This window comes from Heterodontus francisci, chromosome 46 (assembly GCF_036365525.1).
Source record: "Heterodontus francisci isolate sHetFra1 chromosome 46, sHetFra1.hap1, whole genome shotgun sequence".
In the NCBI taxonomy this organism is placed as follows: Eukaryota; Metazoa; Chordata; class Chondrichthyes; order Heterodontiformes; family Heterodontidae; genus Heterodontus; species Heterodontus francisci.
In genome coordinates this window covers 14,421,173-14,562,238 of record NC_090416.1, presented here as the reverse complement: position 1 = coordinate 14,562,238, position 141,066 = coordinate 14,421,173, and the positions used below count along the sequence as shown (strand labels likewise).

General features: G+C 49.1%; 8 protein-coding genes and 1 non-coding gene across 13 annotated transcripts in view; 3 read left to right on the top strand and 6 right to left on the bottom strand.

Annotated features, from left to right (window-relative positions):
• smg5 (SMG5 nonsense mediated mRNA decay factor) overlaps window positions 1–8,358 on the bottom strand; it is a 40,401-nt gene extending 32,043 nt beyond the window's left edge. The window contains 1 exon segment of the mRNA XM_068022658.1: window positions 8,175–8,358. Coding sequence (XP_067878759.1) covers window positions 8,175–8,254 — 80 coding nt within the window. The 5' untranslated portion in view covers window positions 8,255–8,358.
• Window positions 3,211–27,538, top strand: LOC137356835 (transmembrane protein 79-like). Of its 2 annotated transcripts, none has more exons than XM_068022661.1 (4): window positions 3,211–3,282; window positions 17,716–18,550; window positions 19,821–20,034; window positions 27,113–27,538. In XM_068022661.1, exons 2-4 carry the CDS (start codon window positions 17,728–17,730, stop codon window positions 27,315–27,317), a joined length of 1,242 nt encoding a protein of 413 aa, XP_067878762.1. In that variant the 5' UTR covers window positions 3,211–3,282; window positions 17,716–17,727; the 3' UTR covers window positions 27,318–27,538. The 2 variants fall into 2 exon arrangements, with proteins under 2 accessions (XP_067878762.1, XP_067878761.1); XM_068022660.1 differs by lacking the exon at window positions 3,211–3,282 and adding an exon at window positions 11,344–11,550.
• An 8,091-nt stretch (window positions 27,539–35,629) lies between these two features.
• On the bottom strand, window positions 35,630–43,258 carry glmp (glycosylated lysosomal membrane protein). Its single transcript, XM_068022865.1, has 6 exons — window positions 43,143–43,258; window positions 40,932–41,210; window positions 39,168–39,365; window positions 38,202–38,420; window positions 37,224–37,504; window positions 35,630–36,465 (listed from the first exon to the last, which is right to left on the bottom strand). The coding sequence occupies exons 1-6, from the start codon at window positions 43,233–43,235 to the stop codon at window positions 36,294–36,296; spliced, it is 1,242 nt and encodes a 413-aa protein (XP_067878966.1). The 5' UTR covers window positions 43,236–43,258; the 3' UTR covers window positions 35,630–36,293.
• Window positions 43,259–46,597: 3,339 nt separating this feature from the next.
• cct3 (chaperonin containing TCP1, subunit 3 (gamma)) lies at window positions 46,598–68,326 on the bottom strand. Its single transcript, XM_068022752.1, has 14 exons — window positions 68,221–68,326; window positions 68,054–68,115; window positions 62,780–62,830; window positions 62,394–62,456; window positions 61,431–61,527; window positions 60,318–60,435; window positions 59,626–59,812; window positions 54,041–54,190; window positions 53,091–53,223; window positions 52,074–52,155; window positions 51,430–51,610; window positions 50,534–50,779; window positions 49,475–49,606; window positions 46,598–46,971 (listed from the first exon to the last, which is right to left on the bottom strand). Exons 1-14 carry the CDS (start codon window positions 68,246–68,248, stop codon window positions 46,873–46,875), a joined length of 1,629 nt encoding a protein of 542 aa, XP_067878853.1. The 5' UTR covers window positions 68,249–68,326; the 3' UTR covers window positions 46,598–46,872.
• A 6,110-nt stretch (window positions 68,327–74,436) lies between these two features.
• LOC137356870 (uncharacterized) lies at window positions 74,437–86,257 on the bottom strand. The gene is made up of 4 exons (XM_068022709.1): window positions 86,196–86,257; window positions 85,970–86,047; window positions 84,777–84,918; window positions 74,437–74,757 (listed from the first exon to the last, which is right to left on the bottom strand). The coding sequence occupies exons 1-4, from the start codon at window positions 86,255–86,257 to the stop codon at window positions 74,437–74,439; spliced, it is 603 nt and encodes a 200-aa protein (XP_067878810.1).
• Window positions 74,816–84,171, top strand: ssr2 (signal sequence receptor, beta). Its single transcript, XM_068022796.1, has 6 exons — window positions 74,816–74,900; window positions 77,527–77,684; window positions 78,293–78,391; window positions 79,030–79,138; window positions 80,697–80,774; window positions 82,818–84,171. The coding sequence occupies exons 1-6, from the start codon at window positions 74,874–74,876 to the stop codon at window positions 82,926–82,928; spliced, it is 582 nt and encodes a 193-aa protein (XP_067878897.1). The 5' UTR covers window positions 74,816–74,873; the 3' UTR covers window positions 82,929–84,171.
• Window positions 85,753–85,824, bottom strand: trnag-ucc (transfer RNA glycine (anticodon UCC)). Its single transcript has one exon. It is a non-coding gene; the product is annotated as a tRNA-Gly (tRNA).
• Window positions 86,258–91,341: 5,084 nt separating the features above from the next.
• LOC137356932 (cortexin-3) lies at window positions 91,342–96,215 on the top strand. The gene is made up of 2 exons (XM_068022797.1): window positions 91,342–91,563; window positions 93,702–96,215. Exon 2 carries the CDS (start codon window positions 93,773–93,775, stop codon window positions 94,004–94,006), a length of 234 nt encoding a protein of 77 aa, XP_067878898.1. The 5' UTR covers window positions 91,342–91,563; window positions 93,702–93,772; the 3' UTR covers window positions 94,007–96,215.
• Window positions 96,216–97,307: 1,092 nt separating this feature from the next.
• On the bottom strand, window positions 97,308–140,422 carry gabpb2b (GA binding protein transcription factor subunit beta 2b). Of its 4 annotated transcripts, none has more exons than XM_068022513.1 (9): window positions 136,122–140,422; window positions 125,761–125,868; window positions 123,072–123,239; window positions 120,584–120,778; window positions 117,321–117,462; window positions 114,607–114,720; window positions 109,132–109,308; window positions 107,838–107,950; window positions 97,308–105,120 (listed from the first exon to the last, which is right to left on the bottom strand). In XM_068022513.1, the coding sequence occupies exons 2-9, from the start codon at window positions 125,866–125,868 to the stop codon at window positions 104,818–104,820; spliced, it is 1,320 nt and encodes a 439-aa protein (XP_067878614.1). In that variant the 5' UTR covers window positions 136,122–140,422; the 3' UTR covers window positions 97,308–104,817. The 4 variants fall into 4 exon arrangements, with proteins under 4 accessions (XP_067878614.1, XP_067878613.1, XP_067878615.1 ...); XM_068022512.1 differs by lacking the exon at window positions 136,122–140,422 and adding an exon at window positions 135,077–136,082; XM_068022514.1 differs by lacking the exon at window positions 136,122–140,422 and adding an exon at window positions 131,144–131,167.
• Window positions 140,423–141,066: the final 644 nt, after the last annotated feature.

The following is a 141,066-nucleotide window of genomic DNA, read 5'->3' as shown; positions in this document are numbered from 1 at the left end:
TGCCTGGGTTAACCTCAAACAGCTGCTGGCATTGCAGCCACACCAGCACTAGGCCTGGAGCCCGAACAGTCGGCCCTGCACTCGGGCAAGTACGGTCAAAAGTCCGATATGGTCCTGGACCACACAACGAAACACACCCGTGCCCAGAAAAAAAAAGCCAAGGGGGGAGGGGCAGGCCTAAGCTCTGGCCCGTGCCGGCACGATGGGGGGGGATACAAGTGGCCTCCCCCAAGCCCCGAGGGAGGAAGAAGAAAATCACCAGGGTTCCCGCGTCTCCTGATCGCCATCAGGAACGGCCGAAAAGCAGGTCGGCAAAAGCATCAACTGGCTGCTCTGCGATGCTCCCTGCAGCCGAATAGCCAGCCGACTCTCACACGCTGAAAGGTGCCGGGGGCCGCAAAACTGCATCCTGTCGCAAATCGGTGGTTCTGACAATAAAGAAATGATTGTACAGGGAGCAAAAATCTAGGGACATTCCACTGTTTATAAAGCAGCTCCTGGGGACATTTCCCCTCTTGTAAGGAGATCCCCGCTGACATGAAACCCCCGTCGAAAACTCCCAAGACCTTTCCTGCAAAACTGACCGATTAAAAACCCAGCTTGCCTGACACATCACAGAGGCACAAGGAATTTAGCTATTCTGCAAACCCCTCCCCCCTGACAAGAGGCCCCCTTGGGAGACGAGAAGTGGCCAATTCCCAGGCCATGTCATCTCTTTCAAGACTGACTAGGGGAAGCTAGTTATGCAGTGGATTCAGGAAGAGGAACCTGCCGGGAGCCCGAAACAAGAACAGAAAGGGATATACAGCGTGCCTGCCAGAATCCGCAACAGCGAAAAAGAGTGTACACTTCAGCCAGACCCCGCTGTCACCCTCCCCCCCCCCACCCCCAACCCACCAATCATGCACCGGAAACATTCAATCCGCCTTTGCACAGTTGCCGACAGGACTGGGCATGGCCGTGAAGCCCCCTCCAGGCGAATAGCTGGTCTAGTCTATCCTCGCGTCACCTTATCTTTGGGAATGAGCTCCTCTGTGGGAGACTGCTATGTCACGGATAAATACAGAAGAACATAAACAGGAACAGGAGGCGGCCATTCTGCCCTCTCGAGCATGCTGCACCATTCAGCACGATCACGGCTGATCTTCGACCTCACCTCAACTTTCCCGCCCGATCCCCACATCCCTCGATTTCCTTAGCATCCAAAAGTCTATCCATCTCACTCTTGAATATATTCAACGACTGAGCATCCACAGCTCTATGGGGAAGACACCTCCAAAGATTCACAACCCTCCAAGTGAAGAAACTTCTCCTCATCTCAGTCGGAAATGGCCGAGCCCTGATCCTGAGACTGTGACCCTCGAGTTTGAGACTCTCCCAGTCGCGGGGGGGGGGGGGGGGGGGGGGGTGCGGAGATACAGCCTCTCAGCATCTACCCTGTCAAACCCTCTCAGAATTTTATACGTTTCAACGAGATCACCTCTCATTCATCTACACTCCATTCTACTCAATCTCTCCTCATTGGAATCAATGTAAGATAAAGGACAGGTCAAGCCAGTTTTTGCAGAGATACAGGGTCAGAATTTTCGGTTGCTCTGAATCAGAGCCTAAGGGGGAATCCTAACAGGAGAGCTAAAAATCGACACACACCCTCCACCTCCGGGGAAGTGCTGCTTGATTAAATCAAGATGTTAATCTTCTTCAACCCTCCCAGAAAAGACAGAGAGCTTTGAATTGATACAGGAAGACAGAGTGCATCAGGAGCAGTGCTCCCAAATGCCATAGTTACATGTTCTGAACAACCTAAGACTGACATGCAGTTTACTGCCAAAATGGCACAGAAAAGTCAGATTGTTTTTCCTTTGTACAAAGCAGGGGCAACAGGTGATTGAGAACGAATGGCTTCGTCCTCCCAGCCACAACCGAGACGCATATTTTACATCCATATCAAATTCACGTCAAACAAAAGCACAGCTGCCCACCGACGGTAAGCACCGCGGCTCAGTGGGTAGCTCACTCACCTCCGAGGTCGGAGGTCGTGGGATCGAGGCTGCCTCCAGAGATCGGAGCTCAGAAATCCAGTGTAATCCGCACTGTCGGAGGGTCAGTACTGAGGGGGCGCCGCACTGTCGGAGGGTCAGTACCGAGGGGGCGCCGCACTGTCGGACGGTCAGTACCGAGGGGGCGCCGCACTGTCAGAGGGTCAGTACCGAGGGGGCGTCGCACTGTCAGAGGGTCAGTACCGAGGGAGCGCCGCACTGTCAGAGGGGAGGACCGAGGGAGCGCCGCACTGTCAGAGGGGAGGACCGAGGGAGCGCCGCACTGTCAGAGGGGAGGACCGAGGGAGCGCCGCACTGTCAGAGGGGAGGACCGAGGGAGCGCCGCACTGTCAGAGGGGAGGACCGAGGGAGCGCCGCACTGTCAGAGGGGAGGACCGAGGGAGCGCCGCACTGTCAGAGGGGAGGACCGAGGGAGCGCCGCACTGTCAGAGGGGAGGACCGAGGGAGCGCCGCACTGTCAGAGGGGAGGACCGAGGGAGCGCCGCACTGTCAGAGGGGAGGACCGAGGGAGCGCCGCACTGTCAGTGGGGAGGACCGAGGGAGCGCCGCACTGTCAGAGGGGAGGACCGAGGGAGCGCCGCACTGTCAGAGGGGAGGACCGAGGGAGCGCCGCACTGTCAGAGGGGAGGACCGAGGGAGCGCCGCACTGTCAGAGGGGAGGACCGAGGGAGCGCCGCACTGTCAGAGGGGAGGACCGAGGGAGCGCCGCACTGTCAGAGGGGAGGACCGAGGGAGCGCCGCACTGTCAGAGGGGAGGACCGAGGGAGCGCCGCACTGTCAGAGGGGAGGACCGAGGGAGCGCCGCACTGTCAGAGGGGAGGACCGAGGGAGCGCCGCACTGTCAGAGGGGAGGACCGAGGGAGCGCCGCACTGTCAGAGGGGAGGACCGAGGGAGCGCCGCACTGTCAGAGGGGAGGACCGAGGGAGCGCCGCACTGTCAGAGGGGAGGACCGAGGGAGCGCCGCACTGTCAGAGGGGAGGACCGAGGGAGCGCCGCACTGTCAGAGGGGAGGACCGAGGGAGCGCCGCACTGTCAGAGGGGAGGACCGAGGGAGCGCCGCACTGTCAGAGGGGAGGACCGAGGGAGCGCCGCACTGTCAGAGGGGAGGACCGAGGGAGCGCCGCACTGTCAGAGGGGAGGACCGAGGGAGCGCCGCACTGTCGGGGGGGTCAGTACTGAGGGAGAGCCAACAGTAGCAACATTTAAGAGGCATCTGGACAGGTACTTGAATGAGCAAGGCATAGAGGGATATGGAATTAATGCAGGCAGGTGGGATTAGTATAGACAGACATTATGGTCGGCATGGACTTGGCGGGCCGAAGGGCCTGTTTCTATACTATACGACTCTATGACTATGAAATGCTTGCTGACCCCTGGTAAGGTGCATCCCCTGTCTGCCCTCAGTACCGTTCACAACAACTTATACTTATATAGCACCTCTGAAGTAATAAGACATGCCAAGGTAAATCAAACAATATTTGACCCGAGCCACATCAGGAGATATTAGGGACAGCTGACCTAAAGTTCAGTCAAAGAGGTCAGTTTTAAGGTGCGTCTTAAAGGAGGACAGAGAGAGAGGCGGAGAAGTTTAGAGAGGGAATTCCAGAGCTTAGGGCCCCCAGGCAGCTGAAGGTACGGCCACCGATGGTGGAGCGATGGAATGTGCGAGAGGCCGGAATTGGAGGAGCGCAGAGATCTTGGAGGGTTGTAGGGAGGTTACAGAGATAGGGAGGGGCGAGGCCACGGAGGATTTGAAAACAAGGATGAGAATTTTCAAATTGAGACGTTACTTGACCGGGAGCCAATGTAGGTCAGTGAGCATGGAGGGGTGATAGGGGAACGGCACTCAGTGCAAGTTAAGACACGGGCAGCAGAGTTTTAGATGACCTCAAGTTTACGGAGGGTAGAATGTGGGAGACCAGCCAGGAGTGTGTTGGAATAGTCAGGTCTAGAGGTAACAAAGGTGTGAATGAGGGTTTCAGCAGCAGATGCGCTGAGACAAGCGAAGTCGGACGATGTTAGAGAGGTGGAAATAGGCAGTCTTTGTGAAGGCGCGGATATGGTGTCCGGGAGTTCATCGCAGGGTCAAACGTGACACTAGGGTTACGAACAGTCTGGTTTAATCTCAGACAGTCGCGAGGGAGAGGGATGGAGTCGGTAGCTAGGGAACAGAGTTTGGAGCAGGGACCAAAAACAACGGCTTCAGTCTTCCCAATATTTAATTGGAGGAAATGTCTGCTCATCCAGCGCTGGATGTCGGATAAGCAGTCTGATCATTTAGCAACAGAGGAGGAGTCGGGAGAGGTGGTGGTGAGGTCGGGCTGGGTGTTGTCAGCTGTACTTTCGGATGATGTCGCCGAGGGGCAGCAGGTAGATGAGAAATGGGAGGGGGGGGGTGCCAAAGACAGATCCTTGGGGGACACCAGAGGTAACGGTGCAGGGGCAGGAAGAGAATCCATTGCAAGTGATTCTCTGGCTATGATTAGGCTGCTAAGAATGGAACCAGGAGAGAGCGGTCCCACCCAGCTGGACGACAGTGGAGAGGCATTGGAGGAGGAGGATGTGGTCAATGGTGTCAAAGGCTGGAGACAGGGTCGAGGAGGGAAAGGTTATCACAGTCACACAGGATGGCATTTGTGACTTTGATGAGAGCTGTTCGGTACGGTGGCAGGGACGGAAACCGGACTGAAGGAATTCAAACATGGAGTTCCAAGAAAGATGGGCATGAATTCTGGGAGGCGACATGCATACCATCTCACAGGCCTCAGTGCCCCCTCCATTGGCCTAGAGCCCACCCCACCCCTCCCCACTGGCCCCAGGGCACCCTCACTGACTTCGAGGGTTCCTCCCCTCACTGGCCTCAGGACCCCCCCCCTGGCTTCAGGACCTACCCCCCCCCCTCCCCTCACTGGCCTCGGGACCTTCCCCCCCTCCCCTCACTGGCCTCAGGACACCTACCCCCCCCTCCCCTCACTGGCCTCAGGACCTACTCCCCCCCCCTCCTCACTGGCCTCAGGACCTACCCCCCCCCTCCCCTCACTGGCCTCAGGACCTACCCCCCCTCCCCTCACTGGCCCTCAGGACCTACTCCCCCTCCCCTCACTGGCCCTCAGGACCTACCTCCCCCTCCCCTCACTGGCCCTCAGGACCTACCCCCCCCTCCCCTCACTGGCCTCAGGACCTCCCTCCCCTCACTGGCCCTCAGGACCTACTCCCCCTCCCCTCACTGGCCTCAGGACCTACTCCCCCTCCCCTCACTGGCCCTCAGGACCTACTCCCCCTCCCCTCACTGGCCTCAGGACCTCCCTCCCCTCACTGGCCCTCAGGACCTACTCCCCCTCCCCTCACTGGCCTCAGGACCTACTCCCCCCCCTCCCCTCACTGGCCTCAGGACCTCCCCCCCCCCTCCCCTCACTGGCCTCAGGACCTCCCTCCCCTCACTGGCCTCAGGACCTCCCTCCCCTCACTGGCCTCAGGACCTACCCCCCCCCTCCCCTCACTGGCCTCAGGACCTACCCCCCCCTCCCCTCACTGGCCTCAGGACCTCCCTCCCCTCACTGGCCCTCAGGACCTACTCCCCCTCCCCTCACTGGCCTCAGGACCTCCCTGCCCTCACTGGCCCTCAGGACCTACTCCCCTCCCCTCACTGGCCTCAGGACCTACTCCCCCCCCCCCTCCCCTCACTGGCCTCAGGACCTCCCTCCCCTCACTGGCCTCAGGACCTACCCCCCCCTCCCCTCACTGGCCTCAGGACCTCCCTCCCCTCACTGGCCTCAGGACCTCCCTCCCCTCACTGGCCTCAGGACCTACCCCCCCCCTCCCCTCACTGGCCTCAGGACCTCCCTCCCCTCACTGGCCTCAGGACCTACCCCCCCTCCCCTCACTGGCCTCAGGACCTACCCCCCCTCCCCTCACTGTCCTCAGGACCTACCTCCCCCTCCCCTCACTGTCCTCAGGACCTACCTCCCCCTCCCCTCACTGGCCTCAGGACCTACCCCCCCCTCCCCTCACTGGCCTCAGGACCTCCCTCCCCTCACTGGCCTCAGGACCTACCCCCCCTCCCCTCACTGGCCTCAGGACCTACCCCCCCTCCCCTCACTGGCCTCAGGACCTACCTCCCCCTCCCCTCACTGGCCTCAGGACCTACCCCCCCCTCCCCTCACTGGCCTCAGGACCTCCCTCCCCTCACTGGCCTCAGGACCTACCACCCCCTCCCCTCACTGGCCTCAGGACCTACCCCCCCTCCCCTCACTGGCCTCAGGACCTACCCCCCCCCTCCCCTCACTGGCCTCAGGACCTACCCCCCCTCCCCTCACTGGCCTCAGGACCTACCCCCCCCCCTCCCCTCACTGGCCTCAGGACCTCCCTCCCCTCACTGGCCTCAGGACCTACCCCCCCCTCCCCTCACTGGCCTCAGGACCTACCCCCCCTCCCCTCACTGGCCTCAGGACCTACCCCCCTTCCCCTCACTGGCCTCAGGACCTACCCCCCCTCCCCTCACTGGCCTCAGGACCTACCCCCCCTCCCCTCACTGGCCTCAGGACCTCCCTCCCCTCACTGGCCTCAGGACCTACCCCCCCCTCCCCTCACTGGCCTCAGGACCTACCCCCCCTCCCCTCACTGGCCTCAGGACCTACCCCCCTTCCCCTCACTGGCCTCAGGACCTACCCCCCCTCCCCTCACTGGCCTCAGGACCTACCCCCCCCCCTCCCCTCACTGGCCTCAGGACCTACCCCCCCTCCCCTCACTGGCCTCAGGACCTACCCCCCCCTCCCCTCACTGGCCTCAGGACCTACCACCCCCTCCCCTCACTGGCCTCAGGACCTACCCCCCCTCCCCTCACTGGCCTCAGGACCTACCCCCCCCCTCCCCTCACTGGCCTCAGGACCTACCCCCCCTCCCCTCACTGGCCTCAGGACCTACCCCCCCCCCTCCCCTCACTGGCCTCAGGACCTACCCCCCCCTCCCCTCACTGGCCTCAGGACCTACCTCCCCCTCCCCTCACTGGCCTCAGGACCTACCCCCCCCTCCCCTCACTGGCCTCAGGACCTACCCCCCCCCTCCCCTCACTGGCCTGAGGACCTACCCCCCCCCCTCCCCTCACTGGCCTCAGGACCTACCCCCCCCTCCCTTCACTGGCCTCAGGACCTACCTCCCCCTCCCCTCACTGGCCTCAGGACCTACCCCCCCTCCCCTCACTGGCCTCAGGACCTACCCCCCCCCTCCCCTCACTGGCCTCAGGACCTCCCTCCCCTCACTGGCCTCAGGACCTACCCCCCCCTCCCCTCACTGGCCTCAGGACCTATCCCCCCCTCCCCTCACTGGCCTCAGGACCTCCCTCCCCTCACTGGCCTCAGGACCTCCCTCCCCTCACTGGCCTCAGGACCTACCCCCCCCTCCCCTCACTGGCCTCAGGACCTACCCCCCCCCCTCCCCTCACTGGCCTCAGGACCTACCCCCCCCTCCCCTCACTGGCCTCAGGACCTACCCCCCCCCCTCCCCTCACTGGCCTCAGGACCTACCTCCCCCTCCCCTCACTGGCCTCAGGACCTACCCCCCCTCCCCTCACTGGCCTCAGGACCTCCCTCCCCTCACTGGCCTCAGGACCTACCCCCCCTCACTGGCCTCAGGACCTACTCCCCCCCCCCTCCCCTCACTGGCCTCAGGACCTACCTCCCCCTCCCCTCACTGGCCTCAGGACCTACCCCCCCTCCCCTCACTGGCCTCAGGACCTCCCTCCCCTCACTGGCCTCAGGACCTCCCTCCCCTCACTGGCCTCAGGACCTACCCCCCCTCCCCTCACTGGCCTCAGGACCTACCCCCCCTCCCCTCACTGGCCTCAGGACCTACCCCCCCTCCCCTCACTGGCCTCAGGACCTACCCCCCCTCCCCTCACTGGCCTCAGGACCTACCCCCCCTCCCCTCACTGGCCTCAGGACCTACCCCCCCTCCCCTCACTGGCCTCAGGACCTACCCCCCCTCCCCTCACTGGCCTCAGGACCTACCCCCCCTCCCCTCACTGGCCTCAGGACCTACCCCCCCCTCCCCTCACTGGCCTCAGGACCTACCCCCCCCTCCCCTCACTGGACTCCGGGCCCGGGGTCTGTCCTTACCGGTACAACCGCTTGGTGTGGAGGAGTTTAGCGTCCGGCTCAGTCTCGGGTTCCGCCTCGGCCGGCTCCGGGTGGCTCATGGTTTCCCCCCCAGGCCCCGGGGCCGTTTCTGCCGCTTCCCTTAGTCCCGCCAGCCCGGCCCGGGCCCCGCCGCCATCAGCACCACCCGCCCAACTCTCGCGAGATTCCCCAGGAAGAAGTCTCGCGAGATCACAGAGCGAGATTTCCAACCACAAGGGCCACCTGATTGACCCCAAACTCCAACCAACCAATCCACATTGAGTTAGTGGGAGTGCTACCTTTGACCCCAAACCTATAACCAATCCCCATTGAGTCATTGGGAGTGCTACCTTTGACCCCAAACCTATAACCAATCCCCATTGAGTCATTGGGAGTGCTACCTTTGACCCCAAACCTATAACCAATGCCCATTGAGTCATTGGGAGTGCTACCTTTGACCCCAAACCTATAACCAATCCCCATTGAGACATTGGGGTGCTACCTTTGAACCGTCAACCTAATAACCAATCCCCATTGAGGTATTTGGTGCACTATCTTTGACCTCCAACCCTAACCAATCCCCATTGCGACATTGGGGGTTCTACCTTTGACCCCCCCCCCAAACCCTACAACCAATCCCCATTGAGTCATTGGGTGCACTACCTTTGACCTCCAACCCTAAACAATCCCTATTGCGACATGGGGAGTTCTACCTTTGCCCCCCTCCCCCCCCCCCCCAAACCCGACAACCAATCCCCATTGACGCATTGGGAGTGCTACCTTTGTTATCCCCAGACACTATTCCAGCGCAGACCCACCGCCCAAACCTTTCACCTTCGTAAACCACAGCTCATCCAAAGCTCTTCTGCCCCGTATCCTAACTCACCCCATCACCCCACTGTGCTCGCTCGTTGGCCTACGTTGGCTCCTTCCATTCCAGCCTCTTGCCTATCCCCCTGATTTCCCATCGCTTCACCATTGGCGGCCGTGCCTTCAGCTGCCTGGGGCCCTAACTCTCGTATTCCCTCCCTAAACCTCTCCGCCTCTCTCTCTCCTCCTTTAAGACGCTCCTTAAAATCTACCTCTTTGACTCAGCTTTTGGTCACCTGTCCCGAATATCTCCTTATGTGGCTCAGTGTCAAACTTTGTTTGACAACGTTCCTGTGAAACGAGATGTTGAATGATACCTTCAGATGTCGGGGCCGGGGGGTTCGAAACCATGAAGAGTTTTGATGGAGCAAATAAGGCAAAACTGTTTCCAGTGACAGGAGGGTCAGTAACCAGAGGGACAGAGAATCAAAATAATTGCAAAAATAGAGCCAGAGACAACATGAGGAAATATTTATACAGCGAGTTGTTTTGATCTGGTCTGCGCTGCCTGAAAGGGCGGTGGAAGCAGATTCAATAGTAACTTACAAAAGGGGAATTGGAGAAATGCTTGGAGGGGGGAAATTAAAGGGAAAGTTGGGTGAAAGAGCCAGGAGGGAGTGGGCCTGATTGGATAGACGGTCAAAAGAGCAGGAACAAGCAGATGGACTGAATGTCCTCCTTCCCTACCCGTGGGGGTATACTATGGATCCCAACCTGCCCACAGCCACCTGGGGGCGCTGGGTTTGATACTGTTGCACCACAGTCTATGCTCGGAAAATGCCATGTCTGGTGGTGTTTTAAGTGGTCCCCTTGCATCTCAATGTACAGCCCTGAAAATGCCAACTATCAGGAATAATTGGCAGTGACACTGTTCGAGTTCCGCCCTTTCTTTGGAATGCCACCCCACTGGGTGAGATTGCCAAGAAAGAGTACGATCTGCACTCCCAACGCTTAAATTAGGAGGCGTGATCATACACACTAGGATTATATTCCCTGGAATTCAGAAGGCAATGGGTTGTTTTGCAACGTGGAGGATGGTAGACAGTGGTGTTCCCCAAGGATCAGCCCTGCTATATATAAATTGGAATTAGAATACCAAGTAAAATTTCTAAATTTGCCCATGATACCAAACTTGGAGGTGTGGCCAACGGTGAGGATGATACTGCAACAGGACATAGCTAGGCTGGTAGAATGGGCAGATAAGTGGCAGAGGGAATTTAATAAAGAGAAGCAATATCGACTTCATGGCCCAGCTCTAAAGACTGTGTGGGGACAGGGGAACCTGGGGGTTCATGTGCATCGATCTTTGAAAACAGCAGGACATATTGAGAGCGTGGTTAGCAAAGCATGTGGAATTTAGCGAGAAGGTTAGGTTGGAAAAGCTGGGACTGTTCTCCTCGGGGCAAAGGAGATCGATTATGACAGTTTGGATAAGGTAGACAAAGAAAGGCTTTTCCCATTTGATGATGGTACAAGGACTAGGGGACATGGAGTTAAGGTCTTGGGCAAAAAAAGCAGGGAGGGGAACATTTTTTATACAGTGAGTGGTAATGACCTGGAACTCGCTGCCTACGAGTGTGGTGGAAACAGAGACAATGAATGATTGGATTGCCCTACGGAGAGCTGGCATGTACTCAGTGGGTCAAATGGCCTCCTCCTGTGCTATATAATGACTCTATTGTTTAATTGAAGGTTTCACGTTGTTGAGGAAACAGACAGGGTAAGAGAGAGAGAAAATATTTCCACTGGTTGGGGAGTCTAGGTCTAGGGGGCAGAGTCTAACAATTAGAGCCAGGAGTGAAATTAGGAAACACTTCGACACACAAAGGGTGGGAGAAGTTTGGAACTCTCTCCTCCAAATGGCAACTGATGCTCGACCAATTGTTAATTTTAATTTCTCTCTATCCACTCTTGTCCAGACCCCTCATGATTTTGAATACCTCTGACAAATCTCCTCTCAATCTTCTCGAAGGAGACAGGCCCCAGCTTCTCCACATAACTGAAGTCCCTCATCCCTGGCATGTTTCGTGCTGTGATTGATGAAGGAGTGTGACTATTAGTTGTATCATATATCAAAAATGAGACATCGATAAAACTATTGTCCCTGGGAATCAAAATAGTACGCGGGATAATTGCTGATGAAATTTACATTCACAGCTTTAAAAGCATCCATTGAGTTGTTACTCCCCCATCGGCAAGCGAGGGCACACCTCGACCCTCAACGTCTCCCTGACCCCTTTAATTGCATGCCACTTCCCTTTAATTGCATGCCACTCCCCTTTAAGAAGTCGATCACTTTTCCAGTCTAACAGGTTTCTGCATTGCAGGAAGTAGGAGTGGAAACTAAACGGGAGAGGAGTTTAAGACTGCATCTGGGCTGCCTTTTGGATGAAGGAAAAATATCTTTTTAATCTGCCAGGTTTTTTTTTTGCATTAAATATTATAAACGAGACTGGTTAGGTCTATCTTCAGTGAATTTAAAGTGAGCAGCTACAGGTGGATTAAGGTAGGTTTTTGTTTTGAAAGAATCATCTTATCCTTGATTGGATGCAACTGGTGCACACATGAATTTGAATTGAGAGAGTTTTTTGTATTTGCTTGATGAATTCCCCTTTAATACCCTGTCCATGAGACTCTCACCTGCACACTTGTTGAGGCTTACATCATTGTCCTGCCCCCGCTCCCCCTCCCCCCACCCCCCCCCCTTCCCCCCGTCACGATTGGCAGCTCAGCCAGCCAATTAGAGAGGGGCTTTCTGTCAATGGAGGGCCTCCCGTGGTCAAATGGTCTCTTGGTCCTAAGCCATCAAAGTTCATACAGGAGAGGGTTACAAAAGGAGATCTGGCAAATGTTCTAGCAGAGACCTTGAGTGAGCAGAGGAGAGATTAGCACACAAAGTGGGAAGTGATAGAGGCCTTTACAATTAGGACATTCCCACTTGAGGGTTGGGAGGCCTGAACTAGGGGCCATCAATATAAGATAATCACTAATAAATCCAGAAAATGCTGGAAATACTCAGCAGGCCAGGCAGCCTCTGTGGAGAGAGAAACAGAGTTAACGTTTCAGGGCTGTGACCTTCCAACAGAACTGGGAAATGTTAGAGTTGTAACAGGGTTTGAGCAAGTAAAAGGGGTGGGGGGAGGCGGGAAAGAAGAGCAAGAGATAGGGTGGAGGGGGCAGGAGAGATTAAATGACAAAAGGTTTCATAGTACAAATCCAAAGGGAGTGGTAACGGGACAATTAAAGAAATAATAGATGTGTCTGGAGGAGGTGTGAATGCAAAGTAAAGGGATCAAGAGAGAAATTAGGGAAAAGGACAAATCAGCAAAGGAACACGAAACAAAATGGGGGAAGAGATATGATCTAAAATGATTGAACTCAATGTTGAGTCCGGAAGGCTGTAGAGTGGCCAGTCGGAAGGTGACCTGCTGTTCCTCCAGCTTGTGTTGAGCTTCACTGGAACACTGAGCAGGCCAAGGACACAAAGGTCAGAGTGGGAGCAAGGAGGAGAATTAAAATGGCAAGCGACAGGAAGCTCATATTACACTCACGGACTGTACGGAAGTGTACCAGAAAGCGGTCATCCAGTCTGCGCTTAGTCTCCCCCAATGTAGGAGACCACATTAAGGGCATTGAATACAGCGCACTAAATTAAATGAAGTAGAAGTAAATCGCTGTTTCACTTGGGAGGAGGGTTGGGGGCCTCTGACAGTGCGGAGAGGGGAGGTAAAAGGACAGGTGTTGTATCTCCTGCACTTGCATGGAAAGGTGCCGGAGGAAAGGAAGGGGTCGTTGGGGGTAACTGAGGAGTGGACCAGGGTGTCGGGGAGGGAACGGTCCCTTCGGAATGCTGAAAGGGGAAGGGAAGATGTGTTCGGTAGTGGCATTGCGCTGGGAGGTGGCGGGAATTGTGGAGGATGATCCGCTGTATATGGAGGCTGGTGGGGTGGAAGGCGAGGACAAGGGGAACCCTATCATGGTTCTGGGAGGGAGGGGAAGGGGGCGAGAGCAGAAGTGCACGAAATAGATCGGACATGGTTGAGGGCCCTGTCAACCACAATGGTGTGGGGGTGGGGGAAGCAGAATCATCGGTTGAAGAAAATGGAAGACATATCTGAAGTGCTAGTGTGGAACGTTGCATCGCCTGAACAGGTGAGATGGAGAAACTGGGAAAATGAAAGAGTCCTTACAGGAAGTGGGGTGTGAGGAAGTGTAGTCCAGGTAGCTTGTAATGAATATTGGTTGTAAAGGATGGATTTTGATTTATGTAGTGCATTTCATATGTCACGGCGCAATTTGCACCAATGAATTTGAACACGACTGTAGAGAGACCAATTGAATCCTGTCCTTGCTAACCTTTTGATGGCATTTGAAATGTGGCCATCCTAATCTGTAGCCTTTGCCATCTCTTTATAGACATCACCATTGTGGCACCTCAACAGGTAGCTGTACCCAAGCCAGTGCAGCTGTTGGCTTCACATTGTAAGTCCCTCCATGGCCTCCTCGCCCCCTCCCTATCTCTGTAACCTCTTCCAGCCCCCACAACCTTCCGAGAGCTCTGCTCTCCTCCAATTCTGTCCTTTTGCCCATCCCCCAATTCCCATCGCTCCACCATTGGCGGCCGTGCCTTCAGCTGCCTGGGGGGCCCTAAGCTCTGAATTCTCTCCCTAAACCCCTCCATCTCTCTCTCTCTCCTCCTTTAAGACGCTCCTTAAAACCGACCTCTTTGACCGAGCTTTTGGTCGCCTGTCCCTAATATCACCTAAAATAAAAGCAAAATACTGCAGCTGCTGGAAATCTGAATTAAAAACAAGAAATGCTGGAAATACTCAGCAGTTCTGGCAGCATCTGTGGAGAGAGAAGCAGAGTTAACGTTTCAGGTCAGTGACCCTTCTTCAGAACTGTCAAATAATAGAAATGTAAAAGGTTATAAGCAAGTAAAGTGGGGGTGGGGCAAGAGATTACAAAGGAGAAGGTGTTGATAGGACAGAGGGTCACAGAGAATAATTGACCAGAAGGTCATGGAGCAAAGGCGAACGGTATGTTAATGGTGATCAAAGACAAAGTGTTAATACAGAGAGGGTGTTAATGACTGTAAAGCACAGAGCACTCCAAACACGAACATAAAAAAACACATTAAAAAAACAAAACAGTGGGCAAGCACAGTGGAAACAAACTGAAAAAGCTAAAATAAAATAAACACATAAAAAAGGAAAAAGAAAAAAAGAAAAATAACAACTAAGCATAAAATGGGGGGCCCGTCATGCCCTGAAATTATTGAACTCAATGTTCAGTCCGGCAGGCTGTAGTGTGCCTAATCGGTAGATGAGATGCTGTTCCTCGAGCTTGCGTTGATGTTCACTGGAACACTGCAGCAATCCCAGGACAGAGATGTGAGCACGAGAGCAGGGGGGAATGTTGAAATGGCCAGCAACCGGAAGCTCGGGGTCCTGCTTGCGGACTGAGCGGAGGTGTTCCGCAAAGCAGTTAGAATCACCTTATGTGGCGCGGGGTCAAATTCTGTCTAATAACAATCCAGTGAAAAGCCCTGGGGTGTTTTATTACATTAAAGGGGCTATATAAATGCAAAGTTGTCATTGTCCAAAATTGCTGTGCTTCCTACATTACAACCGTGACTACACTACAGCTGTGCATGATTGGCTGTAAGGCGCCTTGATTATTCCTGAGGACGTGAAAGGCGCTACCGAAATGCAAGAGCCTTCACTTCACAAGGCAGCTTGTTGAGGCTTGCTGCTGAGCTGATGTGAGGCACTGGGTTGAGCGTGGGCTGCGAGATCTTCCAGCTTTGCCGGTTCAATGGGCTGCTCCTCAGGACTGGGAGGGCAGTCTCTGTGAGGCCACATTCATCAGGCCCTCTGGAATCACTTGCCCTACCTACTGCTGGAATGTAATGGAGGAGTCACTACAAAGTACCTGCTGCCACAATATCCAAAGTCCTCATTTAATCAGGTGAAACGCCAGGTTTTTTTGTGCGATTTCCCCTCCCTGCAAGGCCAGGGAAAGGGCAGCTCTCCCATATCTCAATAGCGAAAGACTTACATTTCTATAACGCCTAAACAACCTCAGAATGTTCCAAAACACTGCACATTCAATGACGAGCCTCCTTTTTGAACTGTGCTCACTGTTGTAATGTGGGAAACCCAGCAGCCAATTTGCGCACAGCAGGATCCCACAGACAGCGATGTGATAAACACCACATCACCTGTTTTTTAGTGGTGTTGGTCGAAGGATAAATACTGGCACCAGGACACCGGGGAGAACTCCCCGCAACCCCCGCCCCACTCTTCTTAAAATAGAGGCCTTGGGATCTTTTACAGCCACCCAAGAGGGCAGGCGGGAGCCTCAGTTTAACGTCTCATCCGAGTGATGACGCCTCTGACAGTGCGGCACTCCCTCAGTACTGAGCCTCCGACAATACAGCACTCCCTCAGTACTCACCCTCCGACAATGCGGCGCTCCTTCAGTACTGACCCTCCGACAGTGTGGCACTCCCTCAGTACTCACCCTCCGACAATGCGGCACTCCCTCAGTACTGACCCTCCGACAGTGCGGCACTCCCTCAGTACTGACCCTCCGACAGTGCAGCACTCCCTCAGTACTCACCCTCCGACAATGCGGCACTCCCTCAGTACTGACCCTCCGACAGTGCGGCACTCCCTCAGTACTCACCCTCCGACAATGCGGCACTCCCTCAGTACTGACCCTCCGACAGTGCGGCGCATCCTCAGTACTGACCCTCCGACGGTGCGGCACTCCCTCAGTACTGACCCTCCAACAGTGTAGCACTCCCTCAGTACTGAACCTCCGACAATACAGGGCTCCCTCAGTACTGACCCTCCGACAGTGCGGCACTCCCTCAGTACTGACCCTCCGACAGTGCGGAGCTCCCTCAGTACTGACCCTCCGACAGTGCGGCACTCCCTCAGTACTGACCCTCTGACAGTGCAACACTCCTTCAGTACTGACCCTCCAACAGTGCGGCGCATCCTCAGTACTGACCCTCTGACAGTGCTGCACTCCCTCAGTACTGACCCTCCAACAGTGCGGCGCACCCTCAGTACTGACCCTCCGACAGTGCGGCGCATCCTCAGTACTGACCCTCTGACAGTGCGGCACTCCCTCAGTACTGACCCTCCAACAGTGCGGCGCATCCTCAGTACTGACCCTCTGACAGTGCTGCACTCCCTCAGTACTGACCCTCCAACAGTGCGGCGCACCCTCAGTACTGACCCTCTGACAGTGCGGCGCACCCTCAGTACTGACCCTCCAACAGTGCTGCACTCCCTCAGTACTGACCCTCCGACAGTGCGGCGCACCCTCAGTACTGACCCTCCAACAGTGCTGCACTCCCTCAGTACTGACCCTCTGACAGTGCTGCACTCCCTCAGTACTGACCCTCCAACAGTGCGGCGCACCCTCAGTACTGACCCTCCAACAGTGCTGCACTCCCTCAGTACTGACCCTCCGACAGTGCGGCGCTCCCTCAGTACTGACCCTTACTTTCCCAGAGAGTGGTGAGAATGTGGAACTTGCTCCCACAAGGAGTGGTTGAGGGGGATAGCAGAGATGCATTTAAGGGGAAGCTGGATAAACACATGAGGGAGAAAGGAATAGAAGGGCAGACTGAAAAAGGAGTTACAGACTGTGGAATAATTTTTTTCATTTATTTGGGGCGGCACAGTGGCGCAGTGGTTAGCACCGCAGCCTCACAGCTCCAGCGACCCGGGTTCAGTTCTGGGTACTGCCTGTGCGGAGTTTGCAAGTTCTCCCTGTGACCGGGTGCTCCGGTTTCCTCCCACAGCCAAAGACCTGCGGGTTGATAGGTAAATTGGCCATTGTAAATTGCCCCTAGTGTAGGTAGGTGGTAGGGAATATGGGATTATTGCAGGGTTAGTATAAATGGGTGGTAGTTGGTCGGCACAGACTCGGTGGGCCAAAGGGCCTGTTTCAGTGCTGTATCTCTAAATAAATAAATTTATGGGATGTGGGCATCGCTGGCCAGGCCAGCATTTATTGCCATCCCTAATTGCCCCTTGAGAAGGTGGTGGTGAGCTGCCTTCTTGAACTGCTGCAGTCCGTGTGTGGTAGGTACACCCACAGTGCTGTTAGGAAGGGAGTTCCAGGATTTTGACCCAGCGACAGTGAAGGAACGGCCGATATAGTTCCAAGTCAGGATGGTGTGTGACTTGGAGGGGAACTTGCAGGTGGTGGTGTTCCCATGTATCTGCTGCTCTTGTCCGTCTAGTTGGTAGAGGTCACGGGTTTGGAAGATGCTGTCGAAGGGGCCTTGGTGAGTTGCTGCAGTGCATCTTGTGGATGGTACACACTGCTGCCACTGTGCGTCGGTGGTGGAGGGAGTGAATGTTAGTGAATGGGGTGATGATCAAGTGGGCTGCTTTGTCCTGGATGGTGTTGAGCTTCTTGAGTGTTGTTGGAGCTGCACCCATCCAGGCAAGTGGAGAGTATTCCATCACACTCCTGACTTGTGCCTTGTAGATGGTGGACAGGCTTTGGGGAGTCAGGAGGTGAGTTACTCACTGCAGAATTTCCACCCTCTGACCCACTTGTGTGGAGCATGAACACTGGCATGGACTGGTTGGGCCGAATGGCCTGTTTCTGTACTGTAAATCTGATGTGCTTGTCATTACAGGAGCTGCTCGAAATGTCTGGGTTCCTGCCCATGGTTCAGGACAAGCTGATTCCTCACGAGGAAGAGGTTTCGGAGACTGCGCCCGAGCAGCAGGAAGACCTAGACAGTCCGCGGAGCTCAGGATCCTCAGAGTCAGGCGATACCCCTTTGCTTCACACCTCCGCCACGCTGAAATACCCCGATAGCAACCAGCCCTCGGTTGCCGGAGAAAACGGCATGGAGATGGCGACCTTTGCGGACTCCTCCGCGCAGACGAGCCAGACAGAGGGCACGGAGGCCTCCGGCGCCCAGGCCCACGCGGCGGGCGAACCGGAAACCTGCAGCCCCGGCGGGGACCGCGCAGCCGACAACCCGGGGCCTGAGGAGGAGGGCGGGCCAGCGGGCACGGTGCCCACCGTCTTCAATCCCACGGTGCGCGTGGTGGGTCCCCGCTGTGCCACGCCGTCAGAGGATGGCACGAGGGAGGAGGGGCTGTGGCTGGACGCCGAGAAGCCAGTGGGGAACGGCAGCGACCTCGATCGCCAACCCTTTCTGGCGGCCCACTGCCGTAGCCAAGGCGACTGGCTGGCCCCCAGGAGCTACGCCCTGCCGGATGCCGAGTGGCCAGAGTCGAATGGGGAGGCACGCGGGCAGAAGCGCCCGTGTTGTGCCAGCTGCACCCGGCCCAATCTGAAGGCCACGGCAGCAATGGCAGCTGCACTAATCATCTATCCCTGCTTCCTGTATGGGGCCTATGTCTTCCTGCCCTTCGACGTGCCCCTGATGCCCGACCTCACCGTCCGGATGATTTACACCCTCCGATGCAGTGTCTTTGCAACCGTCCCCATCATAATGGGTAAGACAACCCCTTCTGGTGTGAGATAAGTTTGCGGGGGGGGGATGCGGGAGATTGGTGCTGGAAGTGGGACTATGAATGAACCAAGGCTCAATCTGTAGGACAAACGCCCAATAGAGAGGTGGAGAGTTTTCGGGAGAGAATTCCAGAGTTTAGGGCCCCCCAGGCAGCTGAAGGCACGGCCGCCAATGGTGGAGCGATGGGAATCGGGGGGGGGATGTGCAAGAGGCTGGAATTGGAGGAGTGCAGAGATCTCGGAGGGTTGTAGGGGGCTGGAGGAGGTGACAGAGATAGGGAGGGGGTGGGCGAGGGCCATGAAAACGAGGTTGAAAATTCGAGAATCGAGGGGTTGCCGGACCGGGAGCCAGTGTCGGTCAGCAAGTGTGAGGGGGTGACAGCGGAACGGGACGCAGTGCGAGCAAGGAGGCGAGGGTAACATCAAGAGGGGGCGCGGCGTTCTCCCTCGGTGCCCCATTTTGTCCTAGCCGGCGGATCTCTGGCGCATTGATAGGGTGACACTGAGCAGATCTAAACGGGAGTACTTGGTGAGGGGCGGGCAGCGTGCGGTCGGGAGTAAGAGGAAGGGGAGACGATGGGAGGTGAGGCACTGCACAGTGATGGGGCAAAGAATGAGCTCGGGTGGGAGACACTGGTTACAGGAACCCTGGGTTGTTGGGGGTGGGGGGTTGGGATGGGGGGTGCGGGGAGGGGCAGGCGGAATTGGGAGATCACGCGTTGCGATCCTGTCGCTGGAGAGTCGGAAATGGCTAGAGTGCCGGGAAAAATACGACCACCTCCGACATGCGACTTGCAGTCCCACACAACCTAACTGACTCTTGAGGGTTTCAGCGAAAGCTGTTCCTGAATGCCCCTTTAGGGAAGGAAACCGGCTTGTCCTTACCCGGGTCTGGGCCTATACGTGACTCCAGACCCAGACCAACATCCAGTTCTTTTAGTTAACAAACCGGCGAGGCTGGAACTCCCTCCCTACCAGCGCTGCGGGTGCACCGACACCACTTGGCCTGCAGTGACTCAAGGGGGGTGGGGGGGGGGGGGGGGGCAGCTCACCGCCACCTTCGCAAGGGGCAATTAGGGAAGGGCGACAAATGCCAGCCTCGCCAGCATCCGGAGACTGAGTGAATGGAAAGCCGACCCGTGCCAGCACGTTTTGCGACTTCGGATTGAGCTTCCCCGGTTCGTGCCCGAGCTCAGTTAACATGGCGCCTTTGGTAATTTCACCCGCGTCACTTGTCTTTCCCCACTTTGGCAGGTATCATCGTCTACGGTTTGGCCAGGTGCTGCTCTGCCTCCCTCGAGCCCTTCGCGCCCCGCAAGGAGGAGGTGGAGATCCACCTGCGTTTTGTAACCGACTCCGTCCACCTCTTTGTCCTCTTCCTCATCAACCTCATCGTGCTCTCCACATACATCCCTCAGGAGGTACTGAAGCTTCTTCCGCTCCTCACTGCCTTCTTCGCCCTTGCGAGGTGAGTCATCCTTGGTGATGTCCCTTTAATGCCTTCTGTCCTCCTCTCTGCAGTCCGTCCTGGGAGTGTTTGATGGGGACAGTGTAGAGGGAGCTTTACTCTGTATCTAACCCCCGTTTTTTTTATCTTGAGGGGGCCTTTATTCCTCAGGCCCCCTTTATGTACATAGTTACAGTTTTAAAATAACTTTATTAAAACCAGATAAATAAACAAAAAACTCAAATTAAAATGCCATTCTCGGCGTCGACAATGCACTCCAGTCCCGGCGGTGCCCACCGGTCGCGGAAGGCCTCAAGCGTACCGGCTGACACCGCATGCTCCTTTTCCAGGGACACCCGGGCGCGAACGTAACCGCGGAAGAGGGGCAGGCAATCGGGGAGGACGGACCCCCCGACGGCCCGCAACCTGGACCTGTGAATTGCCACCTTGGCCAGGCCCAGGAGCAGACCGACGAGGAGATCCTCCTCCCGGCCCGAGCCCCTCCGCACCGGGTGCCCAAAGATCAGGAGCGTGGGACTGAAGTGCAGCCAGAATTTGAGGAGCAGCCCCTTCAGATACTCAAAGAGGGGCTGCAACCTCGCACACTCCATATAAATGTGGAACACGGACTCGTCCAGGCCGCAGAAAGTACAGCTGGTCTGGGAGTCCGTGAACCTACTTAAAAGCCTATTGCACGGGACTGCTCTGTGCAGCACCCTCCACCCCAGGTCCCCGATGTAAAGGGGGAAGACCCCCGCGTAGAGAGACCTCCATCGGGGTTTCCCCTCGCCGCCAGATGGCAACGCGGACCGCCAGGGTGTGTCCGGCCGGCTGACGAGGGCGAGGAAGTGGAGAGTGTGCAGGAGCAGCCCGTACAGTAAACCCCTCCGCGCCGATTGGAATGGCACGGAGGGCATTTCCGAGAGGCGGCTCGGGTTGTGCGGGACCGGCTCCCGAGGAGGGTTTCGGGGCCTGGGTCCGATGAGCAGTTCCGGCCGAGCGGGAGTCAGCTTGGCCGGGATCGCTCCGCACTCCCGAGCCCCCTCGCCACCCGCAGTGAGGGGCGTCCCGGGGGTTTCGGCTACTCCTCCGCCCGCCGGACCGTCCCCGGAGTCGGCCGCCTTGACAGCCGAGGCGCTCACCTCCGCCGGCGGGGGAGCGCCCTGACTGGAGGCGACCATGTTCCAGACTCGGAAAAGATCCCGGTAAAAGACAGGCAACTCCCTCAGAGAGGCGCGGCTAACGGACTCCACCGGGAGCTGCGTGTCGTCTTGAAGGCAGTGACACTGGCGGAAAAAATACGTCGCCAGCGCACACCATCTGGGAGGACGCTCGACGTACAGGTATCTCTGCAGGGTCCGAAGGCGGAGAGTCGCAGCCTGGGTGCGGACGCACACCAGCGACTGACCGCCCTCCTCGATCGGGAGACTCAGGACCGCGGCAGAGACCCAGTGTTTCCTCTTGCCCCAGAAGAAATCGACGAGTTTCTTCTGGATCTTGGTGGCAAATACAGGGGGCGGGGCCAAAGTGACCAACCGGGACCACAACATGGAGGCCACCAGTTGGTTTATGACCAGCGCTCGGCCCCTGTAGGAAAGCACTCGGAGCAGTCCTGTCCAGTGCCCCAGCCGAGCGGTGACTTTCGCCTCCAACTCCTGCCAGTTTGCCGGCCAGGCTTCCTCAGCGGGGCTAAGGTGGACTCCCAGATAGAGGAGGTGCGTGGTGCTCCACGCAAAAGGTGTCATCTCCTCCGGCAGGGAGTCCACCCGCCACGGACCAACCAGGAGTCCGGAACATTTCTCCCAATTGATCCTCGCGGAGGACGCGGCAGAAAAGGTCTGCTGGCAGACGCGCATCCTCCGCAAGTCAACGGGATCTGTGATTGCGAGGAGCACGTCGTCGGCGTAAGCCGTGAGGACGACCCGCATGGCCGGCTCGCGCAGAGCCAATCCCGTCAACCTCCTGCGAAGCAGGCACAGGAAGGGCTCCACGCAGATGGTATACAATTGGCCGGACATGGGGCATCCCTGACGCACTCCTCTCCCAAATCGAAGGGGCGCCGTCAAGGACCCGTTAACTTTGACTAGACACTCTGCGGCGGCGTATAAAAGTCGGACCTGGGCCACAAAATGCGGCCCGAGTCCGAAAGCGCGCAGAGTCCCGAAAAGGTAATCGTGATCCACCCTGTCGAACGCCTTCTCCTGATCGAGGGAGAGAAAGGCGACCGACTGACCAGTCCTCTGGGAAAGATGGATCAGGTCCCGGACCAGGTGGATGTTGTCCTGGATGGACCGGCCCGGGACCGTGTAGGACTGGTCGGGGTGGATCATGTGGGCCAGCACGGAGCCCAGGCGAGTAGACATAGCCCGGGCAAAGATCTTATAATCCGTGCTGAGGAGGGAGACCGGACGCCAGTTTTTAAGCAGGCGGAGATCGCCCCTCTTCGGCAGCAGGACGATGACCGCCCTGCGCCACGAGAGGGGCATCTCCCCGGTCGCCAGGCTTTCCCCCAGGACCCGCGCGTAATCGTCCCCCAGGACGTCCCAGAACGCCCTGAGGAACTCCACGGTCAACCCATCCAGCCCTGGGGATTTGCCCCTCGAGAGCTGGTGGAGGGCGCCAGTCAGCTCCGCCAACGTGAGCGGAGCCTACAATCCTTCGGCGCCCACCGGGCTGACCTGCGGCAGGTCCTCCCACAAAACTCTGCGCGCATCCTCGCTGGACGGATCCGGAGAGAACAACGCACTGTAATAATTACGGACCAGGAGGCCCATTCCCTCCGGATCCGTGGTGGAGGATCCATCGTCGGCCAGCAGCTCGACGAGCTGCTTACGGACCCCCCGCCATTTTTCCAGCGAGTAGAAGAAGGGTGAGGCGCAGTCCAAATCTTCCAGGATCTGGATACGCGACCTCACGTACGCGCTGAGGAACCCTATGAGCTGCAGGTCCCTCAGCGCGCCCTTCTTCTCTTTGTACGCCTGCCACAGGGCCGGGTCCACGACGGCATGACCGAGGCGGGACTCCAAGTCGAGCACCTCCCTCTCAAGGCGCCCGATCTCGGTTTCCCGCCTCTTGGTCGACCCCTTCGCGTACTCCTGACAGAAGACGCGGATGTGAGTCTTGCCCACATCCCACCATAGCCTCAAGGAGGGGAAGCCCCCCTGCTTCCTTCTCCAGTCGGCCCAGAATCGACAGAACGAGTCCCGAAATCGCTCGTCCTCCAGCAGCCGGTTGTTAAAGTGCCAGTACGCGGACCCCGCTCGCGTGCGGAGCGGAGTAAACTCCGCCCACACCAGGCGGTGGTCCGAGCACGGCACCAGCCGCATGGAGGCTGCCGAGACGCGGGAGGCGTACGCCTGCGAAATGTAGAGGCGGTCGATTCGCGACCCTCCTCCTCCAGACCTCCACGTGAAGGCGCTGGAGTCGGGATGGAGATTCCGCCAGACGTCCACCAAGTTAAGGGAGCTGATCAGTCCCCTCAACTTCTCCACCGACGCTTGGCCGCGCTGGGGACCGGAGCGATCCCCCACCTCGAGGATGCAGTTAAAATCCCCCCCGAGGATGATGCACTCGCCGCTATCGATGGAGCTCAAGAGAGCGGACACTTCTTCAAAGAAGCGCGCTTGCAACGCGCCGGGCCTGGGCGCGTACACGTTCACAAAGTGGAGCGGCACGCTACCCAGGCGAACGGCGAGGTGGAGCAAGCGGCCCGGCACTAGCTCCTTGACCCCCAAGATCTCCGGCTGAAAAGTCGGGGCCAACAAGATTGCCACCCCACTAGAAATAGGGGTGAGGTGACTCATGTAGACCCCACCCTGCCACTCCAGGAGCCAGGTAGCTTCGTCTCCCGGAACGGTGTGGGTTTCCTGCAGAAAGCTCACCGCGTATCTCCCTTCCCTAAGGACTGAGAGATTGTGAAATCTGCGGTGAGCCCCTCTGCTGCCGTTGATGTTGAGGCTGGCTATGGTTATCTTCATGTCAAAGGTACTTAAAACCCGTCACCAACACCTCACTGTGAGGAGGGAGTGGAAGTGCACCTGGCCCTCCACTCCCCCAGCAACCCATTGAGGAACACATTAAAACGGTGCCTCTCAACCAGTTTCACGCCCGCGCGCTTGCCCGCTATCTTAAGGGCGGCACGGACGGACTGGATGATCAGCGCCAGATTTGACCAGCGGTCGAGGGCCAGCTGAACTTTATTGCGGCAGCCCCTGCAAACCGCGAGGAAATCCCGGAGTTGAGAGGAGATTCAGTGGGAGGCACGAGGGACTCCACCACCTCACTGGCGATGGAATCAAGATCACCCTCCGTGCCCCGCACTGAATCCCCATCCTCCTCCGGGTCGTCACCGCCAGCGGCCGACACGCCCACTACACACTGTGGGGCGGACGTCCCGGCCGCGCCAGCTGGTCCCGCCTCCGTCACGATCCCACCCCCAGGATCGATGGCGGAGGAGTCCTCTCTGGGTTCTATTGTGAAACTGGAGCCTGTAGGCACCAGCGGTTCAGGACCCCGCTCCACCTCCGTCCCCAGGCCAATGAGTGGTCCAGGGGAGACAGAAGTTCCCGACTCCGGAAAACCAGCCGGAGCCGAGACTGGAGGCGGAGAGAGGAGGCCATCTCCCGCTCCGTCAGCATCCACAGGCCCAGCAGATGGGGCAGCATTCTCAGTTATAACTGGGTCGGGTGTCTCCTGGTTGGCGGTGGACTCCGGCTGGGAGGGCCGACCCTCTGGGGCCTCACCCTCCCCTTCACTCAGGGCACCCGACCCAGTAGCAGTGGCAGAATGGGCGGAGTCCCCAGGCTCCCCCACCACAAGCAGGGCCCCACTTACTCCTTCAGGAGGGGCCTCATGTACCGGGGCCTTCCCCTCCCCTCCATCCTGAGGAATAGGGAGCTCCTGCCCGGACTTTGTAGCCTTGGTGGTAGCGGTAGGGGAAACCTGGGGACCCGAGACAGGAGACAGCTCCCCTCCAACAGATGGGCCCTGCGCCTCAGGGCCCCTCATTACCTCTGTGGAGGGGTGCCTTCACCTCTTTTTCCCACCAGGGCGCAGAGGCTCAGAGACCTCCATGTCATCAGAGGCCTCCACCTCCACACTCTCCTTTTTTTTATTCACCCTGGGCCTGAGCCCAGCCCTGGGGCAAGTTGACTTCCCGAGATCGGGCTTTGTGCTGAGCTCAGACTCGGGTAGTGTCACGGTGTCCAGGGGACGCGCCTCTCGATGTTTATTTCTCCTCCGCGCCTTCCTTCCACTTGGATGGTCACCCCCCTCCCTGCCGGAGGCCGTGAAAACCGGTACCGACTGAATGGTATCTGGTGGTGGTGTAGGGGGGGTGGGAGGAGGTGCAGCGTCGCCACCCTGGGACGCCGAGTTGGAGTTGGCAGCCGGGAGGTTGGGGCAGTTCTTACGAACATGCCCCACCCCCTTACAGACATGGCACCGCACCCCGTCCAAGGTCCAGAAGACGCGGTAGGCCGTCCCCTGGAATTCTACATTAAAGTGGCCCTCTGTCACCTCCTCCCGCGCCAGCTGCATGAATAACTGGCGGCGGAAGGAGTACACGTGTCGGAGGCTGTTCTCCCGAAGACCGAGCGGGACTGGGGTGAGTCCCGTCTTTACCTCCCCCAAATGGTGCAGGTGGGGAAGGAGGAGCTCACCAGGAATGAAGGGCGGGACATTGGATAGAATGAGCCTTTGCGCAGTGGCCTCCAGGGGGTCCACTGGCAGAAAGGTCCCGCCCACGGTGAGCCCCTTGCTCAGAGCCAGGGACACCGCCCGCTCGGTCCTCAGAAATAACACTGCCTTCCCGTACATTTTAGAGGCTGCAACAATGGCCGAAGGGCTGACAACCTCGGCCATTGCTTTCACACATGCCTCGATAGTCATGTTCGGGTGGACGTAGCTCTTGACTCCATGCTTTGATGTTAATAAAGCAAACGGTGACGGGGCAACAGGTGCAGCTGCAGCAGCCGCAGCAGCATATAAACGGGAAGGCCCCGCCACCGGCGAAGAGGGGCTTGCCATGGGGTCGCAGAGCTACGCCCACCCCCAAGAAACAAAGCACACGACAGTTTTCTTTAACACAAACAATATGATGGGGGAGGTGGGGATGGGAGTAGAGGAGGATAGGGTTGAAAAGGACAAGGAGAGGAGAGGATAGGTGGCCAAGTGATGGAAGAGAGAGAACAGCTGCGAGGATGTTGCAGTTCACTTGGTGGTTGGAGCACCTTCCTGCAGAGTCTACAATTCAATCTTCCAGTTAGGGGAGGGCTCTTCGCCCGGGTCGGCTAGAGCCGCCCGGTTCTCTCCCTTTTCTGTTGTTGTATAAAGCTAGTCTTCAGCCGGGCAGCTCCAGCTGTCCCGAGCCACACAGTTGGGGGTGGGGAGGGAGCCCCTTTTGTGCAGGATGGCAGATAAACACAAGACCAAATACAAGGGCTCCCTATAGAATTTGGCAGCCCCACCCCTGGATCTTCCGGTGCCTCCTCCCTCCCCCAACAGTCCAAACAACCAACAGTTCTCTGGTGCTCCAACATCCACCTCTCCAAAATGACTTGCAGGTCTTCTTAATCCTTGAAAAAGTGCAACAGTTCCTCAGTAAATGCAGCTGTCTCCATGTAACAGTCACCTCTTTGCAGTTATTCCACTCTCCACTCTGCAGTTGCTGCAGCACAGGTGCAGCTCTCCCCCTGATTGCAGGCAGGAAGTGCTCCAAATTGACCGGCCAATCCCAGTGCTGTACCTGTCCTGGGAGTGTTTGATGGGGACAGTGTGGAGGGAGATTTACTCTGTATCTAACCGATGCTGGGAGTGTTTCACAGGATAATGGGAATCTTCCTTTCCCAGCACTGACATTCCTGGTATCCAGTGGGATTAGGCCGGGTGGCTCCTTTTTTTTTTCCCCGGCCGGCACAGACGCGATGGGCCAAGTGGCCTCTTTCTGTGCCATAAACTTTCTATGAGTCTATCGCTACAAAATTCCCAGAGAAGTGGAATGGAACAGGGCTGAATGAGTCAACGTCAGTGAAGGGGAACATGTGGTCACTGTTGTGGAGTGTGGATTAATGGAACCCTCTTTACTCTCCGTCATCCCCAGGTTGATTTACTGGCTGACCTTCGCCATCAGCAGCACTTTCCGAGGTTTCGGTTACGGCCTAACCTTCTTCCCCGTCCTCGGCCTACTTGTCTGCAACCTCTGCTACATGTTCATCCTGGCTCCCGATAAGATGTTTGCCACCTCAGCCAGCGAGACAGAAGGACAGGAGAAGGCCTCAGGCCCACGCCAGAGGTTCTGGGGCTGATGGAGAATCCTCAGAGAACGGACGCTTGTTACCACGGTGACTGACAACCAGCCCACTTTAGGACTATTGTACAGTGAAATTACTGATATATTTTTAAAGGCTTTTTCTGCCCCCTACGTTCTGTTTCCACTGGGTGCTCGATTCATTTTTATATATTCTCTTGGTAGCTCCCTGGCAACACGCTTCAGGCCAAAGGAGGTGAAGGTGTCAATAAAACAAACTGCAATGTGAGATCTTGTGTTCATTCAGCGTCCCTCAAGAGGAGGTTGCCAGATAATAACTAACTTGCATTTCTATAGCGCCTTTCGCCACCTGAGGTCGCCCCGAGTGGAGTCACTGCTTCAATGTAGGAAGCGTGGCAGCCAATTGGTGCACAGCAAGATCCCACAAACAGCGTTGTGATTACGACACAGATCGTCTGTACAGTGATGTTGGTTGAGGGACAAATATTGGACCCAGGGTGAACTCACCACCCCCCTCCCACCCCCGCTGTTCTTCCAATCGCGGCCATGGGATCTTTTACATCCACCTGAGAGGGGCAGATGAGGCGTCTCATCCGAAAGAAAGCACCTCCGACGGTGCGGCACTCACTCAGTACTGACCCTCCGACAGTGCAGCGCTCCCTCATTACTGACCCTCCAACAGTGCAGCACTCCCTCAGTGCTGACCCTCCGACACTGTGGCGCTCCCTCATTACTGACCCTCCAACAGTGCGGCACTCCCTCAGTACTGACCCTCCGACAGTGCGGCACTCCCTCAGTACTGACACTCAGACAGTGCAGTGCTCGCTGAATACTGACCCTCCGACAGTGCAGCACACTCACAGTACTGACCCTCCAACAGTGCAGCACTCCCTCAGTACTGACCCTCTGACAGTGCGGCACTCCCTCAGTACTGACCCTCTGACAGTGCGGCGCTCCCTCTGCAGTGACCCTCCAACAGTGCGGCACTCCCTCAGTACTGACCCTCCGACAGTGCGGCGCGCCCTCAGTACTGACCCTCCGACAGTGCGGCACTCCCTCAGTACTGACCCTCTGACAGTGCGGCGCTCCCTCTGTACTGACCCTCCGACAGTGCGGCACTCCCTCAGTACTGACCCTCTGACAGTGCGGCGCTCCCTCTGCACTGACCCTCCGACAGTGCGGCGCTCCCTCATTAATGACCCTCCAACAGTGCAGCACTCCCTCAGGACTGACCCTCCGACAGTGTGGCGCTCCCTCATTACTGACCCTCCAACAGTGCAGCACTCCCTCAGTACTGACCCTCCGACAGTGCAGCACTCCCTCAGTACTGACACTCAGACAGTGCAGAGCTCGCTGAATACTGACCCTCCGACAGTGCAGCACTCCCTCAGTACTGACACTACGATAGTGCAGCACTCCCTCAGTACTGACACTCCGACAGTGCAGCACTCCCTCAGTACTGACACTCTGACAGTGCAGCACTCCCTCAGTACTGACCCACCGACAGTGCGGCACTCCCTCTGTACTGACCCTCTGACAGTGCGGCACTCCCTCTGTACTGACCCTCTGACAGTACGGCGCTCCCTCAGTACTGACCCTCCGACAGTGCGGCACTCCCTCAGTACTGACCCTCCGACAGTGCGGCACTCCCTCAGTACTGACCCTCTGACAGTGCGGCACTCCCTCAGTACTGACCCACCGACAGTGCGGCACTCCCTCTGTACTGACCCTCTGACAGTGCGGCACTCCCTCTGTACTGACCCTCTGACAGTACGGCGCTCCCTCAGTACTGACCCTCCGACAGTGCGGCACTCCCTCAGTACTGACCCTCTGACAGTGCGGTGCTCCCTCAATATTGACCCTCCGACAGTGCGGCATTCCCTCAGTACTGACCCTCTGACAGTGCGGTGCTCCCTCAATATTGACCCTCCGACAGTGCGGCACTCCCTCAGTACTGACCCTCCGACAGTGCAGCGCTCCCTCAGTACTGACCCTCCGACAGTGCAGCACTCCCTCAGTACTGACCCTCCGACAGTGCGGCACTCCCTCAGTACTGACCCTCTGACAGTGCGACACTCCCTCAGTACTGACCCACCGACAGTGCGGCGCTCCCTCAGTACTGACCCCCTGACAGTGCGGCACTCCCTCAGTACTGACCCTCTGACAGTGCAGCACTCCCTCAGTACTGACCCTCCGACAGTGCGACACTCCCTCAGTACTGGCACTGGGAGTGTTGGCCTGGTTTGTGGGCTCGAATTTCCAGAGTAAGACTTCTGCCTTATAATTTTGAATGTGAACCTATTCACCGTGTTCGAGTGAGAATTGAAGAACGGAGTTGGAAATTTCGCTACTTTAGCATCTCTTGAAATCATTCTCTCTAAACTGAATATTTCAGAAAACAAAAAGGCTGTTTCACTTCACTCACAGCTCATCAGGAAATGAGGACCTTCTGAGAAATGAGAAACTGGGACGTTAATAAAAACCAGGATGGCATTTCACCAGGTCCATTTTTGACATTGTTTCGGACGGAGAGAAAGTATTTATTTTCCACGGACCCTCTCATGACCTCAGGGCATGTGGGAGACGCGGCAGGCAATTTTCACACAGCAAGATCCCACAAACAGCGATGTGATAATGACCAGGATCAACTTTTCTTTACTGATGTAGGGTTGAGGGATAAATATTGGTCTCAGGACACCAGGGAGAACTTCTGCCCCCCCCCCCCCACCACTCCTCTTCCAATAGTGGCCGTGGGATCTTTTACACACACCTGCGAGGGGGCAGACGTAACAATCAGAAGACGGCACCTCTGACAGTGCAACATTTATATAGCAGGGTGCTTCACTGCAGCATAAATCAGACAACATTGGATCCCGAGCCACATGAGGAGATATTAGGGGACGGGCGACCCAAACCACGGCAAAGAGGTCGGTTTTAAGGAGCTTTTTAAAGGAGGAGAGAGAGAGGCGGAGAGGTTTAGGGAGGGAATTCCAGAGCTCCCAGGCAACTGGAGGCCCGGCCGCCAATGGATGGGAATCGGGGGGGATGGGCAAGAGGCCGGAATTGGAGGAGGGCAGAGGGTCGTAGGGTCTGGAGGGAGGGTGACAGAGATAGGGAGGTGGAGAGGCGAGGACCTCAATATTAGTTGGGGTAAGGAGTGATTAAAAGGGATTGAGGTGGCTCGATGGGGGTGAACCGACAAGAGAAAAGACAGGGGTAGACCATTTGTGAAATACGTCACTGGATTGAAAGCAAATAGAAATGGGCAGGATGAAAAGCAGAAAGGGGGAAAAAAAAGTGTTTGTGGGGCGGGGGGAGGGGAGAGAAGAGGGTGCATTTTCTGTCGGCTCAATTGCTCCCTCCCTCCCTCGCTGAGCGGTGCCCTGCGCCTTTAAGGCGGTCTCCGCCTCCGAAGGGCTGGAGAAGCCAGTGACTCCGCTACCCCTCCCGAAGAGGAGGGTGAGCGTGGACGGGCGAGAATGGCAGCGTCGGAGAGGATGCAGGACCGAAGGAAGCAGTGCATCTTCCGCCTGGCTTTCCAGCATTGCCCGCTCCGCAAACTGGCCAGGAAGCTCCGGGGGAACAACACCTACAGTAGGTTCTGCAAAAGTTGTCTTAATTCCTTCCAAATAATTGCACTGAACGCCAAAAGACCTGTTAAGGGCAGTTAACACTCCCCTTTTGTGGAGGCTTCACAGTCTGGTGACAGAGGGGGGGGAAAAAAAACTTTGAAAAAACTTTTTGTTGCAACAAACAAACTTTTTGAAAGTTTGTTTTGAAACACTCCTGGGAGGGGAAATTGCTACACGGAAACAATTACAAACAAGGAAGGTGCGGTAAAATTGACCAAGCCTGCTTTTCTCATTGAGCAGGACCTGCCCCGAAATATTCCTTCTGTCTTCCAAACAATGTGGAGATGTTGATGGAGGCCATTCAGCCCATCGTATCCGTGCCGGCCGATTAAACTATCCGCCCAAACTAATCCCACCCAGCATCTGGTCCATTACCCTGCACTTTACAGCACTTCAGCCGCATGAACGGGTGCCTTTTAAAAGATTTGAGGTTTTTTGTCTCCACCACCGCTCCTGGCAGTGAATTCCAGACACACACCGCGTGAAAAAGTTTTCCTCATGTCCCCTCTAATCCTTCTACCAATCACCTTAAATCTGTGTCTCCTGGTAACTGACCTCTCCGATAGGGGAAACAGGTCCTTCCTGTCTGCTCTTAGACCCCTCATAATTTTGGACACCTCTTTTGAGTCACCCCTCAGCCTCCTCTGTTCTAAGGAAAACAACTCTCGCCGATCCAATCTTTCCTCATAACTGCAACTTTCAAGCCCTGGTAACATTCCTGTAAATCTCCTCTGTACTCTCTCCAGGGCAATTCTGTCCTTCCTGTAATGTGACCAGAACTGTACACAATACACCAGCTGTGACCTAACCAGCGTTTTACACAGTTCCAGCATCACATCCCTCCTTTTGTATTCTATACCTCGGCCAATAAAGGAAAGCATTCCATCTGCCTTCTCTACCACAAGTGCCTATGTCAACATTTCTATTTGTCACATTGAACTTAAGCTCATCCAAAACTCCTCCTCCCGCCCTCCCAACTCCCCCAAACCAATTTCTGTTCGCCCGTCTACCCCTGTGCTCACAAACACATTGGCTCCCGTTCTGGCCGTGCCTCGATTTTTTTTTTTCAATTCGCATCCTCCTGTTCAAATCTCTCCATGCCCTCCTCATCCCTCCCTCTCCACCTCGGTCACCTCGTCGAGCCTCTACAACCCTCTGAGATCCCTGCCTTCCTCTGCTTCGGGCCTCACTATCACACTTTATTTACTCTTGTGAAGTGCCTGGGGACGTTTTATTCCATTAAATGTGCTATATAAATGCAAGTTGATGTTATTGTAATGGCAAGCTCACTATAATGGACACGTCACAGCGCCACTCCTGGCAGGAGGGTGTAATCACAGCGTGACAAGTTTACATAGCAAATTTCCATTACCAATTGCAAATGGAAATCAGGTTGAAGCATTGTTGGGTTTTCTTCTGATCGCTGAATCCTTGCTTCTCTCCCGATTTCCCAGATGTGCCGGTGGAACCCCCGGAGCGTTTTCCTGACCACTGGCGCTCGTTCAACACGGTCTCTGGGAATCTGCCGCCGCACGAGAGGAGCATGTTTAACCATCTGGGCACCGGTCCTGCCCACAGTTTGGGCCAAGCTTCGATTCAGACCTTGGCACAGGGCCCACAGCCCCCGGCGTTCCCACTTTGCCAGGTCCAGGTGGAGCTGAACAGAGAACCAAGCATCTGGAGCATGGGTGAGTGACCCCTGGGTAGAGAGAGAGAATTTTTCCACTTGTTGGGGGGGGGGGGGGGGGGGGGTGGGTGGTGGTGGTGGGGGGAGACCAGAACTAGGGGGGGGCCATCAATATAAGACAGTCACTAATAAATCCAATGGGGAATTCAGGAATTCTTTCCCTCGAGAATGGTGAGAATGTGGAACTCGCTACCACAGGGAGTGGTTGAGGGGAATAGCAGAGATACATTTAAGAGGGAAGCTGGATAAACACGAGGGAGAACGGAAAAGAAGGATATGGGGATAGGGTGGGATGAAGAGGGGGTGGGAGGAGGCTCGTGTGGCGCGGAAACACCAGCACGGAGCAGATGGGCCGAATGGTCTGTTTCTGTGCTGTAATTGGGGACAGGTGGCAGATAACATGGGGAAGTGAGAGGTTATTCAGTTTGGTCGGAAGACTAGAAAAGCAGAATTTTTTTTTTAAATGGTAAGTATTAAATATTGGCGTTCGGAGGGATTAGGGTGCCCTTGTACAAGAAGCACAGCCACCCTGCAATAATGAAGTCAAATGGCGTGTTGGTCTTTATGGTGATGGAGTCAGAGTACAAGAGGAAGGATGGCTTGCTGCATTTATACAGGGTTTTGGTGAGACCACACCTAGGGAACTGTGCAAAGTTTTAGTCTCTGTCTCTAAGGAAGGACATGCTTGCCTTAGAGGGGGGGTGCAATGAATGTTCACTAGATTGATTCCTGGGGTGTCCGAGGAGAGATTGAGTAGAATGAGAGATGATCACATTGAAATGTATCAAATTATGAGGGGATTTGACAGGGTAGATACCGAGAGGTTGTTGGTCTCTCAGGGATCTGTGGATAACGCGAGACAATCCGGCTGGATTGTAATAAAGGGCAGAGCAGGCCCGAGGGGCCTCTTGCTCCTATTTCACGTTCTGAATCTATGTATGTAAGACGCAGGGAGCCGACAGGGCAACACCGGTCTGGATTTTCGGAAGATAGGGGGACAGGAGACGGCCAATTCAGCCCCCTCGGGCCTGTCGTGCTATTCAGTGGGATCGTGGCGGATTCGCGACCGAGCTCCGCGGCTTCCCGTGGGAGCGTTCTACGCTGCTATCCCGCCGGAAGCGGAGCTTCCGAAACTTCTGCCCTGCCTGGGCCAGCTGAGGTCGAGATGGTGCGGATGCTCGGGGTCCCTCGCGGGAGCTTGCTGTGCGCAAATCGCCGCGTCCCCTACATCAGGGGGCTTGGCCGCAAAGTACTTCGGTAGTCATGGAGGGCGCCCTCTAAACACAGGCTCTCTCTCTCTCTCTCTAACATGGGCTCTCCTTCCTTCCCTTCTGCAGATATGGAGGTCGATCCCGAGACAGGAGAGCGTGCTCATTCTTAACCCGACAGGAAGCACAGGGGTGACAAGTCCCCAAGCCCCGCACCCGGAGTGGACTTTTGTGTTGTCAGCATCCACGTCCCACACGAGTTCACTTTCAGCAATGCCGATCATGCAACCGTTCTCAATGGATGTCCCAAACAGACCAACACCATCTGCGACAGCAGCGGGCAACACCACCGGACCTTCCTCGGTCATTTTCCTTTTTGCATCTAACAGTTGCTATGTTGCTCCTTTACTGTGTAAATATATATATTTGTGGGACCCCAAACAATTTGTATTTACTCTGCACTGGGCGGCCATGTTTGCTTTATCCAACTCCGAGAAAGAGCTTGATAAGCAAGTCGGGCCTACGTCAGTAAGGATCTGAACCGCAGCAACGAGGTCAAGCTTCGCTCTTCCGACCTCGCTACTTTGCTTGTTTTAATTTATAGATTTTGCCCAGAAACTCCGCTTGCTCCCCGCGGTTGTACTCACGCACAAGCCGCAACGGGATGGTTGCCACGGCAATCCAGGCGGCCTACACAAGTTGGTAGCGCCCCTCCCCCCCGCTAAAGTTTAAGGAAAATTGGAGTGGGAGTTGTAGGCCAAAGGCTTCTGGCCAACTCCAGGTTATCCTGGGTCATAGATTGGGGTTGGTTGGCAGGGGGGGGTCCAGAGTTAAGTAAAAACCACCAAGTAGGCCCACTGCTCCTCAATGGGAGTATGACCTTTAACCTTCTAGTCAACAGGGCAAGTTATTAACAGAAAAGTCCCCAAAGTTGAACTCAGTCCTCCCCTGTGAAATCTGAGTTTAAAGGTTTTTTTTAATGCAAATAATTATTTCCTCAGAGGGAAGGTTCTGGATTTAAGGCCTGGTCGGTGCTGGCTCCCAGTCACAAGGGGAACAAAATGGGGGCGAGCGTCCCCAGTCTTTGGACGGGGTCAGGCATCAGCTCCGGGCAGCCCCCGACCCCATTCTTCACAGGCAGGGGTTGGCAGGCTGTTGGACTAAGGGGGGCCTCACAGCTACTCCTGGCTCCATCCAGTCCCACCCCAAAACAGCGATTGGCAGCGCAAACCCGGCCTACCCCTCAGGAAGGAGCTAAGGCCAGTTGCAGCAGCCCCAGGAACTTTGCCCTAGCAAGAGCCTGACCAACAAGGCCTCATGGCAACACCCCACCCAGTCACAGGTTCCTGTGCATCAGCCTCGTCCAGATTTCAAGTTGCAACCTTAGCTTAGAAGAGAAATGCAAAAATGTTTTAGCATTCGGGTAAGCCACATTTGTGTAAAGTATTTTCGATGTAGTGCACGTTTGTTGAAGCGTTCGACGATGTGATGTGTTGTCTGTGAAGCGAACTGACTGCCTTGTCGACAGAGTCCCATTTGTGTTCGAGCCCGGGCGGGGGAGGCTATTCATCCATGGAAGCCCTCACTCCGTGGGCCATAACCACAAGCGGTAGCAGCCCCAGCGGGGAAGGCCGACAGCTGAGTGAGAATCCATGCCGGGGGGGGGGGGGGGAAAAGAGAGGGAGAGACAACATCGAGGGGGAGAAAAAAAAGGTCTGCTCATTGGTGTGGGATCTTGCTGTGCGCCAACTGGCTGTCACAGTTTTCTGTAAATGTGCTTCCGAGATAGCGTGTGGCTGTACAAACACAAATGACGGCCTAATCTGAAAAGTTAATTTAATGAGATAACAGCAAGTGTACAAACTATTCAGCTGCTTGAAACAGTTTGATTAAAAACCACGTAATTTTGACCCGGTTGTTTTTGGCACACTGTTCCACTTAGTCACCATTCTGTTCTGTAGAACCCAAGAACATGCAATCGGATTTTACACGCCCAGGGTCAATTAACCTGAACCCAACTCGACAGTTTCAGTATTTGCATCCCCCGACTGGGTAAAGGTTAAAAACTCAACCTCACCCAGACAAAATGTAACAGATTTTAATAGACAAACTCATCAGCTTCTCGGTTGAGCTGCCCATCCTTGGGAACATTCCCAGGACAGGTACAGCACGGGGGTTAGATACAGAGTAAAGCTCCCTCTACATTGTCCCCCATCAAACACTCCCAGGGCAGATACAGTACGGGGTTAGATACAGAGTAAAGCTCCCTCTACACTGTCCCTCAAGGGAGAAGACTGTTGGGAAGAAAAAAAAAAATTACATTTTAAATGTCGTAAAATTTCAGTGCCAACGCCCCAGACCCCAGAATGTACCGGAAAACCACTGTTGAAACGACGACCACGGTTCTGAACAGCAGGAGATATCACACTGAAATGGAAATTCTCCAGCATTAAAGTGCGTTTTATCGGTCAGTTCCCTCGAGTTGCTTAGTTGACTGACTGGTAGTTGGAGGACCTTCGCCTCCTGTGAATGATGCTGACTGTAATTCCTCCAAGCAGCAACAGGAGGACAGGTAGACCCAGTCCCACAGCCATAATGGCTATGACCATCCCAGAGAAACCATCCTCTGGTGCCTCTCCGTATCCAATCAGGGCTGACCTGCAGGGTGGAGAGGAAGGGTAAAGGTTAAATATGGAACCCCCCGCTCACACGATCACGTCAGATCTGACTGACTCACATTTGCAGCTGCTGCCTCTCCTTTAGTCTCCCCGGGGGGGGGTGCTCCCACTCTCTGGAGAACAGAGAGAGGGGACACATATACCAGAGGGGAAAAAAGGAGTCAGACAAAAAGGGAGGAGGGGGAAGCAGAGAGAGAAAGAGGGGGAGGGAGGGAAGGGGGGGGGAGGGAGGGAAGGGGGAGGGAGGGAAGGGAGAGAGAAGGGGGGGGCAAAGAGAGAGGGGGGAGTAGCGGGGGGAGAGAGACACAGAGAGAGACACCAGACTAATGCTGTGTTAGTCAATGTCAGGCAGGTTCAGGGTAGGGTGAAGTTTAATTCCCCCCAGAGTCCCTCTGCACAGACACAGACAGCTTTCTCACCTCCATCCTCTCAATTTTCCCTCTCCAGTTACTTCCAATCTCCACCCTGACACACCATCCCTCGTCCCAGCATTCAAATACAGGATTATCGCACCAGGTCCATCTCCTCAGCCATCCTCCCTCCAAACTGGGATCAATTCCTCCTTCAAACACGGTATTTAATCAACCCGCCACTTCCCAATTGCCCCTCGCCTTCCATTTCCTTCTTGTTTGACCTCAGGATGATGCCTCCTCCCTTCTAGGCCTCAGGCCTTGCGTTACTCAAGCACCCCCCCACCCCCAGCACCTGAGTCCACCCCCATCCCTCTCCAGTACTCACCAGCTGATGTATCTGCTGGTGTCGTAGGGCTCCCCTTCGGGGCTCCCAAAGGAGATGTTCATCGCTGTGACGCGGGATCCCCCGTGCAGGACAGGCCCGAAGAAGGCGTAGGCGATGCTGGAGGCCGGTAGGCTCTGGTTGCGGCCTAGCCTGGGGCCGTAGTGCTGGGTCGCCACGGAGTTGGTCCGGGCTGCCTGCGGGGAGCTGTAGGCGACCGGTTTCCACTGCAGAAAGCTCGTGACCCCGCTCTCGTTACGCACCTTCGCCACCAGCTTGTCCATCTGATTGGAGGGGGGGCAAAGTTCAGAGTTCGTCAATCCATCAATGCCATACAAACATGCCCCTTATCAAAGTATCAGCCGTGCTTCAGCGTGCAGCTCTCGGTAACCCTACTCCAGTGGCATCAGCAAAAAGATCCAGGCCGACACTCCCAGTGCCAGTACTGAGGGAGTGCTGCACTGTCGGAGGCGCCGTCTTTCACATGTGACACTAAACTAGGGCCCCGTCTGCCCTCTGGGTGTAAAGGATCCCACAGCTACTGTCTCGAAGAGCAGGGACAGTCCAGGACAATATTTGACCCTCAACCACCAGCACTAAAACAGATGATGCGGTCATTTTGACTTCTGTTTGCGGGAGCTTGCTGTGCTCAGAATGGCTGCCAGGTTTCCTGCATTAGGACAGTGACTGTGCCTCATTGGCTGCAAAGCGCCATGGGCCAGCCTGAGATTGTGACAGGCGCTATAGAAATGAAAAAAAAAAATCCTCTCATTGCTTTGCTACTTTAGACTGACTTCCCATTTTGCACTCGGGAGGCACGGACAGTCACAGATCGAGTGCTCCGATTCCCAAGGCGTACTTGAGGAGACTCAGTGGCGGGGGGGGGGGTGCTATTCTGCCACAGACGGCATCACAACTACACGCGACCTTGCGCTTAACCTGCACTGGGCAAAGGGCAGGAGCCCTTGGCCGATCGGGTACCTGGAAGATGCTGGGAGTGTATTCATCGTCAATGGTGTGGCACACCCTCAGCTCTCGCTGCACCCCCTCCGCCTCCAGCACAATCAGCTCGAGGGCAAAGCGGGACTGGTTCCCTCGAGGCTCCACCCCATCGATTACAAACTCCAGCTTCGAGCTGTTGGCGGTGTGCAGGAGGTGAGGCAGGAAAGAATCGCGGCCGGAGTCTTCGAAAGCTGCGATCTAAAAGAATTCAAAACGGGGAACAGGAATCACGAGTCAGTTACCATGGGCTCCAGAAACAACAAAAAACAACTGCTTTTATCAAACACTCCCAGGACAGGTACAGCACGGGGGTTAGATACAGAGTAAAGCTCCCTCTACACTGTCCCCATCAAACACTCCCAGGACAGGTACAGCACGGGGGTTAGATACAGAGTAAAGCTCCCTCTACACTGCCCACATCAAACACTCCCAGGACAGGTACAGCACGGGGGTTAGATACAGAGTAAAGCTCCCTCTACACTGTCCCACATCAAACACTCCCAGGACAGGTACAGCACGGGGGTTAGATACAGAGTAAAGCTCCCTCTACACTGTCCCCCATCAAACACTCCCAGGACAGGTACAGCATGGGGGTTAGATACAGAGTAAAGCTCCCTCTACACTGTCCCCATCAAACACTCCCAGGACAGGTACAGCACGGGGTTAGATACAGAGTAAAGCTCCCTCTACACTGTCCCCCATCAAACACTCCCAGGACAGGTACAGCACGGGGTTAGATACAGTGTAACCTCTTCTGTCCCATTCATTAGAGCCTGGGACATAACTATTCGGCATGCGGGGGCATCACAGATTCAGCCTCGTGCCTGGGATGCTGGGGCTTTACTGCCGGATCCCAGCCAGCCAGCGGGCAACCGTCAGCCAACAGAGCCAGCAGGGGAGCTGCTCAGTTTCTACGGAAACAAACCCCTCCCTCAACACACATACCCGGAATGTGATGCTGCCGTTGCCAAATAGCTGGCCGGTGGCATTGCGGCCCCGGAGCTGGGCGGTCAGCCGGCTCCGGTTCAGGGTGGCGTTGACGTCGTCCCAGGTGAAGTCCTCCAGCCAATAGGTCGGGTAGAAGCTGCTGGCCGGTGTCCGAGAGAGGTCGGCTGTGTCATTCACATCATTGTATTCGAACACCTGACAGGGCAGAAGAAAACGTTTCTTTAAAAAGACATTTCTCCATGTGCTGAACATAACCCACCCCTCTCATCTGGGCCACGTCCCTTTCCCAGTCAAAGATCCTCAGTGGCTAGATGGGCTGAATGGCCTGCTCGTGTTCCAGCCTGCACTGATCACACAGATTGCAGCTGGACTGCAGTCGCCAGCAGGTCACACGTCTCTGCCTCTCAGGGGGATACTAATTGGCCTCAGTGCCATTGGGTTTTGTTGGGGGGGGGGGGGGGGGGGTGGAGAAGGGGGGAAAAACAAAAACAGGGAACGTAACAGACAAGACTCCTGTTCGCCGATCAGTGACCCTCCCACTCTGCTCAGAGGCGGGACTGCAGACGGAAAAAAAAACTTGCATTTATATAGCGCCTTGAACAGAGTACAAAAACAACAATGCATCATGGGAACGCAATCAGACAAAAATTTAACCCCGAGCCACGTCAGAAGATATCAGGGACAGGCGACCAAAAGCTCGGTCAAAGAGGTCGGTTTTAAGGAGCGTCTTAAAGGAAGAGAGGGGGAGGGAGAGGTTTAGGGAGGGAATTCCAGAGCTTAGGGCCCCCAGGCAGCTGAAGGCACGGCCGCCAATGGTGGAGCGATGGGAACTGGGGGGGATGGGCAAAGATCTCGGAGGGTTGTAGGGGCTGGAGGAGGTGACAGAGATAGGGAGGGGTGTAGGGGCTGGAGGAGGTGACAGAGATAGGGAGGGGTGTCGGGGCTGGAGGAGGTGACAGAGATAGGGAGGGGTGCGAGGCCCGCCAGGGTTGAATTCCCCGCATAAAGAATGCGCACTTGGGCTGGGAAAGATGCGGAGAGTGTAGCAATAATTCCCTCAGGTCAGGTCAACGATTTACTGGGCTCCAGTTGCCTCACATACAAACAGTCTGAAATCTGTCTCGATCGATAAGGTAAAGTTGGTTTCCATTTTCCACAGAGTGTGTGGTAAGAGTTTTGAAAAGGTTGGTCAAGATTTCCTCGATAACTGAACAAACTGCTACATTGTAGATATGATGAGAAATAAAGGGGCCTCTGCATTGTGCTGTGCCTGTGTGTATGTCCTCAGATAGACTGGGTAAACGAGGCGTTCTACTCAGTGGAACCTCTTAATACGAGAACTACAGATAGGCATAGTGACCATAGCCCCAGTAACCTTTGAACTCAAACCAGTCAAGTTATTGGGTTTTTAAAAAAAAAGGTGCTATCAAGAGTTTCTAGTCATTGCTACTCGCGTATCACTTGATATCGCTTCAGGGCAGTGCCAAGGGGGTGCCGCACTGGTGGAGGGGCAATCGGTTAAACCAAGGCCCCGTCTGCCCTTCTCAGGTGGGTGCAAGAGATCACCATTTCGAAGGAAAGCAAGAGCCCTCCCCCCACCCCCGTGTCCTGACGTTAATCCCTCAGCCAAACAGCACTAACAAAATCAGATCTGGTCATCGGCGCGGTGCTGTTTGTGGGATCTTGCTGTGCGGAAATCGGCGGCTGCGCTCCCTACGTCACAACAGCGGCACGAGGCTCCCTCATCCTCCCCCCACTCACCTTTGAGAAGATAACGGCAGTGGAGTAGACGATCGCCTTGGCGGGTTCGATTCGCACGGCGCCCGACGGGTCCCTCAGCTCCAGCTGGGTCCAGTTGACGTGCAGCGAGCTGCGGGGGCTGCTGGTGTAGACCAGCAGGACGGTCGGGGCCCCCAGCGTGCTCCACAGGTAGTGGATGGTGTCGTTGCGGCCGACCGCCCGCACGTGGAGCACATTCGGAACGACGGGAGAGGGGTCATTATCGGAGGTATTCCTTCCAGGATTAAACTCAAAGGAAACCTGAGAGAGAGAGAGAGACACACACACACAATTGTCAGCCGCACTGCATCCACTGATTTAACAACTCGAGGTCAAATGTGGAACTGAAACAGAGCACAGGGGCCGGGGATAGAGAGCCTGGGCAGTTAATATGTTCCAAAATGATCTCATCTGCCAAGTCACCGATTCAGCATTCGGCTTATTCCTCTACTCAGACTTCCTCATTTCAAACTTCATTACGTCAACTCAGCGGAGATATATAAACACGGAAAGATACAACACTGTAACAGGCCTCAGCAATTTGGATGCAGCACTGCAGTAGTCCACTAGACATCCCACCAGCATTGTGTTCTCCAGCCAGGGTGATTACGGCACAGCCAGGGTTGGGGAGAGTCAACCTCTGATCTTAAAGTATACTGCAGTACTGCTCCACCAAGAACCAGCAAGCTCAGTGGGACTCAGATTTAAAAAATAATTCTGCAGTCCATCAATCCCCTGGGGGTTACCATTGACCAGAAACTGAACTGGAGTAGCCATATAAATACCGTGGTTACAAGAGCAGGTCAGAGGCTGGGAATTCTGTGGTGAGTAACTCACCTCCTGACTCCCCAAAGCCTGTCCACCATCTACAAGGCACAAGTCAGGAGTGTGATGGAATACTCTCCACTTGCCTGGATGGGTACAGCTCCAACAACACTCAAGAAGCTCGGCACCATCCAGGACAAAGCAGCCCGCTTGATTGGCACCCCATCTACAAACATTCACTCCCTCCACCACCAACGCACAGTGGCAGCAGTGTGTACCATCTACAAGATGCACTGCAGCAACGCACCAAGGCCCCTTCCAAACCCGCGACCTCTACCCACTAGAAGGACAAGGGCAGCAGACGCATGGGAACACCACCACCTGCAAGTTCCCCTCCAAGTCACACACCATCCTGACTTGGAACTACATCGGCCGTTCCTTCACTGTCGCTGGGTCAAAATCCTGAAACTCCCTCCCTAACAGCACTGTGGGTGTACCTACCCCACATGGACTGCAGCGATTCAAGAAGGCAGCTCACCACCACCTTCTCCAGGGGCAATTAGGGATGGGCAATAAATGCTGGCCTGGCCAGCGATGCCCACACCCCAGGAAAAGAAATAAAAAAAATTGGGTGCAACACCTTCCAATCAGAATTCATCCTCCCTCCCCACCATCAAGTGACAAACATATTCCTCTCTTCCCTCCCCCCATGGCGGAATAGCCATTCTGTACGCACATCACAACTTGTGATTGTTGGCGGCCGGTCCCATTAAAACCAAGCCCAGTTCTATCCTTAACCCATCCACAGGAGTAATTCCCATCATAAAACGCCAGCTAGGAGCAGGAACACCAGCTAATTTGCTCCGCAAGGCATTATCCTAGAGATACTGAGGCCCATCCTTCTGTTGCACCGAGAGATCAGCACAGTCCTGGCGACGAAACTAGGGGAAAGACACAGAATGAGTAGAGCTACAGGGAAAACACAGGGGAGTAGAGACTAGCTAAATTGCTCTTGCAGAGAGCTAGCAGGGAGCTCAACGGGCCAAACGGCCTCCTTCTGTGCTGCAACCACGCTTTGATTCTACCTTTTGGGGGCAACATTTCCATAATGGTCCCTTTAACAAAGCCACAAGAGGGGTCCAATTTGCAGCCTTTCTTTCAGAGCGCGGGGGCACAGTGAGTGCAGCCGGCTAGATAGAAATCTGACAAGGGCCAAGATACAGGGCTGCTGTGAAATAAACTCATTATCTCTTTCGTTCTCCTCCATCCGCCCCCCTCCCCCAGCATCTCACCCCCTCTCTCTAATTTGCATTCTTCCAACATCATGTGCGGCGGAAGCACTGCTCCACCTCCTTAAATCGGATTTAAACCCTCCCTGTTGGGGACATTTTAAGACTCTCTGCCCTCCTGCGAAAGCCCCACCTTTACCTGTCTGCGGTAGGAATCAGCTCCCTGCGCCAATTCCGGATGCAATGTAACAAACCAAGTAGAACACAGCAACAGTGTAACAGCCGCAGTCATGTCTGTTACACTGGCACATCACCTGACCCGAACAGCTGACTCCAGCCACGCTCTTAAAGGCGCAGGCCCTCTTAAAGGAAACTCATTGCTACCTATTAGTATTCTGAAAGGGCTTGACAGGCGAAGATGCTGAGAGGCTGTTCCCCACCGGCTGGAGAGTCTACAACCCAGGGTCCCAGTCTCAGAATACGGGCACTTCAGACTGAGATGAGGAGGAATTTCTTCACTCAGAGGTTTTGGAATTCTCTACCACTCAAGGCTGAGATCGATAGATTTCTGGGCTCTAAGGGAATGGAGGGGTATGGGGATTGGAGTTGAGGCCATGACCTTCATTGAATGGTGCAGCAGTCTCGAGGGGCTGAATGGCCTCCTCCTGCTCCCATGTTTTATGATCTGTTGGTTTGTTTTTGATGCAATCCCTTTTAGTTAGTCAGTCTCCTGCGGCTTTGCACCAAACGAAGCAAGGATTGGAGGGGGCAATTTAATTCAATCCCAATTTCAGTTTTTACGTTGATATTTCAAAAGGGTGATTCGTTTGCAGATCCTTAGAATAGAATCTTACAGCATAGGAGAAGGCTATTCGGCCCGTCGCACCTGTGAGAGAGCTGTCCAATTTAGTCCCACACCCCAGCTTTTACCCCATTAACCTACAAATTAATCCTCTTTAACTACGGAATCTGATTACACTGCCCATTCAGGTAGTGCATTCCTTGCTGTGAAGAGGCCTATCCCAGCTCTTCCAATCTCTCCATATCACTAGAGCCCCTCAATCCCTGATAAATTTAATCTGTACCCTCTTCCAGGGCCTTGGCATACAATGATTACAGCACAGGAGGCCATTTAGTTTAGTTTGTTTAGTTTAGAGATACAGCATTGAAACAGGCCTTTCGGCCCACCGAGTCTGTGCCGACCATCAACCACCCATTTATACTAATCCTACACTAATCCCATATTCCTACCACATCCCCACCTGTCCCTATATTTCCCTATCACCTACCTATACTAGGGGCAATTTATAATGGCCAATTTACCTACCAACCTGCAAGTCTTTTGGCATGTGGGATGAAACCCACGCAGACACAGGGAGAACTCGCAAACTCCACACAGGCAGTACCCAGAATTGAACCCGGGTCGCTGGAGCTGTGAGGCCACTGCGCCGCCCTTGCTGTGGCCCCATCGTGTCTATGCTAGCTCTCTGCAAAAGCATCTCGCTTAGTCCCACTCCCCCAACTTTTTCCCCATAGCCCTGCAAATTTTTTCTCTTCAGATAATTACCCAGTTCTGTTTTGAAGGCTTTGACTGAAAGAGAAACCCCAGCTCAAATTCTGGCAGCGACAGCAAAGACTAGAGTCGTAATCCAGTGCTTTAAACTGCTCACCCACACTAGCATGCACTTCTCATTGTGAATACGGACAGAGGGATTTACATTAGGAAAGGTTGACCGTAAGTGAATGCAGCTGTAAGATATTTTATATGTTACATATTTAGATAAAATGCTTGAATTGCACTTCCCATATGGCTCACTGGTAGTAAACACACACTCAGATCACCATTATTATCACCATGACCTGGGTTAGCCAATCTCAGTGATCGGAGGGTCTACAATTAGTCACTTTTTCCCTGAATAAGGAAGGCCCAGATCACTGACAGACAGCTGCTATTGTGTCTGGTGAAGGGGGTAGCAGGTTCAGCTGTGATGCCCTCTACAGTCAAATAGCCCTCAGGCACATCTTTTCAAGAGTCACAGGGGAAGAATGGCCACAAACTGTAAAGAGAAAAGATTCTGGACTGCAGTGCTGTCTCTGGGCTTATTACATTGAATGTACAGCACAGAAATAGGCCCTTCAGTCCCCTCTGGTCTATGCTAGTATTTATGCACCACACAAGCCTCTTCCCACCCTACTGCATCTCAACCCATCAGCATATCATTCTATTCCTTTCTCCCTCGCGTTTATATAACTTCCCCTTAAATGCATTGCTGCTATTTGCATCAACCAGTCCCTGTGGTAGCAACTCCCACGTTCTCACCACTGTCTGGGTAAAGAAGTTTCCCCTGTATGCCTTATTGGATTTATTAGTGATCATCTTATATTTATGGCCCCTTGTTCTGCTCTCGTCTGCATGTGAAAACATCTTGATCCTGCCAAACCTTTTCGCAATCTTCAAGACCTCTATCAGGTCACCCCTCAGCCTTCTCTTTTCTAGAGAGCCAACAGTTCATCCTTGTAAATCTTTTCTACACCTTCTCCTCTGCCTCCATATCCCCTTTATAATTGTTAATACTAGAACTTTGTACAGTACTCCAAATGCAGGCTAACCAAGGCTCTACACAAGTTTAAAATAACTTTATTTAGTTCTATCCCTCAAGACATTTGGCCCCAGTACTTTTTAAAATATATATATATATAATGGTCCTTTATTAACCCATTGTGTTTTGCATGGGATCCATTACTCTATTCAAAAAGTTAACCTGCCTTTCTGGTTCAGACTTTTGACGAATTTCAGAAATTTCCAGGTTCTTTTCAATCAAAGCAAACCACGGCAGTGGGTTGAGTTCAGCCAACATGTTCATAGAAATACATATTTGGGGGCTCGTTCAGTTAAGGGATCAGGGAGGTTTTACGTGGAGCTTTGATGATTCCAGATGCGAGGTTTTAGGTACGAGATAACAGAACACACCCTTCACTCCATCGACACCCATGCCTTCAGCAGTTAGCGAAAGAACATTGCACAGCAGGAGTTACAACATGGAATTCTCAGCTACAAACCCTCGTTGAAGCAAAACCCATACTTGCAAATGGGAACTACACGGCCCCATAGAGAGGGGTAAACAATACACATTTAAGTGGTATGGGTAGTAACCAGGAGAGTGGGATTAGACAAGGTGGCTCGAGGAGATTGAGACAGCCTGAATGACCTGCTTTAGTACTCTGATGACAGTCTGCAGCTCTCTCAAAATAGATTAAGTATTGTGCTCGTTGTTACTCATACACCATTACCTGCTTTGCCATAACAGTAAATTATTGTACTTAGCATCCTGTGATGGGGCTCTTGTTCTACCGTGTAAAATTAGAGGGAGTCGGCCATCTCTTCACTGCATTTAAGTTGGTGACTTGCACTAGTTGTTCCAACTCTCCTCCTCTTCCCCCTTCGCCAACTGACACATTTTCACACAATGTTAAGTACGTATTGGCCTGCCATGCAAGAGAGGTGACAAATTCCCACTCTTCAAGTTGGCAGCTGTTTGCTGCTTACCAACCAAGCCTGCCCTCAACTGATATCGCCATCCCAGAAATCCTTCAAGAGAGTGCCAGACAGACAGCGAGTGCACGAGAGCGTTAAAGAAAGAGAAACAAGCAATGTTCTAATCGGAGTAATCTTTATTGAATGCTGACACTCAAAACTAAATGAAAGTTACTCGGTGCTCAGTCAGCCATGGAAACATCCAAAACAGCCACGGAAACATCCAAACATCCGTAATTGTATTTGCTCCCCTCACCAATTGAGTCGAACATTTCCCTCCTTTAATAAATATTGACATTGTGGGGGGCCCTGACCCGAGTGCTAACAGCATTGAGGGCGGTTGTGTATCCTGGTCCTTCCTGGTGCTGTGCTGCATTCTATTCCATCCCACGTTTTAATTGTATGACGCATCCCCATCACCTCCGTGACTGTCGTCCTTCTTGCTTTTGTGACCGGACACTATGTCGTCAATGCGCAGGAGCAAGATGGCGGTCTGAGGAAACAATGCACGTGAGAATGATCCGCACACAACAGGCTGCACTTACACACTGGGCAAGGGGCCTTCAAGACTCCTGAATAGTGGTGGGATACAATCCCACAGGAAGCAATCAACCCCCAACCCCGTGAGGCTGAATAGCAAGTGCTGCCAGCCTGTTCAAGAACAGGACATCCCAGCCAGATCCTGTCCTCATCTGGCAATCAGACTGCCCAGTGGATTTACTGTTTAGTGAGCAGGTGGCATGAATCCTGTCCCTGACAAAGCCCAGGTCACAAACCAATTGTTGCAACTCTAATGCTGCTGTGACTGAGGTTAGATTATGTGGCACAGTTTGGAGGGCTGAATTTGGCATCTTCCTACTCCTCGGTTACACATTGCCACAGAAGGGGAGGCTGGCTTTCCCAAGGCTGCAATCACACAGCAGCTGCACTGGGTCAGATTTGAACAGGCACAAGGCAATGTCTGAGACGAGGTATACATTCTGCTCGAAATGAAACATGGCATACATGTGGAAGCATTCCCTGAACTCCCAGATATTGTTGGCTGTGGTCCAGTTACGTCTCTGTTGTTTTCCACCTGATCTCTCAACATTCTACCACACATTAATCTATCCTCAGTTAAAAGCCTTTGATTGAATGGCATGCATGAGGTAAGTAAGATCCTCAGCAGAAGGATCAGGTCTTCCAGCCGAGTGGATGAATTTAGTTTAGTTTAGAGATACAGCACTGAAACAGGCCCTTCGGCCCACCGAGTCTGTGCCGACCATCAACCACCCATTTATACTACTCCTACACTAATCCCATATTCCTACCACATCCCCACCTGTCCCTATATTTCCCTACCACCTACCTATACTAGGGACAATTTATAATGGCCAATTTACCTACCAACCTGCAAGTCTTTTGGATTGTGGGAGGAAGCCGGAGCACCCGGAGAAAACCCACGCAGACACAGGGAGAACTTGCAAACTCCACACAGGCAGTACCCAGAATTGAACCCGGGTCGCTGGAGCTGTGAGGCTGCGGTGCTAACCACTGCGCCGCCCTGTTTGTCTTTGAGAGCCACTTAGGACACAGCATGGCTTCCATGCCTTTGTGACCTCTAGACTCGACTATTTAACACACTCATGGTTGGCCTCCCATGTTCTACCCGCTTTAAACTGGAGGGCAACCAAAACTCTGCTGCCCATTTCCTAACTTGTAACAAGTCCCATTCACTCATTGTCCCCCTGTTCTCATTGACTAACATTGACTCCCGGTCCAGCATCAAGTCAACTTTAAAATTACCACCCTAGTTTTAAATTCCCTTCACTGCCCCACCTTGCACCCCCACCCCCCCCCCCCCCCCCTCATCTCTCTAACCCTCTTCCAGCCCGCCAACTCTCCAAGATCTCTGTGCTCCTCCAATTCTGGCCTCGAGTATCTCCCGATTTCCATCGCCCCATCATTGGCAGCTATGCCTTCAGCTGCTTGGGTCCTAAGCTCTGGAATTCCCTCCTGAAACCTCTCCGTCTTTAAGATGCTCCTTAAAACTGACCTCTGACCAAGCTTTTGGTCACCTGTCCCTAATATCTTACGTGGCTCAGTGTCAGTTTTTGTCTGATAACGCTCCTGTGAAGTGCCTTGGGACATTTTACGACAATAAAAGGTGCTATATAAATGCAAGTTGTTGCATACACTATTTAAATCCATGATCCTATTAATCATATTTCAAATTGCCGATACTAACAGGTCTTAGTGCTCCAATTTACCCGCCAATAAGATGAGGGCTAAAATAAGCCCTTTGCACACCACTGGGCCTGTGAAATTTAAACTGGACAAACCAGAGTGAAGTAAATGAGATGGAGTTATCTGGGTTTCATGGGTGCTAGTTGGGACATCCCTGGAGCCAAAATCTTGAGACCCCCCCCCCTCACCCACCAACAATGTTACGAACAAGTACTGTTTGCAACACACATTCTTGCTGCAGTGAACAATTATATCCACATTTACAGCTAGCAAAAAAAATTTCCAACCTTTGCTTTCAAAATAAAGAAAATACCAAAATAACTGTTGCAGACATATCCATTCTGGTAAACAGCTCGTGGCAAAATATCGGTGTCTCATCAACTTGAATTTATATAGCTCCTTTAATATAGTAAAATGTCCAAATGTTCCCAAGCGCTTCACAGGAGCTTTATCAGACTCAATCTGACACAGCCACAAAAGCAGATATTGAGGACAGGTGACCAAAAGCTTAGTCAGAGGTCAGTTTTAAGGAGCATCTTAAAAGGAGAGAGAGGCGGAGAGGTCTAGGGAAGGAATTCCAGAACTTAGAGCCCAGGCAGCTGGAGGTACGGCCGCCAATGGTGGAGTGATGAAGATCGGTCAATGAATTACTTACATTGTAATTGAATAGTTGTGGGAAGGGCCACTACAAACCTGCACCTTTTCATTCCAGAAATCGTAACTGTTACCCTCGCCCGCTCAGTTGTGCTAGGCTCTCTGGTGAGACTCACCTCGACTGATGTTTTGAAAGTCTGTGATTTGACAGTCAGAGGCTCCCAGATCCCGAGTTCCTTCATGTCTGCCAATGCTCCAGTCTCTCCATTGACTCCCCAGGTCTGGCAGCCCTCCTGTGTGTGTTTTGCCTGTGGAGAGGACATGCAGGTTGCTGTTTAGATCACGCAGGTACAACAGCCTCAGAGCAAGAGAGAGTCATTCTAGACATAGTCAAATTGGAAGGGGCTTCCCATATAGTATGGAGACCAGGAAAAGGCAGGGAAGGGAAGATGGGAAATACCTGCATTGGTGCAGAAACTCTACGTCCAATCCTGTAGAAGTATGTTTAGCCACTAATGTTAACTGTTTAGAATTGTGAAAGGTTTTGAAAAACAGGGCAGAACGAAAAACCATTACTTTCCAGCATGCATACTTCATTGAAGTAAGCATTTCTGGAGCAGAACTGGCACCAGGCGGGCATCTCTGGTGATGCAAAACTGGAACTGAGTTAATGCCCCAGAGACAAACTCCAATGTGGTACCTGAGCTTGTCGGCTCTACAGTACAGTCACTGGTGCACTAATGGGACCTGTTACCACAGCTTCCCCTTCAGCTCCATATTAATCCTGCAGGTCAAGAGGTAATAAACACACAGATGAGGGTTTCAGCAGCAGATGGGCTGAGTGCAGAGGTGGAGATGGGCCATGTTACAGAGATGGAAGTAGGCTGTCTTTTATGAGTGGGTCAGAAGCTCAGCTTGAGGGTCAAACAAGACGGCGAATCTGTGAACAGTCTAGTTTAACATAGGACAGTGGCCAGGGAAAGGGATGGATTTCGACCCTAGAAGTAATCATGAGCGGGAACCCTCACTGATTTAGCCTCCATGCCCAGGGGTCCCAAGGCCCATCGAAACACCGCCTATGAGCAGCATGCAGCAGAGACTAGTAACTGAACCTGGAACTTCTGGACCTGCCTGGCTGGTACTACACCAGCACCCACTAGGCTGTCAGGAAAGTATATTATCACGGATGGGCCGGGACACTATTCCAGTCGCCTGTGTCGAAGGAAACACCTTACCCGAAGGGAGGTGAGCAAACGGATGGTGCTTGCTCCACAGTTCTGGATTAGTGTCCTGGGGATGACCTCGAGGGCATTTGCCACTGCACGGTATGGCCACTGCTCCACTCCAGTCATGGTCTTGGATTTTTCAGTCAGGGCGTGCGCTATGGCCATTTCCACTGCTCCGCCACCAGGCACCAAGTGTGGCTCCAGCAGTATGTTACGAGTCACCTGCATGGCATCCTGCAAGTTACGCTCCACCTCCTGAAACACAAACCAAACACTGAAACCACACACAGAACTATAATAAGTAGTACATTGACTTCTGGAGTTTTACATTCTCAGCCTTATTTCCAAATCCTTCCACGGCCTCGACACCTCATTCAGCCCTGTGAGATCATCTGGTTCCTCCCAGCTCATCATCCTAAGTCCTCCATCCCAGTAGTGATGGCCTTGTTTCTGTGACTGGCAGGAAGATCAGTCCTTGGACGGCTGGAGTCTTTTAAGTTCTCCTCAGGAATTGGAGTGTTTATCCTGGACCAGACAGTCCCAAACTCTGACAGCTCAACAAATATTACGTGGAAACAGGACTTTGGGCACAGTCAGTGTTGTGTGTTTATCATCCACACAAGCAGTAGCCCTAATCCCTCGTGCCCAACCTGTTTCCCTTCAACTACCTATTCATCTATTATTGCTTCAATCACTAACTCCAGTTCTAGTCCACAACCTTGCAACTCTGTGCAAAAAGATTCTTTTCCCCTCTGTCCTAAATCTTCAAACGTTAATCTTGTATCTATACCCCTCACTGGAAACAGCCTGTTTCTATCTTACCTGTTAGAATTTTAAACACCTCTCAGATAGCGCGCAAATCCAGCATACACCTGGAAAGAGCGTTGATCCACTGCCCTGCTTACCGCCAGTATCTCTTTGCTCGCTCCACGCAGGAGAATGGTGCAAGCTTTGGGATCTTTGCATTCAGTGATGAAAGCAAAATATTCATCGCCAATCTTCTTGATCTCAAACAGCCCAGCACCAGTGCCAATATCGTCCTCACGCAGCTCGTCTGTCCGGCTAGCAATGCGAGCACCACATGCCCTGCAAAAACAAACAGCACTTGTAGACATAGAGATGTTTCCACTTGTGGGAGACCCCAGAACTAGGGGCTATCATTACAAGATAGTCACTGATAGATCCAATGGGAATTCAGGAGGAACGTCTTTACCCAGAGTGTGGTGAGAATGTGGAACTTGCTACCACAGGAAGTGGTTGAGGTAAACAACAGATGCATTTAAGGTGAAGCTATAGGAGGCAGAAAGGAATAGAAGGTTATGCTGATAGGGTGAGATGAAGTAGGGTGGGAGGTGCTTGTGTGGAGCAGAAATGCTGGCAAGGTCATAAAACCAAGTGAAAATCATTAAAACTTTCACATTTCAAACGTGTATGCCAAACAGGACTGGTAAATTCCAGGAACACCATTCCACACATGATTCATTGCAAAGCTCTATCTATCAAGAGCCTCCCACCCACTTTTAACAATTGAAGGAAGGTCACCCCGTACCTGGCAATTCGGTTGCTGTCACTCTTTCTGATGCGACGGATAGCAGAAATATTTGCCTTCATGAGGTAATGAAGGGCCAGGTCTGAGGGGGAAGAGGAGGACACATATTAAGTTACACTGGCATGCCCTGAAATAATTCTATTCTCCAAATACATGCCAGCCAACCTGCCCAGAGCCCAGAATCAGCATTTTGGCTTTGAAAGACTTTGATTAATAATTATTAATGATTAATAATTTCAATACAGAGCCCATAGCTTATCAGGCTCATATTGTGTTCATGACTTCAGCATAAGCATGGAGGCACTGGCTCTCATTGTGATGGCAGATCAAGAACATGGTGAAGCAGGTGTCTTCCGCCATCTGAACAAGATTGGTTGATGCCAGTACATTTGGGAGTGCAAAACTCAGGACACTGACGGCACGCCAGGATTTGTAAATACAAGCTGGACTAACTGGAAGCATTTTCATCTGAAAGAGAGCAGCAATTGAGAGTTACAGATCAAAATGTAGCTGTGCTAAAAAGGAAATGATCTTACTGGCTGCCCCTGCCATGAAGCATCCAGCCCAACACCACCAAAACCCTCTGGACTTACTGCGACGAGACAGCTATGATATTGCTATCCACCCATTCTGAAACTGGGGCTAATGACACCAGAGCCAAGAGAAGCACACAAGACAGACACAAAGCAAGCCAGGAAGGGTGGAAATGGTTCTGGGCTTTAATACTCAATGCCTCCGTGAAGCAATTTGAAGACACACTGAGGAACCCGTCACAGGAGCTTGGCTCAGTTGGTAGCGCTGGGACAGAAAGTTTGGGTTTGATTCTTACACGAGGGCTCCACGCCACATTTCAAGGCATTCGCTATTACATTGCATCTTGCTTCATGTGAGACTTTAGGTCAAGCCAGTCCATTAAAATGGTTCAAGGAAGACTCTGGGACTGATATTCTGCAGAGGGCCTCAATTTAGCAATCTATTTGAATCCAATAGATCCCCTTTCAGCAGTGTGCACAGTACCTGAGATACCCTTCTCAGTGAAAAGGAGGTCTGGCTTGAGGCGGATAATATCCTCACAGATCTGCTGAATATAATCTTCCTCCATCTGCAGGATGCGGGTGAAGTCCTCCTCACGAGTGATCTCAATATCAGTCTGGAACACACAGGCTGATTATTAAGAGGGCAGGCAAAAATGATGATTAATTATCCCAAACTGATGTTTTATGATTAAAAATACCAGACACACCACGTCACTGGGAGATACTCGCTTTATAACAGGTTATCGCCGAAGTTGATTCGTTCACCAACACAGTTCTCCAATAGTTCAGTGAGTTAACACACTGAGCTATACATATTAGAAAATGCTATCAAACAACCACCTATCTCCATCTTATCTGACTGCAGTGGTAAGGGATAGAAACTATCAGACAGGGCCGCCGATTACTATTTCGTGACCCCACTCCCAGGTCAGAATCAGGCTCACTGGCGATGCCCCGAGTGAATAACCGGCCAATAACACCCATTGTCTGAGTTCACAGATGACAAAATGCCACTTGCAGAAGGTACCCGAGGGACATCTGCCTCAGCATCGGACAGAATCTTCCAAAGAGATGGAGTGGGTGGAGGGACAGGAAACACGGATCACCAGAACAAACTGGCGATGGCTAAGTAATTCCCCCGACAGTAAATGACTGAGATTGATGTTACGCTCAAAATTTGTATTCTGTAACGACCTCCGCTCACTGCATTTCGCTGGAGAAATAATCCTGCTTTTAATGGCGAGACTCTAGTTTCTCATGCGTTCAGCTTGCTGTAACATGGACTCTGTTTGCTGTATTTCCTGCCCTGACTTCACCTTATTGACTGACACTGTGGTGTTAATACTCACTCTGAAATGTATTTCCCCCTAGCGAGCACTCAGGAAGAGGGAAATCACTGAACTGCAGCAGGTGAAAATGTAAACCTTGTACCTGGCTCTCTCCTTTCTTGTATTCCAACGAGCAGTCCAGCAGCATGATGCGGGGGTTCTTGATATGCCTGCGCATCCGCGGGTGGGTGACATCCTTGTTCAACATCACTCCGCGCAGCACACTGGAGTCGTGAATGAAACCACCGGGAATCTGTCAACAAAGAAAAGCTGGTTACATCGCCTCTGTGAACAAACTACTTCCACTCTGGAATCCTGATCCGTGCAGTAAACACATGAATTTTCAGAGAGGTTAACACGACCAGTTAGCAGTTTCCCCCAAGACCAGTAAGAGAGCAAAGTGTTGCTTCATTTGAAGCATTACAATGCAATGAGATCTATATTTTCATTAACACCCCCCCCATCCCATTACACAGCAAGGAACTGAGCCATAAAGATCAGAAAGATTCAAGTTCCATTTATGATCTGTGCAGTTAGTTAATCTCAATCCAAGTGATGGTGTAGGTGTCAAAACCAATCTTAGTACCTCTGGCAAGAGGAAAACCCAGACGGGAACCCCATTAATCAGTGTCACCAACTGGACAGGACGATTGGATCCCAGATGAGGATAGACCCAAGCTTTGCTGTAACAGAACCCATGGTTAAATACACTATAGAAACCCATTCTCGAAACTCACGTGACGAATGACTTGTGGAACAGTAACCCGCAGCAAAGGTCAGGGAGGGTTAATCAGAATGCACCCAGTTTGTGCCACCACCAACCCCACTTTCCCTTGGGGCGGAATCACGAAGGAATGGCTCCCTCCAAATCACCACAGCAACATCTGTAGACTGCTAGCTGGAGAGCCAGTGGATAAGTGGCTTTTTTTTTTTGCGAGGAGCAGCTTTGACAGAACGAGGTGCGGAGCGGACTTACAGCTGAGCGGTCAATTTCAGTAAGTTACAAGTTAATCCCCTTTTGTTCTGGAGGACTAGGGGACTGCTGGGTAAGGGAAAACTATTTATTTGGGCAGTGGCAGTACCAGAGACACTACACGTGTAGTGTCTCCCACCCACCCTCCTCCTCTAACCAAAAAAAAAGGACTCTGGTGTGTTGATAAGGTAAGCTTTTTATTTAAAAAGTTCAGTCCGTCGGATTGCTAAGCGAACAAGTTTTGACTTTTTTTTTTGGTTTGGTTTTTCAGTAGATTTGTTGGGAATCTAGAATAGTGGGAATGGAGGTAAAGGCAGTTGTATGTTCCTCCTGCAGAATGTGGGAGGTAGGGGTCGCCAAGACTGTCCCTGCTGACTGCATCTGCGGGAAGTGCACCCAACGCCAGCTCCTCGCAGACCGCGTTAGGGAACTGGAGCTGGATGAACTTCGGATCATTCGGGAGGCGGAGGGGATTATTGACAGGAGTTATAGGGAGGCAGTCACACCTCAGGTAAAAGAAGTAGGTAGATGGGTTACCGTCAGGGGAAGGAAAGGGAACCAGCAGGCAGTGCAGGGATCCCCTGTGGCCGTTTCCCTCAACAACAGGTATACCGTTTTGGATACTGTTGGGGGGGGGAACGACTTACCAGGGGTAAGCAATGGGGTGCAGGTCTCTGGCACAGAGTCTGTCCCTGTTGCTCAGAAGGGAAAAGGGAAGAGGAGCAGAGCATTAGTCATTGGGGACTCCATAGTTAGGGGAACAGATAGGAGGTTCTGTGGGAACGAGAGAGACTCACGGTTGGTGTGTTGCCTCCCAGGTGCCAGGGTACGTGATGTCTCTGATCGTGTTTTTGGGATCCTTAAGGGGGAGGGGGAGCACCCCCAAGTCGTGGTCCACATAGGCACCAACGACATAGGTAGGAAGAGAGATGGGGATTTAAGGCAGAAATTCAGGGAGCTAGGGTGGAAGCTTAGAGCGAGAACGACCAGAGTTGTTATCTCTGGGTTGTTGCCCGTGCCACGTGCTAGCGAAGAGAGGAACAGGGAGAGAGAGGAGTTGAACACGTGGCTGCAGGGATGGTGTAGGAGGGAGGGTTTTGGTTTCCTGGATAATTGGGGCTCTTTCTGGGGTAGGTGGGACCTCTACAAACAGGATGGTCTTCACCTGAACCAGAGGGGTACCAATATCCTTGGGGGGAGATTTGTTAGTGCTCTTCGGGGGGGTTTAAACTAAATCAGCAGGGGAATGGGAACCTAAATTGTAGTTCCAGTGTACAGGCTGTTGAGAGTAGTGAGGTAGGGGATAAGGTTACAGGGATGCAAGAGGGCACTGGCAAGCAAGAACTTGGTTTAAAGTGTGTCTACTTCAACGCCAGGAGCATCCGGAATAAGGTGGGTGAGCTTGCAGCATGGGTTGGTACCTGGGATCCTGATGTTGTGGCCATTTCAGAGACATGCGTAGAGCAGGGGCAGGAATGGATGTTGCAGGTTCCGGGATTTAGATGTTTCAGTAAGAACAGAGAAGAGGGTAAAAGAGGGGGGGGTGTGGCATTGTTAATCAAGGAAAGTATTACAGCGGCAGAAAGGACGTTTGAGGACTCGTCTACTGAGGTAGTATGGGCCGAGGTTAGAAACAGGAGAGGAGAGGTCACCCTGTTGGGAGTTTTCTATAGACCTCCGAATAGTTCCAGAGATGTAGAGAAAAGGATAGCAAAGATGATTCTCGACAGGAGCGAGTGTAACAGGGTAGTGGTTATGGGGGACTTTAACTTTCCAAATATTGACTGGAAATACTATAGTTCGAGTACTTTAGATGGGTCTGTTTTTGTCCAGTGTGTGCAGGAGGGTTTTCTGACACAGTATGTGGACAGGCCAACCAGGGGCGATGCCACATTGGATTTGGTACTGGGTAATGAACCCGGCCAGGTGTTAGATTTAGATGTAGGTGAGCACTTTGGCGATAGTGATCACAATTCGGTTAGGTTTACCTTAGCGATGGGCAGGGACAGGTATATACCGCAGGGCAAGAATTATAGCTGGGGGAAAGGAAATTATGACGCGATTAGGCAAGATTTAGGATGTGTAGGATGGGGAAGGAAACTGCAGGGGATGGGCACAAACGAAATGTGGAGCTTATTCAAGGAGCAGCTAATGCGTGTCCTTGATAAGTATGTACCTGTCAGGCAGGGAGGAAGTTGTCGAGCGAGGGAGCCGTGGTTTACTCAAGAAGTTGAAGCGCTTGTCAAGAGGAAGAGGGCGGCTTATGTTAGGATGAGACGTGAAGGCTCAGTTAGGGCGCTTGAGAGTTACAAGCTAGCCAGGAAGGATCTAAAGGGAGGGCTAAGAAGAGCAAGGAGAGGACACGAGAAGTCATTGGCGGATAGGATCAAAGAAAACCCTAAGGCTTTCTATAGGTATATCAGGAATAAACGAATGATAAGAGTTAGAACAGGGCCAATCAAGGATAGTAGTGGGAAGTTGTGTGCGGAATCAGAGGAGATAGGGGAAGCGTTAAATGAATATTTTTCGTCAGTATTTACAGTAGAGAAAGAAAATGTTGCCGAGGAGATTACTGAGATACAGCCTACTAGGCTAGATGGGATTGAGATTCACAAGGAGGAGGTGTTATCAATTTTGGAAAGAGTGAAAATAGATAAGTCCCCTGGGCCAGATGGGATTTATCCTAGGATTCTCTGGGAAGCCAGGGAGGAGATTGCAGAGCCGTTGTTGTTGATCTTTATGTCGTCATTGTCGACAGGAGTTGTGCCGGAGGACTGGAGGATAGCAAATGTTGTCCCCTTGTTCAAGAAGGGGAGTAGAGACAGCCCTGGTAATTATAGACCTGTGAGCCTTACTTCGGTTGTGGGTAAAATGTTGGAAAGGGTTATAAGAGATAGGATTTATAATCATCTTGAAAAGAATAAGTTCATTTGCGATAGTCAGCACGGTTTTGTGAAAGGTAGGTCGTGCCTCACAAACCTTATTGAGTTTTTCGAGAAGGTGACCAAACAGGTGGATGAGGGTAAAGCCGTGGATGTGGTGTATATGGATTGCAGTAAGGCGTTTGATAAGGTTCCCCACGGTAGGCTATTGCAGAAAATACGGAAGTATGGGGTTGAAGGTGATTTAGAGCTTTGGATCAGAAATTGGCTAGCTGAAAGAAGACAGAGGGTAGTGGTTGATGGCAAATGTTCATCCTGGAGTTTAGTTACTAGTGGTGTACCGCAAGGTTCTGTTTTGGGGCCACTGCTGTTTGTCATTTTTATAAATGACCTGGATGAGGGTGTAGAAGGGTGGGTTAGTAAATTTGCGGATGACACAAAGGTCGGTGGAGTTGTGGATAGTGTCGAAGGGTGTTGTAGGGTACAGAAGGACATAGATAGGCTGCAGAGCTGGGCTGAGAGATGGCAAATGGAGTTTAATGCGGAGAAGTGTGAGGTGATTCACTTTGGAAGGAGTAACAGCAATGCAGAGTACTGGGCTAATGGGAAGATTCTTGGTAGTGTAGATGAGCAGAGAGATCTTGGTGTCCAGGTACATAAATCCCTGAAAGTTGCTACCCAGGTTAATAGGGCTGTTAAGAAGGCATATGGTGTGTTAGCTTTTATTAGTAGGGGGATCGAGTTTCGGAGCCACAAGGTCATGATGCAGCTGTACAAAACTCTGGTGAGGCCGCACCTTGAGTATTGCGTGCAGTTCTGGTCACCGCATTATAGGAAGGATGTGGAAGCTTTGGAAAGGGTGCAGAGGAGATTTACTAGGATGTTGCCTGGTATGGAAGGAAGGTCTTACGAGGAAAGGCTGAAGGACTTGGGGTTGTTTTCGTTAGAGAGAAGGAGGAGAGGTGACTTAATAGAGACATACAAGATAATCAGAGGGTTAGATAGGGTGGATAGTGAGAGTCTTTTCCCTCGGATGGTGATGGCAAACACGAGGGGACATAGCTTCAAGTTGAGGGGTGAAAGATATAGGACAGATGTCAGAGGTAGTTTCTTTACGCAGAGAGTAGTAGGGGCGTGGAACGCCCTGCCTGCAACAGTAGTAGACTCGCCAACTTTAAGGGCATTTAAGTGGTCATTGGATAGACATATGGATGAAAATGGAATAGTGTAGGTCAGATGGTCGGCGCAACATCGAGGGCCGATGGGCCTGTACTGCGCTGTAACGTTCTAATGTTCTAATTCCCGCTCAGCATACCCAGATTTAATCTTGATCTATGCTGAGATAGCTGATCCCAGACATCGCGGCCGATGGGGTGTTAGAAATGACCTCAGCATCCCAGGCTAGGGAAAGGGAGGAGGAAGCACGATCAAGTATTTCAGCCAAGATATTTACTCTCGACTGCTGTACCTCATCTCACATCAGAAAGTGCATGAGCAACCTGGACTCAGCAGGCAGGTCTCTTTCCAATGGCATTCCTACAGCTGATACACACATGAAGAACACCAAAGGGTTGGTGAAACTGGAGCCTCGCAGGAGTTTGCTTTCAGGAGGGATGGGTGGCAGGACAGAATGAAATGGAGAGTCTCTCACTCAATCCTCCACAACTGCTTAGCAGGTAGTTGCCTTGGATACTGAGAGATTACAAGGCAGGTGGGAGGTGGATGGTGATGGTGGCAAGGATACGTGCAGAGTACCAGACTGAGAAATCCCAAACAGCAAGCGCCCAGCCATGCTGGAGATTATGCACCCCACCACCCCCCAACACCACTTGCCTTCTCAACCTTGGCGTACTTCTTAATGTCAATCTCCTTGCGGCCGTTTTCTTCAAGCTCCACAGTCTTCACTGCGTCGAGCGCGATATTACAGGCTAGGTCAATCTGTAGGTTGTTCACCTTCGTGTTGATGGCGCTTTTAATAATTTTCAGCATCATTTCACGGTCATTGATATCGACAGGAGTACTGCAAAAAGGGGGTGGGGGAGAAAAGAGCAAAGCGTTGCGGGTGATGGGATTTTCTGACAGTTGGTGAACATCACAGAATAGAAGATTATTCACATCCTCAAGCACCAGGCAGGAAACATTTTTCATAAGGCCGCAAATGTCAAAACATTTAAGGTTCCAAAACATAATTAACACAGTGCACTGGAACGAGGCAATCCAACATATTCGGTTTGATATAAAAGATCCGCAAGAATGGGGGAGTTTACCCCAAGTCCTGGCCAATATTTGTGCCTCAACCATCACTATAACAGATTATCCACTCACTTATCTCACTGCTGTTTGCGAGAACTCGCGTGTTAACTGGTTGCTGCATCTTCCCTCACAACACTGACTGCACTTCAAAACGCAATTCACTGGCAGTAAAGCGCTTTGTGTCGCCCTGAGGTCACGTAAGGCGCAACAGAAATGCAAGTTTGGTCTTACTTCAACAGCAGGTGAGAGAAAAATAACCAAAGGCTCCATACCTGATCTCCTTAAGGGTGGTAATTATGTCATCGAGTGCCTGGTGGTAAGCGCTAATGATGACAGACGGGTGCATCTGTTGCTCGAGGTACTGCTCGGCGACTGACAGCATCTCTCCAGCTAAAAAAAACCAAGTTGTCTGAAGATTTACCCAAACAGAGTCACCCCTACCTCTCAATTAATTGCAAATACCCAGGGCTTAAGTTGATGTAATCGCCTGCTTACACTGACTCTCTCTCTCTCTCTAGTGCAGTTCTAGTAGGGAACAAAGGGTTGCGCAGTCTATGGATAGGGTGAGTATCGATGGGCCTGCAGACCTGCTCTCACCTTTCTGCTTTTGATCAGTTCAGCACCAAGTCTTCACAAGCATCAACCATCAGAATGCCACTGCCTTTTGATATCAGAGGACGACTGCAGGGTGAAGTTTAGCAGTTTTGAGATACGCTGCAACTGAAACAGCCTGAACGCAACCAAGCAAATAAAGGAAGAATTTCTGAAAATGATGTACAGCTAAGTGTTATCAGTTTACTGAGGGAGGGAATATGTTCAAATATCATGTACCATGATATAGGGCTCAAGCACCCTGTAGTTCCAATCATGGAGGAAACTCGCAGTAGAGGTACAATTGACATCCTGCCACCAAGCACATCATTGTTCCCCCAGCCAGCTGGCTGTGCTCAACACAATCTCACCCATTTTCCACATATGCGAGTATGGGTAGACTATTTCACGGCAGGGGTGCATTGCACGTAAGGCTGACCCACCCTGTACCACCTAGTCAAGGGTCAACTGATAGCGACTGGTTGGCTTTCCCCTGCTCCTACGTGATCTGGGATAGCAAAGCAGTGTCCTGGCTGAGATCCCATAATACAGCCTGGACCTGGGAGTTCACTATCCTGATCTACCGGGGCTGCTATTGGCTCTTTCCATGTGCAAATCAGGTGGTTTTGGCACAGGTCAGGAATGCACCAGCACCTATGTGGAACCTCTGCTATCCCTCCCTGAGCTTTTACTGAGGTAATCTCAAAGGCAGGCACAGCCCCAGTTTAGTGCAATTTAAGGACCGGGTCTAGTCGGTCAAAAACCCCTTGAGCATTAACTGCAACCATACGTACCAAGGATGATGACAGAGGTGGTCCCATCTCCAACTTCTTCGTCCTGGGTACGGCTGATCTCAACCATGGATTTTGCTGCTGGGTGCTGCACCTGGATCTGGGAGATTCAATAGAATATGTGACTGGGAGGTCAGAATCAGTACACAGAGCAGAGAGGCTATGAAGATGTTCAATGTTGCTGCTCAATCAGGATTAATAATAAATCGTTGCAGTAATGTACATGAGGCCATTCGGCCCATCGTGCCTGTGCCAGCTCTTTGAAAGAGCTATCCAGTAAGGCCCACTCCCCCCTCCCGCTCTTTTCCCCATATCCCTGCACATTTTTCCCCTTCAAGTATTTATCCAATTCCCCTTTTGAAAGTTACTATTGAATCTGCTTCCACCTCCCTTTCAGGCAGCTCGTTCCAGATCACAACAACTCACTGCGTAAAAAAAAATTCTCATCTCCTCCCTGACCTTTTTTTGACAATTATGTTAACGGCCCTCCTGCCAGTGAAAATAGTTTCTCCTTATTTACTCTATCAAAACCCTTCATGATTTTGAATTACCTTCATGGACTGCACAGGTTGATGTAACAGAGCTTCAGAGCCAGATATACAGTTTAAAATCAATGTTCCCATTAATTTGCAGGCAGTGCAAGCTGATGATATGAACACATTTTGACATTCCAATTTAGCACCGAACAATGAGACAACGGTCCTTTCCAAATCTCCACGGTCATAAACTCAAATGAGAGAAATCGGCAAACGAGAACTATAAACAGGGGGAATATAGCTGCTCGGGCTTCAAGATCTGCCTGTGGCCTTACCCCGAACATTCCTACCCCATGCTATTTTGAGAGGGGGATGGAGACAGAGCAAGGGAAATTAATTTGTCTGGTATTTTTGAGTCTAGTGAGCAGCAGTCTACCCAACTCCGGACCGAATGCTGACACGGGTTAAATTACAGACAGATTCCACCTACCTCTCGCAGGATGGCATTGCCATCATTTGTCATAACGATGCCACCCATGGGATCCAGCAACATCTAGGGAGTAAATGATACCACATTAGCTTCAATTTTATACACTCACCCAATTGAACCAGTTTGCAGATGGCAGGCGAAAGGAAGGAACTTGTAACCTTAGCAGTCCAGTGTACAAGTTACTTTCTACAATATCGCACACACTTAAGAGAACAGAGATAAACTATAGGCGTTTCAATTACTGTCCTAATTCCACTGGTCTTAGATGATTAAGCACTGCCTAACTTTCACTCTTTCTCCGACTTAATTTTCTTTAAACTCAAGTCCCTACAGTTCAGTACTTTGCTGCACCACACCCCACAAATCCAGTCCAATACTTCCTGTACCTTCATCATCGCTCTTGGGCCCAGGCATGTGCGAATAACATCCGCGATTGTCTGAAAGATACAACCACAAAAGAATGCGGATAAGCACAGATCTGGAAAGCTACTGAAGAATATTTTTACAGCTGCTTTATTGGGGTATACCTTCAGCTCCACTAGTTGGCTTTTGCCAATTGGCCATTAATGACGCGTCAACCTTGACGCAGGCTAGTCAAAGACAGGGGAATCACACACAAAGCAGCCCTGTCATGTCGAAAGCTGATGTGCTCTTCCAAAACGGCACCGAGTCCCGTTATTCACCTCCCAAACGGCACCGAGTCCCGTTATTCATCTCCCAAACGGCACCGAGTCCCGTTATTCACCTCCCAAACGGCACCGAGTCCCGTTATTCAGCTCCCAAACGGCACCGAGTCCCGTTATTCACCTACCAAACGGCACCGAGTCCCGTTATTCACCTCCCAAACGGCACCGAGTCCCGTTATTCACCTCCCAAACGGCACCGAGTCCCGTTATTCACCTCCCAAACGGCACCGAGTCCCGTTATCCCACAAACACCGAGTCCCGTTATTCACCTCCCAAACGGCACCGACTCCCGTTATTCACCTCCCAAACGGCACCGAGTCCCGTTATTCACCTCCCAAACGGCACCGAGTCCCTTTAGCCCTCCAATTGGCACAGAGTCCCGTTATCCCCCCAATTGGCACAGAGTCCCGTTATCCCCCCAATTGGCACCGAGTCCCGTTATCCCCCCAATTGGCACAGAGTCCCGTTATCCCCCCAATTGGCACAGAGTCCCTTTAGCCCTCCAATTGGCACCGAGTCCCTTTATCCCCCCAATTGGCACCGAGTCCCTTTATCCCCCCAATTGGCACCGAGTCCCGTTATCTCCCCAATTGGCACCGAGTCCCTTTAGCCCTCCAATTGGCACCGAGTCCCTTTATCCCCCCAATTGGCACAGAGTCCCGTTATCCCCCCAATTGGCACCGAGTCCCGTTATCCCCCCAATTGGCACAGAGTCCCGTTATCCCCCCAATTGGCACAGAGTCCCTTTAGCCCTCCAATTGGCACCGAGTCCCTTTATCCCCCCAATTGGCACCGAGTCCCTTTATCCCCCCAATTGGCACCGAGTCCCGTTATCTCCCCAATTGGCACCGAGTCCCTTTAGCCCTCCAATTGGCACCGAGTCCCTTTATCCCCCCAATTGGCACCGAGTCCCGTTATCTCCCCAATTGGCACAGAGTCCCTTTAGCCCTCCAATTGGCACCGAGTCCCTTTATCCCCCCAATTGGCACCGAGTCCCTTTATCCCCCCAATTGGCACCGAGTCCCGTTATCTCCCCAATTGGCACCGAGTCCCTTTAGCCCTCCAATTGGCACCGAGTCCCGTTATCCCCCCAATTGGCACCGAGTCCCGTTATCTCCCCAATTGGCACCGAGTCCCGTTATCTCCCCAATTGGCACTGAGTCCCTTTAGCCCTCCAATTGGCACCGAGTCCCGCTATCCCCCCAATTGGCACCGAGTTCCTTTATCCCCCCAATTGGCACCGAGTTCCTTTATCCCCCCAACTGGCACCGAGTTCCTTTATCCCCCCCCAATTGGCACCGAGTTCCTTTATCCCCCCAATTGGCACCGAGTCCCTTTAGCCCCCCAATTGGCACCGAGTCCCTTTAGCCCCCCAACTGGCACCGAGTCCCTTTAGCCCCCCAATTGGCACCGAGTCCCTTTATCCCCCCAATTGGCACCGAGTCCCATTATCCCCCCAACTGGCACCGAGTCCCTTTATTCCCCCAATTGGCACCGAGTTCCTTTATCCCCCCAATTGGCACCGAGTCCCGTTATCCCCCCAATTGGCACCGAGTCCCATTATCCCCCCAACTGGCACCGAGTCCCTTTATCTCCCCAATTGGCACCGAGTCCCGTTATCTCCCCAATTGGCACCGAGTCCCATTATCCCCCCAACTGGCACCGAGTCCCTTTATCCCCCCAATTGGCACCGAGTCCCGTTATCTCCCCAATTGGCACCGAGTTCCTTTATCTCCCCAATTGGCACCGAGTTCCTTTATCCCCCCAATTGGCACCGAGTTCCTTTATCTCCCCAATTGGCACCGAGTCCCGTTATCTCCCCAATTGGCACCGAGTCCCATTATCCCCCCAACTGGCACCGAGTTCCTTTATTCCCCCAATTGGCACCGAGTTCCTTTATCCCCCCAATTGGCACCGAGTTCCTTTATCTCCCCAATTGGCACCGAGTCCCGTTATCTCCCCAATTGGCACCGAGTCCCATTATCCCCCCAACTGGCACCGAGTTCCTTTATTCCCCCAATTGGCACCGAGTTCCTTTATCCCCCCAATTGGCACCGAGTCCCGTTATCTCCCCAATTGGCACCGAGTCCCGTTATCTCCCCAATTGGCACCGAGTCCCGTTATCTCCCCAATTGGCACCGAGTCCCGTTATCCCCCCAATTGGCACCGAGTCCCTTTATCCCCCCAATTGGCACCGAGTCCCATTATCCCCCCAATTGGCACCGAGTTCCTTTATTCCCCCAATTGGCACCGAGTTCCTTTATTCCCCCAATTGGCACCGAGTTCCTTTATCTCCCCAATTGGCACCGAGTCCCGTTATCTCCCCAATTGGCACCGAGTTCCTTTATTCCCCCAATTGGCACCGAGTTCCTTTATCTCCCCAATTGGCACCGAGTCCCGTTATCTCCCCAATTGGCACCGAGTTCCTTTATCTCCCCAATTGGCACCGAGTCCCGTTATCTCCCCAATTGGCACCGAGTTCCTTTATCTCCCCAATTGGCACCGAGTCCCGTTATCTCCCCAATTGGCACCGAGTTCCTTTATCCCCCCAATTGGCACCGAGTTCCTTTATCTCCCCAATTGGCACCGAGTCCCGTTATCCCCCCAATTGGCACCGAGTTCCTTTATCCCCCCAATTGGCACCGAGTTCCTTTATCTCCCCAATTGGCACCGAGTCCCTTTATCCCCCCAATTGGCACCGAGTCCCTTTATCCCCCCAATTGGCACCGAGTTCCTTTATCCCCCCAATTGGCACCGAGTTCCTTTATCTCCCCAATTGGCACCGAGTTCCTTTATCCCCCCAATTGGCACCGAGTCCCTTTATCCCCCCAATTGGCACCGAGTTCCTTTATCTCCCCAATTGGCACCGAGTCCCTTTATCCCCCCAATTGGCACCGAGTCCCGTTATCCCCCCAATTGGCACCGAGTTCCTTTATCCCCCCAATTGGCACCGAGTTCCTTTATCTCCCCAATTGGCACCGAGTCCCTTTATCCCCCCAATTGGCACCGAGTCCCTTTATCCCCCCAATTGGCACCGAGTTCCTTTATCCCCCCAATTGGCACCGAGTTCCTTTATCTCCCCAATTGGCACCGAGTCCCTTTATCCCCCCAATTGGCACCGAGTCCCGTTATCCCCCCAATTGGCACCGAGTCCCTTTATCCCCCCAATTGGCACCGAGTTCCTTTATCCCCCCAATTGGCACCGAGTTCCTTTATTCCCCCAATTGGCACCGAGTCCCTTTATCCCCCCAATTGGCACCGAGTCCCGTTATCCCCCCAATTGGCACCGAGTTCCTTTATCCCCCCAATTGGCACCGAGTTCCTTTATCTCCCCAATTGGCACCGAGTCCCTTTATCCCCCCAATTGGCACCGAGTCCCTTTATTCCCCCAATTGGCACCGAGTTCCTTTATCCCCCCAATTGGCACCGAGTCCCGTTATCCCCCCAATTGGCACCGAGTTCCTTTATCTCCCCAATTGGCACCGAGTTCCTTTATCCCCCCAATTGGCACCGAGTCCCGTTATCCCCCCAATTGGCACCGAGTTCCTTTATCCCCCCAATTGGCACCGAGTCCCGTTATCCCCCCAATTGGCACCGAGTCCCTTTATCCCCCCAATTGGCACCGAGTTCCTTTATCCCCCCAATTGGCACCGAGTTCCTTTATTCCCCCAATTGGCACCGAGTCCCGTTATCCCCCCAATTGGCACCGAGTCCCTTTATCCCCCCAATTGGCACCGAGTCCCGTTATCCCCCCAATTGGCACCGAGTCCCGTTATCCCCCCAATTGGCACCGAGTCCCTTTATCCCCCCAATTGGCACCGAGTCCCTTTATTCCCCCAATTGGCACCGAGTTCCTTTATCCCCCCAATTGGCACCGAGTCCCGTTATCCCCCCAATTGGCACCGAGTTCCTTTATCTCCCCAATTGGCACCGAGTTCCTTTATCCCCCCAATTGGCACCGAGTCCCGTTATCCCCCCAATTGGCACCGAGTTCCTTTATCCCCCCAATTGGCACCGAGTCCCGTTATCCCCCCAATTGGCACCGAGTCCCTTTATCCCCCCAATTGGCACCGAGTTCCTTTATCCCCCCAATTGGCACCGAGTTCCTTTATTCCCCCAATTGGCACCGAGTCCCGTTATCCCCCCAATTGGCACCGAGTCCCTTTATCCCCCCAATTGGCACCGAGTTCCTTTATCCCCCCAATTGGCACCGAGTTCCTTTATTCCCCCAATTGGCACCGAGTCCCGTTATCCCCCCAATTGGCACCGAGTCCCTTTATCCCCCCAATTGGCACCGAGTCCCGTTATCCCCCCAATTGGCACCGAGTCCCTTTATCCCCCCAATTGGCACAGAGTCCCGTTATCCCCCCAATTGGCACCGAGTTCCTTTATCCCCCCAATTGGCACAGAGTCCCGTTATCCCCCCAATTGGCACCGAGTCCCTTTATCCCCCCAATTGGCACAGAGTCCCGTTATCCCCCCAATTGGCACCGAGTCCCGTTATCCCCCCAATTGGCACCGAGTCCCGTTATCCCCCCAATTGGCACCGAGTTCCTTTATCCCCCCAATTGGCACCGAGTCCCTTTATCCCCCCAATTGGCACCGAGTCCCGTTATCCCCCCAATTGGCACCGAGTCCCGTTATCCCCCCAATTGGCACCGAGTCCCGTTATCCCCCCAATTGGCACCGAGTCCCTTTATCCCCCCAATTGGCACCGAGTCCCGTTATCCCCCCAATTGGCACCGAGTCCCGTTATCCCCCCAATTGGCACCGAGTTCCTTTATCCCCCCAATTGGCACCGAGTCCCGTTATCCCCCCAATTGGCACCGAGTCCCTTTATCCCCCCAATTGGCACCGAGTCCCGTTATTCCCCCAATTGGCACCGAGTCCCACTCTAACACCCTCAGACAGCCTTCCCTCCAGGCCTAGGCCCACGATGCAGCCTCGGAACTCGAGTAGTGCGGGCGGCCTCACCTTGGCCGCGTTGATGTTGCCCTGCTGGACTTTGCGGCCCGACTCCCGCTTCACATTCTGACCTGGAAGGGATTCATTAAAAAAAACAAGGATTAATTCAACAACAAAAAAAACCTCACAGGGAAAAAACAAGCCGGCGAAGAGATGATGATAAACTCCACACTCACTCAGCACCAACACTTGCCGCCCCAGCATCTTTTCTCTTGCTAGAAGCTTCTGCACCCTCGCCACCGCCAAACACTAACCTGCTGGCACTGCGACCGTGATTGACGGCTGCCGTCCTCCAATCGGGACTCCGCTCTCCCCTTGCGTGAGACGTCATCCCCACACGTTCCTCCAATCACCTTCGCCTCCGGGAGGACGGGCCCCGCCCTCCCAGACTTGCATCACGCTGGGTTGCGCCGGCGCCGGCCTCGTGCGGACCGTTGGGGCGCAGCAGGAGGGGCGGGGCCATTGGCCTTTTCCCGGCAGCCTCTCCTTGCGAGGGCTTCTGGGATTTGTAGTTCATTAGCAAGGTCGTCACTCATTGGATGAACAGTGGCGTAATGGATTTATCACCGGATTAGTAATCAGGACTGCTCTTGGAGACCAGAGTTCACTTCCCACCACCGCAGTTGGGGGAGGGGGAGAATTAATTAATTAAATAAATGAATTTGGAATGAAAAGCTGGTATCAGTAATCTTCTTTGGCCTCCTTGTCTCGAGAGACAATGGGTAAGCGCCTGGAGGTGGTCAGTGGTTTGTGGAGCAGCGCCTGGAGTGGCTATAAAGGCCAATTCTAGAGTGACAGATTCTTCCACAGGTGCTGCAGTTAAAATTGGTTGTTGGGGCTGTTACACAGTTGGCTCTCCCCTTGCGCTTCTGTCTTTTTTCCTGCCAACTGCTAAGTCTCTTCGACTCGCCACACTTTATCCCCGCCTTTATGGCTGCCTGCCAGCTCTGGCGATCGCTGGCAACTGACTCCCACGACTTGTGATCAATGTCACAGGACTTCATGTCGCGTTTACAGACGTCTTTAAAGTGGAGACATGGACGGCCGGTGGGTCTGGTACCAGTGACGAGCTCGCTGTACAATGTGTCCTTGGGGATCCTGCCATCTTCCATGCGGCTCACATGGCCAAGCCATCTCAGGCGCCGCTGACTCAGTAGTGTGTATAAGCTGGGGATGTTGGCTGCCTCGAGGACTTCTGTGTTGGAGATGCGGTCCTGCCACCTGATGCCAAGTATTTTCCGGAGGCAGCGAAGATGAAATGAATTGAGACGTCGCTCTTGGCTGACATACGTTGTCCAGGCCTCGCTGCCGTAGAGCAAGGTACTGAGGACACAGGCTTGATACACTCGGACTTTTGTGTTCTGTGTCAGTGCGCCATTTTCCCACACTCTCTTGGCCAGTCTGGACATAGCAGAGGAAGCCTTTCCCATGCGCTTGTTGACTTCTGCATTGAGAGACAACCTTGCCCGTCTATCGGTAATAGTGAACAATGAAACTACCCAATTGCTATTTTTCTTAAAAATTCATTTGGTCCACTTAAAACAAAAATGAATTCTGCTGGCCTTAGCCAGTCTGGGCCAACAATGTGATTCCAGACCCACAGCAATGTGGTTGACTCTTAACTACCCAACACTCGAAAAGGCATTAAAATCTGCCAGAGCTTCTTGGCCCCATCACTGTCCTTGCAACTCGATTATGCAGTGCCAGCAGCACTCTCACCTGTAGGCAGCTGAAAATAGGAAGATCCAGTCATTTCTTGCATTTGCTTGTGGGATCTTGCTGTGCTGTAGCTGGCTGCCACGTTTCCCCACAGTACAAGTGATACAGCACCTCAATAAAAGCACTTCATATTCTGTAAAGCGTGTCAGAGGATGTGAAAGTCTCTATTATAAATGTAAGTCTTTCATTTCCTGAGTTGGAAGGTTGCGAGTTCAAATCCATTAACCTCTTTATAAAAAGGCACACACCAGCTCCATTAGTCTACAGTTGGGGACCAGTCAGTAAATTCAGCCCTGTCTTGCCCCCTCAGGTGGTTATTAAAGAACCCATGGCACTATTTGAAGAGCAGGGAAAGTTCTCACCACCCCCACCCCTTGTCAGGGTCCCAGAGACAATATTTATCCCTGAACCAACAACTAATCAAGATGATCTGGCTCATTGTCACATTGCTATTTGTTGGAGCTTGCTGTGCGCAAATTAGCCTCGGTTTTCTTTGTACTCCAACAATAACTTCAAAAAGTACTTGGCTATGCCGTAAAGCACTTTGGAACATCTTGAGGTTGTGAAAGGCGCTATAGAAATGCAAGGAACATTGGCAAGAAAGACAGGACTAAAATGAAGGATTCAATCGATTTATTGAATAGACAATTTTGTATTATACCTCTTCGGCAACATTCCATTCCTTTGGAAATATTCAGGAGCCAAACCTATGTCTTTCTATCTTGATAAGGTTTCAACCTGATCCTGATGGGTTGCATTGCTTCCTGTGTAGGAATAATTACTTACATTGGTATTCTTGCGTTTGTCCTGATGAGTGCAAGATGAAAAGCTTTGACAATATGTCTCTATTTTCAGCAATAATTAGTGCTGTGTTTTGTTGGGCCATTAGGACGAGGTTTCTCATCCATGCGGGGGTGGGGTGGGTGGGCAGGGGGAGAGTTGAGGGAACAAGACAACTGTACAAAATGAGGCAGTGAGGATAACACTAGTTGGGACTTGCCAGTGTTCAACTAAAACTTGCATTGTGTTAGGACCAAAATTGAAGCAAAACGTCGCGGGGAAAAGTGGCAGGCGAGGGAGACGAGAGGTAAATTCCATCTCAAGTTGCTCTGAAATACTGCATTAAAAAACAATACTTCTGTGTTCGCCTAAGTGGCGATGTAAAATCTCCCTGACTTACTCGGCTGCGGTTTGGGAGAGATGGAAATCCTGGGCACGGTGGGGCAAGGTAGGATCAGGACAGAGATGGAAGCAAGTCTTCCATTAAGACAGCTCAAATACGGTTTTAGCTTTTACGTGAGATCATTTATTTCAACGATCGCTGTAAGCTGGTCAGCCCTGGCGCAGTTGGGTAGCACTCTCACCACCGAGTCAGAGTGTGGTGGGTTCACGTCCCACTCCAAGAGACTGCAGCACAAATGGAAATCTCAGGCTGACACTCCCGGTGCAGTACTGAGGGAGTGCCGCACTGTCAGAGGTGCCGTATTCAGATTGAGACGATAAAACCGAGGCCTCGTCCGCCCTCATGGGCGGACGTAAAAGATCCCGCGACCACCATTTCTGGGGCCAATATTCATCCCTCAGTCAACTACGCGGAAACAGGATTATCTGGGTCGGTATCACATTGCTGTTTGTGGGATCATGCTGTGCGCAAATTGGCTTCTGGGTTGCCTACACTACAACAGTGACCACACTTCAAAAAAAGTACTTCATTGGCTGGGACATCCTGAGGTCATGAAAGGCTCTATAGAAATGCAAGTCTTTTATTCATTCATCAGTTGCGGCTAATCTTGGTTAATTAAAATGAAGGTATGTGCGGAAGTGCTACAGTTAATCAGGCAGCAACCCTAATAGCTGGGTTACAACTTCCTTGTATTAGTACAGTTCTGTGTCAATGTCAGTACTCCTGTCTTGTTCACAGTCCCCTCTCCACTCGCATTTTCTCTCCTGTGATAACTAGCGGGTTTGTCGATTCCTTCTTCAAGTAGTTCAGGAAATCACCGACTTCGTGGCACCCCGCCCCCCCTTGAACACGAATTTTTAAAAAAAAGGACAATGTGTATCAGAAGCGAAAGAACCGACATCTTACTGTGGGCGCAGTTCCCATAAGTGGCCGGAAAATTCCTCTTTGCCCTGTTCCCACCACCCTAACCACCGCCTCCCCTCTGCCCCCGACAAAACAAGTTTACCCCTGCAGTCTCTGCAGAGACTGTTTCATTCCTGCAGGAACAAAATAAACGGTCAGGGGACCTGCGTAACTTAAATTAACCTGCGTAAATTAAAGATAGGCGTTTAGTCGTACAGAACTTTTGAGCATTGCTGAAAATAGAGACGTGTTGTCGAAGCTGTTCGTCTTGCACTCATCAGGAGGAACTCCGAGTACACTCACTCTCTCAGGAATCATACAATCGTTCAGTGCAAGAGGCTGTTCAGCCCATCTCACCTGTGCCAGCTCTTTTTTAGGGAAGGGATAAGGGCAGGGAGGAACAATAGAGCCAAACTTTTGATCGTCACCGGGGCAGCAATTAAAACACGAAAAATTCACGATTGAAATGGTGGTGTTCTGATGAAAGGTCATTGACCTGAAACGGTAACAAAGAAACATAGAAAATAGGAGCAGGAGTAGGCCATTCGGCCCGTCATCCTGCTCCGCCAATCATTATGATCATGGCTGATCATCCAACTCAGTAACCTGTTCCCACTTTCGCCCCATACCCTTTGATCCCTTTAGACCAAAGAGCTATATCTAACTCCTTCTTGAAAACATACAATGTTTTGGCCTCAACTGCTTTCTGTGGTAGTGAATTCCACAGGCTCACCACTCTCTGGGTGAAGTAATTTCTCCTCATCTCAATCCTGAAAGGTTTACCCCATATCCTTAGACTATGACCCCTGGTTCTGGACTCTCCCACCATCGGGAACATCCTTCCTGCATCTACCCTGTCAAGTCCTGTTAAAACTTTATAGGTTTCTATGAGATCCCCACCCCCACCCCCGCCCCCGCCTCACTCTTCTGAACTCCAGTGAATATAATCCTAACCGACTCAATCTCTCCTTACACGTCAGTCCCACCATCCCAGGAATCAGTCTGGTAAACCTTCGCTGCACTCCCTCTATAGCAAGAACATCCTTCCTCAGATAAGGAGACCAAAACTGCACACAATATTCCAGGTGTGGCCTCACCAAGGCCCTGTATAATTGCAGCAAGCCATCCCTGCTCCTGTACTCGAATCCTCTCGCTATGAAGGCCAACAAACCATTTGTCTTTTTTACCGCCTGTTGCACCTACATGCTTACCTTCAGCGACTGGTGTACGAGAACACCCGGGTCTCGCTGCATATCCCCCTCTCTCAGTTTATAGCTGTTCAGATAATAATCTGCCTTCCTGTTTTTGCTACCAAAGTGGATAGCGTCACATTTATTAACTCTGCTCCTCTCTCCACAGATGCTGCCAGACCTGCTGAGTATTTCCAGCACTTTTTTGTTTTTATTTCGGATTTCCAGCATCTGCAGTATTTTGCTCTTCCTCAGGGAACTGGTAGCCTTGGTGATCTCTGCTCCTGAGGCACTGTTGGCACAGGCAGGACAGAGTCTTACCGTATTTCATAGCATCATACGGCACAGAAGGAGGCCCTTCGGTCCATCGTGACTGTGCTGGATTTAAGAAGAAACTCAAAACATCGCTCCCATTCTGAATTGTATACCTCCCCCCGAGAAAGAGGCTGGACCTGCTTTTCTGTAGCAGCTTTCTCTCAGCCTCTGAAAGCACTTGGGGCGTTTAAAACGGTTGAAGGATTCGATAGAGTAGAGAGAGAGCTGAAGGCACGGCCATCAATGGTGGAGCGATGAAAATCGGGGGATGCGCAAGAGGCCAGAATTTGGAGGAGCGCAGAGATCTTGGAAGGTTGCAGAGATAGCGAGGGGAGGGGTGGGTGCGAGGGCCGTGGAGGGATTTGAAAATAAGGATAAGGTTTGAAAAATTGAGGTGTTGCTTACCCAGGGGCGTGGGGGGGGGGGGGGGGGGGTGGGGGGGGGGCCCGGACAGCTCTCCGTTACGGAAGATCTTTAATGTGGGGAAACCGTTTACCTCATATTTCCCACAGCTTCCCACGTGCGCCACGCAATGAACCGGTGCACAAGCCAAATGAAGACGCATTGCGGCCGTTCGCAGAGACGAGACTGGCCGTAGTTTGGAGAAGCTGGGGCTGTTCCCCCTGGAGCAGAGGAGATCGAGGGGAGATTTGATAGAGGTGGACAAGATTATGACAGGTTTATATAGAGCAGAGCTGTTCCCATTAGTTGATGGTACAAGGACTCGGGGACACAGATTGAAGGTTTTGGGCAAGAGATGCAGCGGGGGTGGGGAGTGAGGAAGAACTTTTTGTTATGCAGCGAGTGGTAATGAGCTGGAAATCGCTGCCCACAAGTGCGGTGGAAGTGGAGACGAACAAAGATTTCAAAAGGAAATTGGATGGTCACTTGACAGGCATTATTAGGGGATACAGCGGGGGAATGGGACTGACTGGATTGCTCGACAGGAAGCCAGCATGGACCTGATGGGCCGAATGGCCTCCTGTGCCATAAATGACTAATTTGCATACATCTCAGGCAGCCAATACTGACTTGTCCACCAATGCTGCTCCAGCAAATGATGTGTCTGTCACATCTGTCAATCAAACCACCCGCCAGACGATGACGTACAGGGGGGGCGGACCCCCACCAGCCCAGATGAGACGTGGAGCCTTCTTATTGGTAGTCCGAGGGCTCACGTGACGTAGCCCCCCCCCCTTGCACCGCGATGCATTGCGGGAAATGTAGTTTCTCCTTCGGCGCCCCGTCACGGGGACAAGCCCAGCGGCGAACCCCATCTCCCAGAAAACATTGCGCGTCCGAGCATGCGCCGAGGCGCGGGTTGCGCTCTCCAAGTACATTCGGCGACCTGTATAAATTTTTTTTTTGCCTCCCGTGCTGTATTTCAGGTAAGCGATCACGTTCTGTGAAAGTATGAGGGAGAGATTTATTTTTGTTGTGGAGTAAAAAAAGCAAACCCAGCCCTCCAGTCAGCAAGCGACGTCACCACGCAGATCGCGACGCACGGCAAGCCTGGCGCATGCGCTGCTGCCTCCGGCTCGACAGGGTGAGTGAGGGACGCGGAGTGGGGAGAAAGCTGCTGTCGGTTTAATTCACTTTCAGATGATTGTCGTTAATGTTAATGGAGTCTCTCCGACTGGAGGCAGGGGAGAAGGTGGCTGGGATTCCCCAGGGCTGCCTGTACTAACCGGGCCCCTGCGAGGGGGGAGAATGTCAAGAAGACGTACACGTCGGCACTGGAGAATGGGGGTGAAGGGTCAGGGGTCGAAGGGCGTGATGTGGCTCTCCAGGGACAATAAGGGGGCAATTTGGGAAGGAAGAACGGGAGAGGCGGTGTGAACCAAATGCAGAAATTCTATTGGGGGTGCAAGAACAAGAGAGGCCTGGGGATTTCTCACACATATTTGAAGGTGGTAGGGCAGTTTGTAAAAGCATATGGGATCTTGGCCTTTATAGATCACTCCATAGACCACAAAAGCAAGGAGGTTGTGCTGTACCTTTTATCAATCACTGTGCACCCTCAACTGGAGTAATTGTGCCCCAGTTCTGCACACCTTTTAGGAAGGATGTCAAGGCCTTGGAGAGGGTGCGGAGGTGATTTTACTAGAATGGTACCCGGGATGAGAGACTTCAGTTAATGTGGAGAGACTGGAGAAGCTGAGGTTACTCTCCGAGTAGAGAAGGTTAAGGGGAGATTTAATAGAGGAAGGGTTTTGATACAGTAAATAAGGGGAAACTGTTTGTAGTGGTGGGTCAGTCTAGAGGGCATAGATTTAAGATAGTTGGCAAAAGAACCAGAGGGGAAGAGGAGAACATTTTTTTCCCTCAGTGAGTTGTTGCGATCTGAAATGTGCCACCTGAATAGGCGGTGGAAGCATGTTTAGTAGTAACTTTCATAAAGAAATTGGATAAATGCTCAAAGAATCTCAGAATTGTTATAGCACAGAAGGAGGCCATTCCGTTCTTTGTGTCTGTGCTGTCTCTCCGAAAGAGCAGTTAACCCAATGCCACTCCCCCACCTTCTCCCTGTAGCCCTGCACATTCTTCCTTTTCAGATAACAATCCAATTCCCTCTTGAAAGCCTTCATTGAACCTGCTTCCACCTCACTCTCAGGCAGCGTATTCCAGATCCTAACCACTCGCTGCGTACAATACGTTTTTCCGCCTGTCGCTATTGCTGCTTTTCCCAGTTATCTTAAACCTGTGCCCTCTGGTTCTTGATCCTTCCACCAGAACAGTTTCTCCCTATCTGCTCAGTCCTGACCCCTCGTGATTTTGAACACCTCTAACTGGGCTCTGGCGGAGAGGATTGGGATTAATTAGTTCTTTCAAAGAGCCTTCAGACGTGCGATCGGCTGAATTACCACCTCCTGTGCTGTAGGATTCTGTGAATATGGGCCGATAGAATGGGGATAGGCAATTTAGCATGAAGTGACTGTGAAAATAATTCAGTTTCTATTAGTGCTAATGTATCTATTAATATATTAGTGTGTGCTCCCATACTTAAAATCAAAGGAAGTTATGTGCATGGGAAATGGGAGACCTGGGCTGTTCCTACAAACTATATTCATGCAAGTTTGTTCCTTGTGATGTGTGTTGTGGCAGGAAGCAGTCACTGCTTTAACTGTTTCATTGCTAAATAGTCACTGCGCTCCAAAAATATTTCGATATGTTCAGATGCTATAAAGATGTTAGGGGAAGCAAGATAAGCGCATGCGGGGGGGTGGGGGGGGGTTGGGGGGGGAGAATAGAAGGTTATGTTGATGGGGTTAGATGAGGAGGTACAAAGAAACATAGGAAATAGGAGCAGGAGTAGGCCATTCGGCCCCTCGCGTCTGCTCCACCGTTCAACCAGATTGTGGCTGATCGACTGCAACTCCATTTTCCCACACTCTTCCCATATCCCTTGGTATCTTTAATAGCTTTACATCTATCGATTACTGTCTTGAATATACTCAATGACTGAGCCTCCACAGCCCTCTGGGGTAGAGAATTCCAAAGATTCACCACTCTCTCGAGTGAAGACATTCCTCATCTCAATTGTAAATGGCCAGCCCCTTATACTGAGACTGTGTCCCCCTGGTTCTAGACCGCCCCCCCCAGCCAGTGGAAACATCCTTCCTGCATCAACCCTGTCGACCCCTGAAAGAATTTTGTACGTTTCAATGAGATCATTCTTCGAAACTCTGGGGAATACAGGCCCCAGTCTCCTCAATCTCTCCTCATTGGACAATCCCACCATCCCAGGGATTAGTCTGGTGAACCTCCGTTGCACTCACTCTACGGCACGTACATCCTTCCTTAGGTACGGAGAGCAAAACTGTACACAATATTCCAGGTGCGGTCTCACCCAGGCTCTATACAAACGCAGCGAGGTGATGGAAGGAGGCTTGTGTGGAGCACAAACATGACATGGGGGCAGATTCAGTCGAGGCCTTCAAAAGATTATCTGAAGAGGAAAAAAACTTGCAGGGCTACGGGGAAAAGGCAGGGGAAGTGGGACGAGGCGAGTTGCTCGTGCAGAGAGCTGACACGGACTTGATGGGCTGAATGGCGCCTCCTGTGCTGTAACCATTCTGTGCTAGTTTAGTTGGACCGAATGGCCTGTCTCTGAGCTGTGGACTTTATGTAACTTCATTTTTCTTTTGTTCCCCAATCCCCTACCTCCGCAGATGAGATTGCTGCTGATCAGTGTGTGTGTTGTGCTCTTTGCCACTGTCAGCAGTGATGAAGGAGCGAGGCTTTTGGCCTCCAAATCTCTGTTGAATAAATACGCGGTGGAAGGTCGGGACCTGACGCTGCAGTACAACATCTACAACGTCGGTACCAGGTAGGATGCATGTATGACCCTGCCATGCTGCAGGTTGCCTCGTGGCAGCCGTGACTCGGTGGGTAGCTGCCTTGCCAATCTGAGTCACAAGATTGTGAGTTCTAGCCCCACTCCAGAGACTTGAGCCCATAATCCAGGCCGACACTCCAAGTGGCAGTACTGAGGGAGTGCTGCACTGTCGGAGGTGCCGGCTTTCAGGTGAGATGTTAAACCGAGGCCCCCCAGCTGCCCTTCTCAGGTGGATGTAAAAGATCCTATGGCCGCTATTGGAAGAAGCGCAGTTGGGGGGTGTTTCCCCGGTGCCCTGGGGCCAATATTTATCTCTCAACCAACATCACTTAAAAAAAACAGATGATTTGGTCATTATCACATTGTGGGATCTTGCTGTGCGCAAATCGGCCGCATTTCGAAAGGACTTCACTGTGAAGCACCATGGGACGTCCCAATGATGTGAAAGGTGCTGCAGCAATGCAGTTCTTCTCTCGCTGCTTGGGTTTGGGTGTTACGGTTGGCTGAAGGACTTTAGAGGGGTTAGCGGGCAAGTGTGTTCGGCTTCGGACTTCTGCATCTGTTTATCTTGACTTCTCAGTCGTATCTGTTCCTGTTAGCGCTGCACTAGACGTGGAGCTCAGCGATGACTCCTTCCCACCAGAGGACTTCGGAATCGTGTCCGGAATGTTGACTGTGAAATGGGACCGGATCGCTCCGTATCCTTTCATTAGTAAATATACATCTTGTAAACCCATCCCACCTCTTTCAGGTTCAATCCCAGGACTGTGGCTGCCACAGAAGCCATAATCTCATTGAGTAGTTCTGGGTGTTCTACTGGCTTGTGTCCTGCAAGTCAGATGTCCGATCTGGGTAGCTCTCTCTCTCTCGCCTCTGAGTAAGTAGGCTGTTGGTTCGAGTCTCACTCCAGTGACTTTGAGCAGATAATCCAAGCTGACAGTCGCCGGTGCAGTACTGAAGGACTGCTGCACAGTCAGAGGTGCAGTCTTTCAGATAAAACAATAAACCGAGACCCCGTCTGCCCTCTAAAGTGGACATAAAAGATCCCACGGACACTATTTCGAGGAAGAGCAGAGAGGTTCTCCCCGGTGTCCTGGGACCAATATTTATCCCTCAACCAACATCACTAAAAACAGATGATGCGGGTCATTATCACATTGCTGTTTGTGGGAGCTTGCTGTGCGCAAATTGGCTGCCGCGTTTCCGACATTACAACAGTGACCCAGCATGAGAGGAGAAAATTGAAACTGTTTTCTAACCAGTATATTTAAAGTTTTTAATTAGGACTGTGTGTGTGTGTGTGTGTGTCTGATTCCTTAACTCACTTTCTACACAGTGCCAGTAATGTCACCCACACGGTGGTGCTGCGACCGCTGAAAGCCGGATATTTCAACTTCACCTCTGCCACTATCTCCTACCTCGCACAGGAAGGGAGTCAAGTGGTGGTGAGTGATCGAATGGGTTTGGAAGTTGTGCTAAAACTTTATGAACCGCTGGGCAGGCGTCAGCCGGAGTACGGTGTCCAGTTCTGGGCACCACGCTTTGGGAGGGACAGTCAAGACCTTGGAGAGGACGCGCGGGAGATTTTACTGGAATTATACCAGCGCTGTGAAATTAGAGAAGCTGGAATTGTTGTCTGTGCAGCAAAGAAAGTTAAGGAGAGGTGTTCAAGATCATGAGGGTTTTTCATGATCGAGTAGATTGGTTGGTTGTGGGGGGGGGGGGTGGGATTGATTGGACATCCTGGGGAGTTGAGGGCAAATAATCAAACTTCTTTACATCGTCAAGCAACTGATCCATTATCAACAGCATGGCTTCAAAGTGTCTTGAGAGCAAAGCCTGGCTTGTCTTATGCTTTGTGCCAGGTATTATACACACAAAAGTGCTTGTGTGAGGAACTAAGACAGTACTGAAGTCAGCCACGAGCGATTAAGGTCCAACTTTAGGGGCGAGCGTAACAAAAGTAGGTGGAGGGATCCATTAGCTATCGTATCGCAAGATAACAGTTAGTAAAGCCTGTTCTTTAAAGAACTGTTCTGTCAGGATCTCTCATTTGTGGACAGTAGCTTTGGAGTCAACAACTACAACTGTTGACATGAACGGACTGCCTTCAAAAGGATTTGGGAACAGCTACGTCGTGAGGTCTGACACCTGGGAAAAACATAAAAGAGCCTGGTTTTTCATTGGTTCTTCAGAGAGCCCAGAAGATCAGAAGCCGTAAAGTTGCTCTCACTCTATATAGTTAGTTGACTAGGAGGTGTGGCAATGTAATGGTTAGTGTTACAGGGCTAGTAATCCAGGTACATGAGTTCAGATCCCTGCCCCCCACCACTCCCTGCTCCATGGCAGCTGGGGAATTTAAACTCAGTTAATTAAATGCATTAGAGAGGGTGCAGAAAAGAATCATGAGAACGATTCCAGGGAACTTCAGTTACGTGGATAGATTGGAGAAGTTGGGACTTGGAGATGGTTGAGAGGAGATTTGATTCAAAATCTTGAGGGGTCTGGACAGGGTAGATGGGGCGGGGTGGGGTGGGGAAGCTGTTCCCCCGTGGTGAAAGGATTGCGAAGAAGAGGGCACAGGTTTAAGTAATTGGCAAAAGAAACACCGATGACATGAGAAAGAAATTTTCACGCAGCGAGTTAGGATTTGGAATGCACTGCCTGGGAGTGTAGTGGAGGCAGGTTTAATGGAAGCATTCAAGAGGGAATTGGATTGTTCTCTGAAAAGGAAGAATGTGCAGGGCTACGGGGAGGGGGTGGGGGGGAGTGGCACTAGGCAAATGACTCCTTCACAGAGCCAGTGCAGACAGGACGGGCCGAAGGGTCGCCTTCTGTGCTGTAGCAATTCTGTGATTCTGAGTTAGGCTGACTGAAGTCTGTTCCGTACCCTGCACCATCGAGTCTCTCGTGCTTACTCTAAACATGTTGCTGTGAGCTGGGGGAGGGAGGAGGGCGACTGCTAACTACCTGCAATGAGCTTTGTGTCTCTTTTATCTGCAGGTGGGTTACACAAGTGCTCCAGGGCAGGGTGGAATCCTGGCCCAGAGGGAATTCGATAGGCGCTTCTCGCCCCATTATGTGAGTACCGGCCTTTTCTGTGACTCCTTGAGGCAAATCAAGTTAAATATCTCAATTTTTCTCGGACGCCCTGCAGCCTTGTTGCGCTCGGTGGGTCGTATTCTCTCTCTCGTCTGAGTCAGGAGGTCGCGGGCTCGAGCCCCACTCCAGGGTTACAGCCCATAATCTCGGCTGCCCCTCCCAGTGCAGTACTGAGAGAATGCTACCCTGTCGGAGGTGCGGTCCTTCAGGTGGAATGTTAAATCCCTCGGTCTGTCCAGATGGATGTTAAGGATTATGTGGAGTTATCCAAAGTTATCAACAGTCTCCTTGTGTGGCTCGGTGTTGTATTTTGTTTTATGTTCCTGTGAAGCACCTTGGGATGTTTAATTATGTTAAAGGTGCTATATAAATGTAAGTTGTCGTTCCAAAAGGCATTTGATGAAGTGCCACATAACAGGCTTGTCAGCAAAGTTAGAGCCCATGGAATAAAAGGGACAGTAGCAGCATGGATATGAAGCTGGTTGAGTGACAGGAAACAGAGAGTATTGGTGAACGGTTATTTATCAGACGGGAGGAAGGAATATAGTGAGGTTCCCCAGGGGTCAGTATTATGACCTCTGCTTTCTTGATACATTGATGACGCGTGTTCAGGGCACAAATTCAAAATTTGCAGATGACACAAAACTTGAGGAGGATAGTGATGAGCTTCAAGGGGACATAGGCTGCTGGAATGGTTGGAGAAGTGGCAGATGAAGTTTAATGCAGGAAAATGTGAAGTGATTCATTTTGATAGGAAGAACGAGAAGAGGCAATATAAATTAAAGGGTACAATTCGAAAGGCGGTGCAGGAGCAGAGGGCCCTGGGGGTGTCTGTGCACAAATCATTGAAGGTTGCAGGGCAGGCTGAGAAAGCGGTGAACAAAGTATACGGGATCCTGGGATTTACAAATAGGGGCACAGAGTACAAGAACAAGTAAGTTATGATAAACCTGTATAAAACACTGGTTCGCCTCAGCTGGAGTCCAGTTCTGGGCGCCACACTTTAGGACGGATGTTAAGACATTAGAGGGTACAGAAAACACTCACGAGAATAGTTCCAGGGATTAAGAAGTTGTTATGTGGATAGGTTGGAGAAGAGAAGATCAAGAGGAGATTTGATAGAGGTGTTCAAAATCATGAGGGGGTCTGGACAGAGTAGATAGGGGGAAACGGTTCTCATTGGCCAAAGGATCCAGAACCAAAGGGCACCAATTTTAACGGGATTGGCAAAAGAAGCAACAGCGACACAAGGAAAAACCTCTTTTCCGCAGCGAGCAGTTAGGATCTGGAACGCACTGCCCGAGAGAGAGTGGTGGAGGCAGATTCAATCGTGGCTTTCAAAAGAGAACTGGATAATTACCTGAAGAGAGAAAATTTGCAGAGCTATGGGGAAAAGACAGGGGAGTGGAACTCGATGACTTGGCCTTGCAGAGAGCCAGCATGGACACGAGGGGCTGAATGCCCTCTGGTACTGTAGACATCCAATGATTCTAACAAAGGCATGGATTAGGGCGGGATAAGATGTGCAATTAAGATTGAAATTATTGCAAAAATAATTCAGCGTTCGTGCTGTCTCTATGATGTATTGGTACGAATGAATATCTATTAATGTTTTAAAAATCTTGCATCCGCATGCACTCAAATTCATGTGCCCACATTCATAATGGAAATTGTCCATGTAAACTTGTCACGATGTAATTACATCCTCCCACCATTGGTGGTGCTGTAGTGCCTTTAGTTTTACCAAAGAAAAGAATTAGGAGCAGGAGTAGGCCATTCGGCCCCTCAAGCCTGCTCCGCCATTCAATACGATCATGGCTGATCTGACTTTGGCCTCAACGCCGCTCTCCTGCCTGTTGCCCTTAGCTCGCCTATGGTTCTAAAATCTGTGTCCTAGCATCTGTATCATTATTCCACTGCTCCAACCAGCTTTACTTCTCTGCTTTCCAAGATTTTCTGGGTTTTGATGTACGATTCTGTAATTTAAGTGTGACTTTTCTTCTGTTTAAAAATTCCCCTCAGTTGGACTGGGCAGCCTTTGGCGTCATGACCCTGCCTTCCATTGGCATCCCCCTGCTGCTGTGGTACTCGAGCAAGAGGAAATACGACACGGCCAAATCAAAGAAGAACTGAGCTTTAACACAGTCATCGAAGATGCTCATTTCCCTCTTGTACGCTGGGGCGGCCATGATTTCAATCCACCAAACATCTGGCCTCTGGGCTTGTTTAAAAACTATTTAAAAAAAAAAAAAATCTAGTCTATAGAAGGAGGCCGGTGAGGATTTAAGTTTGCTTCCCCAATTGTGTGAGTCTGACTGACCTCATCCTCTAACCTCCAACCCTTTTACAGTAATGATATCGGTCTGCCTGTACTCCATTTTAAGGAGAATGTTCATCAAATGTATTTTCCCGTTATGTTTAAAAAAAACTGGGAATCTGAATCGGAGAGAAAATGCACAGCAGATCCGGCCAGCATCTATAAATGGGAATTTTCCAATGTAAACGAGTCATGCTGTAATTAATCCTCCTGCCAGCAGTGGTGCTGTGGTGCCTTTAGTTTTGCTTCCCAGTTCTGTTCTGCAGCCATCATTGCGAAGATACTCCACTGCTCCAACCACCTTTGCTGTAAATTCTATGATTTTAAATGTGACTTTTGTTTTTTTAGTAAAAATTATCTTGTTAGACTGGGGCGCCTTTGACATCGTGACCCATTGACTTCCCTCTACTACTCTGGTCCAAAAAAAAATGACTGACCAGTTCTACACCTGTAACGTTAACCTAAGCCTTCTCCTCACACCCGTACACTAACAGTCGTGCTGTATATTTCCAGCATTATTTGTCTGTTACTGCCATTTGTAGTCCTTTGCAGAGAGAAGGGTGAGTCCCACAAAAACGTTGACCTGACTTACACGCTGACTGACCTGTGGTGCCCCTCCTCATCCTTTTCCCATCTTCCTGTCTCTTTTTTAGGGAGGAGTTGCTTCTTCATTCCGTGATGGAGTCGCCTAGTGGCCACGCCAGTCAGTCGCTTTTACCCCCACATTTCTCTTGGACTGCCCATGGTGTGTTCGCCTTTCGGTTTTAAACCCATGAGACTGTGGGATCCTTTCCTCTGTAAAGGTGGGCACCAAGGATTTTCTTAAGCAGCAGAGGGGGTGACTACAAAATGCTTGACCCCTTCCAGGGGCAGATGCTGGAGGGCGATTCTTTAAATTTTTTTTTCTCTAGCCCGGTATTTTGCTGTGGAGCTCAGATGCTTTTTCCAGGACTTAATTTTTAAACCATTGTGCCCCATTAGTACAACTGGGTTATATGTACATTTATTGTGCACTTGGGAGAAAGGTTTTTTTTTTAATAAAATGACCTAAAAATGAAATTGCTTTGGAATCGTCTTTGAAACATGACCTTGAGAGTGAGCAGTACAAAAGCTGCTGGAAATTTGAAATGAAAGCAGAAAACGCTGGCAGTGCTCAGCAGGTCAGGCAGTGTCAATGGAGAGAGGTAAAACCGAGTTAATGATTCGGGTTTCAGAACCTCTGATAACCTGAGATAATGTGGAGACTGGAGAAGCTGGGATTGTTCTCCTTTAGAGCAGAGAAGATTAAGGGGGAGATTTAATCGGGGCGTTCAAAATCAGGAAGGGATTTGATGGAGTAAATAAAGAGAAACTGTTTCCACTGGCAGGAGGGTCAGTAACCAGAGGGACACAGATTGAAGATAATGGGCAAAAGAACCAGAGGGGGAGATGAAAGTTTTTTTTTACAGAGGTGGTTGTGATTAAAGGCCTGCTTGGGTCTGCAATTACGACAGAACCCCATCCGGCCTGAGTCCTTCCATTTTTTTCCCGCGCCTGATACGACCCTACCATCAGTTAACCTCCCTTCCGTTTTTCACTTTGTTCCTTACCCGCACAAGCTTAAAATAACTGTAGCAAAACCACCTTTAAAGTCCAAAAAGTAAATTAACATTAGAGTCACTTACCTGAGGTGGTGACAGAGTGTGTCCGATGCAGCCTGACCTGAGCCCGAATGCCGGACCCGTAAGTGTGACCCGAACCCAACACGTCGTTGGGTCCCGTCGGGTTCGGGTAGCAGGCCTTTGGTTGTGATCTGGAAGGTGCTGCCTGAAAGGGCGGTGGAAGCAGATTCAAATAGTAACTTTCAAAAGGGGAATTGGATAAATACTTGAAAGGGAAACATTTGCAAGGCTATGGGGAAAAGAGGGAGGGACTGGGACTAATTGGATAGCTCTTTTCAAAGAGCTAGCATAGGCACGATGGGCCGAATGGCCCCCTTCTGTGCTGCATTAGTCTGCGATACAAGAGTCTCTTTCGAATATACAAAATTACGAATAGGGCGAAGGCAGGACTGCCCCAGTCAATGTCTTGAGCCCAAGAGAAAAATTAGGTAAAAATAGATTCTTCCAATCTTGTTTCAATCGTTCATTTTCTATTTCTCCCTTGAAAAGTTGTTTTCTCAGCTGTAACAATCTTGAAAGATGCTGAGTCGTTTGCATTAAAAAGGAATAAATGAATGGTCAGGGTTTTAAAACTTGCAAAATTGAAACACTGCCGGAAACCGTCCGCCCGCCGCCTTCTGCGCAAACTCCAGAGCCGCAGTTTACTCCCGCCTACCCAGTCCAGCGATTGGTGAAGCCCGTCCACCTCCCTGCGGCGACGGAGATCAGCGATTGGTCATCTGATGCGGCCTTCACCTGCCCTTCTCCACCCCCCCTCTCACCACCCTTGTCAATCACTCCAGACACCCGCGCCGATTGGCCGAGGCCGCTGTCACTCCAAAGCGCCCGCAGATAATTTACTGATAATGCAATAAATGAAGCTAATTCGAGGGGAGGGGAACATTGAATTCAGTTTGTAATCAAATTGTTATAATTTTAGAAGACATTTGTAAAAGTTCAGTCTTGCAATTTGGAGGAGGGAAAAAAATGGAAAAGTTACTGCGATGGCCGGGAATCGAACCCGGGTCAACTGCTTGGAAGGCAGCTATGCTCACCACTATACCACCATCGCGATGCTGCAACACACGGCAGTACTTTATACAAAGGTTAACAAGCCCGATGTTCTCAGCCCATTAGGACTGTGATTTTGTTTTGTTGACATCTATTATTGCACAAATGTTACTTTTGCTGCAGATACTTATTATTGAGAACTTTACCTTGAAAAGTGGACTGGCTTTTTTTTTTCTTGCAGACTGTGAAATATCTGGGAATTCAATCCGCTCTCGAATGGCCAACTGAAATCATTTCCATGATTTAGAACAGCAAGAGGCCATTCAGCCCCTTCAGGCCTGTGCTAACTTCATTCTCCAGCTGTTAAAGCTGCAAAGGCAATCTTTAAATCAGAAAAAGAAAAACAGATTAACTGATTGGCATCCAACTGACCTCAGTATGTCCTTAAAACCCCAAAGCAAACACAGCTCCCCTTCAGCAACAACAACTTGCATTTATATAGCACCTTCAACACAGCCAAATGTCCCAAGCCGCTTCACAGGAGAGTCACCGGATAAAATTTGACGCCGAGCCACGTAAGGAGATATTAGGGGACGGGCGACCAAAAGCTCGGTCAAACAGGTCGGATTTAAGGAGCGTCTTAAAGGAGGAGAGAGAGAGAGAGGCGGAGAGGTTTAGGGAGGGAATTCCAGAGCTTAGGGCCCCCAGGCAGCTGAAGGCACGGCCGCCAGTGGCGGAGCGATGGGAATCGGGGGATGCGCAAGATGCCGGAATTGGATCTCGGAGGGCGGGAGGTAGAATGCCGGCCAGGAGAGCACGGGAATAGCCGTCAGGAGGTAACAAACAAAGACTTGCATTACTGTAGTGCCTTTCACGATCTCTGGATGTCCTGAAGTGCTTTACCGTCAATGAAGTACCTTTTAATGCAGGAAACCTGGTGGCCAATTGCCGCACAGCAAGACCCCACAAACAGCATAATGACCAGATGATAAAGAACAAAGAGCAAAGAACAGTACAGCACAGGAACAGGCCATTCGGCCCTCCAAGCCTGCGCCGATCTTGATGCCTGCCTAAACTAAAACCTTCTGCACTTCCGGGGACCGTGTCCCTCCATTCCCTTCCTATTCATGTATTTGTCAAGATGCCTCTTAAACGTCTCTATGGTACCTGCTTCCACCACCTCCCCCGGCAGCAAGTTCCAGGCACTCACCACCCTCTGTGTAAAGAACTTGCCTCGCACATCCCCTCTAAACCTTGCCCCTCTCACCTTAAACCTATGTCCCCTAGTAACTGACTCTTCCACGTTGGGAAAAAGCTTCTGACTATCCACTCTGTCCATGCCGCTCATAACTTTGTAAACCTCTGTCATGTCGCCCCTCCACCTCCGTCGTTCCAGTGAAAACAATCTGAGTTTATCCAACTTCTCCTCATAGCTAATGCCCTCCAGACCAGGCAACACCCTGGTAAACCTCTTCTGTACCTTCTCCAAAGCCTCCACGTCCTTCTGGTAGTGTGGCGACCAGAATTGCACGCAATATTCTATGTGTGGCCTATCTAAAGTTCTGTACAGCTGCAGCATGACTTGCCAATTTTTATACTCTCTGCCCCAACTGATGCAGGCAAGCATGCCGTAAGCCTTCTTGACTACCTTATCCACCTGCGTTGCCTCTTTCAGTGACCTGTGGACCTGTACCCCCAGATCTCTCTGCTTGTCAATACTCCTAAGGGTTCTGCCATTTACTGTATACTTCCCACCTGCATTAGATCTTCCAAAATACATTACCTCACATTTGTCCGGATTAAACTCCATCTGCCATTTCTCCGCCCAAGTCTCCAACCGATCTATATCCTGCTGTATCCTCTGACAATCCTCATCACTATTTGCAACTCCACCAACCTTTGTGTCGGCAAACTTACTAATCAGACTAGCTACATTTTCCTCCAAATCATTTATATATACTACAAACAGCAAAGGTCCCAGCACTGATCCCTGCGGAACACCACTAGTCACATCCCTCCATTCAGAAAAGCACCCTTCCACTGATACCCTCTGTCTTCTATGACAGAGCCAGTTCTGTATCCATCTTGCCAGCTCCCCTCTGCTCCCGTGTGCACCTTTTGTACCAGTCTGCCATGAGGGACCTTGTCAAAGGCTTTACTAAAGTCCATATAGATAACAGCCACTGCCCTTCCTTCATCAATCATCTTCGTCACTTCCTCAAAAAACTCAATCAAATTATTGAGACACGACCTCCCCTTCACAAAACCATGCTGCCTCTCGCTAATAAGTTTGTTTGTTTCCAAATGGGAGTAAATCCTGTCCCGAAAAATCCTCTGTAATAATTTCCCTACCACTGATGTAAGGCTCACTGGCCTATAATTTCCTGGATTATCCTTGCCACCCTTCTTAAACAAAGGAACAACATTGGCTATTCTCCAGTCCTCTGGGACCTCACCTGTAGCTAACGAGGATGCAAAGATTTCTGTCAGGGCCCCAGCAATTTCTTCCCTTGCCTCCCTTAGTATTCTGGGGTAGATCCTATCAGGCCCTGGGGACTTATCTACCTTAATGCTTTGCAAGACACCCAACACCTCCTCCTTTTTGATAATGAGATGACTGAGACTATCTACACTCCCTCCCCTAGGCTCATCATCCACCAAGTCCTTCTCTTTGGTGAATACTGATGCAAAGTACCTCATTTAGTACCTCGCCCATTTCGTCTGGCTCCACACATAGATTCCCTTCTCTGTCCTTGAGCGGGCCAACCCTTTTCCTGGTTACCCTCTTGCTCTTTATATACATATAAAAAGCCTTGGGATTATCCTTATCCTTTGCCAATGACTTTTCATGACCCCTTTTAGCCCTCCTGACTCCTTGCTTAAGTTCCTTCCTACTGTCTTTATGTTCCTCAAGGGATTCGTCTGTTCCTAGCCTTCCAGCCCTTACGAATGCTTCCTTTTTCTTTTTGACTCGTTTTGTGATAAGTTTAGTGATGTTGATTGAGGGGTAAATATTGGCCAGGACACTAGGGAGAATTCCCTCCCCGCCTGCTCTTCTGCCAGTAAGTGGCTTTGGCATATTTTAAGTCCCCCTGAGTGGGCAGACGGGGCCTCAGTTTAATGTCGCATCTGAAAAATGGCACCTCCGACAGTGCAGCATTCCCTCAGTACTGTAACTGGAGCACCAGCCTTCATTCTTGTGCTCAAGTCTTGGAGTGGGGCTTAAACCCACAACCTTCTGACTCAGAGGGGGGAGTGCTACCCACTGACCAGGCGCAGATGGTTGAAGCAGAATAGCAGAGGGGAAGGGAAGCTGTGGAAAATCTGGCAGAGGGGAGAAAGCTCCCACAGCCAGGGAACACCCGGAAACATTCTGGAAGAAAGGTCAGGGGACCTGGGATGAATGGCCAGTTACTCTGTTTTGGAGATGTTGGGTGAGGGACAAAATGATGGCCAACATCTCTCTCCTCCCGGTCTAATAGTGCTGCCTGGTTTCTCAATCTCCAGCTGAACAGATAGACGCAGTCTCAGTTCAACATCTTATGCAACAGACGGCACCTCTGACAATGCAGTACACCCTCAGTGTTGTACTGCCATATCTGCCTAGATGATGGGGTTTACATGTGGGATTGGGCCACAACTTCTCTGATTCAGAGCACTACCAAAGACCAAGCTTTGCAGGTACTGCATGCCCATTAACCAAGTGACCATTTGAGCCCCGACAGCTGGCAAGCTATTCGACTGGGGGTGGGGGGGGGGGCCACAAGCTATTCGACTGGACATCAAAGCAGGTACCTGTCCCCGTCAGTGCTGACCTAGGGTTACCAATGCCATCCGACATTCCACTGTGCATAGCAAGAGGGCAATGTGCAGCCAGGCTCAAACACATCAAGCAGTACAGCAAAATGAATGTCCGCAGCTGCTCTTGGTAATGGGTGTCTGAGCCCTGGGGAAACTCTGAAAATGAGAAGGCCTGAGGCCAGATATTGATTTGCAGCAGGAAGGTTGAGAGTGGTGCGAGCCGCCACCTTAGCAAATGTCTGCATTATTCATCCTTCCTTCTAGAGTATGCAGTTTGCCTTCAACAGCATTGCAGAATCTTTATATTAAAAAGGGATGACTTAATTGAGGTTTTTAAAACAATGAAAAGGTTTCGATGGGGTAGACATAGAGAAGATGTTTCCACTTGTGGGGGTGGGGGGGGGGGGAGACCAGAACTAGGGGGGCCATCAATATAAGACAGTCACTAATAAATCCAATCAGGAGTTCAGGAGAAACTTCTTTCCCCAGAGTGTGATGAGAATGTGGAACTCGCTACCACAGGGAGTGGTTGAGGGGAATAGCAGAGATGCATTTACAGGGAAACACATGTGGGAGAAAGGAATAAAAGGGTATGTTGATGGAGTTAGACTAAGCAGGATAATGTCAGTATGGACCTTTTGGGCCGAATAGCCTGTTCCTGTGCTGTGAATACTATGTAATTTTGAAATGCAGAGAAGAGGCATAAAGGGAGATGATAAATATCTTATTGGTTAGATATTTGGAAAGGCAGGTGTGTCAGTTGACTTTGTACCCAATCCTGCCCCCAGCCAGTGTCTGAAACTGTGTGCAGCAAGGTTCCATTTGAAAGGCGCCATTTCTTCCAACATTGACTCAATGGGCCAAATGGCCTCCTTTCATGTCGTAAATGATATGAATCAGTCTGTGCTTTTGTCAACTCCAGACGCAAGTCTATTCCAACACTCTCCTGGTCGGCCTCCCATCTTTCACCCTCCATAAACTTCAGCTCATCCGAAAAATCTGCTGCCCATATCCTAACTCGCACCGAGTCCTGTTCACCCATCACCCCCTTAGCTCACTGACCTCCATTGGCTCTCCACCCCTCAAAACCTGCAAATTAAAATTTCTAGCAAGAGGCCCAGATAGCTATTGAATGAAGAAAAGACTTGCAGTTATCCAGCGATTTTCAGGTCAACACAAAGCGTTACAGCCGCCCATCTCTGTAACCTTCCTCCAGCCCTACAATCCTCCGAGCTGCCTGGGGGCCCTAAGCTCTTGAATTCCCTCCCTAAACCCCTCCGCCTCTCTCTCTCTCTCTCTCTCCTCCTTTAAGAAGCTCCTTAAAACCGACCTCTTTGACCGAGCTTTCGGTCACCTGTCCCCTTAATATCTCTTCGTGTGGCTCGGGGCCAATATTTCCCTGCTAACGCTGCTGTGAAGTGCCTTGGGAATGTTGTTTAAGCTGCTACATAAATGCAAGTTGTTGTTGTAACGTAGAAAAAGTTCCATTATAACAGCGGAGGAGCTTCAATTGGGACGCGGAGTATGTATCAGTGCTTTCGGAGCAGAACGGGGAAAATAAATAAGTTATTTGTTCTCCTCCCCGGATAGTCCACCTCAGCTAACATTTTGGCTAAAATATTCCCTCCTTTTAGTCCCCTTAGGCCCCCCACCCCTTTTTTTTCTCTCTTTCTATGCCCTGCTGTTTCCTTCCCTCCTTTTATGCTCAGTGGGTGGCTCTCACCTCTGAGTCAGAAAGGTCGTGGGTTGGAGTCCCACTCCAGAGACTGGAGGCTGATACGCCCACTGACGGTACTGAGGGAGCGCAGCACTGTCGCAGGTGCCGTCTTTCGCCCTTCTATTGGAAAAAAGTGCAGGCGATTTTTTTCCCATTGACTTGAACAGGAACACCCAGTCAATAATAAATCACAGCCGCTGCTCCCACGGCAACTGGTAACCAAAACACTGCTTGTTGGCACAAGGATCTGGAGTACACATCTCTGCAAACAAAAGCGGCTGGGTATGTATTTTTTTTAAACGTCCAGATTAAAAACAGCAGGAATTAATCGGAAGTGTATCAATTTTGGAGCTGGTTATACCTTTTGTAAATCTTTTCCGTTGCCTTCGATGCTGTAAATGACTCAAAGTCATTTCCCCCTCCTTGTATCGTTGTTACAAAAAAAAAAGGTCGCGTTCTTTTCCTTTTTTAAAAAAAATTACCCTTGTTAATTTATTTTTTATCCCCCCCCCCCCCCCCGCCCCGCCTCTTTCGAACTGCCCGCTAGCGAGGGGATGAATGCAAACCGGTTTAGGCTGTCTGAATTTCTCGGTATAATTGTATCTTCAAACAACGAGTGGGAGTAGAGCCAACAGGATATTTCTGTTGTGTTCCTACTTCTGTCTCTGTTTAGATCTAAGAAAACAGACTTGCATTTTTTTACACAGCCTTTCGGATGTCCCAAAGCACTTTACAGCCAATGGAGTCGGCCTGAAGTGCAATCACTGTTGTAACAGCAGCCAATTTGCACACAGCAAGCTCCCACAATGTGATAATGACCCAGATCATCTATTTTTGGTATTGCTGAGCGTGCCTTGGGATCTTTTACATCCACCTGAGAGGCTCCTTGGTGAAAGACGGCACCTCCAAAAGTGCAGTGTCCCTTCCGTACTGGCACTGCCGGCCTGGATTAACGTGCACTAAAAGCAGGTTACAGAACACCCAGTTGCAGCCTGACGCTCGTTTATATATTTAGCTGTGTTTATTTTCCATGTCTCCCTGGTGATCATCCCGAACTGCCACAAGGAAAACATGAAAAGTTTGCAAGGGAACGGATGGAAATGCAAAAAGATTATATAAGAAGTTGAAGAGTCGGATCAAGGGAATCCCTGACTGCAGCCGAAAGTCCATTTAACACACACACACACACCCTCTCCCCGAAAGAGCCTGCGTAATGATTCATCTCTGCTAATTCAGCTAGACCGGGGAAGAAAGTATTCGAAAGGGGAATTGCCCTCTGAGGGAGCAGCCACCAAGCACTTGCGATACAGCGATGGTTGCCTCCTGTCCATTTGGCCCATCGTGTTTGTGCTAGCTCTTTGAAATAGCGATCCATTTGCCCCCCCCCCCCTCCCACATATCCCTGCACATTTTTCCCCTTCAAGTATTTATCCAATTCCCCTTTTGAAAGTTACTATTGAATCTGCTTCCACCGCCCTTTCAGGCAGCGCGTTCCAGATCACAACAACTCACTGCGTCAAAAATTCTCATCTCCCTCTCTGGTTCTTTTACCAATTATCTTCAATCTGTGTCCTTTGGTTACCCAACAGTGGAAACAATTCCTCCCTATCGACTCTTATCAAAAACCACTCAATTTTGAATAATATTAGATCTCACCTTAAGCTCTGTGCGCCAAGGAGATCAATCTCAGCTTCTCTCTGTCCAAGGCCTCGATATCCTTCCTGTGTGGAGCATCCAATTATGTCTTCAATAACTCCAAGGATTTTTGCCTCCATTACCCTGGAACTTTGCTCCAAGTGTTTGATGACTTTGTGTGAGGGAGATCTACCTGATTTCAGTCCTTCCCTTTGCTAACACAAATTGTGCGCAAAATGGCTGCCACGTTTCATACATTATAACCTTGACTACACTGCAAAAGTGCTTCACTGGCTGCAAAGGGATTTGGGAACGTCCTGGAGCTTGTGAAAGGCGCTACATAAATGTGGGTCTTTCTTTACGAGTTTGCACCGGCTCTCATCATTCAATTGGAGGCCATTTTATGGATTTGCCTTCTCCAGACTGTTGGTTATGTTGACCCTCTCGTTGGTGTAATGTTTCACCTCCACTACCTTGGTGCTTTCAAAAGGGCCAGCACAGACACGATGGGCCAAATGGCTTCCTCCTGTGCTGCAAGTCTACGATTCCGTGCCCCCACCTGACATGCACACACATGTGTACTTTTCTGGGGCACAGGGAGGGGTTGGGGAAGGGTCAGGATCACAATTAAACAGCAGGAAGTGTTGATAATAAGTATGGTTTTGTAGACAGAAATTATGTGCAGAAACAACATCTTTATTATGTTAGAAAGGGAGACAGGTATGAAAAAGTCTTACCAAACAAATCACTGGGAGATTTTAATTTGCTCTAGATTTTCATTACAGGCTTTTCAAAGCAGTCAGCTTACTGGAAGAAGGATCCAGATGACTGCCGGGGAATAAGCCAAAGGGTCAGCATGACCCAAGATCTTTTGAGCACCGTGCTTCCTGTGCCGGCCGCTGGCTCGTCCATCAGCACCGTGACCCTGGAGCAGAAGACCACCTTTGTCTTGGTCGTCTTTCTCTTCGCCTTCCTGGGCCTCCTGATAGTTCGATGCTGCCGCATCCTGTTGGACCCGTACCGGAGCATGTCTTCCTCGACGTGGACAGACTACATGGAGAAAGACGCCTTGGACTACAGGATGGCGTGAACCAGATAGGGAACTCTTCACGGAGGAGTGCGTTTCATTAATTCAACTCCTCCCGTCCCAATCTTCACTATTGAATAAATTCCTCCTGGTGTTCCATTTATCCCGTAGGCAACCCACTACAACTAGGAGGAATTTCTAGTTTTGAAATTGACTTCAACAGGGAGGGGGCTGAGGGCAACTGAAGGCCTGTACAGGAGATACAGAAATGATTGGTGGTTTAATTGGTCAATACACTCAAATCGGGGAGGGCGTTACAAATGGGTTGAAGGGATTTGTGCTGGTGCTGATCATAAAACAGCAGGACCTACTCAGCCGATCAGGTTACCTTTTGCAAGTTAAAGTGGAGCTTGTAACCCATAACTGTGAAAATCAACATGGCATGGCAGGAAACCACCAGAAGTCTGAATGTCCAGCACAAATCACCACCTTCTCACCAGCCGTGCGAATAAATCGCCTTCCGGGGCAAGCAAATGCATTTGCTCATTCAGAACTATTTTCCCTTTTCCAATATTTCTGAAATAAATTTTTTTCTCCCACATGCCGAAGAACTTTGCTGTAGTAAAGAAGCTAAATAGCTAGCATGATTATCGACTTTGCTCTTCTTGAGCTACTTTTCTGTTCCCTGCCCACTTGCCTCCACAGCGTGTGGGGTATTCCATACAAGGCATGATGTTCCATGCTGGTTCTCAATGGAGTATTTAACCACTCAAGATATCCCAGGCAAGCTCAATCCCATTCTCGCTCAACAGTTATCTTGTTTGTCGGCAGCACTCTTTCTTCCAGTGCAGATGGGCTCAAGCCCCACTCCGAAGACCTGAGCATAATATCCAGGCTGACAATCCAGTGCTGTGCTGCCTGTTGGATGAGACGTTAAACCGAGGCCCGGTCTGCCGTTTCGGGTGGATGTAAAAGATCCCACTGCACTCTTTGAAGAAAAGCAGGGCAGGGGGAGTTCTCCCCTGGTGTCCTGGGGCTAATAATATTTATCCCTCAACCAACATCACTAAAAACAAATGATCTGGTCATTATCAAACTGATGTATGTGGGAACTTGACGCGCGCAAATTGGGTGTCACATTTCCTACATTACAATTACAGGGGTCTCAATCTTTATAAGGTAACTACAGTAACATTTGCAAACTTCGGGCAAGTGATCAGACGTCAGGCAGCAAAACGTCCAGGAATAACTCCAACTACGGCTGGCAACCTTAGGTTCAGCTCCCGAGCCGAGGAGGAAAAGGAGCGAAGTCAGCCAACAGTCTGAAGGCGGGGCAGTACCCACAGCAGGACTCAAAGAAAGTCTGTTTAAACAGCGGTTAACAGCAAACCAACAGTCTACAGAGTCCGAAACAAAAACAGAAAGTGCTGGAAAAACTCAGCAGGTCTGGCAGCATCTGTGGAGAGAGAAGCAGAGTTAATGTTTCGGGTCTCTGACCTTTCATCAGTCTGGCAAAGGTTAGAAAAGAATTAGGTTTTAAGCAAGTGAAGGGGAGGAGGGTGGGGGAGAGAACAAAGGGGAAAGAGTTTGATAGGGCAGAGGGAGATTACATAACAAAGCTGTCCTGGGACAAAGGCAAAGAGTGTGTTAATGCTTGTGCTGAAAGACAAAGCATTAGTCCAGAGAGCGTGTTAATGGTGGAATAATGAGCAGCTCTGTCTACATGAAAAGCAGGCACATTATTAAAAAATAAAATATTAAAGAAAGGCCAGTCATGCTCTGAAGTTATTGAACTTAATGTTCAGTCCGTTAAGCTGTACAGTGCCTAATCGAAAGATCAGGTGCTGCTCCTCGAGCTTGTGTTGATGTTCACTGGAACCGCGAAAGGGTTTCCCCTTGTCCTTACTTTCCACCCCACCAGCCTCCACATCCAAAGACACACATGTTGGCATCAGATCGAGGCGGGGGGTGTTGAAACGGCAAGTAACCGGAGGCTCGGGGTCATGCTTTCAGACTGAACAGGTGTTCAGCTTAGCGGTTACCCAATCTGCGCTTGGTCTCCCCAATGTAGAGGAGACCACATTGTGAGCAGCGAATACAGTATACTAAATTGAAAGAAATACAAGTACATCGCTGCTTCACCTGAAAGGAGTGTTTGGGGCCTTGGATAGTAAGGACAGAGGAGGTAAAGGGCAGGTATTACACCTCGTGCGGTTGCATGGGAAAGTGCCATGGGAAGGGGATGAGGTGTTGGGAGTAATGGAGGAGTGGACCAGGGTGTTGTAGAGGAAAATATCCCTTCGGAATGCTGACAGGGGAGGGGAGGGGAAGATGTGTTTGGTGGTGGCATCATGCTGGAGGTGGCGGAAATGGCGGAGGATGATCTTCTGGATGTGGAGGCTGGTGGGGTGGAAAGTGAGGACAATGGGAACCCTGTCACGGTTCTGAGAGGGAGGGGAAGGGGTGAGGGTAGAGGTGCAGGAAATGGGCCAGACACGGTTGAGGGCCCTGTCAACCACAAAGTGGGGAACCCTCGGTTGAGGAAAGAGGAAGACATATCAGAAGCTCTGTCATGGAAGGTAGCATCAGAGCAGATGCGTTGGAGATGGAGAAAATGGGAGAATGGAATGGAGTCCTTACAGGAGGCAGGGTACAAAGAAATGCAGTCGAGGTAGCTGTGGGAGATGGTGGACTTGTAATATCAGTGGACAGCCTATCACCAGAGATGGAGACAGAGAAGTCGAGGAAGGGAAGGGAAGTGTCAGAGATAGACCATGTAAAGGTGAGAGAAGGTTGGAAATTGGAAGCAAAGTTGATAAAGTTTCCCAGTTTGGGGCGGGAGCAGGAAACGGCACCGATACAGTCATCAATGTACTGGAAAAAGAGTTGGAGAAGGGGACCTGAGTAGGACTGGAACAAGCAATGTTCGACATATCCCACAAAAAGACAGGCATAACTAGGACCCATGCGGGTACCCATAGCAACACCTTTAACTTGAAGGAAGTGAATGGAGTTGAAGGAGAAGTTGTTCAATGAGAGAACAAGTTCAGCCAGGAGGAGGAGGGTGGTGGCGGATGCGGACTGGCTGGGCCTCTGTTCAAGGAAGAAGCGGAGAGCCCTCAAACCGTCCAGGTGAGGGATGGAGGTGTAGAGAGAATCTAGAGTCTTTTTTTCAAAAAAGAGAGAGTTTCTACCAATTACAGAAAACAGAACAAACAGTAACAACTTCTCCCGATAAAAGCTGGGCGATTTCTCCGGCAGGATGCAGTCAGAGCAGGACACTTACACAATACAAATTATTTGTAATCAAAGTATAATCAAATCAATCGCAGTGACTTACAGCAGTGCAGTCTCCATACATGATTGGCGGGAGCACTATCCAACTGTCTGGCCAGATATAGTGGTGTCACGACATGAAGCTGGCACTGGAGGGCACCTGCAGGAAGTGTAGCTCAGCAAGATAATATCCACATTTTTTATTAAAAACAGCAGGCATATGCAATAAAGCAGTTCATTTTTTGTATTTTATTAGGAAAGGTCTGCCCTTAATAATGGTACAAAAATGTATATACAAGATTTATTTAACAATCTGTATAATTTTGTAGAGGTTCTAAAAAGAACACAGCTAGTTCTAAAGGAACCCTGTACACAAGATAATTAAAGTCTGTTACAGTACATTGTACTAAAGGCGCACCAGGTACAATTCGAGGCTTCCCCACAGCCGAGGGCAATGAGAATTCATTTCCCAAACGGGTCATCGATGATCTTTTAAAAAAAAAAGTCGCCAATGCTAACTGAAAATTTTCCAACTCGTAAACACAAGAGCCAGGATGAAGTCTGGGGAAATAATAATAAAAGATACACACACAAACATACAAACCTTTTCTGGGACGATGGTGTTCAGTTAAAGCAGGACAAATCACGCTAGACAAATCATCGAGACACACAGGGGATGCAATCACAGGACAAGTCCACTGCTTGAGCTACGAACACTGGCTGCTCGAAGTGTGTGTGGAATGGGGGTGGTAATATGGGAACGAAGGAGGGAGCAGCTGAGAGAATGCATGCGTGCATCCTCCACTCCCCCCCTCCCCCCCCGACAGGATTAGGGTAGGTGCACTTCAATTCACTGATCCGTCACTAGATTTTAAAAAATCAGCAGTCACTGTCACTCATCACAGGTGATTACAGAACACTGAAACCAGATCTTTGTAAGACGGGGGCAAAAAGTTGAATTTTACTGCCGGATGGAGAAAAGAAACAAACCTATCAACTATCCACAATCTTAGGAGGGGCACACCGTGTGTGTCCCAGCACAAGTTTGGACACTGTTTCTGGGCCCCTTTTACATCCTCTGCCAAAAGCTCTCTGCTGCCAGAACAGTCCCATGCTGGAACTATTCAGCTTTTTATTGCGACAGAGCTCACTCATTAACGTTGCATCTGTTGAAAGTCCTCACCCACCACCACTGCACTTAAAAACTGAATTTCCAAGTGTCAAACATGATCATGGTTAGATTGTGAGAGATTGCCAGTTAGGTGTCTATCCCCTTCTGCGATCCGAGAACATGTCATCCTCTCCGGTCATCAGCTTGTCCCCAGTTTTCTTAAAACCCCTTCATTGCCCACTCACTACTCACTTTCGACACAGCTCTACAAGCATTGGACCTGCTTTGAGCCTTTCCCTTCCCTTCCTCAGATGCTGTTGTCCCACCGTACTGTCGCTTCCCTCCCCAGCATCAACTTCCCCTTCCAAGCCAGCACAGAAAAGCCAACAGGACAGTTCTGAAAACATTACAGGCCACCCAGTTGCTGCAGGAGCTGCAAACAACCAATGCAACTATTGTAGATTTTTTTCAAGGCAAGCACGGGTCACATTAAACCAGTGGACCGCTGGAGGCTGCATGTGAACTCAGCAGCAGTGACAGCAGTCTGACCTTATGAATTAAGAGCTTCGAAGTATTGTACAAACTTGGAAGTGTACTGACTCAAGTGAAAGTTTTCCTAATCTCTGTTGCTACTAAGACAGTGAATAAGTCCAGGACAACACAGGCATCCTATAGCGGCAGCACAACTGGTTGCTGCAGGTGCTGGTTTTTTTGCTGTGGGGGAGGGGTTATTAACTATTGGCAAGCCATTCCACTTCGAGAGCATCACACCCGATCCCGATTGTGCCCACCCACGGATATTTTTTGTTGCGCAAGGGTATTAAGGGCTACAGAACCAGAACGGGTAGTGGAGTGAACGGCCTCCTCCTGAAGCTAACTGTAATGTCTGAACTGCAATACTGGCTAAAATTAGCAGACCCAATACCGTCCAGGAACTCGATCATGTGCCTTGAGGTCTGCAATCAGCTAAGTGTAGCGTTTACCAACTGAGTCATTTGTGTCATCTGTATCGCCACCTTTATACTATGATGCTGTTGCACCTCTTGAGGAATGCCCTACAATTGGGGACAGGCTGTTTTATCTCCAGCTCCACTCTTGAATATTGGGACCTCTAACCACGACAGATCTCCCCGCACCCACTCACGCTGTATCAGATTTATCCAGTGAGCAGCTGAATCATACAGGCCAGGAAGATCCCAGGTATGCTCCATGGGCTGTGCTGAATGAGCTGGTCTTGGCTGGGCCAGCACTGCCTGTAACTGTGGCTGTGGGGAGAGAAGAATTGTCCAGGGCTCCCATTCCTGACAACCATCCAGTAAACTTCTGCTGGAGGTGTACAAGTGGTGAAGGTTGGGGGCAAATATCGGTCCAGGACCTGTGTGATGCTCTTGGTGGGCAAAATGCCTGCTGATACTGACCACTGAGATTCACACAGCAACAATGGGAAAAGTCTAGTAGGATTGCAAGCAGTCCAACCAGTGCGTGTTGGATAGAAAAATACTGACAGGAATGTAAATAAAATCACACAAAATTAGGCTGTTTAGCACTGGGGCTACTCACAGCTTGCAGAATGTAAAATAAAACTGCTCTCCACAGAGAGAATATAATAAGGGCTTCACAGTTTGATAAAGAGCTACTGCTGAGAAATTAAAATCATGTTGTAAATAATAAGATATATGAATTATACAAGCACAGGCACAATGGGATGAATAGCCTCCTTCTGTGCTGTATCGCTCTATGATTCTATACTGCTCAGTCTTTACTGGGTGATGGATATACAGAGGGTACTTTACAAGGCTCTCAATCATTGCTGGATCACCCATGCCGGTTCCCAGTATTGCTTCACCTGGACCAGTGCTGTCAGAAGAAACAATCCAGACATTCAAAGGCTTGGAAGCAGCACAGCCAACAGCCCCCAAGACAGGCCCCTAGCACTAGGGAACCGAGAATCGAGGAAAGGATGGTCCTTTCAGCCAGGAGAGACGACTGGTCCTGCAGATCTACAGAAGATGGCAAATGGTAAACAGAGGCAACCGAGAGAAAGACCTGCTGAAGTATCATCCTAGAGCCGTGAAATTTGGGATTCCATGGTGAGAGAGAGATTGAGAAAATAGAATAGAAAGAGTAAAATAAAGAGATAGACTAAGAGTGTGAAAAATAAAACAGTGGGAGAGAGAAATAAGAGTGAAAGAGCATGAAAATGAGTGAGAGGGGGAAAAGCGAAAGAGGGAGAAAGAGAAGAAAGGGAAAGAGGGGAAGAAAGAGAGAGACGGGGGGGGGGGGGGGGGGGGGAGAAAGAGAGTGAGAGAGCGCGAAAAGGCCACAGGAATAGCTACAACTGTTCGAGCCAGCCTCTTCCTTCTGACAGTAATATGAATCGAGCTGTACCAGTATCAACACTAATAGGCTGGCTTGAAGCCAACACACAGCCAAGGACACAAGGACTGGATGCAAAGTAGAGCTCCTTCCATACTGCCTCAACCTCAGAACAGCTCTCCAATGGACTAGTAGAGGAAGCAAACAACAATAAATAATAATTTGGCCTTAATTGCATTAAGGTGGTCACTTATACCCTTCTGAAACGCATGGCCCCAATTGAGTTGGCTACCTGCAAATTTCTCAAACATTCCCAAAATCTATGATAGCTCATTTCTCCAAGCCCCCCCCCCACCCCAAATCTCACTGTGCTTCCATGTCCCATAATGTGGGAGCAATAGGTTAAATTCTCTGAAGCTGCAAAACAGACACATGAATGTAGGCTCAGCTCCCCTCATCCACCCACCCATCTTTATATTGGCGCACAGGCTCCTTTCCTCATTCCCTTCCCTTCCATTTCCCCATCTTGTCCTGGCCCAGTCTGAGCAGAGTAAAAAGGAGGCAACTCTGTTTTCTCGAGCTACACTGAGACCCATCACACTGATCCATTATTCATACCTTTACAAAGACTGATCCCTTTCAACATCTAATTCTTAGAGTGCGTTAAGATTCAAGATCGTCTCTGCTCTTTTTGTTGAAGCAGTGGTGAATGAGTGAGGCAAGGGAGGGGAGTGGCGGGGAGAGGGAAAATGTAAAAGAAATTGCTGCCATTTTCTAGAGATATAATTTTTAAAAGAAAAGTTACAGAAAGCAAATGGAGTTCATTTTCCTGAAAGTTTTTAACACGACTCTTGTAGCATCACTGATTGGTTAAGTACTAATAGCCAAAAACTGGAAAGCATAATTACACAAGTCGGAACCCCACTTTACTACGAGTTACATAGTCCCACTGTGCAAGAGGAGGAGGAGAAGGAGAGTGTTTAGAGTGACAATGGATGAGATAGCGCGTGCTCGATGATGTTTCATTTTCGAATGGGGAAGGAGGGAGCAGACTGCCAAAAGTGAATGAGTGGAGAATCGGGTGACCACAAGCCAGAGCTGAACCAGACAGTCTTGTTTTGGGAATTGCTTGGCAATTTAATAATCGTATAGAAAAAGTCCAGTGCTTGGTGCAATTTAAAACATATACATAGTTGTGGCCAGCTTCACACCTGGTTTTCAGCAATTGGGTGACACCTCCAAATGGAGATGCTTCTCTTGTGGCTTCAAATACTGGGTCAACATCAAAGCAGCAGTAGCAGAGGATGAAATGGTGTGCTAGCATTTTTACCTTAACCAGTCACTTGTATAGGCAGCCATTCTGAGCAACGTTACAGCCATTTCATTGGGTTTACTGATGCCGAATGGGCCAATGGCCATTGTGAAAGCCCTGACGGCCATTTCAAATGATCCACTGTGCTCTTTGACAGAGCATCACAAATTCCCCCACGTCAAGATTCCCCAATCTCAGCGGAAAATTAAATCACAGGAAGATACTAAATGCACATCTGATGGAGAGAAGGCACCATTTTAAATGGCGCTTTCATCTAACAATTCCGTAAACTGAGTATTCAGTTGTAAAATAACTATGAGGCACAACCGCAGACGACAATAAAAATGATTTAAAAAATACAATTTTTTTTTTTAAATATAAAAAAGGGCCGAGGAATTTATGCGAGACCCTGATCGTACAGCTAATGCTGCGCTGTAAATGAGAAAAGCAAACCTGTCCACAGGAAGGTTCATTAGACAAAAAATCTATTAAAAAATGTAATCACCTTCTACAATTTAAATGAAATGACACCAAACCAAACAAGGTGTGTTTGAAGTGCAGTTGTTATGTAGGCAAGGTAATTTATTGTGCAGGAAGTGCTTTGGGTCATTTCTCAGGCACAATAAAGCGCTTTATAAATGTTAGTCTTTTCCTCACTCAACTCATCTGCTGCTGTTTGGTTTGAATTTTACAAACCAGCTTTAGCTAAGAACAGATTTTGGGGTCCAGGGGGCAGAGGGTGGCAAACAGATAATTCTCACTAACGCTGCTCTTTTGTTTTCACTCACTTCCAGGTACCTCGTGCCCAAGCCCAGACGTTGAATCTTTAGCAGACTGTTCCATCAAGTGAGGCATCACAGTTAAGCTGGATCTTGTCCCTTATCCAACCTCCAGACATCTCTAGGTGGCTTCAGTCCCACATCAGACTTAACGTTACCCGATGATTTGAAGGTAAATGCCAAGTCTACAATTCAAAAGGATGAGGTAACTACTGAATGCCAACGCTTCCCAGATCGGGGACATACGTCAACAATGAAACAACTTGATTTTTTTTTTTTTAAGTACAAGTGACATTGACAAAAGGAATTCAAACTTCAGGTCTTCGAACCTGGATTTTAAATTCCTTGGACATGCTCACAATGATGCGGCAGTTATTCCCTTTGGGAAAAACCCCATTTTAATCAGGATCAAGGGAGTCAAAACACCCAAAACGGCAAAATCAGCTGTTTTGCGGGTTCTGCAAAGACCTGCTTTCCCAGACCAACTAGGATTTGCCAATCCTTCGGGAGTCTCCAGGAATGAAAGATTTAATTTCCTGGACACGGCTGAGAGTAACACCTGGGAGAAGTATCATAGGGATATGAAAAAAATGGTGCTCTTTTCATATTCTTTATACCTCATAGTTTATTAGAAATAAACTATACCCTTCTGAAACGCATGGCCCCAATTGAATTAGAAATAAACTATCGTGGAAATATTTGTGGGGGGGTTAAAAAAAGGGCATTAAGAAGTGGGAGAGGTCTTGACTATGTCCAGGCCTAGTTGACAAAAATCCAAACGATGACACAAATTAATGCTTCTAACATGTGGACAGGTTAAAAGCAACTGAAGTCTCAAAATAAACCCAAGAACTCAAAATAGAATATTTTGGGCGTGGGGAAGGGATGGCAGTTGGGTGCAGATGATGACATTTCAACTCTCCTCGTCTCCTACGCACTCTTTCAAAATTAAAATTTTGAAACTGATGGGGACTGCTCCCGCACCCCACCCCCCACCCCCCCGAAGTCACCAAGGTTAAAGACAGCGTTAACACGAAGAGGAACAGCTAGCAATCAGCACTATATCTTGTTCGTTAAACTTTGCCTCCATAACAAGTCACTGTGCTTCAGAGCAATTCAAAACATTTTTGAGCAATGCTAGAAGGTGCGATACAAATGCAGGTCTTTAGAGCCTCCTAAACCTCTGCAGAAAGGTAGACAAGGAGCAAAAAAGCCCTTTTCCTACCTGCCTTCAGAGGGGAATCTACAGCCGTCACATACAGATCAGTCTCTGGGAATATGGGCAAAGGAATTAGTACTCGAGAATACCGAACTCTATTACCAAAACAATTTTTAACGGTTTCTATTGTTGAACTCTCTCTCTTCTCCCGCCCCCCCCCCTTCCCCACCCCCCCAAACAAACCTAAAATGCTCCCTTTACCTGATGAATAACTGATTTCATGTTACACTTTGGAGGGTTCTCATATTTTAAAATTATCCACCAGAAGATTCTGTGCTGTTCGTTCCTTCTCTGTAATTGAGGTAAGCAGCCTCTGCTTTTTAAAAGAGTTTAAAAGGAAACACGAATGCGCACATAACAACAAGTGGTGGAATTTCATGGCGTCTAGATGTGTGGACATGTTAACTGGAGGATTGGCACCACTTTGTCGGCCTTCCCTCCCAGAGCTCCGAGCTTCTATCGTAAAACAAAACACTGGCAACAGTGAAGCGGTTAAATTCCACCCTCCCTTCCCTCCACCCCAACCCACGCAAAAACTACAACCCCAACTGAGTTCCGGCTCCCTGGATTTTCTTCCGCAAGAACAGGAATTGTAGATTCCAGATTTTAAGGAAAGGCTGACCCCTTTTTCTGTGTGAAGGTCTGGGGAAAAATTGTACCTGCTAGTGTTCGGAGGTTTCCTGGTGTTGAGCTCCCAAATAAGTTCTTGTGCAATCAGAAAATGAACGTCTGTGTGAGGTGTGGCAGTGACCAACAGCTTGACCCAGAGCTGTGTTTGGTTTTCTTGTATGTGTGCGCGCACACGCGCACAAACATTGAGAAACAAAACGTGTCAGGAAAAGTTTTGCAAGCTGAGGGATTTTACGAAGTCACTGTCTCTGTCGCCATGTCAGTGGGCTGCTCCATGGTTTCCACCGTGGTCTCAGGACCCTCCAGCTCTGTTGCCATGGTGATAACTGTGCCAGTGCCATCATCCGTGACCTCCTCCACAACAGTGATCTCCTCAGTTGTGGTATGGAGCCGTGCGATGGCCTCCAGTCTCATGCGGTATTCCTCAGCTTCTTGCTCCTTCTTCAGCAGCTGCTGTCGGTACTCCTGGGCTTTCCGGTTTGCCTCATGGAGCTGTTTCTGAAGTAGTTCCCTCTCCAAGCAGTCATTCGTGTCCTGCAACAACAAACCCTTAACAATAACTTAAGCATTCACTCCCTCCACCACCGGCACACAGTTGCAGCAGTGTGCGCCAACTACAAGATGCACTGCAGCAATTTACCAAGCCTCCTTTGACAGAACCTTCCAAACTCGCGACCTCTACCACCTAGAAGGACAAGAGCAGCAGACGAATGGGAACACCACCACCTGCAAGTTCCCCTCCAAGTCAAACAGCATCCTGATTTGGAAATATATCAGGCATTCCTTCACTGTCACTGGGTGAAAATCCTGGAACTCCCTCCCTAACTGTGGGTGCATCTACAGCACATGGACTGCAGCGGTTCAAGGCAGCAGCGCACCATCACCCTCTCAAGGGCCCTTAGGGATGGGCAATAAATGCAGGCCTCAATAGCGACACCCACAAATGAACGAATGAATTAACCTCATGGGTGAATTTTTTTAAAAAGTGCGACTGGGACCCACCATGGGATTTTATAAGTGAAGCGTTAACTCTTTGGTTCACTCATCCTCTCTGCACAGATGCTGCTTGACCTGCTGAGCGTTTTCCAGCATCTGCTGCTTTGGATGTCAGATTTCCAGCATCCGTAATATTTTGCTTTAATCATCGTATAACTGATTGATGAACAGCATTCGCCACCTCCCTTTGCCAGGACTGCCAACTAAACTTTAAAATTGTGGGTAAAACTCCCTTCACAAGTCTATTTTTTCTGAGACAGGAGTATGTGTCTGTTATTTATTTTGCTAAAAGTATTTTTGAATGCAGCTCAAAATAGCACCATTCTTAATAAAGAAAAAAGCATCTTCTTACAACATAGATAAAAACAGCATGGCTAATACAAGTAGAACTTGTTGTTTATGTAGAGGCAAAAACCAAATGCTGGATATATCTCAACTGAAGCCTGAAACTGGCAAGCAAAGTTTCCCAACTGACAAACAATTATACTCTGAATTCCCTATGTCAGTGCTTACTTAAAACCTACTGCACTCACAGCACCCTGCTGAACTGTACTCGCAGTCTAATATTTAATGTGAAAGAGGGAGACTAGGGAGAGGGGCACGAGGGAGAGAGGGCCATAGATCTCATGACCATTTTGTAGTGCATTATAGGAGCATCACAAACAACTGTTCTGCTTGGAGAAAAAGGTACTGAATTATCATTGTGCATTATTACTCACTTGTTACCGCCACCCCCCCCAACACATTTACTCTTTCGTGCAACATAATGTGTCTGTTGACAAGTGAAAGGGCCACAGACAACAATCATGTCGCCTGTGGTAGATTTTCCTATGGATATACCTCGACAGCAACTGATGAGATTTTATTCAGGAAACTCAGCCTCAGACATGCATGTCACAAGGGTCCAGCTGGCACTGCAATGTAGCAAGACAGTTCTACTGTGTAATGACCAGAGGCCCTTAGAGAGTTAGTTAAAAACTCCTATTTCTGGTTGCATGGAATTACATAGCTGCTCCATGCCAGTGTTTCTGCTCCACACGAGCCTTCTCCCACCCACTCTTCATCTCACTCCGTCAATGTATCGTTCTATTCCTTTCTCCCTCATGTTTAGCCAGCTTCCTCTTAAATGCGTCTCTGCTAATTGCTACCACAGGGAGTGGTTGAAGCAAGTTCCACATTCTCACCACTCTCTGGGTAAAGAAGTTTCTCCTGAATTCCTGATTGGGTTTATTAGTGACTATTTATATTTATGGCCAATAATTCTGGTCTTGCCCCTCGCCACACCCCACCCCGCACAATCACTCCACTAAAGGCCTGCTCAGGTTGGGAAAAAGAACCCGACCTCGACCCCCTCCAATTTCGCCCCGAGCCGACCATCTGTTTACTTACCTTCCGACTGGTAAGCTCCACAAAGCTGCAGCGCATGCGTGATGATGTCACTTGCTCACTGCGCAGACTCAGTTTTGTCCCAGACTCCCAGCTCAGGTAAGTTTTTTATTTTTAATACTTACTGGCAGAGCACTTAGCGTGTGTGCCCGGCCCGGCCTGACCTGAGCGCGACCCGGACTCGGCCCGACCTGACCCGAGCCTGAAAGCTGGACCCGGAAGAGGGGCCCGACCCGACCTGAATCCGACACGTCGCTGGGTTTGGGTCGGGTAGCAGGCTTTTACACTCCACCCCACACAACTGAAAACATCTTCTCAACATCTACCCTATCAAACCTTTTGGTAATTTTAACAACCTCTATCAGGTCACCCCTCAGACTTGACTTTTCTAGAGACAAGAACTCCAGCCTGTTCAATCTTTTGTGACAAGTATAACTTCACAGTTCTGGTATCTATTTGCACCATCCCCAGTGCCTTTTTATCCTTTTTATTTGATGTTATATATTTTTTTTTAATAATGTGGAGGCCAGACCTGTGCACACTAACTCCAAGTGTGGTCAAACCAAGGGTCGGTACAAATTTAACATAAACCTCTCTGGTTTTTCAATTCTAGAAGTGAACTGCAGTGCTTTGCTTTTTTGTTTTAAAAAAATGACCTTATTAACCCTGCCGCTACTTTTAGGAAACAGAACCATGGTTTTAGTTTATTTTGCAGGTCCTACAATATAACCTCTGATCATTTCTGCACTTTTCAACCTCAAGGGCTTAATGTTTCACTTGCATTTGATAAGGTGACAAATAGGTTGCGCAAAGGGACATCAAAAGGCTTTTTTGTCTTTAAAGAGCAGACGGAGCGCACGCCAATATACCTTCTCTATTGGTTCCGAGTGGTTAAGGACTTCCTCCAGACACTGTTTCTTTGTTGGCATTTCTTCCGTGATGATGGTCTCTTCTTCAACATGGGTGGTTGGGACTGTCAGAACTGAAGGAAAAGAATAGGATTCCGGTGAGTAATACTGTCTCTGCGAGTAGAACTAAAACTCTTTTGACAAGTAGACAGCACCCGTATTCTGTCTTGTTGTTTAGCCTGTGCTGCATCTGAACATTTTTCTCACTATGGTCATTAACAGCATTTGCCCCACGATTTTCACCCTCCTCTTCTGAAAACTGTGCTGGGGCTCAAAATGCACGGGTACCGCACCCGAATATTTATTCTTTCTGCTTGAGCTCTGATAGTGAGCGCTGACGAACTATCTAACTGTAGAGGCATCGCAGCTGAGCTTAAACCACCCCCAACCTCCCCCACCTGATGTGTAAACATGTGAATTTTCCAGCCAGGCTCATTCAAGAAGGTCTCATGATGAACGTTCCCCTTCCCTAGTGCAGGGATGCTGGGGCCTACTAAAGTGACCCCACCCCCACCGCCCTAACACAGGAAAATTCAAATTTATTTCATCCTCTCTGATGGTAAGGCTGCAATCCACAGCTTGCTAAAAAAGGGAAACAGGACTGTGACGTGTACACACTAGCTGTCTCTCCTATGTAAAACAGACATGAGGTGAACACAAAAGCAAAGTACTGCGGATGCTGGAAATGTGAAACGAAAACAAAAAATGCTGGAAATACTTAGCAGGTCAGGCAACATCTGTGGAGAGAAAAACAGAGTAAACGTTTCAGGTCTGTGAGACTTCCATCAGAACCAGGTGAATATGCACAAGGCAATTTGACTTTGAAATGGGGCACATTTTCAGCCTTTAGATTTCCATTAACCTGACTCACAGGACTGGATAGGCAGTGCATAAATTTTACTGAGTGTTGGGCTCTCTCCGTGAACTATCACGCACGTACATCCAGACAGTCCTCAGTTCTCCAGAAAAGGACGAGAAAGGGGCTGGGTCTGGGGGTGGGGGGAAAGAAATCCGGGATCTACTTTCTTGATTACGATCCAATGACTCTTCCTGTAAAGAGCACATGTGGAAATCTGGTGTCCTCCACCAACAGAGCTGATGCCTTCAGAAGGGAGGGAGAGAAGTGGGGAAAGGGGAGTGAAATGAGAAGAGCAGACGGGAGGAGAATAAGTCCATTTCAAGTTTTTCAACACCTCCAGATACCCAATGAAACTCAATTCTGGACCACAATGGTTCCTTGCTCGAGGAGAGATACCTTGTTGCCCATCTTGCATAGTCACAATGAATGGCTGGCAAGTGTTAATGCCCGCTGGAAGGTTACCCAGCTGTACGCCATCTGTCACTATGGTGATGACCCTCTGACCTCCACTCCCTACAACCTGTTGAATTGCTGAATCGACCGAATCCGCAGTTACCACTTCCTCTGTTGCACCTAAATTGGGGAAAACAAAAAGTTAAAGAGTTCACTCGGAAAAGAGCCAGACATGTAAAAGCACAATCTTGGGGAATGCAGCACTGTCGCGCACTGTCCGTTTACCAGAGAGGATTGAAGGCTCCTCTCTTCCACAAGACACAAGATGGCAAAGCACATTATAAATTGGAAAAGGAATAACACTGGAAACCAGAATTAAAAGCAGAGACTGCTGGAGATGGTCGGTCAGGATCTGAACGAGAAGCAACGCCTGGATGAAAGGGTTCCAGCTGAATCCTTAACCCAATTCTCATTTAGGTACTGTTGGCTATTTCCAACATTCTGCTTTTAGGACAAAAAGAGAATGAAAAGGGTCACACTGGCGCCATGGGATGCTTTCCTCAAATTAAAAGTAAACACCAGGACAACAGAGGAAAAGTGTGAATAGATTACCAAAAACTTATCTCAACTGACCCAAGAATGATTCACTAGATTGATTTCTGGGATGAGAGGGGTGTCCTATGAGGAGAGATGGAGTAGAATGGGCCTATAATCTCATGTTTAGAAGGAGGAGAGGTGATTTCATTGAAACAAATAAAATTCTGAGATAGCTTGACAGGGCAGATACTGAGAGGATGTTTTCCTTGGCTGGAGAGTCTAGAACTAGGTGGTCAAGTCCTCAGAATAAGGGGTTGACCATTTAGGACTGAAATGAGGAGAAATTTCTTCACTCAGAAGGCTGTCAATCTTTGGAATTCTCTACCCCAGAGAGCTCTGGATGCTCAGTCATTGAACATGTCCAAGACAGAGATTGATTGATTCTCTTAGTGTCCAAAAATCTAAGGTTTTAGGGATCAGGTGGGAAGGTGGAGTTGATGTAAAAGATAGCCATGATCTTACAAAATGCTGGAGTAGGCTTGAGGGCATATGGCCTACTCCAGCCCCTTTTTCTTCTATTCTTACGGCCATAACCCTAACGTGATGTGAACATTTCTCAGATTCCTCATCTTGATTACTCTATTCACTAGAATAGACTAGAATACAAGGGAGTAGAAGTTATGCTACAGTTATACAAAGCCCTGGTTGGACCACACTTGGAATACTGTGAGCAGTTCAGGGCACCACACCTTAAGGATATATTGGCCTTGGAGGGAGTGCAGTGTAAATTTACCAGAATGATACCTGGACTCCACTGGTTAAATTACAAAGAGAGATTACATACACAAGGTCTGGCAGCATCTGTGGAGATGCTGCCAGATTTGCTGAGTATTTCCAGCATTTCTTGTTTTTATTTCAGATTTCCAGCATCTGCAGTATTTTGCTTTTATTACTACACACAAGGGTTGTATTCCCTGCAACTTAGAAGGTTAAGGGATAATTTGATCAAGGTTTTCAAGATATTAAAGGGAACAGTTAGGCTAGATTGCAAGAAACTATTTCCGCTAGTTAGGGCGTCTAGAACTCGGGGGCACAGTTAGAGCCAGACCTTTCAGGAGTGAAATTAGGAGACACTTCGACACACAAAGGATGATAGAAGTTTGGAACTCTAGTCTCCAAATGGCAATTGATGCTGGATCAATTGTTAATTTTAAAATCGGAGATTGATAATACATTTGGATAACAATAATTCTAGGGATATGGGACAATTGCGGGAATGTGGACTTAGGTCATCTATCGGCCAGAACAAGCTTGAGGGTATGGATGTCCTCCTCCTGTTCCTATGATTATAAGTTTTGAAAAGGAGAGAAAATGAAGATGTTGGGAGTGCGAGACTTTATAATCAGAGTACTTGCCTGCCAGTCTCCCTCTAAAATTGAGAGAGTGAACGGTGCTTGGTGCCTCATTCTAACGCACTATTTCCACCCTCTTGTGCAACTTTCACAGTGAAAATAAAGCCCGGGGTGTTACACAACAGCGACACCAGAAGATTGCCAGCACTCCTCAGATGATGGGGCACATGAGGAGGGGGGGGGTATATGCTGCTAAAGATTTAAGCAGATGCTGTTTGTTTTGAGGTTGGCACAGGGCTTGAGGGGCCAATACATTGTGTCATACAAAGTGGGTTTGTGACTTCAACCTCACCCCCCGTGGAATTTCTATCAGTTGCAGCACACTGGCGGCCAGGGATGGACAATGAAATGACCTGGAATTAACAGCTGAATTAACAGCAGCCTGAGGAAATACTGCACAGAACAGTCCAAGAAGAAAAGGGCAAAATTCCACACAAATCCTAATTTATCAAGTGCAAGTAAAACCAGGAAGACCAACCTAGCTCTGGGAGTAGCCCACTGGAAAAGTAATCCCCGATTGCTGCCTTAAAAACAAAAACTGCACACACAGGCGATCCCATTTTCATAAACTACATCCAGTAATACTACAAACAGAAACTTCCAATCCTGGGCAAAGATGTATCTTAAATTCATCTTGGACTGCTAACCCTAAATATCTTACCCACAAAATAGCCCTGTGCTATCCTGTGAGTATCTGAAAGTTGTGGTTGTATTTTACTTCCCGATTGAAAAAAGGTTAGAAGCTGTACTCTCCAATGCCACTAGATGTCTCCAATGTACTCTTAAAATTAATAAATACCGTCACAAGCGTAAAAGGAGCAGCTCACGGACAGACTCCAGGCAAGCAGCTGTGAAGGATACGGACAAAATCATGTTGTTGGTTGAGGTGTTTGGAAAAGATGGGGGTGGGGGGTGGAATCCAGTATTAAAATGGCATCTCTGATAGTCACAAACATAATTACTACTTCAGTGCAATGTCTTTACCACATCAACCCACACAAACTTCAGCGACTGTAAATAGAAAGGAGCAAAAGGGAATTATCTGGTTTTATTCTCCAAATTATATCATCCCATCAGAGAAACACAGGAATAGGAGGAGGCCATTCAGCCCCTCAAAAGCATGTACTGCCATTCAGTTACATCATGACTGATCTGTATCTTAAATTCATCTTGGGCTGGTAATCCTAAATATCTTACCCACAAAAAATTTCAGTTTGGAAATTATCAATTGAGTCCCCAGCCTCAACAGCTTTTTTTTTTTGAGGGAGAGAGTTCCAGATTTCCACTCCCCTTTGTGTGAAGAAGTGCTTACTGACATCACCCCTGAACGGCCTGGCTCGAATTTTAAGGTTCTGTCCTCTTGCTCTGGACTCCCCCCACCAGAGGAAACAGTCTCTCTCTATCGACCCGATCAAATCCTTTAATGATCTTAAACCCCTCGATTAGATCACCCTTTAATCTTCTATACTTGAGGGAATACAAGTCTATTTTGCCCTCATAATTTAACCCTTTTAGCCCCTAGTATCATTCATAGAGCGTTCTGAATAAACTCATTGTGAAAAGATGGAGGCTGGAGGAAGAAGGTCCTTGGCAAGCTCCTTTTGTGTTGATCTAGTAGTGAAATGAAGGTTTGAAGTCCATTTTGTGCAGAGTTCAGCCTGAACAGCAACTGCAAAGTTATAATTAGCCTCAGAACCCCCTGGGCCAAGAGGACAGGGGTCCCAGGGTGCCTGCTACCAGTTGGAGGCCTGTGACCCCTGCTGGAGGCAGCACGCATATGGGTATCGGGTATGAACAGAACTAGGCTCGACTATTTGACCATGTGGGGGTTGGAAATCACAGTCAAGCACGACAACATCCTCATCCAAAACCAACACACATGCATTTTACCAAGACTGGACCACTGGATAGTGACCAGGGGCTGGGACCTTAGCTTCAGTGCCCCTTGCCCACAAAACAGGGGCACTGAAGTCAATTGCAGTACTACATCACTACCTCGGGTTTAACAAAGGGAATTCAGAGTATTTATTATTAACATAGACTGAGAGTCACAATAAAACTACATTGGTAAATGCCTTGTGCTATCCCATGAGTATCTGAAAGTTGTGGTTGTATTTTTCTTTCCAAATTCTGCAGGAAGACGTGTTCGATAAATTAACATAACTTTGCAACTGTTCTGGACAAAAGCGGAAAGTCACATCAGCAACCAGGGATGCAGTTCTCTATTCCTATATATATATATATATATATGGCTCCCTCCAGTACCTCACCCACAAGGCCATCATCTGCATGTTAACCTTGGCACTCAGGAGCAACAATAGTGATCCTGTCCTCACCTGATGACACGTGTGCATTTTCCAGCAGGGCGGGCACCCCCACGGCAGACGTTCCCCATCCTAACCCAAGGCTGCAACGGCCAATTGCAACAGCTCAAAATTCCACTCCAGAGACGAGCAGGACAGTGCGCAACTGTGAACTGAACCCGGGGTCTGCACCAGTCAATGTCAGTGTTGACTGGGCAACTGAGGGACTAATCAACCATGTTCAATAGAAGTGTGAGCTTAAAAGCATCGGTAAAGCACTCGCAATGGGTAAAAGTTTCTTCAAGCAGCAACATTAAAAAAAAAACTTCAAAGTGCACTTAAATTCTGAAGTGGAGAGTTACCTCATTAACCCTTAGACTGCCAGCAGGGTCAGGGAAACTTTCATCTTTCTGGGCTAATCAGCTTTGCTTGCCCTTATGCTCACGCACTGCAAGGATAAAATAAAGACCAATACTACAGTAATAACATCTACTCAAACATCAAGAGTAACTTTATTACTGGAATATTAGCTTAAGGACTAAGAAAAACAAAGCTAAAAAGGTTGTGGAAATTTCTCCTACAATGTTACTTACTCAGCTTCAAGATGGCCTTTATGGTTTTTAATAACAGATCTATAATTTTTTTTGGCATAGTGCAGAGAGGAAATCATTGCCCCTCCCTGCTGTGAAAGAACTATATTAACACAAAGCAGTGGTGGCTGCTGAACTCCCCCTCCTGGGGTCCCGTCACAACCACACGCCTTCAACTGCAGGTCAAATACATCCAGTCCTTTGGTCTCAGTATCACATCTCAAGCCAGCCACCCAAGTGGGTCATCAGCACTGACCACCTGAGCAAAAATAAAACAACACAGCAAGAGAGTGAAAACTGAGTGGATTTCTTGCAAATCCAGAAAAGCGATGTCTGAACTATCAAACTCTCTGAATTTTGCAATTTGTAGCATGAGCATTTAGGCGCCTCCAGTGGCACTAGTTCCAGATTGTTAATACAGTAGTTGCTTCTGTGTACATTTTTATTTTAAATGCAGAAGAGGCGCTCATTCTACACTTTAATTCTACCAATGCCACATCTACATTTGACCTAAGCACTTCCACCCATTAAGGAAGCTCAGCTGGGGCAGATAAGATTTATGCTAAATATATATATATATATAAAAAAGGGGAGTCTTGAAGTCGGCACACTTTACGATATGTTTGTGGAAATTACCTGCAGTTCTGGGTGAATTTGATAGTGGCCCTGAGGCTTCAGCTAAAGCAGCCAACGTAGTCAGTACTGAGGTTGTGGAGTTACAAAACTGCACTGTGGATACACCAGATTCACCTGCAGAGGCAACGAGGGGTTAGACTCAGCACCAAAGAAATAGACGCGAGCATCCAAGGATGGAAATCAAGGAAATTTGGATCAAAAAAAGGCAGGTACGCATTTTAACAATGCGTGACGCGTACACAATGCTGCGTTACTAATACAGGGTAGGGCGTTGGACAGGCTCATTTGACTGTCGATTTTTGCCGTGTGTTTCAAAATTACATCACGGTAAACAGATTATTTTTAAAAAGTCACTAATGACTATTCAATGACAGTCATTTCCAACTCTGGGGACAGACTTTCTTTCCAGATTCTGAAACGGATGTATTTCAGGATCCATATGTTCTTCAGGATAATTTTTCTTTAAACAAGCGTGGTACTGAGCCACACAGCCATGGAAGGCTACAGGTTTAATCCTGGGTCTGAACTGAGCTCGTACAGTAGCAGTTGGGACGGAATAATTGGTTGTAAAACTCGAGGCCAAGGGATGGGAGTTATGTTTTTTTAAAAAATGCAGCCCAAATTATTACTCTAGATCCCTGTGCATTATCCCACTCTTGCTCTTGCCCCCGCACCCCCCCCTGCCACCCCCACACCCCACTCCCAAAGCCCACACCGGTATGTCAGGTTAAGCTGTGATGCCCCCCATGGCCAAGTAGTTCAATGACACCTATGTAGGCTTCCATTCGAGGAATAGCTACTTAGATGAGGCACCCCTGAAACCCTATGCCAGCAAGAGTTGGCACCCTTCACAAGGAGGGGAGTGGGAGAAGTTTTTTTTTAAAAACAGGAGCCTACACAACACAGAGTTGACTGGTATACTTTGCCTCCACTGGCAATACCGTTTTGAAACTATCGAGGGTTGCTTTAGCACAGTTTCTATCTACCTAATGTGAAACACTGTACTCCAAAAGCAATCCATCGTGAGTAGCACTTTGAGATACAATAAGACACTCTAAGTTATTTATCTGCACTGCTAAGTGTACTCTCTCCCCTCCCCCCAAAAAACCTTGTGAAATAATAAGCAAAAAAAAAAAATCCATGGAATCTGTATTGTATTGTGCAGTTATTTCCCATAATCCAGCAGACATAACCAACACCAGCAAAGGGCTTGAACCCTGGTTTATTTTCCCTTTCCTAACCCAGGGCCACCTCACCTGAAGTTCGCTGACCAGTACTGAAACGTTAACTCGGTTTTTCTCTCTCCACAGATGCTGCCTGACCTGCTGAGTATTTTCCAGCGTTTTCTGTTTTTATTTCTGAGAACTTGCTGGTTTAGGTGGCTCACAGACAGTGATTTGACCTCAACCATTGGGGGAGCTTTCTGAAATCTCTCCGAACACCAACATGGACACACACTTTCACACACACTCACAAATTCTCCATTACAATTCATAACCAGGTCACGATTTTATACTGACTCAAATAACACTACTACACAGGACAACAAAAATCCTTGGAAATCAAGACCATTTTTCAGTGGAAAACACCTTGATTGGAATCAGTATAAATAAGCAGATGTTGTTCTTTCATCCTATAAATACTCTCAGGTCTTTACAATGATGTTCTAGGAAACAGAAAAATAATTGCCACAAGTGACAAGAATGCAAACACTCCCAATTAAAGGAATCGTTGCTGCCCACTTGGTTATGGCATACCAAGACTCCTCCTTCCCTCCCTCACTGGTACATTACAATGGTGTACAGAGTAAGAGCAGGAGGGTCTCAGGCTCCTTCATCTCTGCCCAGTTAGATGATCTCATCCTGGGTAGCAATGAAGATGTTCCAATTGGCGCAGTATCTGTGGCAGTGAGAATGGAAGGATGAGAATTCAAATAAAAACACTGACTGATTCGTATTGGAAAGCCACTGTGTTTGGGTGGGACTGGGCTCAGCCATTGTTGCCCAATCGCACTCCAGCAAGTCTGTCAATGCTCACTGCAGCTTCACATGCAAAGAATGGTCATTTGATGTACTGACAGTGTCGGACAGCATCACAGCCAAACCTTTCAGTAGCAGGGAGGTCAAGTTTGACGGTGATGAGGGCTGCACAACTGCCATGGCAATCTGAGTGGGTCAGCTGGTAGAATGCATAACCAGGTGGACTGGCTTTGGTATTGGGTAAAATGTTGCCATGCACGAGTTTCAGTCAAAGGCAGAATATCAATGCAATAAGGCCATAGATGGCAAGGCCAATTTTTGAAAATGAACAGACAATCTGGAGGCAAATGCAGAGAGAGACGCAGAGAGAGACGGGGTGAGAATGGATCCACTGGCAAAGTCCAAGGGGGCATTAGTGGACGGGGTGAGTGGAACAGGAAGGATGTTGGTGAGGTTAGCCCCCAGCAGGAACCCTGATATTTCTCAACCTGGCAAGGAGCACCAAGTACCACTACCACTGTCAAAGCTGAGACTGGTTAACTCAGCACATCCTGGACTGTTAAGACTCAGTATCACACAACAGAGCCACCAAGTTGTAATAATCATTAAGAAAAAGGTTACAAAAGCCGTCCACCCACTGCTAATAACCTCTGATTGCCCCGCACAGAACTTAGTGTCAGCACCTTTCTTTTATTAGCCCTTTTGAGAAAAACCCACAACTTGTCCTATACACACCTGAGCTTGTTTTGGTAGACGCTGAAGAAACCAGCCCCGTTAGGTTCATTACCCCTGCAGGTGCAATGATGAACTGTGGTGTGGCGACAGCGACCGAATTCGTCCTCTCTGGATTCGTGTTCACTTGATTCTGCATGGCTTCCTGTAAAGGACACAAGGTGAATCATTTACAGGGGTTCCCTGCTGAGTGCTCACAGGGTTAATACCTTCATGGTTGCAGAATGACATGCTAGAAATACAGGATTCAGGTAACGAATAGCACATTACGAAGCTGCAGCGCGCGGTGCTTCAATGTCAAAAACAGCAACCCACGGACAAATCACACAGAGGCCAGGAAACGTGGGAAATTTAAAAGAAGTTTACACTGATGCAGTGGGGGATGCTCTTCTGAGATTTAGAGTTACAGCATATCATAGGGTAGGTCTAATGAAGTAGTTCCTTTGGTACATTTGAGAACTTCCACAATACCAGATCAGAGATAGCTTTCCCCTGTACTGTAACATGCCTAGCTCCTGGAAATGCTGGACACTGTCATGGGAAGTATCCATTCTAGGGACCAACATCCTTCACCTTGACGAGCACAGATCGCGCTTGACTAATCTAATTAATTTTTTTTGATGAAGTAAGAGAAGGTTGATCAAGGGAATAAAATGGATGTTGTCTATATGGATTTTAAAGTGTCTGACAAACTACCACATAAAAGGCTGGTTAACAAAAGAAAGGCTCATGGTGAGTGGTAGCTCGGATTAAAAAAAAAACGGCTTAATGACAGAAAATAGCAAGTCATGGTAAATGGCTGCTTTTCAGACTGGAGGATAGGCTGACAGCATGGGCAGACAAGTGGCAGATGGAGTTTAATACAGAGAAATGTGAGGTGATGCATTTTGACAGAAGGTTTAAGTTTAATGGCACAATTTTAAAGAGTGTGCAGGGACAGAGGGACCTACAGGGCTCACGTGCATAGATCTTTGAAGCTGGCAGGACATAGAGAAAACAGTTAGAAAAGCACGTGGTATCTTGTGCTTCATAAATAGAGTTATTAAGTACAAAAGCAGAGAAGTTATGCTGAACCTTTGTAAAGCTCTGGTCAGGCCACAACTAGAGTATTGCGTCCAGTTCTGGTCACCACATTTTAGGGAGAATATGAGGGCCCTTGAGAGGGTGCAGAGGAGATTTACCAGAATGGTTCCAGGGATGAGTGTAGCTTTCCTTAGAATAAAGTAGATTGAGGGGAATTTTTTTTGGATTACTCTATAGACAGCTGGCACAGCCTCCTCCACAGCTAAAGCAAAGCTTCTAATACAAAGTATCACATAGTATTTACAGCACAGAAACAGTCCATTTGGCCCAACTGCTCTATTCTGGTTTACGCTTCACGAGCCTCCTCATCTAACCCTATCAGCATATCCTTCTATTCCTCCCTCACGTGCTTATCTAGCTTCCCCTTAAATGCATTTCTGCTATTCACTTCAAACTCACCATGTGGTAGCAAGTTCCACATTCTCACCACCCTCTGGGTAAAAAAGGTTTCTCCTGAATTCCCTGTTGGATTTATTAGTGACTATCTTATATTTATGGCCCCTAATTCTCCCCAAGTGGAAACATCTTCTCTACATCGACCTGATCGAAGCCCTTCATAATCTTAAAGATCTCTATCAGGTTGCCCCTCAGTCTTCTCTTTTCTAGAGAAAAGAGACCCAAGCCTGTTCAATCTTTCTTGATAGGTAGAATCATTTGAGACAACTGAACTCTGAGATGCTTTAGTGTTGAAATGCACTCTCAGGGTAATATTTCATTAAAACCATATGGTTATTAATAGACTTACCGAAGGTTACTGGCTTGACACAGAAATCTGGATGGTGACGTTAGTGAGCGCACAGCTGGGCTGCAGATGCTAAGACATTGCACCTCAACAGTTATAATAACTGAAGAAATGCGAGGCCACAGAATTCACTTGGAGTTATTTTGGAAATACACTTACTGAGAACTAGAGTAACATCTCAGTTAGCTGGTGCTGCGGAGAGGCTCCTGATGGATAACGGAAAGCCCTTAAACCTTCTAATGCAACCTCCCAGATTCATTTGAAATAAGTTTACTTTTAAATGAATTCTGACAGATTGGTTTCCCGCCAGCGTTCTGATGGATAAGCAAGAATGTGTATGATGGGATGGCTGATAAATCAAAGTTGCACTGCGACAGCCAATGCATAAACTTACAGCAAGTTACATCTCAATTATTTATCCAGCGGGAAGTCACTACATTAAAGGATGTGGAACAAAAAGTGGGCACTGTCCAGAATCCACAAACCCTGCCCCCACCTCGCTCCACCCACTCAAATATACTATTAAAAATTTTGAAAATGCACACATTTCTTGTCCAACTTCCTGTTGTCAAAATTTCTGGTCACACTTTTAAGTCGACATTTAACAATGGCACTGCCTGCCTATGAAAAAGCTTCAAAAAGAAATCTTGTATGTAAACAACTGCCTGTCACAATTTAGTTGTGGGCTTGGTCCACTAGGTGGAATGAGTTGCAGAAGTCTCTGTCACCATCTTGGGTGTGTAATACATATGTAAAAGCATGTTCACCAACTGGCCAGGGGCAACACCAAGAGCAATTTGTTATTAAGTTTAGAATGATATCTAGTATAAAGAATTCACCATTGAAGACTATACTCACATTTCAAGTAGCCATTTATCTCCCCTCCAGTTTTCTGCCCAGTTTTTTCCCTTTTTTCCTGTAGGACCTGACCCTTTATAGAATACTCTGTGGGCAGAAACAGCTCCCCCCATCATTACTTAAAGTACCTCATCCGTTCTTCCTGAGTATGTTAATCAGTGAGTGTGACCAGGTTAACTTGTCCACGAGAGTATCAAAGCTGTCCTCAGTCAATATCATTTCCTAGCTCAGTTAGATAGCATATTAGAAACAAAATCTGTGGCTGATTTTCTAGGGGCAGTAAGGTTATTATACTGCTCCAACTGCTACCCTTGCACAGCAATGACTGGTGTTTAAGTCCGTTTTGGATGCTCTCCAAACCTTATGAAGCGCTCCCAAGCGTCTTGAGGATGTGAAAGGCACTACAAAAATGCAAGTTCTTCTTCTCTGCTCTGACCAAATAATTACATTGCTGGGGTGCTGCACACCTTCTTGCTCTCCAAACTCTTCCAATAAACTAGAACAACTCTTTCCTAAATAACACATCGACACATTGCTCACGACCATACTGAAAACTGGGCCATTAAAACATCTCTCTATGTACCTGCAATATTGCCACCAGTTCAGGGTTGTGCTTGTCAAGGGCGATGTCAAAGGCGTTTTTATCAAATTTGCTCAAAGCGTGAACATCTGCTGCATATTTTAACAAAATCTCCACCACCTCCCGGTGATCGTGTTCCACTGCCCAGTGCAGGGCAGTCATCTTCAGCATGTCCTTAGCATTTATATCTGCATTGTTCTGTGTTGGGGGAAAAAAGGCAGCATTTTTACAGTGGCAAATCAATGAGACTGCCTGCATTCACACACACATCTCTGAGACAGACTGGAGTGATGTCTGGGTGACAGAGGGACAGAAGGAAGTCATTCAGCCCCTTGAGCCTCTTCTGCCATTCAATTAGATCATGGATGATCTGTATCTCAATTACATTTACCTGCCTTTGTTCCACATCTCTCAATACCCTAACTGTACAAAAATCCATCTCAGTCTTTTTAATTCACCCGGCATCCGCGGACTTTTGAGGCAGTGTGCTCCAGATTTCCACCATCTTTTGTGTGGAAAAAGTGCTTCCTGACTTCACTCCTGAAAGGCCTGGCTCTAATTTTAAGATTATGCCCTCTTATTCTGGATTCCCCCCATCAGAGGAAATAGTTTCTCTGTATCTATGTCATCAAATCTCTATAATTTTAAACACCTCAATTAGATCACCCGTAACCTTCTAAACTCAAGGGAAATACAAACCAAGTTTATGGAACCGGTTCTCATAACTCAATCCTTTAAGCCATGGTATCATTATAGAGAACCTGCGCTGCAAACAATTAATTTTTCCTGAGATTCAGTGCCCAAAACTGAACGCAGTACTTCAAATGGTGTCTGACCAAGGCTCTGTACAACTTAAATATCACTTCCTCACTTTTGAATTCCAACCCCCTTGAGATAAAGGCAACTTTTCATTAGCCTTTTTGATTACCTTTTGTACTTATGCATTAGCTTTTCATGTTTTGTGCACGTGGACACCTAAATCCATTTGCTCCTCCCCAGCTCCGACTCTCTCACCTATAACAACATACTCGGAGCCAGAGTCATTTACGGCACAAAAGGAGGCCATTTGGCCCATCGAGTCCATGCTGGAACTTCACCCAACAAATGGCGTCTTTCAAATGGAACCTCGCTGCACACAGTTTCAGACACTGGCAGGGGGCAGGATTGGGTACAAAGTCAACTGACACACCTGCCTTTCCACATATCTAACCAATAAGATATTTATCATCTCCCTTTATGCCTCTTCTCTGCATTTCAAAATTACATAGTATTCACAGCACAGGAACAGGCCATTCGGCCCAAAAGGTCCATGCTGGCGTTTATGCTCCACATGAGCCTCCACCTATCCTGCTTCATTTAACTCCATCAACATATCCTTCTATTCCTTTTTTCCCCCACGTGTTTTCCTGTAAATGTATCTCTATTTGCCTCAGCTACTCCCTGTAGTAGCATGTTCCACATTCTCATCACTCTCTGGGTAGAAGTTTGTCCTGAATTTCTTATTGGATTTATTAGTGACTATCTAATATTGATGGCCCCTAATTCTGGTCTCTCCCATAAATGAAAACATCTCCTCTATGTCTAGCCTATTGCACCCTTTCACTGTTTTTAAAAACCTCAATTAAGTCATTCCTCAGTCTTTTTAACATAAAGAGAAAAGGGCCCAACCTATTCAATGTTTCCTGATAGGCCTAACCTTTCAGTTCTGATAGGATTCTAGCAAATCTTTTTTTGCATCTACTCCAGTGCCTCAATCTTTTTTCACTATATGGAGAAATAAACTGTTCACAGTAAATCCAAATGCGGTCTAACTAAAATTCTACATAAATTTAACATCACTGTTCTGCTTTACAAATCCATCCCTCTAGAAATGAGCCCCAGAGCTTGGTCTGCTTTCTTTTATTGGCCTTATGAAACTGCGTCACTACCTGTAGTGATTTATGCATCTGTACTTTGATAAAATCCAAACTGCTGGGTATAACCCAATGTTGCTTCCTTGTGACTATCTTTAGCATATCTGTTCTCTTATCTTTCACTTGTTGACCTTCTAGCCCTTCCTTCCTTTGGGATACTTACGTAAACTTCCCAATCGAACGAAACTGGTTCTGTCCAAACTTCAACCTGCCCATTTTCCTCCAGCTTTGGTGTTGACTTTGTATCCCATTCTCTGCACCCCCCCCCACCCCTTCACCTATCCATTTGTTTGAAACAGTGCCGTACCCAAGCTAGATTCCATTTCAAAGACTCCATTATATTCAGTAAATGGAGTTCAATGTGCGGGGGGAGTGTGAGATCATCCACTTTGGATCTGGGAAAGAAAACTTAATGCTGAGAATCAGGAGCTGCGGAGGAGCAATTGGATCTTCCGGATGCCGACTGACCTGTCGTGCAATGCCAACAGCTTTGGATTTTAGTTGAAGAACACTGTAGTCGTTTTTTTTTAAAAGCAAGGATGGGGCTCTCGATGAACAGATTTATACCGAGAGATTACCCTGATCAACAGTTCCACTATGTTTGCGTGGCCCTCAGCTGCTGCCATATGTAGCGGTGTCCTGTCGACTTTGGTTCGGGCATCCCGGCTAACTCCAGCTCTGAGGAGGACTTCTGCTGTGGAGTAATGGCCATACTGGGCTGCAAGATGAAGAGGAGATGTGCCGAGCTGGGGAAAAGGAGAATGATACATCAAATTCTGTCACAGTGAGAGGCACCTAAAAATAAATGGTGCAATCTGGTGGCATATGCCTCAATGCAAAATGGCCTACTTCTGCTCCTATTTCTTAGGTTCAAACAGTAGTTATTAGAATGGATCGATGAGAATACTTTGCTACATGAGAAACTCCAAGCTTAAAAAAGGACCACTTTTCTCCCTTCTGCTGTCAGCTCTCGTTGGGAAGCAGTTCACAACTACACCATCCAACTAATCCATTCATCATGCATAAACCGAGCCAGTCACCATCAATTGGCTGATCACCCATGGAGGGCACCACAGCAAACCGTGACCCTCTCTTCACCTAACTGTATCCCTGGTTAGGATTTGAACAATGCTGACAAGACCACATTTATGTCCCATCTCTATGTGTCCTAAAGGCATTGAGTCAAGCATGTAGTGTGGGACTGGAGTCACATATTGAACAGACCGGGCAGGTTCACTTCCCTGCAGGACGCCATTGAACCAGCTGGGGCCTTACAACAACCTGCCAGCTTTCACGGTCATTTTAGCTGATGCCAGTCCACAAATCAGCAGATTTAATGAATTCACGTTAGGATGTGAACTCATGACCACTGGGTTGCTAAACCAGTAGCATAAACACTAGACTAGGGTACTCTGACGTCCATGTATGCATTTTAAAGCCGAAATGGAACCGTTGGATTATCTTCCCCTCCTTACCCCAGGAGTGTCGAGGCCAACTGTGGGCCCCTCAACCTTTCCAGATCTTTGGAAGTTTTACTTACCCACCTATTTTGCACCCTTTGACAGGCAACCTACACAAAGTCTTCTGCCACCCTAATATATGCCCTCTAGGAGGTATGCCTGGTTTACTTGCTCTCCAGTTCTTTCCCCCTTTACCTGTGTGTGAAAATGTGCCTGATTAACACTTAGTTATTGCACCCACAATAACAGAGTTAAAACCAGCCATTCATCTTTATGGATGGAGGGGGTGAAGTTGGCATGTGGTACCATCGAGAAAGATTATATCTAAGCTCTTCAACCAACACTTAGGGTTCAACAGTTCGGAAATCAGCAGTCTGGAAATTTCTACAACGTAATCCAGACATGTTGGCTGTCCTTAAATTGAAAGTGGCCTTCACCCTCACTTCGCTGTCTCACAATTTGAAGAGGTTTAAAATATAAAGTCTTCCGAGAACTTTTAACAGTAGCAAGGTGAATCGCAAGAATACAAGACCAGTCCCCAACCTATGCTGCCCACTGCCTAGATGTGGACTTGACAGAACGTAGCAGCTACAGGGATTTCAACTTTAAAAAAGCAGAGTTAAGCCCTCGGACAGCACCTCATCATTGCCACTAATAAATGGTTCTACTTCCTCCTGCACACTTCTCTTGCTCCGTATTTACTTAAAGAATGTAACTGTGTCTTTTATATTTCCCGTGTTTCCCCTTTGCGTCTATCAACATTTCTGTTTCTCTCTATTCAGTTTCGCCCCACGCACTTTAAAGATTTAATCGGCCTTTTATTTTCCCCAACGCCTTCCATGACTTCCCCTTTCATACCCATTTTGGGTTTACTCCCACAACATATTTCTGAGATAAACCGTCTCTGCAAAAAAGAAAAAAAAACTCCTTAGCGTGCTTCTACTTTGCCCTCCACACTCTTCCCTGATACAATTCTTCCCATTTTATTCTTCGCGTACAACATTTTATCCACTCAATGTCTGCTCTCCTTAAATTCAATTTCTTGATATAGTTTTGATATCTGTTCTGTCTTCATTTGACCCTTAAAATTAATAACTTTCTGATCACTGGACTCCCAAATATTCCCTTACTTGAACTTGGCTTATTGTTAGATAGGAACAAATCTAATATAGCCTTTCTGCTTGTGGATCCCCTCAGACTTTTTAAGAGGAGATTCTTGAAGCACAATTAACTCAGACTGTTCCCAGTTTAAGTCCCAATCTATGTCATGAAGAATAAACCCTCCCAGTGATTATAACTGATGCCTTACCTGCTCTCCCACACCAGTCCATCCATCTCTCTTTCTGCAGTGTCCCGAAACGCATTCCTGCCACCCCACCTTTTCCTTTCCTCCTCACACATATAGATTTGCTGTCTGACCATCCTCATCCTTTAACCAGCTTTCAGTAACTCCTATGATATCTATCTGCTCCCTGTTCACCATCGCTTCTAACTCATTCAGTTTATTTCTTAAGGTCCTGACATCCCCGTCTTCCTTGCTGCATTCAGATCTCCTTCCTAACAACTAGCCCCCTCACTGCTATCCACGTGCTCCCAGAGCACTGCAGTACTACTGGTCCATAGCCAGATTGTGGTGGTTTGAGGTTTTAAGGCACCACTTTCTCTTTCGGCACTTCCTGTGGGTGGACCTTGTCTGAACACAGACACTTACGTTTTTTGTATCCCGTTTTAAAAACCTGAACAATTGCAACACCACAATTTTTTTTTTTTTAACGTTCCCCCCACCATCCCCCCAAAGTGAACTTACCCAATCCGTGGTGAAGGGTGCGCCATTTGCCATTAGTGTTCGAACCTCATCGTCCTGTCCTTTTCGAGCCGCCTCTAAAAGCCTCTTCCCCAAATCCACCAGGGACATCTGGTCGTGCGGAAGGGAAAAAACATAAACTGGACAGTCAGTTACTAAACAGCAAGAGCCTGAGGGAATGAAAACCCATTGTTCACTAAGTACCACCAAGGATAATAAATGAAGCTCAAAATGTTACCATCCACTAACAGCTGTTGCATAGTTCAATCAGAGATAAACCACAAAAAGTTGTGGTCTCAGTCAAGCCTTCAGCACATTTTGTATGCAGGGTTGAGTAGAATTATACACTCAAAAATTCTTATCAGCTCCCCAATGGCTTAGGGCGGGGTGGGGGTGGGGGAGGGCTGTAATGATCCATGTAATTCAGTAGGGTCCCAGGTTTGACTGGCGGCCTGTTTTGAGTTAACTGATAACTGGGGTGGGAGATGGAATGCTACACTTAGTCTTTTTGTCTCTGGGCTTGGGAGGGAAAAATTAAATGCCAAGTTTCCCACTGCTAATAGCTATTCAATGAACCGCACCCACGCAGTCCTACCTGACTTCCCTGGAAAGTGCACTTGTGCTGATGTAGGGCAAGAACTGTATGGGATTCATGTGCGATGTTCTGCACATAACTGAATAGTTTCCCACACTCAAATGTCACAACTAACATGGGAGGAATGGCAATTGGACAAGGCAATCAAACATCTTCCAGCATTTCCGGATCCTTAACCCCAGCAGGAGCTAAAAGCCTTCAGAAGAGGACAGGGGAGGGAGAAAATTCACATCAACAACTGGTCTTTTCAAAGTGACTGGGGTTAGCTTGTAAAGATTGCAATACTGTAGCTGAGTTCACATGAATGTTCTATGGCTCTAGGAATATACCATTAAAAGAAACCATCCTAGTAGGCTCCCCTAACCTCCGAACAACTAACAGCACTGCTTGCTGTCACAGCTAACCATAATGAATGGAAGTTACCAGATTCAATTCTTATTCTCTACCGAGTTCGTGATCTCTGCTGGTACAGAACTTGTGGGGGGGGGGGGGGATAAATTTGACCTCCAAAAGAAGGGCAAGAGAGAAAAAAAAAATAAAAGCAGCTTGGGACCCATTTCTGGGCTACTCAGCAAATCACGCGGGAATGTGCAGGTGTGTGGTGAGGGAGGGAATACTGGGCTTAGTCACCCTCCATGGTCGAATAACTGACGGACATGCCTGCGTTTTAAAAGACTGTAGGAAAATGCAGGAAGGAAAGCGGCACTGCTTTAAGGACAGAGAGTATGAGTTGCTTTTCATTCCAGTTGTATGGAAAACATTACCCATCCTTGTCTGCAAATCATTTAACTGGCTCACTGAAACGACCAGCGATTTTACATTGGCTGCATTCCCATTCTTGGCCCAAATTGCATTTTATACTTTCAAAAAGTGATGCAGGAGAGGACTTGGCATCATGTGTGGGGGAAGGGGAGAAGGGGAAAGGGTGGCAGAAAGTGAAAAGTCATACTTGGGCTTTACTGTGCTTTTACACTTTATCTAAAGATTACTTGTGCTGCACACGACTAAAATCTGCGTGCTACATTCCAGTGGGTGATGGATAAGTGCTCAATAATGCAAACCTCCATTGCTTTATTTGTGTATGCATGAATATTCTGTCCTTATAAACTTGTATGCCCACATTTATAATGGAAAATACCTGTGTAAACTTGTGACGCTGTAATTACCCTCTGACCAGTGAAGGCACTGAAGCGCCACCATTGGAGGAACATGTAGTTACAGCATGCCAAGTTTACACAGTAGCGTCTATTGTAAATGTGCACATATGATTTTACAATGGAAACATAAAAATAAGGACAAAATGCTGGACTTTTAACTGAATCACAACTGTTCGCCCTGACCCAATTTTTCCTCCTCCACTAATCAAGCTTCAATTGGTCTCAACTCCCAAGTGCAATGGGAAACTGATTTTATATGAATGTGGCAGGTTGGATCCAAAATTGGTTCAGTGACAGGAAACAAAGGGTAGTAGTCGATGGATGCTTTTGCGAATGGAAAGCGGTTTCCAGTGGCATTCCACAGGGCTCAGTGTTGGGTCCCTTGCTGTTTGTGGTATATATTAATGATTTGGACTTAAATGTGGGAGGCATGATTGGGAAATCTGATGACACAAAAATTGGCCATGTAGTTAATAGTGAAGAGGATAGCCGTAGACTCCAGAATGATATCAATGGTTTGGTTGAGTGGGTGGAAAAGTGGCAAATGAAATTCAATCCAGAGAAATGTGAGGTAATGCATTTGGGGAAGGCAAACAAAGCGAGGGAATACACAATAAACTGGAGGATATTGAGAGGGGTAGAAGAAGTGAGAGACTTTGGAGTGCATGTCCACAGGTCCCAGAAGGTGGCAGGACAGGTAAATAAGAGTGGTAAAGAAGGAATATGGAATGCTTTCCTTTATTGGCTGAGGTATAGAATACAAAAGCAGGGATGTTATGCTGGAACTGTATAAAATGCTGGATAGGCCACAGCTGAGTACTGCGTACAGTTTCTGGTCACCACAATACAGGAAGGACATAATTGCTGTGGAAAGAGTAGAGGAGATTTACAAGAATGTGGCAAGGGCTTGAAAGTTGCAGCTATGGGGAAAGATTGGATTGGCTAGAGTTGTTTTCCTTAAAACAGAGGAGGCTGAGGGGTGACGTAATAGAGGTGTACAAAATTATGAGGGGCCTGGATGGAGCAGACAGGAAGGATCTGTTTCCCCTAGCAGAGAGGTCAATTACCAGTCGGCACAGATTTAAGGTGATTGGTGCAAGAATTAGAGGGGCCATGATAAAAAACTTTTTCACCAAGAGGGTGGTGGGTGTCTGGAATTCACTGTCAGGAACGGTGGTGGAGGCAGAAACCCTCAACTCATTTAAAGGGTACTTGTACCTGCACCTGAAGTGCTGTAACCTGCAAGACTATGGACTAGGTGCTGGAAGGTGGGATTAGATTGGGTGGCTAGTTTTTTTCAGCCGGCACAGACACGATGGGCTGAATGGCCTCCTTCTGTGCCATAATTTTTCGATAGTTCTATGTATGAAATTTGCAATGCATGTTGCACACTCCTTATTTTGGCATCACCATTCTGTGGAGCTGCACACCTCTACCACTAATGGAGGTTCATAAGCTTCAGATCGTCATAGCTACACCTACACCAGCACCAATGGTGGAAATTTGATTTGTCCTTGCTTTTTAAATGGGAAAAGCCATTGGAAATACACTAGTAAACTGTAAGCAGGAGGGACCCACTTGACATGTTTCTTTTGCAGGATCAGAGCATTCAATCTTGGCTCACTGAATTACCTCACTGGATTCCAGCCCTACCTCGGAGACTTGGGAACGTAATCTAGGCTGACACATCAGTGCATGACTGTACTGGCTGAGATCTTTTGGATGAGGCATTAAACTGAGGCCCTATCTGTTCTCTCAGGTAGATGTAAAAGATCACTATGAATCTATCAAAGACTAGCAGGAGAGTTCTACTGGTCTCCATCAAGTCAAAGTCACTGAAACAGATGGTCAATAGACATTCTGAGATCATGGTGTGTGCAAACCAGGGTTATGTGGCCTGGTCCAATCTGCACCTTCTCCTTTGTTATCTCTTGCCCCACCCCCACCTCACTTGTTTATAATCTGTGACTTTTCTAATATTTGTCAGTTCCGAAGAAGGGTCACTGACCCGAAACGTTAACTCTGCTTCTCTTTCCACAGATGCTGCCAGACCTGCTGAGTGATTCCAGCATTTCTTGTTTTTGTTTCCTACATTACATCAACAAAGACATCTCAAAAGTACTTCCATTGGCTGTGAAGTACTTCAGGACGACCCAAGATTACCAAAATAAATGCAAGTTTTCTTCCTTTAACCAATAGCAGATTCGTGAGCCCAATATTTGTAGGCATAAATTCCATCTTAAGAAAGCATCATTTATGGCCACAAGCCTGCTGTTGGCAGCACGCCTACAATAAAAAAGCACCCATGCTGGGAGGATGATCCCTCTGGCTGCAGAGTCTAGAACTAGGGGTTACAATCTCAGAATAAGGCATCAGCCATTTAGCACTGAAATGAGAAGAAATTTCTTCACTCAGTAGCGAATCTTTGGAATTCACCACCACAGAGAGCTGTGGATGCTCAGTCGATTATATATGCAAGACTGAGATCGATAGATTTTGGACACAAAGGGAATTGAGGGATATGGGGATAGCAGGGTAAGATGAAATTAAGGTAGGTCAGCCATGATCATATTGAATTGCAAAGCAGGCTTGAAGGACTAAATGGCCTACACATGCTCTTATTTCTTATGTTGGTAGCATAGTACCACAGAAATTTACAGCACAGAAGGAGACCATTTGCCCCATCGTGTGCACACCAGCTGATAACCTAATCCCACTTTCCAGCTCTTGGTCTATTGCCTTACACTTCAAGTGTATATCCGAGTGTTTTTTTAAATGTCATGAGGGTTTCTGCCTCTCCCACCCTTTCAGGCACCAAGTTCCAGATCCCCACCACCCTCTGGGTGAAAAAGTTTCTCCTTGAATCACCACTAAGCCTCCTATCTCTTGCACTAAATCTATGCCCTCTGGTTATGAACCCATCAACAAAGAAGAACAGGGCCTTCTTATCTACTTATCTAGAACCCTCATATCCACTTCAATTAGGTCTCCCCTCAGCTTCCCCTGTTCCAAAGAAAACAACCCCAGCCTATTCAATCTTTCCTCATAACTAAATTTCTCTAGTCCGGGCAACATCTTTGTAAATCTCCTCTGTACCCTCTCTAGTGCAATCACATCTTTCCTATAGCGTGGTGACCAGAACTGCACACTGTGGCCTCATTAGTGCTTTTGTACAGCGCCGGCATAACGTTCCTGCTCTTATATTTTATGGTTATGTTCTCAGAGTCTTAGCGCTGGAGCAGATCAGCCACTCTACCTCTGGCCAGAGACTATTAGCACTGCAGAAGATCCCACTGAAGATAATTACACCAAAAGACAATAAAAGTGCTTATGTGAGTAAACACCAAATCTGAGTTGAAAACTCCCTGCCTTCACCTTCAGAGCAGTGAAGGTGTAGAAGAACTGTGCCTGACTATCACACTAGCTGCCTCCAAACTAAAATATAGTGCAAATTTAATTAGAGCCAGAAGCAGTCCTCACAATTTCCTGTGAAGGGAGGTTTGGGAAACTGTTCCAAGAGTAACTGTGATGTGATGAGAAAATTGGAGTCATGAAATGCTGTTTGTGCAAAACTTAGGCTTGTTTTTCCAGATATTTTGAATGCACCAGGGGAATTTAAAAAAAAAATTACAACCTTCAGCAATTGCACACAGGAGTTCTTCAAACCAGGGACTTCCTTTCCTGTTCAACCAAAAAACAATGAGTCATATGGAGAAGGACTAAAATGAAATTCATCAATATTTCTGGGGGAAATTTTTTTAAAGGAAGGCGCAACAGTGGTTTGATGCACTAAGACGCATCATTCAGGCGGTGGCAGATTGCAAGCCCAATATCAAGTTGCATTTATATGGCACCTTTAATGCACTAAACTTCACATGGCCCTTCAGAGAGAGGAAACAGGCAGAAAGACGATTCTTAACTGTTGCAAAAGGGTGCTATAAGACCACTAGTCTATATAATGCTAAAGCAGAAAGTCATAACAACTGCTCGTTTTAAAGAGTGCATGATTTCTTCTTTTGTTAAAAGTGCATTTATTTCAAAAAAATACCATCACAGTGATTTATTCTTTTAAAAAGTTTAAAAACATTTATTCGAACACTCCATCAAAGTGGAGATTGAATTTAAATCTTTTAGTTGGAGTATCAGGCTAGATACTCAGATTGGACAGCACACCGAATAATCCCATAGCCCAGCACGAAGTACAGTCCCCGGTGCTTACAGCAGGAGGGTTTGTGTGAATGTGATTTGCCTGCTATACATGGACAGGACCAGGTCTGAAGAAAGTTTATTTTTGCCCCTGTACCCAGCCACCCACAGCTCCCTGATTTCTAGCGTCTTCAATGGGAGTGGTTCAGATGGCTATGATGCGATTGGATCTTCTCAGATTACAAAAATAGAAATGTCAACTTTGCGAGAAAACCAAACAGATGGTCTTAAAAGGAGATGATGACAGAAGGGTTTCGGAAGGAATTTCAGAGCATGGGCTTAGGCGGTTAAAAACTCAGGCAAAAATGGAGGGGTGAAGGGAAGGTGGAGGATGCACAAGGGGCCTGAATTGCAGGAACAGAGATTTCTTGGAGCACTGCAAAGATAGGAAGGGGCAAGACCATGAAGGAATTTAAATACGACATTGACACTTTTGCATTGGAGCCTTTGAGACACCTGGAGCCATGTAGCTCAACAAAGACAACAGCAATGAGTGAAAGCACCTCGACATGGAATAGGATACAGAAACAAGCTGGCATTTACAAAGTCTGCCGTTAAGAGGACACCCAAAAGAGCTTTGAGATAGTTGACTCTGGAGGTGACAAAGGTACGCAGATAACAGTTTCAGCAGCAGGTGAGCTGACAAAGAGATGTTATAGAGTCAGTCTTTGTGATGCAGTGGATATGGGATCGGTAGCTCAGCTTGTAGTTGAACAGGATGTTAAGGTGGAGAAGAATCTGGTTCAGTTGAAGACAGTGGTCACACAGGGGTTGGATTCAGTGGCAAGGGTGCAGAGTTTGTGATGGGACAAAAGGTCTTTTTCCGTCATCGTACTGGTTAACTGGAGGAAACTGCAGTTCATCCAAAGACTGGATGTGGGACAAGCGATCTGACAACAAAAGCAGTGAAGGGGATGAGAGATGTAATAGTGAAATAGAGCTGGGTGCCTTCAGCATACATTCGGAAGCTGACCCCATGTCTTCAGACGATATCACTAAGGGGCAGCATATAGATGAGGAACAGGCAACAATGGGGGCAAGGATAGATCATTGGGGAGCAGAAGTAATGTTACAGGGGCCAGAAGAGTAGCCATTGTTAGCAATGCATACTGTGACCAGCCTTTTGAGTAGTGCACACTCGAGCAAGGATTCAGATATTTGATGTTACTGGTTTCACCAGCAAGTCAAGAAGCAAGTCTCAAAGCAGATTCAAAGAAAACTCCAAATTTTGAACTTCATCTGTACCAAAAGCAGAACTTTCAGTGTTGTCACAGTCAGTACCATAGCTGTAAACTGCCTCAACCCAGCAGAAGACTAGTCACTTCCATTACGTGTTTCTGGATCTGCTGGCAAATGAGGGACCATAGTAACATAGGTCACTCAGACCCTCAAGGCTGTATCATCATTCAATTAGATCATAGCTAATCTGTATCTTAACTCCATCTACATGCCCTGGTTCTGTAACCCTTATAGTGATGGGCTAAATGTGATTTTTTAATTCTAGTCCAGCTAGGTCACGAATATTCATGCCAACAGTAGTAGCATGAGGTAAATTTACTGTACACTTACAGGGGGGAATAAATCATACTTTTATATCCCTCTTGTATGAGGTAGTAGTCAATCCTTCATCACAACATGCTCCCGTCACTACCAGAGATAGGCCTGTGACACAACTCAGCTTTAGAAGCAGAGTTGTATTGCTGGGCATTTCTCCATGCAGTATGAGCATTAAGAATGGCCACATATTACCCTTAACTGAAATTCTCGTGATAGCACTTATACAGGGGAAGGGAAGTGTTGTCAGATTTTATATTTTCAGCTTGCAGTAACATGAATGGCATAGAATTGTGGTGCCATTTCCAAAAAGAAAAGGCAGCTGAATGCAAGCATCATGTCTTCTACATGTAGGGCAGAACTATGATCAGTAATCAACCAAAGCAATGCAGAAAAACATGGCAAGTAGCCAACAGAGATGAATAGAAATATCCATAAGTCAAGGCTATGACATGATCTGAAAATACACTCTGCTCACAAAGCATACTATAACCATCCAGTCACCAACAACTTGCCATTTCTATAGCACCTTGAATATAGTAAAAACATGCCATGGCATTTCACAGGAACATTAACAAAATTGGACACTGAGCCACATAAGGAGATATTAGAATAGATGAAGTAGGTTTCAAGGGGCAGCTTAAAGGAAGAGTGAGTTGCAGGCAGGTTTAGGGATGGAATTCCGGAGCTTAAGGCCGAAGCAGCTAAAGACATGGCCGCCAATGCTGGAGCACTTAAAATCCATCAAAGACAATGCGCTTGGTTGTCCAGTGGTAATTTTTTTGGTACTTCTGTGTGCCTCAGATTGGAGGCCTCTAGCATGTTTGGAAATACCAGTTTGATGAGCTGAAAAGCAATGAAACAGCAGCTTGCGAGTAACATCTGCGTTTTTATCCCTCCATCTCAAAACACTGTAGCGAGTATCTTTGTCAACTTCCTTAGTGCAGCTTATTTTTGAGTGGCCGTGTTATAGCTCCTCTCCACTAAGATGAACTAAAAAAAATGTTAGCTGTGGCACTTTAGCCCGAGTCAGAAGGTTGTGTGTTCGAACCCCACTCCAGAGACTTGAGCACATAATCCTGACTGACAATTCAGTGCAGTACCAAGGGAGTGCAGCAAATCTGGCAATGCTACCTTTTTGAATGAAACGTTATACACACGGCCTGTCTGCTCTCTCAGGTGAACATAAAAAAATCCCATGGCCACTGCAGGAAGGAGGGTGGGAGAGTTCTCCCCAATTTCCTGGCCAATATTTACCCCTCAATCAACATTACTAAAGCAGATTATCTCGTCATTATCACAGTGTTGTGCACAAATCGGCTACCAAGTTTCCTACATTACAACAGTGACTCAACTACCAAGGTACGATGGCTGTAAAGCACTTTGGAACAGCCTGCTGTCATGAAAGGCACTATACAAATGCAATTCTTTTAGACTATATGCACATACAAAGAATGCATAGCGCGGAAAATAACTATTTTGGTCTATCTAGCAGGTTCCACCAGACAAAGAACATTGCTGTAATCAAATTACAGATTTCAATAAACATAACTGAAGGGACTGGGCTCCCTAGAATATAGAAGTCACCCATTGAGAGGTTTCAGACAAAAACTGAGCAATACTTCCAGGGATCGACTGCATGGCTATAGTATAGTGTTAGAATGAAACCAGAACATGCTGGAACTATACAGCAGGTTAGATAGCTATCCCTTATCAGGACTGAAGATTGAAAGATGGACTGGCACTTCAGCAGGATCGCCTAAATAAACTGAGTGAGAATAAGGGGGGAGGGATAAAATCAACTAACCTGCCTTTACTCTTCATGGATACTAATTCTTCATCCGTGCAATTCCAGCATTTGGAAATTTATCTTTTTATTTTAAGGAGGTTAGATATTGATGTTTAAGAGAACAAGGGCATGCCATTTGACTCATTTAACAAACTCCTCCCAGCAGACCACGTACAGTCCGCAGTATCGTTAACAATCGGTTAATTTTTTCTCCGTGGTTAAAAATTTGAGGAAATCAAATTTAAATATTTTGTATTATTCATCACAGACGGGCTGTACTCCATTCCTACAGTCTTCAGTGTATCTCAGGCAGTGTTCTGTCAAACGGCAGCCATATCTCCTCTTCACTTATCTGACTCCTTGTAGATAAGAGACCGAAGCAAGTTCTTGTAGGAGGATGTGAGCAGACTGCTGGGCCAGGGCCAAAATGACTCAACCAACAGCAATGTTTCTGTAACATTTCATCGAAAAGCTTACATTTCTGGTCCTTGATTGGCTGGAAAATCCAACATTCAGGGTTGGCTTTCAGCCAATTAGAAACCAGCATTTATAACCCAGGGGCCAAGCACTAAAAGGAATGGTGGGACCCCAGCAAAATCAGTCAAATAATGAAGATGCTCAGTGTAAAAATAAAATGATAGAAAAAAGTGAAAAGGCGACAGACTCTGGAAAATTAGAGAAAATGTGGAGTTGAAGAAAATTGGGTGAAAAGTCAAGAAGTTTGCTTTTCTTAAAATAAAACTTTTCCAGGTGTTTTAATTGTAAATTAAGTAATAAAGTACTCAACAACAACTTAACTAGTAAAACCTGCCAAGGCGCTTCACAGGAGCGTTATAAAACAAAATATGACACCAAGCCACAAAGGAGATGTTAGGACAGATGACCAAAAGCTTGGTCTAACAGGTAGATTTTAAGCAATGTCTTACAGGAGGACAGAAAGAGAGAAAGGCAGAGAGGTCGAGAGAGGCAAGTCCAGAGTTGGACAATGATGGAGGAGGATGGTGTGATCAACTATGGAAAAGGCTGCAGACAGGACGAGAAGGACAAGGAGGGGACTACTTACCTTTGTCAGTCAAAATAGGATGTCATCTGTAACTTTGATAAGAACCATTTCAGTACTGTAGCAGGGATGGAAACCTGGCGTGAGGGATTCAAATGTGGAGTTCCAGAACATGGGAGGCAAAAATACATTGAAGGACTTTGGAGACAAAAGAGGGGTTGGCAAGGATGGAGGGGTCAAGGATTGGTTTGAGAGGGTGATGACAGTAGATTTGAAGAAGTTGGGGGGGGGGGGGGGGGTGCGTGAGCAGTACGTAAGGATAAAGGACCGTTAAACAGCATCGGTTAACAGGGGAGCCAGGAAGAGCAACTCAGTAGTCAGCAGTTCAGTGAGAATAGGATCGAGGGTTTCACAGACAAGATGAGCTAGGAGAGAGCGTGAGGGGAAAGAGGAGAGAAACTAGAGAAAGAAGCAAGTTCAGGGCTAGGGAATGGGGGAACCTTAGAGGAATAAAAGCAAAACATTGCAGATGCTGTAAATCTGAAGTAAGAACAGAAAATGCTGGCAGTTAGCAGATCTGGCAGCATCTGTGGAGAGAAACAGAGTTAATGTTTCAGGTCTGTGACCTTTCATCAGAACCTTAGCGGAAGTTTGGCCCAGTGGGTTAGGGGAAGGGTGGGGGGAGTGGTAGAGGCAGCTGATCGGATGATCTCAATCTTCGTGACAAAGAAATCCACGAACTCCTCGGACCTGTAGTTGGAGTGACAATTGAGTGGCATTGTATAGCATGCCTCAGCATAACCTGAAAGGTCTCCAGCCCATCTTAGATCCCCAATCCAGAAAGACCCACAAGTCGCAGCTTCTGCCTTAACTAATCCCATGGTTTTAACCTCCACTACTCTACTTGGAAGCATGTTTTATTCTTCGTAGTTCAATCTGCGTCCCCTTGTCTGATTGTTCAGTTTCAACTTGAAATAATGTTCTGGACTTGTCATTTCTATACCCAATAACTGTCTTACATAGCTCTACAAGTTCCCCTCACAGCCCTCTCTCTTTAAGGCTGCAAAACCAAAATTTAAATGGTCTTTCCAAACATCACCTTGCGTGAGGTGAAAATCTAATAACAGCTACCAGGAGCTGCTGGCATGGATTAATGAAGCTGATTGATATGGAGCTGGGGGGGAAAAAACAAGAGTCTGAATTCTCTTAGTATCTACCTCAGTTAAGCCTTGCCAATTTTATACTCACATCCTGTATTTAGTTATAGTTTCGGGTAACTAGCACTTGTTCATTTCCTGATTACAGTGGAAAAAATTAACATTTGTAATTTGTGCATTCCTGCTCATCTAATTCTTTCCGTAACCCTATATATCTCTCTCTCTGCACATACTTTCCTCTCATGTCTGTTTTTCAGATCTTAATCATCTGTTCTCGCTCTTGCTCTGTATACATGCTTGATTTTGATCATGTCCTGTATGTGTCATACTTTCACCCTACAACAACTTATATTTATATAGAGCCTTTAACATAATAAAACATCCCAAAGTACTTCACAGAAGCGTTATAAAGAAAAATTAGACACCGAGGCACATAAGGTGATACAAGGGCAGATGGCCAAAAGCTTGGTCAAAGAAATAGGTTTAAAGGAGTGTCTTAAAGGAGGAATGCGAGGTGGAGAAGTGTAGGGAGGGAACTCCGGAGCTTAGGTCCTAGGCAGTTGATGGCACAGCTGCCAATGGTAGAGCGATGGAAATCGGAGATGCTCAAGAGGCCAGAATTGGAAAAGTGCAGAGAGCTGAGGGCTGGAGGGGATTACAGAGACAGGAAGGGAGCGGGACTATGGAGGGATTTGAAAACAACAATTGAGAATTTTAAAATCATGCCATTGCTTGACCCTGGAGACAATGTAGGTTAGCAAGCTATGCTGGATATCCTTTCTTTTCCCTTTGACAAGATCAAAAAAGATTTTTAAATAAATTTAAACCTTAAAGGTAAAACAGGTGTGTAATCTGCAACATCCATTGGCTCACACATTAAAAATGGTCTCCTGGCAGGATACTAAAAAGACAGCTATGGAATTGTACCCAGCAAAAGTTATCCCCAACCCCAAACCCAGGGAGAAAATTGCAAAGAAGTCTGCTTTACTCCAACAAGACCAGCTTAGTCAATCAATCCTTACAACTTCTCAGGAGTCCTGGAATCATCTGCAAGTTTTATTTAAATATGATTCAGTCCACCAATGCCTTTATGGGTGCGTTGTACTCTTCTGACATCAAATTCTCTCCAGATGCAAACAATTATTGTAATTATTTAACCATTCCAAATTTGTAGAATACAGCACAGGAGGCTGCCATTTGGCCCATCATGCCTGTGCTGGCTCTTTGAAAGTGCTATCCAATTAGTTCCCTTTGCCCACCCTTTCCACCTTCAAGTAGTTATCGAATTCTAATCTAACTGGGATAAAAACATATTGTAATTTTTGTCCCATGTCTTCAGACAGTGCAGTCAATTGCTTGCGAATCTTTCTCCATTTTTTGACAACTGACATTAACTGGCAAGGGCAACATGTGCAATCTTACACTTTTCACATTAAATGGCACATTCCATTCAACAGGTCACCGACATCCCCTGAACTACATTACTGTCTTGTAACCCTGAGCAATTTTTTTTTAAATATATAAAAAGGAATCAACTTTTTGCTAACCACTAGTCATTTGGACAGTAACCACCATCTCCTGACTGCAATGAGAAAAGGCATCATATGACATTTTACTTCCTGGAAAAATGAATAAATAAAAAAAAAACCTTGCACTTCTGTGGCCTTTCACAACCTCAGAATGTTCCAAAGCGCTTTACAGCCAATGAAGTGTAGTCACTGTTGGAATGTAGGAAACACTGCAGCCAGTTTGCACACAGCAAGCTTCCACAAACAGCAATGTGATAATGACCCACAGCATTAAATATTGGCCCCAGGACACTGCAAAAACTGCACCCTGCTCTTCTTCCAATAATGGCCACGTGATCTTTTAGCTTCCCGAGAGGGGTAGACGGGGGCCTTGATTTAACGTCCCATCTACAAGACGAACAACTGAGGACAGTGTTAATACAGCATTTGGACAATACCAGGTGGCTCAGCACCAACATGCACTGTGTCAGCAATGGTTCGCATGTCGGATAGTACTGCAATGTAACAAGTGGCAACGCCGAACGACACACACACACAGCAACATAATGGGCCTTCCTGGTTCTAACAAAATCGCCACCAGGTCTTCCTGTTTGAAACTGCAATACCACAAAGCCCTTGAAGCCAGCACTGGGTCTTCCCAATGGATAAACTTTTGACAGCACTTATTTAATCAAATAAGCAACAGGCCGGGGAGTGGGGGTGCAGGCAGCGGTTCTATGACTGTCTAGCGCTGTGCTCAGGCACATGAGCCAGAAGATTGCCTTTCAAGTTGACAGACTCTTATTGCAAAGAGCAACTTCTCCATAAGAATGGCACGAAGGATCCCAAAAGTTTACTTATACAAAAAAAAACACTAGCCAACACCAACTGCAACATTCCTGGTTACCTATGAAATTCCATACCCCTCTGCCTCTGTGTAAATGCACCATACTATCTTGCAGTGGATTTCTAAGGTCCCATCACCAGTCTTAAGCATGTCAGTTTATCTGAGTCAAAGCCATAATCTTCTCTTGCCGTTCAACTTTCCGCTCTAGTTTTTTTTAAAAAACGGGCTAGTTATCTGGCAACACACCCCATAAACGCTCCTTGCAGAAAAAGCAGGTGACTAGCTCATTTACTGACATGACAATCGGCTTAGCCTGAGGCTAAGGAAAGTGGAAGGGAATAATTGAGGGTCCTGATCACATTCCAGCTCATTAAGACAGCGTACAGTCAGAGTGGGCAACAGCAGCAGGCTCGCCTACGATGCCCCGCATGGTCAAAAGGCCTGCCGACAGTCACTATCTTAGGTTCACACGACAACTGACTTGAAAATATAAACGCATACACAAATTCCGCATACAGCACATGGGGCCGCTCAGCCCATCATGACCCTGCCCACAGCCCAGCAAACCTTTCCCCCTTCAAGAATATAATCAGTAAAGCGATTTCAACGTTGGCTGGCGAAAATAAGCAATATGTGCATTCTTTTTTTTTAAATCAAATGCAAACAAATTATTTGACAATTTCTTTAAAAATAATAATCTTCTCTGGTAGCAATTCATTCTGTTCCAGACTTTCAGGCAACAACTAAATCTTTTCCCATTAGTCAGAGTGCAACAGGATGAGACAAGACTGATGAGTTGGAACCAGAAAGGGTGGGAAGAAAAATCAATAAAGAGGGAAGAAAAAAAGAAAATCAAAGAGAAAGGGGTAAGAAAAAAAAAAAGAGGACAACTGAAAATCAGAGAGAAGGAAGGAACAAGATTAGAGAAGGGGAGAGAAGAGGAGAAAATCAAGAGCAAAAGGGAATGAGAAAAGAAAACGTAGAAGGAGAGAATAAAAAAATAATGGGGAGGGAGAGAGTGGGGGGGGAAAGGAAAAAAGGAGGGAGGGAGGGAGGGAGGGAGGGAGAAAAAAGGAGGAGAAGGAGGGAGGAAAAGAAAAGAAAAGAAGGGAGGGAGGGAGGGAGGAAAAGAAAAGAAAAGGAGGGAGGGAGGGAGGGAGGGAGGGAGGGAGGGAGGGAAAGAAAAGAAAAGGAGGGAGGGAGGGAGGGAGGGAGGAAAAGAAAAGGAGGGAGGGAGGGAGGGAGGGAGGAAAAGAAAAGAAAAGGAGGGAGGGAGGGAGGAAAAGAAAAGAAAAGGAGGGAGGGAGGGAGGAAAAGAAAAGAAAAGGAGGGAGGGAGGGAGGAAAAGAAAAGAAAAGGAGGGAGGGAGGGAGGAAAAGAAAAGAAAAGGAGGGAGGGAGGGAGGAAAAGAAAAGAAAAGGAGGGAGGGAGGGAGGGAGGAAAAGAAAAGAAAAGGAGGGAGGGAGGGAGGGAGGAAAAGAAAAGAAAAGGAGGGA

Coding starts and splice junctions, on each gene's coding strand:
- LOC137356835 (XM_068022661.1), top strand. CDS start 17,728: ATGTCTGGGTTCCTGCCCATGGTTCAGGACAAGCTGATTCCTCACGAG. Junction 18,551..19,820: donor AACCGTCCCCATCATAATGG/GTAAGACAACCC, acceptor CCACTTTGGCAG/GTATCATCGTCTACGGTTTG. Junction 20,035..27,112: donor GCCTTCTTCGCCCTTGCGAG/GTGAGTCATCCT, acceptor CGTCATCCCCAG/GTTGATTTACTGGCTGACCT.
- glmp (XM_068022865.1), bottom strand. CDS start 43,235: ATGACTGCGGCTGTTACACTGTTGCTGTGTTCTACTTGGTTTGTTACA. Junction 37,505..38,201: donor ACACTCCCAGCATCTTCCAG/GTACCCGATCGG, acceptor CCCTCCAATCAG/ATGGACAAGCTGGTGGCGAA. Junction 36,466..37,223: donor ACCAGCAGATACATCAGCTG/GTGAGTACTGGA, acceptor TCCACCCTGCAG/GTCAGCCCTGATTGGATACG.
- cct3 (XM_068022752.1), bottom strand. CDS start 68,248: ATGCTGGGGCGGCAAGTGTTGGTGCTGA. Junction 68,116..68,220: donor GCGGCAAGTGTTGGTGCTGA/GTGAGTGTGGAG, acceptor AATCCCTTCCAG/GTCAGAATGTGAAGCGGGAG. Junction 50,780..51,429: donor CGAGCAAAGAGATACTGGCG/GTAAGCAGGGCA, acceptor TTTGTGTTTCAG/GAGGTGGAGCGTAACTTGCA.
- ssr2 (XM_068022796.1), top strand. CDS start 74,874: ATGCGCTGCTGCCTCCGGCTCGACAGG. Junction 74,901..77,526: donor GCTGCCTCCGGCTCGACAGG/GTGAGTGAGGGA, acceptor CTACCTCCGCAG/ATGAGATTGCTGCTGATCAG. Junction 79,139..80,696: donor AGGAAGGGAGTCAAGTGGTG/GTGAGTGATCGA, acceptor TTTTATCTGCAG/GTGGGTTACACAAGTGCTCC.
- LOC137356870 (XM_068022709.1), bottom strand. CDS start 86,257: ATGCAAGTTGTTGTTGCTGAAGGGGAGCTGTGTTTGCTTTGGGGTTTT. Junction 86,048..86,195: donor GGTTTTAAGGACATACTGAG/GTCAGTTGGATG, acceptor AAATGATTTCAG/TTGGCCATTCGAGAGCGGAT. Junction 84,919..85,969: donor AAGCCAGTCCACTTTTCAAG/GTAAAGTTCTCA, acceptor CCGCCCTTTCAG/GCAGCACCTTCCAGATCACA.
- LOC137356932 (XM_068022797.1), top strand. CDS start 93,773: ATGACCCAAGATCTTTTGAGCACCGTGCTTCCTGTGCCGGCCGCTGGC.
- gabpb2b (XM_068022513.1), bottom strand. CDS start 125,868: ATGTCCCTGGTGGATTTGGGGAAGAGGCTTTTAGAGGCGGCTCGAAAA. Junction 109,309..114,606: donor AAATTCACCCAGAACTGCAG/GTAATTTCCACA, acceptor TCCCCAATTTAG/GTGCAACAGAGGAAGTGGTA. Junction 107,951..109,131: donor TATGCAAGATGGGCAACAAG/GTATCTCTCCTC, acceptor CTTTTCCTTCAG/TTCTGACAGTCCCAACCACC.